The sequence below is a fragment of the Megalobrama amblycephala genome, linkage group LG11 (assembly GCF_018812025.1).
Source record: "Megalobrama amblycephala isolate DHTTF-2021 linkage group LG11, ASM1881202v1, whole genome shotgun sequence".
In the NCBI taxonomy this organism is placed as follows: domain Eukaryota; kingdom Metazoa; phylum Chordata; class Actinopteri; order Cypriniformes; family Xenocyprididae; genus Megalobrama; species Megalobrama amblycephala.
Genome location: NC_063054.1, coordinates 25,638,967 through 25,771,816, shown reverse-complemented (window position 1 = coordinate 25,771,816; position 132,850 = coordinate 25,638,967). Strand labels below are relative to the sequence as shown.

The 132,850-nt window shown below is 38.6% G+C and overlaps 2 protein-coding genes across 5 annotated transcripts; both read left to right on the top strand.

Annotated features, from left to right (window-relative positions):
• The first annotated feature begins 13,456 nt into the window (after window positions 1-13,456).
• Window positions 13,457-116,321, top strand: LOC125278133 (dynein axonemal heavy chain 9-like). Its single transcript, XM_048206974.1, is given in 71 exon segments — window positions 13,457-13,634; window positions 15,251-15,435; window positions 15,529-15,687; window positions 15,782-15,912; window positions 16,490-16,701; window positions 18,317-18,550; window positions 18,737-18,904; window positions 18,975-19,091; window positions 19,615-19,765; window positions 19,857-19,971; window positions 20,073-20,141; window positions 22,361-22,487; window positions 22,569-22,824; window positions 23,417-23,658; window positions 23,783-23,918; window positions 24,046-24,242; window positions 25,774-26,198; window positions 26,309-26,459; window positions 26,461-26,532; window positions 29,803-29,969; window positions 30,305-31,175; window positions 31,580-31,710; window positions 32,757-32,883; window positions 33,171-33,323; window positions 38,871-38,996; window positions 39,605-39,844; window positions 40,418-40,578; window positions 41,518-41,674; window positions 45,407-45,511; window positions 47,943-48,100; window positions 48,927-49,065; window positions 49,374-49,661; window positions 55,854-56,064; window positions 56,140-56,267; window positions 56,433-56,541; window positions 58,056-58,203; window positions 59,111-59,285; window positions 59,379-59,552; window positions 61,096-61,303; window positions 61,951-62,116; window positions 63,271-63,373; window positions 63,547-63,786; window positions 67,969-68,130; window positions 68,531-68,727; window positions 69,295-69,457; window positions 69,795-69,918; window positions 70,920-71,062; window positions 72,500-72,661; window positions 72,967-73,200; window positions 76,745-77,005; window positions 77,358-77,783; window positions 78,609-78,728; window positions 83,329-83,517; window positions 84,419-84,654; window positions 84,754-84,876; window positions 85,859-86,063; window positions 89,723-89,887; window positions 93,689-93,829; window positions 94,410-94,580; window positions 94,663-94,785; window positions 97,559-97,752; window positions 100,568-100,716; window positions 101,091-101,218; window positions 104,441-104,668; window positions 106,398-106,589; window positions 108,327-108,518; window positions 109,953-110,123; window positions 111,546-111,728; window positions 112,379-112,624; window positions 112,626-112,769; window positions 115,939-116,321. Coding segments are annotated over 71 exon segments (13,113 nt in total). The 5' UTR covers window positions 13,457-13,553; the 3' UTR covers window positions 116,167-116,321.
• A 1,373-nt stretch (window positions 116,322-117,694) lies between these two features.
• ndufaf7 (NADH:ubiquinone oxidoreductase complex assembly factor 7) lies at window positions 117,695-128,987 on the top strand. Of its 4 annotated transcripts, none has more exons than XM_048206969.1 (10): window positions 117,695-117,866; window positions 119,172-119,332; window positions 120,081-120,161; window positions 120,245-120,355; window positions 123,465-123,675; window positions 123,766-123,824; window positions 123,948-124,061; window positions 124,509-124,652; window positions 127,752-127,925; window positions 128,664-128,987. In XM_048206969.1, the coding sequence occupies exons 1-10, from the start codon at window positions 117,827-117,829 to the stop codon at window positions 128,865-128,867; spliced, it is 1,299 nt and encodes a 432-aa protein (XP_048062926.1). In that variant the 5' UTR covers window positions 117,695-117,826; the 3' UTR covers window positions 128,868-128,987. The 4 variants fall into 4 exon arrangements, with proteins under 4 accessions (XP_048062926.1, XP_048062929.1, XP_048062927.1 ...); XM_048206972.1 differs by having other exon boundaries at window positions 117,707-117,866; window positions 120,081-120,156; XM_048206970.1 differs by lacking the exon at window positions 117,695-117,866 and adding an exon at window positions 119,709-119,789 and having other exon boundaries at window positions 119,192-119,332.
• Window positions 128,988-132,850: the final 3,863 nt, after the last annotated feature.

Genomic DNA, 132,850 nt, shown 5'->3' with positions numbered 1-132,850 from the left:
ACTGTAAAACTTTGTTTGCACATCACTGCCTGTATATGTGTTTGGATGCTTTAGATGCAAAACTAAATTGTAAGAAACGCTTCAGATTATAATGTTTTAGTTGACTGATGTTATGATTACTGACTTTATATATTTGAATGTGTTAAGTTTTTTCATCCCGGCCCGCGATAGACGACGTCATCGCGGATGACGTCATTACGTCGGAGCGTAAAAGAACCGGTGAACCGGTTTTTTCAACCGGTTTATTGAATCGAACTGTCCGAAAGAACCGGTTCGCGGAAAAGAACCGAACTTCCCATCACTAGCTCGGGTGCATTATTATCTCCGATTGTGTTCATTAGAAAGAAGAAAGTCATACACCTAGGATGGCTTGAGGGTGAGTAAAGCTTGGAGTAATTTTCATTTGAAAGTGAACTAATCCTTTAACTCTGAAGCAATTCACAATTCACTCTTAAGCTTAACCTGTTTTAAAGCTTTATATTAAAGCATTTATTATATTTATTAAAATCAAAGTTTAATATTGTCTAATAATGTTTAATATAATAATTATATGAATAAATTATTATTACCCAGAATAAAACCTGCTCTGGAGCAGGCTAGCTGTAGCTGTGTAGTGTAATGAAACCCTCTAAAAACCAATCCACCTTCATGAGCCTGAAAAACCAGAGTTTGCTCAAACTAATCTTGAACTTACCTGGGTAGAAACTGAAACTGGCTTTGTGAAACAGGCCACAGATAACGTCATTTATTGCCAAACAAAAAAACATTCATAAATATAGCTGCAAGGAGTAATTTTTGGGGCCGAGCAAGTCAGAAACAAAGTGACAAGCTAAGCAAGCATGGCAGGAGCATCAGAACAGTAGAATAAAATGCTTATTATTTTAAATTTTTTATATTTTTAAATGCTTATCTGTTTCTTCCATCATTTAGTCAGTAATACATGCTAATACTAAAACATTGTCAATATTATCTCCCTTTTTGGCAAAATGTCATTCAGCGTAACGGATATATTTATTTAAAAATGAAACAATATACTTATTCTGACCTGTACTTATTAAAATATAAAAAAGAATGTGATCATTTGACTAAATTTGATTATATTTTAAATGGTATTTTAAATGATATAAAACTTTCCAATAAATAAAAGGAAGTTTAAGCAGATCCGAGTTGCTCTGTAGTGGAGAATTATCTTTTTCATTTGCTTATTTTCATTAGTAATCATGTTGTGAGAAACACAAGCCTCACGTGGAACAAGCCTTAAACCAATGTCACTCTGCAAGAAATTGTGAGAAGTAAAGTTGAACTGAAATGAATACTCCACTTAGGGGTATGGTGTGTTTTTTTTTTTTTTTTTTTTTTTTTTTTGTATTGAGTTTATCAAAACAAAGATATAGACACTGGGATGCAGACAAATCTGAAAATGTAAGTGATGTGTGAGTTAACCCTTGTGCATCCTTAAGGACATTTTTGTGTTTGTTTGTTTGTTAGTTTATTTATCATTTTGCCTGTGTTAGTGCCAACTGCATATATTTGCAGAAGTGTGTATTTTTATTTCAATTTTAATATTTCTCTCATTTCCTTTCCTAAATATTTGACACTAAGGTACACATAGGGCCTTAAGGACAAAATGTCCCAATTGAAATCCATAAAACTGCAATTTATTAATCAAGGGCCATTTAACTAGTCTATAACATGACGGAGTCTTTGTTAATAGGCTTTCATTCTGTTGGCAAGGCTTCAAAATTAAATATTACTATTCTTTACCAGATAGCGTCATGTTCTCTGGTTTGGCCTATAAAGCAAATACTTGCTTTTTCCTGTTTTCTGCTTCTGCTGTATAGAGCTAATTGAATAAATTATGCAGCTATAATTGTGTGGATGTGTTGGTATAGATGTCAGAGTGTGGTTTGTATGTGTGTACTAAAAAATTGTGAGCGTGTGTGCCTGTAATTATTTGAGAGAGAAAAATTACAGTGTACTGCAAATAACTAATCCCACTGCTGTGTAGCCTACCAGTGGAGCTTTGCTGGCATCTAATGGAAAAAGTTTGGTACTGCACCCAAATGAATGAAATCAACCTCAAATTTAGAACAGTTTTAGATTTATGGCTTTGATTTTCTACCAGAAAAATCTGTTTATCAATTTTCATAAACATTTTGATTTCTATAAGTGCATTATAATCCCATGTGCAATCAATTCTGGTTATTTCTGTATATACATTATTCTCATTTCTGCTGCCTATTACCCCTGCCATAGCATATCACAATTTTACAACAGTACACCTGCCGGAATTATGCTGCCCTCCCCAGCTCCACTGCACAGGTTCACAAGCACAGCACATTCATGCTGGTGATTTCTGGCTATTGAGAGTGTTTGCTGAGAAGACTGAGACTCTAGGCACAAAGGCAAGAGGTTTCCAACGGGGCAGTATTATTTTGGCAGTATTAATGTTTACCTGCCAAAATTATACTGCCCTCTGTAGCTCCACTGAACAGGAAGACATTTCTGGCTGTGAAGTGTGTTTGATGAGAAGACTGTCTCTAAATATATTTAAAAAATAATAAATATTGTAAAATATTATTACATTTCAAAATAATATAATACTTTAATGTATTTCAGATGTATTTCTTAATTCTTGTGATCAAAGCTGAATTTTCAGCATCACTCACATGATCCTTTAGAAATCATTTTAATATGTTGATTTTGCTCGAACATGCTGATAACTGTCACTTATGATCAATTTAATGTATCAAATTTATTTTAATGTGTATATTTATGTAGCGCTCCCTATCCTCTTAGGTATTTACCACACCCCAAGTTCTGTTAGGGTGGAGCACCGGGTTCTGGTAAGTGGTAATATGTCTCTCGACAAGTTTATAAATTATTACACACCTCTGATATTAATAATAGTTATAAGCTAAGCCTTAAATTTCCTCTGTTTGTAGCCAGATAGATGCTGTAAAAACAACTATGTTAAAGGATTTTACAATACCGGTAAGTATAATTCACTACACCAGGTAAGTACGGGTAGGTATAACAAACTACAATGTTTTATTATTACAGAAAGAAAATCAATAAATAGTCAATATGTCAATAAATATGTCAATAAATGGATGAAATAAAATAAGATAATAAATACATACATAAATAGTTCAATAAATATGAGTAATAATATAATAATGAGTAAAGAATAATACAATAGACTTGTATCACAAAAACAGTCTAGTATCACATGTATTAGTAACACCCCAATAAAGTAAACTCTTCACATGAAATTGTCCCTGAGTGGCTTATTGCAAATATAACTATCTGTAAAATAATCTCAGTATCTGCAGATGACTGAACCGGATGTAAAGAAAACACACCAATCAATAATCTTACGTAGGCACGGAAATGAACTAGGTAGCTGTCTTGCTGCCTCGCTGTCTTATAAGAGAACAACTTGTACGGCAGCGTTTGTGCATGAAGGCACCTCATGAAACTGATTTCGGACAGACTTCTGAGGTAGCATAACAGTTTAATGATCTACAGCAATACAGCGCGAGCTTTGGTGAGAACTAAACAAATATTTAATTATTACAGTGGTAATTTCTCGATAGAAATGGTATCAAAATTGAAATATGTTGTTCAAAATCGTACATTTATACAAACTGAGCAGCAAATGCAACATTCGGACTCCATCTTTATTTTTCTAGCTCAACTGTCACAGAATGGAAAGCACAGGATTGTGGGATATCAAAGGCAGCTAAGGATACATCTATGCTTCCTTCAAAAATCGATCTGAGGAAGGTATCTCATGAGACAGGAAGTGAAGCTAACATTGGATTCGGACATGCCTTGATGCCTTCCTACCTTGAAATGTGTCCTCAGAAGGCAGCATTTTCCAGTTTTCGGACGCAGCCTATGTATGGCTTGCTGAAAAGCATAACTAGACAGTAACCATAACAACAATAAACATTCAGACAACAAATTAATGAACGAATAAACTACATATTTGTGGGCCCACACACATACAGTACAGTCCAAAAGTTTGGAACCACTAAGATTTTTAATGTTTTTAAAAGAAGTTTCGTTTGCTCACCAAGGCTACATTTATTTAATTAAAAATACAGTAAAAAACAGTAATATTGTGAAATATTATTACAATTTAAAATAACTGTGTACTATTTAAATATATTTGACAAAGTAATTTATTCCTGTGATGCAAAGGCTGAATTTTCAGCATCGTTACTCCAGTCTTCAGTGTCACATGATCCTTCAGAAATCATTCTAATATGCTGATTTGCTGCTCAATAAACATTTATGATTATTTTCAATGTTGAAAACAGTTGTGTACTTTTTTTTTCAGGATTCCTTGATGAATAGAAAGTTCAAAAGAACAGCATTTATCTGAAATACAAAGCTTCTGTAGCATTATACACTACCGTTCAAAAGTTTGGGGTCAGTAAGAATTTTTATTTTTATTTTTTTGAAAAGAAATTAAAGAAATGAATACTTTTATTCAGCAAGGATGCATTAAATCAATCAAAAGTGGCAGTAAAGACATTTATAATGTTACAAAAGATTAGATTTCAGATAAACACTGTTCTTTTGAACTTTCTATTCATCAAATAATCCTGAAAAAAAAAATATTGTACACAAATATTTTGTACAATTGTACACATTAAATGTTTCTTGAGCAGCAGATCAGCATATTAGAATGATTTCTGAAGGATCATGTGACACTGAAGACTGGAGTAATGATGCTGAAAATTCAGCTTTGCCATCACAGGAATAAATTACTTTGTGAAATATATTCAAATAGAAAACAGTTATTTTAAATTGTAATAATGTTTCACAATATTACTGTTTTTACTGTATTTTTAATTAAATAAATGTAGCCTTGGTGAGCAGACGAAACTTCTTTTAAAAACATTAAAAATCTTAGTGGTTCCAAACTTTTGGACTGTACTGTATGCATTCATGGTCTGAGTCGTTGCTTGAGTGCATTGTGGCCCATAAAATGACAAACTGGCCTCTTCACTCCAATGAGCAAAATAAACAATACAGAGTACCTCGATCCATGTGTGGGTACAGCAAGCAAGCATGACAAGCGGTCTGCTTGGTTTCTCACTTGCTCCGACGCCGGCTACAAAGTCTTCCGTAATGCGGTGCACTATCCAGTGGTGCCAGAGGAACTCTGACGGTGCGTTCCAAACGGGATATATCGAAAATAATCATGACTGCCATATTGAAGGTTCGTTCCTAAACTAAGTGCTCCAAACTGGCCACTTCAAAGTGCCCTTCGGAATGAAGGATTTCGAAGGGTACAACTGAGGGACACTTTGGGCCCCCATTATCCTTTGCACAGGGAAGTTCTTCACAGAATAGGTACAGGAGGTTAGGAATTTGATTTTACCTATAAATGTATGTATAGTATTTTTCTATACTACTGTAATATTTATACGAGTTAGATTTGGTACATTGTTATGGTCAAAATGACATTGTACTTCAACAAAAATACTTTACAGCTCCATTTATCAGTCCATTCAAATGTTTCAAATACATATACAATATGGTGCCATAAACCAAAAATAAATAAACAAACTAACGTTAAACAAAGGGCACAGCTTGCACAATCTACTTTTCCTTGATTGTCTCGTTAGGATGACACAGAAGTGCATTCCAAAAAAAGAGTTTTTTGGACCCCTACACCCTTCATCCCTTCGAAGCTCTCACTCCGGAGGGTAAACCCTTTGAAGGGATTAGGGCATAGGGATGAGCCCTTCCGAATGGAACGCAGGGTGAATCACACAGGGACTCAGAGCGCTATCTGGTGTTGCGACGATTCTCTTTCGTTGCCAAAGGAGCTTGTAATGCCAAGCTGATCAGAGCTCTACCACTCATAACCGTCTTCTCGTCTGAACGTAAACATTGTTATTAGAGATAGATTAGAGACTTAGTCCGTTAAACTCACTTAAAATACCCAAATAAGATAGTGAACTATATTAAAAACACTGACAGAGTGAATTCTTGCTTGAAAACATACACTTTACAAACAAAATAACAATCTTAAAACTGCAACCACCATGGAGGAAAAACTTGCGTCTCACTCCTTTCAATAATTCAACGGTTCTCAATGAATCATAACCTACCAATCAGAATACACCTGCCAGTAAAAAGGGGTGGGACCATAACTTTTACAAGCCAATCGAAACGAATGACTTTACTTAACCAAATTTTCAAAGATTATAAATACCGGTTAATACTCTTAAAAATAAACACAGTAACGAACTCAACCTTGAATGTGTACATTTAAAAGGCACATGGATTAAAGCCAGGCCACGTACACAGCTGCAGCTAAATTCGGTTGTCAGTTCACCTTTTAGTGCTTAATCATATTCTGTACACACACAGTTCAGTAAAATACGGGAGTGACAACCGCGTTCTACAACCGAATTAACTCCCGAAAAATACGGCCACGTACACATTGGCCACGTACACACTGTAAGTTTCAGGAGTGACAACCGCATTTAAATGCGGGAGTGAATCCCCAAAATTATCATTACATGTGTGTACAGAACACAACTCACTCTCAAAAATGCCTGGTTCACCTTGAGCAAGCAGCGACCATGTTGCCAGGCTTGGGACGGGACTCGTGGCTTCAGCCAGAACTGCAGCGGGCGCATGTGAAGCAGGCCCAGCTGTAGAGCTGGGGATGCTGAGCTCATTAGACCTAGAATCCTCTGAAATGCTCTGAGCAGCCAAGAAGCCCCGGGCATAAAGGTTTCCGCGAGCTGCTGAATGGCCAGAGATCGTTCTGGCGAGACCACGGCCCTCATGCGGGTCGAGTCTAAAATTATCCCCAGGAACGAGAGACATTGGCTGGGAGATAATGAGCTCTTGAGAAAACTGACCCTGAGCCCAAGCACTCTAAGTGGTTGAGGATGATGGATCTGTGATATATAAGCTCCGCCTCCGACTGGGCCAGAACGAGCCACGCACTAAGTCGCTGTGAGGGACTGTGGTGCACATATGGGGTGGAAGAGGAAATTTGCTCTCTTTTTGAGTATGTTTTTTTTAAAATTACTTTTGCTATAACAGCGGTGCACTGCCAGGGCGTTTGAACAGGCTCTGTGCAGGCAACAAACACATTTTCTCGAGCACCCGGAACTGATCGGGGTGACAGGAAAATAGATCGTGGCATCTTGGAAGGTGGTCCGCAGCGGGACTTCCTTTCTCGGGCATCAGGCCGACTTCTGAGGCACAGGGTCCAGCACTATCTTGGGCCAGGGTCCCTGTCACATTGGGGGTGGTACTTAGCAGAGTGAGAGCGCTGCCGGTGCTCAGGTCGTGGTGCGGGCTGAGTGGTTGGCGGTGTAGCCTTGGGTGGCTGCTGAGTTGGCGCAGGTTTGGGGCAGCTCGAAGCAGCAGAGCTGGAGTGCTTTGGCAGGAAGTGTTGCATGGCCTGGGACGACTTCTGTGCGGCTGTGAAGCGCTCACCAAAACCATAAACAGCGGGACCAAAGAGACCAGTGGTCTTGGTGGTACACAGGGCCAGGTTCGTTTTTTTTTTTTTTAAGATATATTGTCTCATAACCTTTCTGCTCGCCGCCGTCAAACGGAAGTGAGAGCGTGAGAGGCAGGAGGATGTAGGCGGGCTGAAGTATGGGGCGTGCCACAACTTTGTGAGCTCATCGTGGACCTCAGGGAAGAAGGGTGCTGCTCGCTGAGGGGGCGTGTGATGGCGTCCAGGCAGGATTCACTTGTCTAAGTGGCTGCGTGTCGGTTTGTGAGGCGCAGACCACTCCAGACCGAGCTGCTCGACAGCCTTTGACAGCACTCGGGTGAGTTAAGAGTCAATGGACGTCCTGGCGTCAACTGGCTCCAAAGACAGCAAGGGGACGGGGTCATAAAGCGAGCCCGACCACTCCTCAGCATCCGAGGCCACTATGGACATCTTCATCAGATCCCCCGAACGAGACCAGGTCACTTGCAATGGCAGAGGGGCGCTGGTCAGGGTGGGAGAAACCGATGGGGGAAACCTCTCTTTGTGGAAAGAATGAGGTATGCGGGACTTGAGCTGGTGTAAGCTAACTTCTCATCCGAGTGCTGGGAATCCTCTGCCCCGCAGTTTTTTCCTCACAGGTCCCTGGGAGGAAGAAAATGGGAGGGCGCGTGGATCGGAGTCGCTGTCTGAACAGAAAGTGATCTGTGAGCGCAAAGAGCAGGTCATTTAAGTGAGCGTGGTTTCTGCGTGGGACTTCTCCAGACATCGCTCGCACTCACTGTGCCCGTCATCAGCCACAGCAGTGGCGTAACATTTGCAACGACGTCGCAGAAATCTGCTCTTTAGAATAGCTCTTTTATTTATAATGCAACTGCATAAGCTCATTAGCATAGCTGCTATAAGAGCAAGATGCACAAGCATGGACTACTGCAAACACATTGCAGAGTAAAGGACAGCAGTCTCATCTGAATCCTGGATTAACCATACACTCATTGCCAGCATTCATGTTGCGCTTGTCTCCAGACTGCATCAGGAGCAGTCATTCAGCACCCCAGGAACATGGATAGGTGATGGAACTATCACCTCGCAATGTTCATCCCGGGACATGAGACATCCACACCGTGAGGCTGAGCACCACACCATCACAGTGTGCTGGTGACCAAATAATGCATGCGTCAGTAAGCAGACACTACTCATAATTTTGCAACCAGAGGCAAGCCTGACTGTGTTGTGCAGTTGATGTCTACCATGCAGACGAAACACAAAGGCAGCAGTAGCACTGGTGCCAATCACCCTGCAACAGCTTAAGACGAATGCTGAACATTGATTCAGTTAGCCTGATTCCTGTACGGACAATACATGCATTGCAGGGAACATCCAGGTTATAAACACCATAGCAACCTGGCACAGGTTTTCCTGCAAAAGTTACTACCTGTGTGGGAAAAAATCACAAATGATGACGGATCTCTTGTCTGTGCTTTTTATACCATGAATGTGTACAACAGCAATGTGCATTGAATAACCCACAAGGGTGACATTTGCGCAGAAAGGCAGCAGTGTCTGCGCCTGTAACAACAGATTGCAAATGGGTGAACAACCTAGTTGAACACCACTTAGCAAGGGCATCGACAACTGTTGTAATAGTCACATTAAATATTTGACACCACCCACAATGTCAGTTCACATTGTAGATATAATCCTCTTGCAAGGTCACATCGCGATGCGAGTGAGGAGACATTCAAATCACAGAACTGACCAGAGTGCCCAGCGCAAGATGATCATGTAGAAAGGCGAGGGGTGATCAGCCTTCTTGTGCCACTCGAAATTCTCATCAAGAGTGCATTATGCCTTAAGCATTATGACGACTATGAATATGAAGGCGTCATGCCATCATAGTATACTTAAAACAGGGAGGACATACAGTCGCCGTTCAAGCACTCTTGCAAAAGACAAGGCCACTGACAGGGGCTGTCTGACCAAAAATACATTTTAGGCACACTGATATAATCCAGCAGCACCAGTGAAATGATATTGACACACAGGCCATTACTGCTCCTGACGCCCGCAACAAGCAGGGAATGTGAGAACAGACATAAGAGAGCTGAAAGTCTCTCTATCTTCATTATGTTAGTGAGAGCACAGCAAAACACTCTGCCAAGGCTGCAGCCATCAGTCTGAGAGCTTCCTGACAACACTTATAGGTAGAAACTTGTCAAAATGAGCGGAGGTAAGTTACAAACTGTGAGTGGCCTCTGAAATGCGAGCTTGCATCACAACAAGGCCCAGTTCTACTCTGTTTTTTAGGATGCGAAGTAGAAGATGAGATAGATACACTCTCTGAATGGACTATGATTAGTCGATCATCCAGATTCATTCAGAATCTGGATCACTCCACCGGCGGAATCACTCCACCGGCGGTGTACCGGACCTAGTTGAAACACCAGACATCAAGCTGGCAGAGGGACAAAAGAGCATGCTCACTCCGAGTCAGTCTATAACATATCTGGGCATGTGTTTCGACTCAGTGGAGATGGAAGCTTTGCTCATCTTCAGCTTTGCTCCACTTCAGACCGGGCCGGTCTGTTCCCCTGAAGGAATTCCAGAGGCTCCTGGAACTTATGGCTTCGGTGCCATGCCACCTGGGTCTTCTACACATGCGGCTGCTGCAGTTATGGCTGAAAACTCAAAGTATCATGGAAGGGCATGGACCTATGCGCATTGTGGTCACTTACAGCTGCGTCAGCGCTTTGAGACCTTTGGTGCGACCCAGAGATGTTCCGACACCTGACAACATGTCTGTTGTATTATACAATAAATCGCCTGGCCGGCGTGCGCTCCAGAGCCCTTTTCAAGTAGGCTACAATCCTCCTAGTATGGGTGGATTGTCATTTACTTTCCATCAGAGCAGCGCACATTCCAGGTCTTCTAAACCACGGAGTGGACATGCTTTCGAGGAACGGAATTCCTCAGGGGAAGTGGAGACTTCATCCCGGCTCAGTTCGAATGATTTGGCACTGCCTGCTGCTCTTCTTACTGTCTCATGCCCCGCTGATCGGGGATGCTCTGACATTGCGTTGACCGAGAGCCAGACTTCACGTGTTCCGTCCAGTGAAGATTTTGCCTCTGGTGTTGCGCAAAATCACGGAGGATTTGTGATCTTCATTGACCCAAATTGGCCGAATCAGCCCTGGTTTCCAGATCTGAGGGAGGTCTAGATCTTGGCGAATTCCCCTCAGGAGGAACCTGCTGTCTCAAGCGAATGGTGCGATATGGCACCCCAGCCCAGAGCCGTGGAGCCTTCATGTGTGGCTGCTTCAAGGACCTTGGAAGGGCTGAGCGCTCTGCCACCCAGTGTGCTTGACACACTCACTGAGTCTCGTGCACCTTCTTCAAGCCATTTATCTGCCCTTAAATGGGGAGTGTTTGTGAACTGGTGCTGTGAAAATGATATTGACCTGGTGAGCTGTCCTGTGTTGGATGTTTTACTTTTCCTGCAGCACAAGTTGGATAATGGGAGCCTACTGTCAACACTTATGTGGCTGATATTGCCTTGTTTCGTTCCCGGGTTGACGGGCAATCGATTGGGAAGCATGCGCTGGTGGTCAGATTTCTCATAGGGGCGAGGAGATTACACCCACCACGCCCACCTTCAGTGCCGCAGTGGGACTTAGTGCTGGTACTGAAAGCTCTCTCTCTGCCCCCGTTTGAGCACTTGGCTTCCATTGCTATGAGGGAGCTCACTCTGAAAACTGCTTTGCTTCTTGCTCTTGCTTTGACTAAACACATAGGAGATTAGCATGCGTTCTCGGTGGATGGCGAGTGTATTCGCTTCGGACCTGGTGACTGCAGTGTCTCTTTCCACTCCATTGAAAGCACAGGTCATCTCTTTGCCCACTTTGTGGATTTTTATCGACCACTCGGCCGTCTTTCTTCAGCCTAACCAGCTATTTGTTTGGTACGGTGGCTGTACTAAGGGACGTGCAGTATCTAAGCAGAAGCTTTCTCACTGGATAGTGGACATTATCGCTTGGCCTACGAAAGCCAGGGTCAGGTATGCCCTTTCAACATAAGAGCTCATGATCGCCGCTCGATCAGCTGGTCTAGCGTTGGTCTAGCATGTGTGTCGCTCCACCTCAGTATATACTGCCCGTAAGCCTGTCAGCTTGTCCGATGTGTTGTGTCCAGTGTAGACAGTGTGATTTTATAATATAATGGTAGTAGCCTATTTGCTTTTGACAAGCTGTGTCACGCCACTTGTGTCCAGTGTACAGAGGGTGTACAGATCATGATGCTTGGGATCTGTTATTGATCATAATTTGTTTATAATCCTGAGTTTATTCCGATTCACTGATCCTGATGAATATAAGCCTTAAACTTTAATAATCTTTTGGAAACAGGGTATTTTAACCACACAAACAGCAGTTCAGCTCAGTTTGAATGAAGCAGCCATAGATTACAGCTCCTTTCAGGGGTGCGAAATTAATCTGCAAAATGAAACATGTCTCGCGTAGCCAGACCTTCAGACTGACAGCAGAAGGGACTCTATCGCAGATTTCATTGGCCAAGGACCACCCAAGAGGACGATTGACTGACATGTAACGGAACCAATCACAGTTTGTTTTGTTCTGCGTCATGTTTAGGGGCATGAAAATGTAAGGTCGATGTCCCTACGATAACAGACCGGCGTGCATCTAATAAATTATTTATTCAAGAAAGTTGTGCAAGTTTACTGCAACAATGGAGCCGCGAACTTCTCATACTTTTGAAAATCCAGCGTTTAGTTGATCCTGGTACGTGCTCATTCTCACAGTTGTAAACATGACGCCGTTCTTCTTCCGCGAGGGGGTTTGGCGTCACGGCATTTGTTTCCAGGTGGACCGTTAAAGAATGCAACACAGAAGTCTCCCGGACATCCTGTAGAATTCAACCAACCAAGTGACGACTTCGAAAATCCTAAAGTGTTTCCAGTTAAGTGTGCCATATGCATCAGACGTTCAGCCAACAGTCCATGGGCGTGATATCTGAGGCTGAAACTAACAGGAAACAATCCACGAATTAATGCCAGGCAGAGTTGAGTTTGTGACATAAAACAGATATATAAATATTTTTTTTTATTTGCAAATCTCATTTTATTTATTTGTGAATTTTAGTATTTTTTTTTAAACTCTTTACATTTATTTGTGCATGTTAATCTATTTATTTATGAATTTGATTATTTTTTGTAAATCTCTTTACATGTATGAATCTCAATCAATTTTTTTGGTATAGTACAGGTGAAAAAATACTATAGTAATTTATAGTAAATACTACAGTGTTTTTTGAACCATACTATAGTAAAGTACTTGAATTAATTTGTTGTGGTAATTCTATAGTTGCTGTGATAATATAACAACTATAGTAATAAAAAACAAATTACTTTATCCAATACTGTACTAAGTTTTCTAACTATAGGGTATATTATACTACAATATACACTATACAGTTTACTGTAGTAAAAACTAAAGTATACTACAGTATTTAATACAGTTTATCAGTTAACTATAGTTAATACTACAGTATGCTGTAGCATTCATTAACAAAGTGATGTAAATACTATAATATATACAGTATACTACAATTTACTATAGTATGGTTCAAAAACACTATAGTATTTACTATAGTATTTTTTCACCTGGTGTGCAACATATAGAAACACCATCACAGCAGCGTTAACTAATTTTTGTAATTTGATGCAAAGGTAATATAATGTTATACATACATAAAAAAAAGAAAATGAAAATATAAAAAACTTTGCAGGATTTACGATGCTGATGCCCGTTAAAACGCGCCATCACAGACTGTGAAAAGGGTCTATTTTTTTTTTTTTACATTTATACATTTAAATGAATAAAATGACGGTTTGTCTCTCATAGCAACAGCAGACTGACCCATGTAAACATTGCAGCAGAAGTGTTGGTTGGGTTGCGATGGAGACAGCGGTTTAAAGCAGATCAAGTCAGTCCTGTCAGAACAAATTGGTTTATTTTTTTCAAGCGGGGCAAAACTGCGCTGTCCGTCAAGAAAAATGAAAAAATCAAATATACCGGCAATTTGGGGGAAATCCCGTCTTTGTCCTTTGGAGCAGCTCTCGGTGGTTATGGAAAATGTGAGTCGAGTTCGCGATGCCCGATTGGCTAACTTTTTAATGAATAATTTAATCAGATTTTCAAAATGATTGTAAAGCCATTTGTGAGTTATATAAATAACGTTAACGTACATTTATAAATGCAACCAAACCAACTATGAGAGCATTTGTAGCTAACACATACAGTATTTGACACAAACTGTAACTACAAACTGCAACAATGTTTACTACACGTATCGTGAGCCATATCTTTTTGAAAGTAACAGCTGTTTCATTAATTATTGAGTTTTATTTTCTTTGACAATAATTCAGCAACCCAGTCGTGTTTTCTCTAATAACGTTACGTTATCTGTTTAGAATCAGGATAACGTTAAGTAGTGATGTCCGCTATAGCCAAAGAATGCTTATTTGAGACGGTTGTCTGACCTGTCTGAAAGACACCCACTACCCAGTAGAATAAGTTGCATGCTAATTCAGAATAATTAATTTTGTACTAAAAAATGAAGTCTGATTTTTTTTTTTTTTTTTTTTTTTAAATGAATAAACTGACTATTTATATCTGTCATAGCAACAGCAGGCTGACCCATGTAAACACTGGGTTGCTATGGAGACAGCTGTTTAGCAGATCCAGTTAGTCCGGTCAGTTACAAATTCATCGCCAAAATGAAAGAGAACGAGCTGCCAAAAGTTGACAAAAGATTTGAATTCTTTAATTCGTTTAATCAGTCTTGGACTGTTGTTGAGTTCATTTACCCAGTAGAATAAGTTGCAGGATAATTCAGGATACGAAGCTTATAATTTAACTACAATCGATTGAAACCAAATAAGCAAATTAATTCCACATAACATATAAACAAATGCCTATTTCCCTTTACCCATACATATAATAAATGTTGCTCCTTGACTTCAGTGTCTTGTAGAAGAAAGTGTACTTGATGGTATAATAACATTCATTGAGTTTAAAATGTAACACAAGAGCTCTTTTTTCTACAGTTCATTGCCATGATGTATGTGGCTGTATTAGTATATGTGCACATTAGGTTGTTATTCATTACTTTTTTAAATTTTTTTTTTATTACAAATTAGTGCTATCAGATTCACTTTTTCTGCTATGTTGTTTTGTTTTGAACTTCTCTGCCCTCATAGTTTGATACAAGTCACATATACGCTATAGTGCAGATCTGTCATGATGTCTCAAACTTCTACTCAGAATGATGAAGATCTACAGGCTGTAAATTTTACATAACTTTATATAACGAGAAGTTGGCCAATGTGCAAAAGCACAAGTTACAGCAAACAAAATTACCCAGCTAACAAATGTGTTATAAAACGTTTTGCTAAAGTTCCCATTAAGTTAGGTTATTTCTGAATGTTCTCTTGATGTTCATTTTTTAAAAAAAATTTTAAATAGTTTTTTGTTGGTTATACAAACATTTCATTGTATCATTTTGTAAACATTAGGGAAACATTACTTTTGCTTATTCTCCGAATGTTCTGAAAAAAAGTAGCAACATAAAAAAAAATAAAATAAAAATAAAATGTTTCAGGAAAAAATGAACGATGAACAATTTATAAATAATTTTTTATGCTAATGTTTCGAGAACAACATTTTCTAATTTAATTTTCTTTATTTTTAGCTTGTGGAACCGCTTCTGTCTAATCCAAGGAACCTTCAGGATGTTCCTCATGTTGTTTCTCAGGACATCATGCGACATGTCCACGATTTTAAAAACGAAGTGTTTGTCATGGCTGCAAAAGTCAAAGGCAAAACTTACCTTCCTTTGCCTCAAGGATTGGAGCAGCTTGAGCAAGTTGATAAGAGGTGGCTTCTTAAAATGATGGGATTTTAATAAATATGTTTGTTTTTTTTGTCTGAAATATTTCATTTGCATTTTCGTTGGCATGATTTTTGCAGTTTGCCTCGTGTGGATAGAAGCCTTATTTATTCTATGGAGACGGTTGTTATTGCCTGGACTAATCTGGTCTATAAGGTCCTGAAGAAGGACTCGTCAGACCTGTTACTTGAGGGCAAAAACCCAACTCCACATGCAGAGCTGAGCTTTTGGAAGAACAGGTTAGTGTGACACACTACACTGGGAGTTCAGTCACTCTGATGTTGCCTAGAAAAGTCTTTCAAGATTGTTTGTCCACTTTATGTTGTGTTGCAGGTTTGCGGATCTTCAGGGTATACACAGCCAGCTCCAGGCACCTAAATTGGTCACATTGGCTGAGCATTTGGATGCGATAGACAGCAGTTATTATCCTGCTTTTGCAAAAATGCTCCGTGATGTTGCAGAAGGTATGATGTTGTGCACAAAAAAACCCCCATTAGTTCCTGCATTAAAGATGCCTTTTTCCATGTTCATCTTTCTTTAGTGTGTAATGTTGCTGTTTGACCATGAGAAAGCTCTGCAAAGTTCCAAAGTCCCTCCAGCATGAGTTATTCTCTGTATCAGTGTGTACTGTTTCTGAACTCCCTGAAATGCCTCCATTGTAGTCTTGAGTTTTCTTCCGGGAACAAACATGACACAATATTCCTCATCGAAATAATTCATACGCTAAATAAAGGGGCGGGGTCTGGTTTATTTAGTTAGTAGCGTGTTGAAACTCACAGTTACGGTAAGGGGTGGGACAATTCCCCAAACACGCTAGAGGTGCTTGACCAATCACAACACACTGGTCTAGCTGACCAATCAGAAATAGACTGGGAAGAGAGGAGCTCCAACAATATCAGAAATGGGGGAAAAAATGAACATTCAAGCATGAAAATATATTCTAGTAGAGCCCAAAAACAAAATAAAAAAGGGCATAATAGGTCCTCTTTAATTCTATGACAGCTATGAATCTTCATTGGATTTTGTATTGTGTTTATCAAGCTCTAAATGAGGCGAAAGATATCAATGTCTACCTCAAGCCAATGGAGAGACGTTTAGAAGATCTGGAGAATGCAGACTTCAGTGAGGTGAAGGGAAAGATTCTTGCTCTCATGCACACAGTGTGTCTGATTTGGGCAAACTCCAAATACTACAACAAACCAGCCCGAGTCATAGTGCTTTTACAGATGATCTGCAACCTCCTCATCCAGCAGGTATTCTAATGAAGTAATGCTTTATTAAAAGGTACAAAAGCTGTCCCCGGGGCAGTACCCTTTCAAATGGTTCACATATATACCTTATTTACCCCTAAAAAGGGTGCATATTAAACCATAAAGAAACACATTAGTACCTAAATGGTACATGTTAGTACCTTTGAAAGGGTTCTGTCGCAGTGACAGCGTTTGTGCTTTTTCTGAGAGTGTATAACAATTAAATGTTATTGTTGTCATCTGTTTATGTGTCCTGGAGATTTTCTGAAATTCTGTCTGTATTTACCCATTATACCCAGTGTCATAATATTCCAATCCCAGATTTTTTCTGAAAGATGTGGAATATAGCACACAAGTCATGTTGTATCACTGGCATCAAATTGTTATGGTGTTTTTTATGGTGCTTCATTTCTGAAACTTCGAAACATACTTTCTTCAGAATTTCTACTTTTAAAAAAGAAAGTCATTCAGGTTTGGAATGACATGAGAATGTGTATATATATATATATATATATATATATATATATATATATAAAATGAAAATCAAGTTTTTAATGTTCATATATGTTCAAATGTCTATCTGGTGTTTTTAAAATGGTTTAAGACAAACCATGTGCAAATTCATAAGTCAACACCATTGCTGAGTATTTTCTCTTTAAAACTGCAGTAAACCAAATCACTGGTGTTTCTGATGTCACAAACTACCTTGTAACCAATCACGTCAACGTGCCGGTGGGCCTTAGCATATCATTAACTAACCGTGCAAGGGAGTCTCAAAAGAATTTTTTTTTCTTTTTTTCTTTTTTTCCCTTTTTTTTAATTAAACAACATTGAGGGGATACGTATCAAAAGAAGGTTATCCCGGTAGATTTTTCTGTTGATATGAAAAATCAGGTAGATTTAGCAATATGGCGGGTGTATGATGTATATTACGATGTTATGATGAACTATATGCCTTTCTCCACTGACGTTCTGAGTTTGTCAAAGCGTTTCTAAAGATACTGACTGTTAGAAGGCAGCTGTCTGACTCGTGAATGCGAACATGGTTTGCGTAACATTAGCAACACATTATTAGCTGTTTTATAACGTAGTCAAGCAAAATGCTTATGATATTAATCACCGTTATGTGTCCAACTTTGTAAAAAGTGATACCATTGTGCAGTGTTTACCTCAGTAAGTTGACCGAGTGGATCTCATCTGACCTTGTGCGAGTGAGTGGAGGCGGGGCTAATTCATAGATCTGTGTATATTAAATGAGGCAAGGGTGTAGAGTTAGATTCAAGCTATTTTATGGCACAAGAATTTTTTTCACAGGAAAATATGTTTAAATATGTAATTTTGGTGATCAAAGATTAGTTTTAAGGCATACAATTATTGACTACAGGAGGACTTTAAGACACAGTAACTAAGCATAGTGACTAAGTTTATGCAACTGGCTACTGAGCTAAAATGAACTAAAAATTAACAGATGTGTTTTTATAACCAACGTGAACAAAGAATAATAAATGCTGTAACAAGTGTATTGCTCATTGTTAGGTTATTTTAGTTAGTGCATTAACTAATGGGACCTTATTGTAAAGTGACAGCTCTTTACTTACTTCAGAGTGTTGTTTGTCAGGCCCGGGGTTTTCTGAACCCAGATGACATCCTGAAAGGTGAAGTGCAGGAGAGCCTTCTGCGAGTGCAGACTGCTGTAGATGTGCTGACACATTTTAGGAGCACATACGAGGACAGAAGGACCAACCTGAGTCAGTACCAGAGGACTGAGTACCCGATTAAGCCATGGGATTTCTCCCCCCTCATGGTATTTGTTGGGCTGGATCACTTCATAAAGAGGCTGAGAACAATCGAAGTAAGTGGAGAGACATTTTTTATGTACTTGCATGTTCCCTAATTTGGAGTATGCGTGGGCCCTAAACCTGAAATTATACAGGCATTCCGGGTAACTACGGTATATGGAATTATGTAAAAAAAAAAAAAAAAGGTGATATTATGCGAAGACAGTGTTGTCTGGTTCTTTTTCACTGTTATTGTCTAGACTCTCCTGCTGACTTTAGTCGATATGATGAAGCTAGAGAAGGTCCTGTTTGGAGGGATTCAAGGAAAATCTCTCAGCCAGAGAGTCCAGCACTTACATAAAATCTTCTTGGAGGACTACAGAACTTTCTCAGAGAAGCCGTATGACTGCCTTGATGTTAGTAATTTGGTAAGTGGGCACACAACAAAATCACAGATGACAGGTTGACGTTCCTCAATTAAAGGGTGCTTGTTTGTAGGAGTTTGAAGCAGATTTAATTAAGTTCCAGCTCATGGTGGACAATATTGACCGGCAGTTGGGTGCAATCTGTGGTCATGCTTTTGATGACGCTTCTGGATTGGAGCACGCATTCAAGGTGGGCAACACTATCTGTTAGTGCGAACAATACAATAATGTTGGAATTGTGAAAGCATTTTTTTGGTGTGGAGCTGCACACATGCTCCTGACTTGGGACATTATACATAGACAGTTTCAGTGTTTTTCAGTGTTCTGTCTTTAATGAGTTATAGAGAATTAGCGTATTAACAAGTCCCAATCAGGAACACGGCCTGAATTTTAAGACTGGAATGCACACAAATCTCCACAGTCACAAGATCTTTAATAGAGCTCAGTTTGAACCCTGCAGGAGAAGAAAACACACTTTAGGGTCTTTTTTATTTTTGAGTTGTACTTGCAATGAGCAGAACGTTCCATCCTGGAACGTATTTTCTTTACTTGCATATTTGATTTTTGCATTTGATAGTGCAGTGAACCATAATATTAAAAAGTATGTCTTTGGAAGTAGTTGGTGGAAAGCATTTGTGTTTAGAGTTTTTCTTCTCTCAACTTTTTTCAATGCAAAAAACACAACATAGTTTCATAGAGTCTCTGCTTGGCAGGTTTTGGATATGTTTGGCAGACTGTTGGAACGACCCCTGATAGCAGCTGATGCTCAGACTAGATATCCAAGGCTGATCAAAATGTTTGACGAGGATTTGGAATGTTGCAAGATGATCTTCAAAAAGCAGATGCAGAAAGAGGAATCCCAGGGTTCGGTCTTCACATCTTCATTATCAACAAGTAACATCACTGGGATTTTTGTTATTATCTTGCGATTTTAACCGGTTTATTCGTCTTCCAGGTTACTCCCCTGTCTACAAGAACATGCCTTTGGTTGCTGGAGGCTTGAGATTTGTCCAGGACTTGCAGGAACGCATACAGATCCCTTACAATAACTTCAGATTCATCAACCACCCGTAAATATCTTATGCTTTGTGTTTGTTGAGAAGGCTTGATTGGGAATGACTCAACAATTTGTTTTCTTCATTAAAAAACTACTTTGTTTGTGTTATGATAGATGTATGGAGTCTGTGGATGGAAAGGAGGTGATCCAAAAATATGATGAGCTGATGGAGCAATTCAAACGGTCAGTTTATATTATATACATGAGTGGAAAGGGCTACATATATATACAGGGGGCTAATAGGCAGGGGTGCACATAAGTGGTATGCATACGCGGTAAAAAAATAAACGATGCGTACCAGAAAACATAGAGGGAAGTTTTGAGGACCGGTTCACAGGGACACGTTTACTTACTGGAGTAGGACTGTTCTCCATCTCTGGTAAGATAGCAATTATGATGATAAGTGTGTTCTTTAATTATTAGGTGTGCAACGGATCACAGTTAATCTGTGATCCGTACGGATAAGGCCCAACGGTTCGCCACACATGTAATTTGCGGATTAACTGCTAAATTTAACCATCATAGAGTGAAAGTTTATCATTTGGCTGTGTTTTTGTCTCGCCAATTAACATATTCAAATGATTTTAAAAGCAGAAGAAGAGGCGAAAATCGGGACTCGTGAGCTGTTATTTGTGCGCAGCCTCACACCCACGAAACGCACGCACGCAGAGAGAGAGAGAGAGAGAGAGAGAGACAGTCAGACAGCACTCGAACACGCTCAAATTAATTCCTATTTCGCGTTTACTTGCGATTGAACGGACACATACACACGAAATTATGTCAAAATACCTGTCTCGGCAAGTATTCTCTTGGTTATGTCATAAGTGAACAGTTGAGAAAGAAACCGGATGTGTCATTTATTCATTCCGTTCTTTCCTTCTTAAAGTGACAGCAGCCTAATATTCTTGCTGTTGTCTGTGTCATTAATGTTAGTAAAATAAAAAAAATAAAACAATCATTGTCATCAACTACCATGTTCGAGAGAAAAGAAGATAGTGAGAAGAGCAGTCAGGAGGAAAGTGATGAGGACAGCTTTTAGGATCTGTGTCGCATAAAGTTTGAGTACCAACCTGTGTGAATATGTGAGTGTGTTTTGTGTATTGCATTCTCAAAAATGTGAAAAAATATATGACACCCCCCCCACACCAAAAAAAACCAAAAAACACCCGTGTCCCGTCCCTGTCACAGTGGTACTCAAAAATTTTTTCCAAGGTTGGCAGGTCTGACCAAGCAATATCTCCAGGTCCTCCCTTGAGAACCAGACCAAAAAAGTTATGTGCACCCCTGCTAATAGGCTAACAAGACACACCTGGGAACAATAAAGTCTAATCAACATGAAAAACTACAAAATGACTACAAAGATGGCAGATTAAACAGCTCCAACCCCAAACAAACACACCTGAACCAGCTGATCAAGGTGTTCAGGGCAGAGATTGTATATTATAGGGAGATGAGAGGGTCTGTATCTTTTACCATTGGAGAAAGCGTAACGGCTAACTTAATCACGTGTGGCACCTCTCAGCCTATCGTGTAATGGTGTCCTACCCTGCGTACCACCACAGCTGGAGCGTTCAGCATTAGCCATTAGGCTTTTTTGGCTAATGCTAATTTTTGGCTTTTTTGGTTGCAGGCTTGCCTTCCAGTGGCTTTGTTCAGGGTTGCTTGATAATTACAGACAAATTGATTAATTACATTAATTAGGTGTGTTGGAGCAGGGTTGGAACTACAGTCCTGCAGGACGGTAGCTCTCCAGGAGCAGGGTTGGACACCCCTGCTGTAAACCCAGAAGAACAGTTTTTATGTATCCAATATATAGACCACTATGATGCACCGTTGTTAAAATAAATGGGCCTCAGTCAAAAAAAAAAAAAAAAAAAAAGCAGATGTTTGAGAGAATGTCTGTGCTGCTCTTTTCCAGACAGCAAAGGTGGATGGTGATTTATACTGTCAAGTTCCAAGCATTATAAAAGTGATCTATATACGGATTTCCACTATACATACTTATACATAACATACTTAAGTTCATGCCATTATTTACTGATTCATATTTCCCTCCAACACTGCTGGGATATCTAATTTGCAATTATGTTTGATGCAAAAATGACGTCTTCAGAAGTGTTGTGCAATGCTCGACATCTGAGATTTGAGAGATACTGTAGAGGGAGAGATTATTTGAAAACACCAGCTTAAATTCTGATTTTTGTAGCTTTATTTAAAACATTGCACACAGTTGCAATGGATTACTTTTAAGAAGCTTTTTTGTCTTTTGTGCATCTTGCCAGAAAAAAGCACCACCCACATTCGATGAATGAAGAGCAACTATTCATTGAAATCCTTAATATTGGCATACATAAAAAAAAAAGACATGACATTAATTAATTGTCTTGCTGCCTTTTTACCAGATACTCCTCTAAACTGTATGACTTCTGGACTAGCTCTGTGGCTGAGAAGTCACAGTTTAATCTCCAAAAGCCGCTGATAACTCGAGAGTGCGGCACAAAACTCATCTATGTCAACTTCAGCCCACAGGTCTCTTTATGCACAGTATTTTAATATTGTTATCCATGGGCCAGTTCCAGTATTGAATGTGACTCTTATCTTGTCCTGTAGCTGGCATCAGTGCTGCGGGAGGTGAAGTACCTGGAGGCCAGCCAGGCTGAAGTCATACCAGATATAGCTGCTGACATTTATTCCAAAAGGGATATGCTTTGGCAGTATGTGACAAGTCTGGAGCTCATAACCAACTGGTACAACAAAGTAATGAGCACTGTGTTAGAGGTAGAGATGCCACTGATCCAGAACCAGCTGACAGATATTGATGCCAAGCTCAAAGAAGCTGAGGAGAACCTCTGCTGGACAAGCCAAGGTAGAGCTATTGAATGTACACTGTTAGATCTATTGAGATCCACTACAGCTGTTAGTGTGATGCAAACATCATGAACACCCAAATCTGCCTCAGAGTTTTCTGGCTAAACATCAGCTTCCTTCAGTCAAAACTAAGGCAACACAAGATACTTATTATCTGCCAGGTAATAGGAATCGGAACCATTTTCCATAAAATATTTCAGACAATATCTTTTTGTTGTTGTTGTTCACAGCACCTATTACCATAGAGCTCCGATCAAACAACTTTTATCAGTTTGTGTTTTTATTTGATGATTGAGGTTTATTTTATTTAGTATTCTTATTTTTTATACTTTCAGAAATAAAGCATATGTTTAAGTCTTGTTTTTTAATCCTGCTTTTTTTGTAATTTGTTAAAGAAATAGTTCACTGTCATGTTTCCAAACCCGTATGATTTTGTTTTTCTTCCGACAAGCACAAAAGCAGATGTTTAGCAGAATGTTCATGCTAAAGAGTACAATGCAAGTGAACAAACCAGAAAATTACCTTTGCAAATGTCCATATTGTCAGGTTTGGAATGACATGAAAATCCACTCATTTGATTTATATGTTAGAAATTTGGAAATACATCCAGGACGTACGTGAGATGGTACATGACTTGGAGCAACGCCTACAGAGGACTAAGGACAATGTTGAGGAGATCCAGACTATCATGAAGAGCTGGACTACCCCAGTCTTTGAAAGGAAGGAGGGGAAGAAAGATACTCTCTTAAACCTGGATGATAAGACAGAGCGTCTGGAGAAAACTTACAGCCATATCCGTGCCTCAGGAGCCAAGATCCATCTGTTACTGAAAGTATGCAATAACAAAACGCCAGTAGGAATCCCATCAAATAAGCAACTGACAAAATGATGCATGTTAAAAGAACAATTCATCAAACATTTCTGTTGGGTTTATCTTTGTTCTTATTTTGTTTCAGGACAATTTGTCACTTTTTAAAGCAGACCCGTCATCTGCACAGTGGAGGATTTATGTGGAATACGTTGATGAAATGCTCATCGATGGTTTCTTTGATGCTATTGAGAGCTCCCTCAAGTTCTTCATAGAAAACACAGGTGTGCTTCTTTTTATTCTTTTTTAAAGCCTCACTAAAAGTAATTATAGGGGTTTCCCTAGACGTTACTACCATTGCAGATTGATTATTCTGCACTAAAACAATTGCACACCAATCCCCTGATACAGACCAGAAGGCTGGTTTAGACCCACTCTTCGAGGTCCGGCTATGTCTGCAGGCTCCTGAGATTGTATTTCGTCCGTCTTTGGAGTTTGGTGCTTCAGGTGGCTTCTATGATCTGGTGGAGAGTCTCATCAATGATGTCTTTAGGGTCTCCACTCTTATGCCACGATTATCTGAGCACATTGGTTTCCCACACTATCAGGTACTGATGTCAAACAGTCAGATCACTTTATCTAGATTTAGCCATGATAATCCCTTAGAATAAACGCAAAGATCCTTTATTATCTTCTTTAAAGTCATTGTGAAAGGTGTCTTATCCATTTTACATGAAAAGGAGGGGAAGGGAACATTCCGTTTTATCATTCATTCTACAAACATTATGAAAATGTTACTTTTGAATGTTCTCTGAACATTCTGAAACACGTAGTAACATTTAAAAAACAATAAACGAACATCCAACTAAAACGTTTTAGAAAAATTTTCCATAAATGATGTTTTTGTGATAACGTTTTGAATACATTATTAAAGAACAGATAATTTTGAATGAACATTATATTAATGTTACTGGAAGGATGTTTGTTCATAACTTTGAGAACCTTGCTAGAACATTAAAGGTGCCCTCGAATGAAAAATTGAATTTATCTTGGCATTGTTAAATACCAAGTTCAGTACATGGAAATGACATACAGTGAGTCTCAAACTCCATTGTTTCCTCCTTTTTATATAAATCTCATTTGTTTAAAAGACCTCCGAAGAACAGGCGAATCTCAACATAACACCGACTGTTACGTAACAGTCGGGGTGTACGTCCCCAATATTTGCATATGCCAGCCCACGTTTCCAACATTATAAAAGGCATTAGACAAGGGCAGCCAGTATTAACGTCTGGATCTGTGCACAACCAAATCATCAGACTAGGTAAGCAAGCAAGAACAATAGTGAAAAATGGCAGATGGAGCAATAATAACTGACATGATCCATGATAACATGATATTTTTAGTGATATTTGTAAACTGTCTTTCTAAATGTTTCGTTAGCATGTTGCTAATGTACTGTTAAATGTGGTTAAAGTTACCATCGGTTATTACTGTATTCACGGAGACAAGAGAGCCGTCGCTATTTTCATTTTTAAACACTTGCAGTCTGTATAATGCATAAACACAACTTCATTCTTTATAAATCTCTCCAACAGAGTAGCATTAGCCGTTAGCCACGGAGCACTATCAAACTCATTCGAAATCAGAAGTAAACAATATAACAGTATACAATACTCACATAATCCGACGCATGCATGCCGCATGCATGACGAACACTTTGTAAAGATCCATTTTGAGGGTTATATTAGCTGTGTAAACTTTGTTAAGGCACTGTTCAAGGCAAGCGTGAGCTCTGTGGGCGTGGACCACGGGATTTAAAGGGGCCGCAGCATAAAATCGGCGCGTTTATAATGATGCCCCAAAATAGGCAGTTAAAAAAATTAATTAAAAAAAATCTATGGGGTACTTCACAGACACATTCAGGGGACACCTTAGACTTATATTACATCTTTTAAAAACATAATCTAGGGCACCTTTAACTAAAGTTCTGATAATGTTCCGTTTTCTGGGTCACTTTTTTTTTTATCTGACTCATGCACAATGAAACCAGAAACACGTATTAAAACAAATGCAGTCAATTTTGTTTTCATGTTATTTAGAATCAGATATATTTACATTGTCATCTTGTACTTTCAGGCTGATATGGAGGACATGGCAGATTTGATGGAAATGAGGCGTCTGCTGATGAATCGTGTGAAGAAAATCATGGAAAAGTGCCTTGAGTACCGTGACACCCTCGAACACTACGCCTACCTCTACGTGGATGACAGAACAGAGTTTATGCGGCAGTTCTTGCTTTATGGTCACATCCTCACGAGTGAAGAGATTGAGGCCCACGCAGAACATGAGGTCCCAGAAAACCCTCCGACTCTGGAACTTTTCCGTGAACAGGTGGACTCGTATGAGCGATTGTATGAGGAAGTGCTGAAATTGGATCCCATCCATGTGTTTGAGGGATGGATGAGGGTTGATGCACATGCCTTTAAATGTGCCCTGCTCAATGTCATCAAAAAGTGGAGCTCAATGTTCAAAAAGCATCTTATTGATCATGTAACGAACAGGTAAAAGCTCTAAGTAGCTTATTCCATGACAAATATGCTAATCAGAGCCAACTGAAGGTGCAAAATACTTTGCCTAATACTTTTTTATCTATGTGTCATGTGATTTTTAGTCTATCTGACCTGGAAGAGTTCATCAGAGTGACTGAGACTGGTTTTGGTAAGAAAGTGGAGGAGGGAGACTATAACGGTCTGAAGGAGATCATGGGTTACCTGATGGCGGTAAAAGAACGGCAGAGCATTACAGATGAGATGTTTAAGCCTTCTGCAGCACACCATTGATCTGCTGAAGACTTATGAACAGGAACTCCCAGATATAGTTTACAAGCAGCTAGAGGTAAGTTTCTCCATAAAATATTGATAGTGTGCCCTCTGAGAGAAAGTTTTACTGAACACTGATAGATGAAGCCATTAAATTGCTTAAAGGGGTCATATAATGCCACTTTTACAAGATGTAAAATAAGTCTCTGATATGCCCAGAGTGTGTATGTGAAGTTTTAGCTCAAAATACCACACAGATAATTTATTATAGCTTGTTAAATTTGTCACTTTTTGAGGGTGTGCAAAATCGCTCAGTTTTTGTGTGTCCCTTTAATGGCAAATGAGCTGCTGCTCTTACTAAGAGGGCGGAGTTTCAAGAGCTTGTGTTAGCAGCGCCGATTACCTCACGCAGACTCACTGAAAATGTCAGAAACTGTTTCAGCCTTTTATGTTCAAACTTGAGTCAGACAAAGAAGGAGAGACTCAAGAAGAAGTGACAACATGTAGAATGCAACAGGAAGTTTCTGAATGGTTGATGAATTTATGTAGCTGATGTGGAGTTAACTATCTTAAAGTTATTGATTGCATATTCTGTCATGATAATCTATAAATAGCTTGTGTGGGAACTGTTGTACAGAGCCAGAGAATATATGCTGCATGAAGATAGAACAGGTATAGTTTAATTTAATTACGGTTATAATTTGTCATGTTTTCATCTTGCTTTTATGACATGCTATTGTATTTGTGTTACATACTGTGTTGCAATAACATGGCCTCACCCTTTTGTTGCGTGTTCTCGGGGGCAGGGTTATGTACATTTTAGGGTTAGTGATGTCACCAACCCGGGAAGAAGCTTGTTGTAGTCCCTACCAGCTGTTTGCTGTAGTCCTTAAACAGAGAATTCTTTAAAAGAATGAAAGTGAAATCACAATGAACCACCTCTTTAATTGCGGCTTAGACCTCCCAGGATTTAGAATGATAATCTTAAAACTTTATTAGCAATAAACTGTTCTATTAACTGTTCTATAATGTTCTGTGGGTAGATGCTGAATGTAAAGTATGATTTGGACTGCTGTGGAAAATGCCAGCTTAGACCAGCATGCATTTCTGGGCTGGATTCATGAAAATCTTCTTAAGAAAGAAGTTAAAGAATTAGTTCACTTTCAAATGAAAATTACCCCAAGCTTTACTCACCCTCAAGGCATCCTAGGTGTATATGACTTTCTTCTTTCTGATGAAGACAATCTGAGATATATTAATAAATATCCTGACACATCCAAGCTTTATAATGGCAGTGAGCAGGATCAACGAGTTATGAGATGCATTTGTGTAAAAAAATCAAAAAAATCAATGTTCAACAAGTTATGAAGTATAATATCTAGCTTCTGCCAGACCGCCTTCTGTATTCTACTTACAAAGAAAGTGTAAAACACTTGCAGTTCAAAAAGCTTACGTTACGTCCTACGCCTTCCCTATTCAACTTACAGAAAAAGCTTAACTAGCAATGCCAGTTACGCTTTTTTTTCTGTAATTTGAATACGGAAGGCAGTCTGGCGGAAGCTAGATATTTTACTTCTTAACTTGTTAAATATAATTTTTTTTTTTTTTTTACACAAACGCATCGCTTTCGCTTCAGAAGGACTTTATTAACCCCCCTGGAACCGTGTGGAGTATGGTTATAATGGATGGATGTGGATGGAGGCACTTTCTTCAGTTCATATTCGTTGATTCCGCTCACTGCCATTATAAACCTCGGATGTGTCAGGATATTTATTAATATATTTATATATTAATATATCTCCGATTGTGTTCAATTGTGTGAACTAATCCTTTAATGGAATTTCTCAAGAAAAATTCTAAGAACTTCATAAGAATGTCCATAAGTTCAGTTCTTGAAAAAATCTTAAGAAGTTCTCAAATATTTTCTTAAGAACATCATATTTCTTTTCCTTAAGAAGGAAATTACAGGCTTTGGCATTTATCTGATTGTTCTTGCTGAAGAGTTTCATGAGTCAGGCAACTGGTTGGCATCTGGTCTTAGCTGGTCGACCAGCTTATTCATTCTAATGAAGGCCATTGATTAAGGAAGTCTGACTGGTTATGTTAGTTAAGATAGTTAAGAAGCCTAGTGTTGACACCAGCATACTGGCATCTTATTCTGGGGGCAAACATCATATGGTAGTGGCTAACATCATATGCTCGTGGCTAACATTGTATGTTAGTGGCTATTATCTTAAGTTAGTGGCTATTATCGTAAGTTAGTGGCTAACTTACACCATGTATGGGGTAAAAGGCCCCCCTCGCCACCTTATACATTTATAAGATTGTATGTTAGTCGCTAACTGGTACTAGTGGCTATGCTAGTGGCTAACATCATATGCTAATGGCTAACATTGTATGTTGGTGGCTAACATTGTATGCTAGTGGCTAACATTGTATGCTAGTGGCTTTCATCATATGCTAGTGGCTGTCATTGTATGTTAGTGGCTAACATTGTATGTTAGTGGCTATCATTGGCTATGTTTTACATGCACAACTTTTGTTTCAATCAAAATTAATTAATTCCGGTTGATAAGTCCAAACAGTATTTACATGAATGCTAAATAAAGTGATCGGGTTGATGTGCGCGTTTATGCCATGAGCTTCAAATCGGAAACTGAGTTTTTGACATGCGCACACTGCACGAATACTATTCTCCTACATTGTTACTCTTCTTTGTTTTAAACAGCAGACTTAATATTTATTTATTACGGGTCCTAATTAGGAGACAATCTGAGCATATGAACCATTGTGCCGTACTTATGTTTATCAAGCAGTAAAAATACCAGACCAGCCGTCTGTGGATGAGAGTATGAAAGAAGGACTGGTGGGATGTTGTCCTGCTCCACTTCACAGATAGTGGTAGGACAATTTTAGAATGACATGACAGTCATTCATGACACTTCATTCAACAACTACAGCAGCGCGTTCCACGCTATCATCGTATACTAGTGGCTGTCATTGTATGTTAGTGGCTATCATCATATGCTAATGATTAACATCATATGCTAGTGACTATTATCATGTTCTAGTGACTACCATGGTGCTAGTGCCTATCATCATATGCTAGTGGCTAACATCGTATGCTAGTAGTTAACATTGTATGCTAATGGCTATCATTGTATGCTAGTGGCTAACATCATATGCTGTTGGCTAGCATCATATGCTAATGGTTAACATCATATGGTAATGGCTATCATATGTTAGTAAGTGGCTAACATCATATGCTAGTGGCTAACATCATAAGCTAATGGCTATCGTCATATATGCCGGTCTTTTCATTGTTTTGTCTGGGTTTGATGCACAGATGCTGCCAGAGAAGTGGAACAACATGAAAAAGCAGGCTGTGGTGGTGAAGCAGCATGTTGCCCCACTGCAGGCTAGCGAGGTGGCTAACTTGCGCAGGAAATGTGCCACGTTCGATGTGGAGCAGTATACCTTCAGGGAGCAGTTTCGCAAGAATGACTTCTTCAGGTATAGTACGTTTATGAAAAGTCTCGAAGAATATGCCATTGCTTTGCTGGATAACAGTAATCATGGCTAAAATGAGCATTTGTCTTATCAAGTCAGTTTTATTTCTATAGCGCTTTATACAGCATGGATTGTTTCAAAGCAGCTTCACAGTAATAAACAGGAAAATGACAAAATCAATAATGCAAACTTCATCAAATATGAGAAATATTCAAATTCTGCTGTAAACCAGCACTACAGAAGACAATAGTGTTGACAATGAGCTCACGTCTATTCAATGTTGATTCAGTTCAGTTCAATAAATGTGTAAAATTAATCTAGTCTCCATTTGTTTTCAGTTTTGACTGTGTGAATCCGCATGAGATGCTGGACACAGCACACAAACAAATTCAGGAGATGGAAACTATGATGGCTGGGCTTATTGAGATGGCTAATCTCTTTGAAGTCAACATATCAGACTATAAACAGCTGAAACAGTGCCAAAAAGAGCTGCCCATTCTCAAGGAATTGTGGGATCTGGTCTTGGTGGTCCAGTCTTGTTTGGAAGCATGGCAGAAGACGCCCTGGAGACAGATCAACGTGGATGACATGGAGATGGAGTGCAAGCGTTTCTCCAAAGAGCTCCGTGCGCTGGACAAAGAGGCTCGCTCGTGGGACGCCTTCACTGGGCTTGACGGTACTGTAAAGAACACTCTGATCTCGCTGAGAGCTGTCGCCGAGCTCCAGAACCCAGCCATCCGACCGCGTCACTGGTTGCAGCTGATGAACGCCACTGGCGTGCACTTCACCATGGACCAAGACACCACGCTGGCAGACCTGCTTCGCCTCAACTTACACCACTTTGAGGATGATGTGAGGAGCATCGTCGACCGGGCAGTGAAGGAGATGGGCATGGAGAAGGTGCTTGGTGAGCTGGACACGACCTGGACCAGTATGACGTTCGACTTTGAGCCTCACCCACGTACAGAGATTCCTCTGTTGAAGACCAATGAAGAACTAATTGAAACACTGGAAGACAACCAGGTGCAGCTGCAGAACCTCATGACTTCGAAGTACATCTCGTTCTTCTTGGAGGAGGTTTCGACGTGGCAGCAAAAGCTCTCGGTGACTGACTCTGTGATCTCCATCTGGTTTGAAGTGCAGAGGACTTGGTGTCACTTGGAGAGCATCTTTATCGGATCGGATGACATTCGCTCTCAGCTACCAGAGGTCGGGTTTGCTAATGTATTTCTTTTATTATCCGTTCTTGACTGAAAACTTATTTTGCCCTCGGATAGTCACCGAACACACATGTAAAAAAAGCCAGAATAGTAAAATTGGAAATGTGAAACAGATATCTGAGATGCTTTAATGAAGAACTGAGAGTAAAATATGAGTGCTCAGATTTGAGTATCATCTTGTACTGCCCTCTAGCACTCTATTCATAGATGTAGATGAGAGATGATAAGATGGACATTATGCTTTTGGCCGAAAACATTTAGATAATTACTGTTGGGTGCCTGTGGCCAGACACAGATGTTCTTCAGAATGTCAGAGGTTTTTTTGAGGTTTTTCTTTCTGGCAAATAAAATTGTATTGAGTATCGACTCATTCTTTCATGAATGTCTCCGCAGGATTCCAAACGCTTTGAAGGTATCGATACTGATTTTAAAGAGTTGACACATGATGCCAGAAAAACACCGAACGTTGTGGAGGCCTCCAATAAACCTGGGCTCTACAGCAAACTAGAGGACATGCAGAGCAGGTTTGCAGCTGGTTTCTGGATTTATTTGTCTGTCTGATTACGTTAAAGGATTAGTTCACTTTTAAATAAACTTTTGCTGATAATTTACTCACCCCCATGTCATCCAAGATGTCCATGTCTTTCTTTCTTGATGAAAACATTCCAGGATTTTTCTCCTTATAGTGGACTTCAATGGGCACCAAACGGTTCAAGGTCCAAAAGGGCTTTAAACTATACCAGATGATGAATAAGGGTCTTATCTAGTGAAACGATCGGTCATTTAAAAAAAAAAAAAAAAGTTTAAGTTTTATAAGCACAAATGCTCGCCTTGCTCTGTTCTGCGATGCACGTTCGTGATGTTACGTAATACGCAATTACGTTGAAAAGGTCACGTAGGCGGAAGTACCTTTGAAGCTGCACTGAAACTGTCATTTGGACCTTGAACCGTTTGGTGCCCATTGAAGTCCATTATATGGAGAAAAATCCTGGAATGTTTTCATCAAAAACCTTAATTTCTTTTCAACTGAAGAAAGAAAGACATGGACATCTTGAATGACATGGGGGTGAGTAAATTATCAGCAAAAGTTTATTTAAAAGTGAACTAATCCTTTAACTTTCTCTCCTCAAGTCAGAGGAATAGTTCACTTAGTTCAGGAGTTAATAGTAAATATAATTCAGGAATAGGCACATTTGGACACTTTCTTGATGGCACTTATTTCTAGTCAAGTCTCCTTTATTTATATAGCGCTTTTTACAATGCAGATTGTGTCAAAGCAGCTTTACAGTGATAGAGGGAACATAATTTTGGCTGTAAAGCAGCTCTTCTGTCCTTTTCCAACTTAAGTAAGCTCAGTATTGATTCATTCCATTGTAAAAATAATTAGTTATTAATTTAGTGTATTTATCTATACAGCAGTCATGTGACTGATTGTGGAAACTTCCAATAAGAAACCTCATTGAGGAAGTCTTCATTTCGGAAGGCACAAAGTGTCTCATGATGCTTTGCGTTGAGCTGATAATTATCTCTCAGATTGAGAGTGTGACAGTCATTGCACCTGTTCTTGCAGATTGTCTCTTTGTGAAAAAGCCCTGGCTGAGTATCTGGACACCAAACGCTTGGCCTTTCCACGCTTCTACTTCATCTCCTCAGCTGACCTGCTAGACATCCTGTCCAGTGGCACTGACCCACACCAGGTACATCACAGTGGCCTTACATACAGCTTTCCATATCATATTCTTTTAACATTTCACATATGTTTTTGTGCTTAAATGTTTCAGCATTAAGTATAAGGTTTGCTTATAGCTGAACTGCAGCGCAGCAATTGCATTTATTTACCTTTTGCACACACTAGATGGCAATATTGATTGCTGCTTCTCAAATTGTCTTGAAGGCAAATTTCAAGTTTCCATGTCACATTAGGAAAAAAAATTGATTGAAATAGCAGCTGTGCAGTTGTGAAGCCGTGCGTTTTCTCCCTCAGGTTCAGAAGCATCTGTCAAAGTTGTTTGACAACATGGCAAAGTTGAAGTTTGAAACGGATGGAGATGGCAATCAAACAAAGATGGGGCTGGGCATGTTCAGTAAGGAGGAGGAGTACGTTCCCTTCAGTCAGCCCTGTGACTGCACTGGGCAGGTACAGCCAGCCTTTATTTGCACACATTACCCACAAAGCACCATCAATTATTTATCATGAGGGCAATTAGAGGAGTTTGTTTACAGAGACAGAGACACTCTGGGTGAGTTGCACCAATATGGATTAAGCTTAAATCTAAATGAAATCAAGGTTTATCTAATAATTCTGTTGCACCAAACTTTAAACCTTGTTTAAAAATAAGATTTACATTTAAACCATCATTTTGATCCCATAATCTTACATCTGTTATCGAGTCACTCATCTCGGTGCACCTCGGTGTCAGAAGAGAGTAATATATTTAGCATTTAATGGCAGTTGTGACGATGAGGTGAGCAACCCTCATGTCCGCTGTAGACATGGTGTTATTTCTTATCTTCAAGTGCAGTTTTCTCTTGCAAAACCTCCAACCTGCAGACTGCAGTTCCTACTGCTACTGTGGCTTCCACGGAGGACTCTCACTCACATTCATCTAGTGAAGAGCCTACCTTTTTGCCCTATACTCCTCATAGACCCCACCTTGATGCTATGTCTACATGTGCTTCTGAAACACATTTCCAGAATAATCTTCTCACTGAAGTTTCTTGACAAGCCAGTGGAATCTACAGTGGCTGGTGGTTCTGGTGAGGGCTCACTTCATTCTTTGGGGACTACTCCACCCCTGGATGACACATTGGAAATGCTTTGAATGGGAGTGGCCCATCTTGGCCTTGATGACTGCCCTGCACATCCTGTTCAGTGTAGTGTGTTTTTCCGTAGATCTTCAGCTATGGATTCCTTTGCTATACCTGCATGTAAGGATTTCATAGCAGAATTTTCAAGTGCCCTCAAAGGACCAGGTATGGCCAAAAGGTGTTCCAAGACTGCTCGAACTCTGGCTTCAATGGCTGAAGCTGAGTCCATTAGAGTGTGGTGTGTACCTTAAATCAAACAGGCGATTGCTGCACTGGTGGTGTCACCAGACGAAGCACTGCTGGAGAACGTCCGATGCCCTTAGTGTTCAGTGTGGCCAAACAGATTCCTTTCTGAAGAAAGCATATGAGCCAGCTGCCTACATCACTTGGGCTGAGAACACTGTAGGTAATGATACATGGGGCAACTTTTTGAGCTGGGCAATGTTGCCATCAACGCGCAACCTGGTGAGGCACAGGGCAACTAATTAGGGTACGCCTACAGCCTACACCTCTACAGACGCTAAACGGAATGCGTCTTTTTTAGTATTTAAATACAAAGTTCTGGCATGAAACTCTGGATGGCGCAGACTAATAGGTCCTTTAACACAACCTGCTAATTATCACATCATTATCTATAGGTCACAGATGATTGGTTCCTGCTGTATTAGTAGCCTATGAGCTTGCGTGCTTAATCTTTAAATACATGAGTTAGCATTGCTTAGTAGCGCAGCGTGCTTCAGAAACCCTCCACCTTCCCCAGCTCCACCTGTATAGATCTGCTACGGTTATTCATGTGCGCTATATTATAGAGCAGCAGCGTGTCTTACTTGCCTACTGCCTACGCACATTACATTGGACACCTGTTGGTATTTTAAGCATTAAATGAGGTAAATTCCCTGTCTTGGGTTGACACATGACAACTTACAAGTGTAAAAATAGATAAGTTCATGCTCCTTTTCTTCGCTCCACTGCTGCTGAGAGGCTGCCATCTTGTTTGAATTTTTTCTGAAATCTCCAAGCCGGTCACGTGATCGGCTGCTAGCAATCTGATTGGAGGATCTCAAAAAATTGCCCACGATGGATCTAAAGTATCCAGATAGAATTTTTTTTGCTTATTCTCATTGGGAAAGTGCCCAAGCAATATTGCTCAGCAACATTGCTCAAAAAGTTGCCCCGTGTATCATCACCTTGTCTGCCAACTGATTTTGGCTGCTACCAGTTCTTTGGAGTCTGCAGAGATGGATCCTTTTGTCCTACGGTTCTTGAAGACAGCCTTACTGGCTACGGGGCACATGACACAAGAACTGGGCTCTCTCACAGCAACGCTCTTGACTGCTCACCGGCATGTTTGGCTTGCTCAGGCCAGATTGCCAGAGGATTGTAAAAAGACCTTAAGGGATCTACCCATTGTTACTGGACATCTTTTTGGTCCTGATGTCCCTTGTTTTTCGTTTAATTTTTAGATTTGAGGAAACTCAACAGGTTCCTAAAGAAGCTCCCGTTTCACATGTTGCGTGTGATCAAAGTTGTTCGGTCAGTGGCAGAAAGAGATTGGTTCACAACTGTTGATCTGACGGATGCATATTTCCATGTTCTGAATGCCATGCATCACAGGAAATTTTTACATTTCAGTTTCAGGAACAAGAGTTACCAGTTCAAGGTTCTACCATTTGGACTCTCCCTAGCTCCTTGTGTGTTTACAAGATGTATGATTGCTGCCCTGTCTCCCCTGTGTGCCCAGGGATTGCGAATTCTACCATATCTAGATGACTGGTTGCTATGTGCTCAGACGAGGGTCCAATCTGTGCACAATACACAGCTGCTGCTGCAATGCATGCCTCGCTGTCTCCGTCTTGGATGACGGGTATCTAAACCTTCTCATCTGGAAACATCTCTACAGTATGGGGTGTTTGTTACTGAGACTGTTAGGGATGCTGGCGGCAGCCTCCTCCGTAATTCCCCTGGGATTACTTCATCTGCGACCCCAACTTGATTTAAAATAAAAAAACCCAGATCAACAAATCCTAGATTAACTCTTCGCCTTTAATTCTTATTGGCACAACTCATCCTGGGCCCTATTTTAACGCTCTAAACGCAAAGTGTAAAGCGCACGGCGCAGGTGCACTCAGGGCGTGTCCAAATCCACTTTTGCTATTTTAACGACGGAAAAACGGTCCGTGCGCCGGGGCGCATTTTTGAAATGGGTTGTCCCTATTCTCTTAATGAGTAATGGGCGTAACGTTCAATAAACCAATCAGAGTGTCATCTCCCATTCCCTTTAAGAGCGAGATGCGCTCGCGCCATGGCGGATTGCTATTTACATGGCGGAATTTGTTGGCGGAAAAGCTGAACGCTTTTCAAGCGAAGAAACCGATCTGCTCGTGCGCTTTAACTTCGCATCTACGGGACAAGCAGGAATCCACCAAAGCTTCCCGAGGTGAAGAAGGCGTGGGATGAATTAGCAGTGATTGTGTCCTCGTCTTCTGGCATCAGATGTTTTGCTGAAATTACCTGTTAATTGGCCAGTCAATCTTTCAGTCGTCTGCGTTGGATGCAGGCTTTCAAATAGCTCCGCGCGATGAGTCAGTTAATATATATGTGTGTGTATTGGCATGATTGTTCAATTAATTAGCCAATTTCGTTCATCATTATAAGTAGTAATAGGCTGAATTGAAAATAGGTAGCCTAATTCTAATACACGCAATGACTATTCATCATTACATTTTTATATTTATGTAGCCTACACAATAATATTCTTTTACACTGTAATCCTTTTGTTTTTAATATTTGGCATGTTTGTGTGATGCGCATCCCTATGTGTAATAAGCAAAGTCAACGCGCACTGTGGACGCGCCCAGAGGCGCAGTTTCTACCAACGCGCTCTAACTGATTTTAGACTTTAGACCAGGTTTGAGTTGGTGCAGTCTATTTTCAGCTCCTTAAAATAGCAATGCGCCGGCAATGCGCCTGAACACGCCTCTTTTTTAGACCAGCACGCCCATGGGCGCACTAACTGGCGCAAATGCATTTACTAATTTAAGGACGTGGCGCTGAACGGGAAAACGCGAACGGTGCCGGACGCAAACTAGCAAACACGCTTGCGCTGCGCCTTGCGTCGCATTGCGCCGGGTGTATTATAGGGCCCCCTCTGTGTTTTTATTCTGCAGAATAATGTTTACAAAAGGAATTTAATTAGGATATTTGCAGGGCTAAAATGACATACCGACATGCATGACGCCTCAAATCATGCTCTTTGTTGAGAAGAGGTGTGCTGTTACTTTTCTTAGTGACTAATAATAAATCAGGTGAAATATAGTAATCACATAGATTTAACCTGAAGACGTACCTAGTCCAGAATATCAGAGATGGACTCTTTTAATTTGCCAAGCACCCAGAAACCTCTAGCATTCTTTCCACAGTGAAACATTTTCTTTAGAAAATGTATAAATCTAGTAATGTTTGGAGGATGTGCTGTCCTGCAGTGCAGCATAATGCTGTGGATTACACCACAATCTAATCCTGCTCCTGAAGTTCTGTATTCTTGTCGAGTTTTGCTCCAGTGCTCCTCAAACCAGTCCCTCCAGTTTTTCGCGATTCCACGATCGCTGAATACAATGCAAAATCAACAAAATGTCGCATTTTTTTGCGATCCTGCATAGTTCGTCATTTCACCGCAAAGTAATCGCAAAACAATAATTGTATTCACAAAAATAAATAATATTATCTAATTGAATTATCCATAATTTTTATATATTCATCCTAATTTTTAAAAGCTTTAATTCATTATTTTCACGAGGATATACAGACCGTCGTGCAATGTGCATGCACTGTATGTGGTCTGTGCGTCTATGAAAGTGAAAGCGAATCTTTCTCACCTGAGCGGGTGAAGCGATTACGCGACTTGGATGAATGACAAATAAAAAGTATGATATGCCTGATAGCACTAAAAAAGAGTTGATAAAAGTGCTGTATAGGCTACACAAACTCAAATCGACTCTGACACACTGACTGACTGGCTTCGGATTCTGTGCATGCGTTTGCCGCCTGTCAGCGCTCGCGCGTGCATACCGAAATATTTCTAGGCTTATCGGCCTTGAACGGTCAAATACACACATAATTATGCCTAAATGTGCATCTTGGTGGTTATGTCTTGAGTGAACAAATTTGGGACGTGTGTCAGTGTTGGATCCACTCATTACAGTAGGTCTTAAAATGAAAGCAACCTAATATATACCCGCTCCTGTCTGTGTCGTTAATATTAATCAAACAACAGGGGAAAAACAAACAGCACTAAACTTAAAGCACTGTTCGTATCTGTATCTTTATGTTGTATTTATTTGTCCTATTGTAATTTGTTTTGTTGTTATTTTATTGCTGACTGTTTACTTGATTCTTAATTACTTGAGAACTTTTTATAATTAGATATTTGCTTATTGATGTGGCTTACCTGTAAGATTTTGGTCACATTTCCCACCATAAATGATCATGGTATTAAAGCTAGATAGCCTAGTACAGCACTGGACTAGCCTTTTTTCGCAAGACAGCACAATAAACAAGATTTGTGCATTTTGTTTGTTCTATTGCCATATATGACTACTGTCGTCTAACATAATACATGGTAAATGTTGTATTCTAATAAAAAAAACCACCGCAAATTTTTCGCAAATATCTGGAAATTACCACCACAAAATCAGTCATTTTGAATGCAAAAATCACAAAAAAATATCGCGAAATCCTGGAGGGACTGTCAAACATCTGCTTATGGATTAGACAGATGCATACATATTTCTAGTGGAACTAATTTACAGTATTAAGCTGCTGACAAACATTATCATCACACTGGAGTGATGTAATGCATGGAGCTGTGTTTGTTCAGGTGGAAGTGTGGCTGAACCGTGTTTTGGACACCATGCGTGCCACTGTGCGTCATGAGATGACTGAGGCGGTCTCGGCCTATGAAGAGAAGCCCAGGGAACAGTGGCTGTTCGACTACCCAGCCCAGGTATTTAACTCCATTTTCACTTATGAATTTAAAAAGTGCAACTGATAAAGTTTTGTGACGATTCAGCACTGGCCAGAGACACTGTCCCAAGTGTCTTTCACTCTCGCCCTGGGCCATCGTCCTTATTGTTGAGCCCTGACAGGTGAGTTTAATCGAGAATGCACACGTTGGCAATAATGCACATATAGACATTGTGTGAAGATGTGTAGAGTGTCATAAAGGTGCCTCTATATATATATATATATATATATATATATATATATATATATAAAAAAAATATATATATATATATATATATATATATATATATATATATATATATATGTGTGTTGCATCAATACATCATATTGTTATTCATCTTTTTTCCCCCTTTATACCTTGAACAAATGTGTGTGCAAGTATTATTACTTTTTTTACTTGAACGCAAATATGTCATTGACCCTCATACTGTACCAAATGCTAATACATCCTGACATCAGTGTTAAACTTTTCACATGTTGTGCTGATATATATATATAATTTGTAATAAAACAATCTGTAATAATCAGCACAATGCTAAACAGACAGATCTGGACTAGTGGTCATTGGTACTGTGTGTATTTCCATAGGTCGCTCTTACCTGCACTCAGATCTGGTGGACGACCGATGTAGGTATTGCTTTCTCCGGACTGGAGGATGGAAATGAGAATGCAATGAAGGAATACTATAAAAAGCAAGTGAATCAGTTAAACACTCTCATCACCATGCTGATTGGCCAGCTCACTCCTGGAGACCGGCAGAAAGTCATGACCATCTGTACCATTGACGTCCATGCGAGAGACGTGGTGGACAAAATCAATAAGCAAAAGGTATAGCAAATTTGTCTCCATATCATTTTTCCTATTGTTAAACACTACATTGAGTGTTATTTTTTTTCAGATATCTGCAGATGAGTTGAAACCACACATGCATTAGGCATCTCATAAGAGAATATTAAATTCTGCCTCTATTAACATTTGCCTCCATAATGAAAGTCTTGATGTGCTCTCATGTGATTGCTCATATTTTGGTCTCACTTGAAGGCCTGTGGTTCAGTAGAATAGAAGTCAAATTGTCTTGAGGCCTTTTCACATGACTGGCATTAGGACTTTAACGTCAATAAAAGAATATTCAGTTCTGCCTCTATTCACTCCATTTGTGAATATTCACTCCATTTGTGAATATTCACTCCAATTCTTCCTCTATTCACACCTGCATAATGAAAGTCTCAATATACTCTCATGTGATTGCTCATATTTTGGTCTCACTTGAAGGCCAATGGTTCAGTAGAATATAAGCCCTGATGAAAGCTGTATAGAGTGGCTTAGAAGCGCACTAATGTTTTATCCAGCCCAGCTCAAAATATTTTCTTCCTGCTAATCCTTCATAATCATCTTTCTCAGGTGGAGAACTCTCAGGCCTTTCTTTGGCTGTCCCAACTCCGGCATCGCTGGGGCGAGAGAGAGAAGCACTGCTTCGCAAACATTTGCGATGCCCAGTTCCTCTATTCATATGAGTATCTGGGCAACACTCCACGATTAGTAATCACACCACTCACAGACAGGTAAGACAGCCTAACAAACACAGCTTTAGGTTTAAAATGACTAATTTTGAACATCCTCATTTAGATGGAGGAGCCCATTAAACCGTAAATGTCCCAGCAGTTGGCCTTATGCTAAAAGAAGACAGCAGGTTGCTTAGGAGAATCTGTCTTGAGCGCTTGAACCTTTGAAAGCATAGAAAGCAGAGACCCTCCTGTTTGATGGTCAAATAAATGCCAGTGCAGCTTCCTGAGCATATGGTGTGTCTGAGTCACACTTCTGTCTTTCATTCACACTGAAGTGAGAACATGACACCGGCACAGATGGCTCCATTAAGATACCGTGGCCACTGAAAGTTATTCAGTTGGCTTTTTTCCTAGAGTTTTCTTAAACCTTTAAATTAGCTTTTTCAAAAAATATTTAATTTGCTATTTTGCTTGGTTTATTATAAAATCAATATTTGAACCTATGCAAGCTAAAAAGAAAACTCATCAGACTTGCATGTTATACATTAGGGATCATAAGAAATGTACACTACTGTTCAAAAGTTTGGGGTTGAAAAGATATTTATTTTTAAGAAATTAATACTTTTATTCAGCAAGGATGCATTAGTTTGATCAATAGTGATAGGAAAGGCATTTGCTTATTAATGCAAATGATCTTCGCTGAAGGACTTCTCATAGGTAAAGGCTTGCCAAATACCCTTAAACACTTAAAATATGTTTGTTCCTTATCAGTAAATACACAACATTTAGCAGTGCTCCGTCTCCCAAAATCGAGCGCAGGCTGAAGGCTCTTGAGTCTGTAGTCACAACTACAGCACACTGTAAAAACAGGAGTTTAGCCTTGGGTAAACATTTGAATTTGAGGAAGTCTATATTTATAAACCACATATTGTATGTGACTGAGCATTTGTGTTCATGTTTGTTTGCTAAAGCATGTTTTTCTCCTCTCAAATGCAGATGTTACATCACACTGACCCAGTCGCTGCATCTGGTCATGAGCGGAGCCCCGGCTGGTCCTGCCGGCACAGGCAAAACCGAGACCACTAAGGACCTGGGCCGAGCCCTGGGCATCATGGTCTACGTATTCAACTGCTCGGAGCAGATGGACTACAAGGTGATGAGAACTGAGCATATCACAGGCTGTTGAAATGGACTGGCCATGGTGTGGTATAAAAAGCCTTTTTGCATCTACATTTACATTTATGCCTTTGGCATACGCTTTTATCCACAGCGACTATCCCATTTCCAGAAAAGTTGGGACATTTTGTAAAATGCAATAAAATCCACAATCTGTGATTTGTTAATTCTCTTGAACATTTTTTTTTAAACTCATAAAAGTACAAAGAAATGATTTCCAATGTTTTCACTGAACAACATAATTGTATTTTGTAAATATAAACAAATTTAGATTTTGATAGCTGCAACGCAGTCCAAAAAAGTTGGGACAGAGGCAAAATAAATGTGAAAAGATTATAGAATATCCAAGTTAAATCGTCCACAATTAGCAGGTTAATTGGTAATAGTTTAGGGTATCGTGTTTGGGTGTAAAAGACCTTCTCAGTCTTTGCAAGCAAAGATGGGTCATAACTCACCAATTTGTGCCAAATTTCATGAGAGAATTGTCAAACAATTCAAAAATCACTTTTCTCAATGCAAGATTGCAAAGAATTTATGTCTTTCCCCATGTACCATACGTAATTGTGAAAAAATTGTAAAAAAATTCAGGGTCTCCAGAGAAATCTCAGTCTGTGTACGGCCAGGCAGTATACTTCTGTCTCAATGTGCGTGACCTTCGAACCTTCAGATGGCATTGCATGAGAAACCGTCATGCTATTGTGTTAGATATAGCCACATGTGCTCTGGAGTACTTTGGAAAACCGTTGTCACTTAACACAGTCTGCCGCTCCATCAAGAAATGCAACTTGAATCTCTGTTACGCAAGGAGAAAGCTATACATCAGTTTAATGCAGAGATGCTGACAAGTTCCCTGGCCCCGAGCTCATCTCAGATGGTCTAAAAAAGACAGTGAAAATGTGTGCTGTGGTCAGATGAGTCTACGTTTCATCATGTTTTTGGGAAAAAACTGTCATCGAGTTCTCAGTCCCAAAGACGAAAGGGACCGTCCAGACTTTCATCAGTGACAGTTGCAAAAGTAAACATCTGTCATGGTATTGGGGTGCAGCAGTGCAAACGGCATAGGTGACTTGCATATTTGTGAAGGAACCATTGACGTGGAGGCATATGTTGGGATTGCACAAAGACATAAACTGTTCATCAAGATGACATCTTTCCTGGGAAGCAAGACAACGCCAGGTCTGCATGTGATGCATCAGAGTGGTTTCGTAGACACTCTACACTGTAGAGTGGATGTCCATGACTGACCTGCCTGCAGTCCAGGTCTTACTCTAATTGAAAATGTATGGCCCATCATGAAAAGGAGAATCAGACAATGATGACCACAGACTGTTGAGCAGCTGTCTTGTATCAGGCGAGATTGGGCAAAAATTTCACTTGCAAACTTCGAAACAATTAGTATCCTCAGTTCCCGAACAATTTAAAAAGTCAAATTAAAAGGAAAGTTGATGTGACACAGTGTTAAACATACCTCTGACCCAACTTTTTTGGAGTGTGTTGCTGTCATCAAAATCAAAATTTCTTTATATTTACAAAATACATTCAAGTTGGTCAGTGAAAACATTGGAAATATTTTCTTGGAAATCAAAACCATTACCTCGGGTTACCTACAATTCATTTTACAAAACTTGTCTTGTATTGTTTGTCAGTGCCGAGGCAGCTCTTTATTGCTCATGAGAAACTGTATACTTCAGGTAAAGACAGTTATGGCATATCCATAAGAGAATTAAAATATGGGGAGAATGAAAATAACCAGTTGTTTTCATCGGAACAGCAAACTCCTGAACTCTCTGTGTTGAATCTCTGTCTCCGTCTTCATTGCTCAACACCTCGCCTGATTCTGTCATCCATCTTATGAGCGATTTTCCTAATACACTTCTCACATCATGGGGTCCAAGCAGATTAGTAAAGCTATGATGGCCGGGCTTAAAGGGTTAGTTCGTCCAAAAATTAAAATTCTGTCATTAATTACTCACCCTCATATCGTTCCACACCCGTAAACCTTTGTTTATCTTCAGAACACAAATTATTAAATTAAGATATTTTTGATAAAATCCAATGGCTCAGTGAGGCCTCCATTGACAGCAAGATAATTAACACTTTCGAATGCCCAGAAAGGTATACTAAAGACATATTTAAAAGTTTATGTGACTACAGTGGTTCAACCTTAATGTTATAAAGCGAAGAGAATATCATTTTGTGTGCCAAAAATTACAAAATAACGACTTTATTCAACAATATCTAGTGATGGGCGATTTCAAAACACTGCTTCATGAAGCTTCGAAACTTTACGAATCTTTTGTTTTGAATCAGTTGTTCGGAGCGTGTATCAAACTGCCAAAGTCACGCGAACCATTGAAATTTCAAAATGTTTTGAAACACTTATGACGTAACAAAGCCTCGTTTACTGAAATCACGAAACAGACACAAAACAGACAGATTAGAAACAAAAGATTTATAAAGCTTCGAAGCTTCATGAAGCAGTGTTTTGAAATCGCTCATCACTAGATGTTGTTGAATAAAGTCGTTAATTTGTTTGTTTTTTTGGCGCACAAAAAGTATTCTCGTCGCTTCATAACATTAAGGTGACCACGGTTCACCATTGCAGAGGAGACGGCCTTCCTTCCACCTGTAATCAATCCCATCTGTGTTTGAGACAGTGTTGGGATTAATCCATTACAAGACATTACGTAATGAGATTACTTTTTTGATGTAACAAGTAATACATTACAAGTAACGTGCATTATGTAATCACATTACTTTTTGATGTACAAATAAAGTAATTCATTACAAGGCTCTGATTACGTAATCAGATTACTTTTTTGATGTAATGAGTAAAGTAACACATTACAAGTAACGTGCATTACGTAATCAGTTTTTGTCAGTTTCATTAATTTGCCTAAACATTTTTTTTTTTTTACTACTGAATTCTCTTTCTCTTCTCCATATCTTAGCAACTCAGACATGCACACTCATGCATGCAGAAATAGAAAAAAGTACAAAAGAAACAAAGCACATTATTTTCAAAAAAAAAAAAAAAGAATTGTATGGTAGGTAATATAAACTGTAATGTTCAGAGATCTTTTGTATGGCAAACAGTAGCTCTAGGGCTCAGGAAATATTCTAAGTGCTATGAATATAAAAGTCTTCTATATGTGTTTTTAAAAGAAAATTAGGGTGCATAAATAGGCTATATTGTTGAATGCATTACTGCATTAAACACATGCAAAAAAAACTTCTCAAAACTTCTCAGTGAAATGCACCTGCAAGTCCTGGAAGTGATCAAGACTCAGCCAGGAGAGAAAAGTAATGCAAAAGTAACCTACATTATAATCAGTAAAAAGTAACTAAGGAATCCAATTTATTACTTTTTTAGGGAGTAATGCAGTATTGAACACATTACTTTTAAAAGTAACTTTGCTCCTGCGCTGGTCAGAGACAAATACAAGACGCATGTGCTGGTTACCTAGGTCGGAAGGCACACAGTGAGAGAGTTTAGAATATGAATGTGTTTTTGCAAATGCTGCTCATTCTCCCAGAAAAAATGCCTGTTTTGCATTTGATATTCTTGTTTATAAGCTGGAATTTCACCATGAGCTCATTTCTAGAAAACGAAAGATGCCCTGCATAACTTTGCATGCTTCAGTTTGTTGTGATTGATGCTTTCCAGTGATGCGCTTATAAGCCTCTGGTTTCTCTCTCTCTCTTTTAGTCATGTGGCAACATCTATAAAGGCCTGGCGCAAACTGGAGCCTGGGGCTGCTTCGATGAGTTCAACAGGATCTCGGTGGAGGTGCTGTCTGTGGTGGCAGTGCAGGTGAGTGAGTTACGACACAGTTGTGAATAACTAACAGCTCTTGAGCTGCTGGCCAGATTTATGTGTCTATCAGCTTAGAAAACTTGAAATGGAACCAGGGAAAGTTTTCAGCTGTAGCTGCTTAAGAAAGATATAATGCATTGTGAAAACACCAGTTGCGTTGCGCAATTACAGTCGGTGTTCAAATTCTAAAATTCTGCGAAGGAAACATTATGATTCGCTTAGAATGTTTCAGCGTTAGGTGTGTGCTTAAGTGTCACACCATCTCATAATGCCCTGTCAGCTGCTGTTTGCCATTGAGATTTTATGCCTTGCAATTCACAGTTTACGCAGGGAAGCTGAAGACAGTGTGTACTGTAGCTGAATGAATCATCTTCATTATGCTGGCAGACGTCATTTGCTCACAATGGGTATTATGTTAATGATGATGATTATGGCCATGATGTGTAGCTACTCATCGTTTATCTCGAGACACATTTTGTTGTGATACAGTACGACAAGTTTTAATGGCCAATTCATGGAACACTTTTCCTTTGAAAGTTAGAAAGACTCATCTGAAATCTCTGGACACTGAAAGGTGATTCTCCCTTGTGATTAAAAAATGATTTACTTTTCCTTTTGTAGTGTTTTCAAGTCAAGTCAAGTCACCTTTATTTATATAGCACTTTTTACAATGCAGATTGTGTCAAAGCAGCTTTACAGTGATAACTGGTATATAATTTTGGCTGCACAGCAGCTCTTAAAGAAAATGGTGTCAATGCAGACAGATCAAAGCACTGTTGAATATCAAATGTCAAGTGTCCCTAACTAAGCAAGCCAAAGGCGACAGCGGCAAGGAACCCAAACTCTAACAGGTGACATCAGGTAGCAAACAGGTGTTAAAATGGAGAAAAAAACCTTGGGGGAAACCAGGCTTAGTCGGGGAGCCAGTTCTCCTCTGGCGAACAGTGCTTTGTTACGATTCAGGTAGCTATCATAAGTCCGATGGGATCGCAACATTCAAAGTATACGGCCCGTATCCGGTTGACTACAGTAAACCTTGGGATAAACAGAGACTAATATTAGCGTAGATGCCATTCTTCTTCTGATGTAACGAGTACATCTAGTGTTATAGGAAGTGTTCCCGGTTCCGGCTGACCTAATTTATGCAACCTAACAATCCTTTAACGGATTTGAAAATATAAATTGATAATGTGTTATGTGTATGCTAGGTTAAAGAGATGCGTTTTTAGTCTAGATTTAAACTGACAGAGTGTGTCTGCTTCCCGAACAATGCTAGGAAGATTGTTCCAGAATCCTGCGGTTGATTTTGATATTCTAGGTATTATCAGCTGGCCTGAATTCTGAGATCGCAATGGACGTGAAGGACTATAATGCATTAAGAGCTCACTCAGGTACTGGGGAGCTAAACCATTTAGTGCTTTGTAAGTAATTAGCAAGATTTTAAAATCTATACGATTTTTAACAGGAAGCCAATGCAGTGTTGACAGAACTGGGCTAATATGGTCATACTTCCTAGTTCTAGTAAGAACTCTAGCTGCTGCATTTTGTACGAGCTGTAGTTTATTTATCAAGAGAGTGGAACAACCACCCAGTAGAGCGTTACAGTAATCTAGCCTTGAGGTCATGAACACATGAACTAACTGTTCTGCATTTTTCAATGAGAGCATATGTCGTAGTTTAGATATATTTTTAAGATGAAAGAATGCAGTTTTACAGATGCTAGAAACATGGCTTTCAAATGAAAGATTGATATCAAAGAGCACACCCAGGTTCCTAACTGACAACGAAGACTTAACAGAGCAGACTTAACACCTGTATTGATGCACTTCTGTGGAACGCAAAATGAGGTGTTTAGCAGAATTTCTGAGCTGCTCTGCTCCATACAATGGAAGAAAAAAAAATGTCCCAAATGCTCCATTCCTCTGCTGTTTCAGCTGCTCTTAATGCATGGCTATGCTTGGCTTCACTGCTCTTTTATAGAACAATATATAAAATGAATGAAGGCACTATATAATGTGGGATTTGGAGTTCATGTAAGGCCTTTGCAAAGTAGATAATGTTATATGTCAGTGTTTATTTGCTTCTAGCCTGAACTCTATGTCTTCAGTGCTGAAGCGTGTTTTGCTGACACTAAACTGATCCACACACCCTGCTTGACAGGTTGACTGTTCGGTGTGACGCTGTAATCCGATTTTTGATTGATTAATTTTGATCAAGGTCAGTGGAGAGATTGAAAGGAAAGGTTTTGGCAATTTAAACAAGACATGCCTCTTGTACAGTGTACTATATGGTTTAAATGAGTTATAGAGCATAACTGTGATTGATCACTTTTCACTGATCACTCTATGATTCTCACTTTCTCATTGGTTTTTAAGAACAAGTAATACACATTTTGTGCCATTTATATTGTCAATGTATGATCCATCAGGTCAAAAGTATTCAAGATGCCATTCGAGACAAGAAGAAGAGGTTTAACTTCATGGGTGAGGATGTAAACCTGGTCCCTTCGGTGGGCATCTTCATCACTATGAACCCCGGCTATGCCGGCAGGACTGAGCTGCCAGAAAATCTCAAGGCTCTCTTCAGGTGCGTTTAGGATTTGCATTTCATTAGGTGCTGTTTGCTTTTAAATTGGAATTCTGCTGTTTTAAACACCAGCATCTGCATCCTGCTCATAAGGAGATTGGATGCCACCTACAGATTTTGATGGACAGAGCTTTTCTGATGTGATGCCTGAGGTGTTTTTGCTTTGTGGATCAGCAGGTATCAGTCCCATTAAGAGACCAGAAAGAGCCAGTTATTAAATAGATAAGAACTGAAAGTACATATTTCACACATACTATATGATATATTTTAGGCCTGTAATAAGCCATGTTGAAATATTTTTCTATAGTAGGCTACTGTGTAACATACTTACATTAAAGAACATTAAAGGCCAAAGCATAGTGGAGTTATAGAGGGTAACCGCGATCTCTCACTTTTTAGTGGCATATTTTTTCCAACTTGTTTTCTCCATAGTGATTTATAAAGTTCTTATTTATAAAGATTTTTTAAAATAATTTTAATATGTTCCTTGAGGTTCACTTATGATGTTATTATTATTATTATTATTTTTTTGCACAAACATACATGTGGAAATTTTTTTTTTTCCATTCTGTCTGAAATAATCAATTTTTAGGGTGACTGATCCACAAACCAAAAACGCCTCAGACATCACATCAGAAAAGCTCTGTCCATCAGTAACTGCGTAACTGTAGGCCTATTAGTGTCAACATTAATGGTAATAAAAACAACAGCCTGCAGTCAAAGTGTCCAGTAGTTTGTATCCTGATCTGCGTGTATGATTTGTTTGTAGGCTCACAGTCATGATGTTGTTCTTTCTTTGTGTTTCTGTGGTTTCTCTGTCCTGTAGGCCATGTGCGATGGTGGTGCCAGACTTTGAGCTCATCTGTGAGATCATGTTGGTGGCTGAGGGTTTCATCGAGGCTCGACTTTTGGCCAGAAAATTCATCACTCTCTATCAGCTCTGCAAGGAGTTGCTCTCCAAACAGGTTCAGAAGTCTTAATGCTGATAGTCTTAAATGATCGCTCCAATGCCATTACAATTTTCTGTTTGAGATCAAGGCCTTTAGTGAGAGCAGTTTTTCTAGCATTTTGAGGAATGTTTATGAGACATCCAATTGTTTTCTAATAAAAATGCTGTCAATCCCACTATCATACTGCGGTTACTTTATGAATTGTTTTTAGGTACAAACTGTGAAATATCTGAACAAGTTGAACAATCAAAGTTTGGCCTGCATAGGTTGCAGTTGATTGGACTCTCTTTAGTTTTTGTTTTTCCCGTGTCTCACCATCGCAGGATCACTATGACTGGGGTCTGCGGGCCATTAAGTCAGTGCTAGTAGTGGCCGGTTCCCTGAAGAGAGGAGATCCACATAGACCGGAGGACCAGGTGCTGATGAGAGCCCTGAGAGACTTCAATGTCCCAAAGATCGTGACCGATGACATGCCTGTCTTCATGGGCCTCATCGGGGACCTTTTCCCTGCTCTTGATGTGCCACGCAAAAGGGACATGGACTTTGAGAAATTTGTCAAGCAGTCTGTGTTGGATCTCAAACTGCAGGCCGAGGATAACTTTGTGCTCAAGGTAAGTTCAGGTGACACATGCCAACTGACTATATGCACGGTTACTTCCTGGTTGTCGTTAAGCCAGCTTGGGCATTTCCAGTGAACTGTTAGCTGTTCATTCTGTACTCGCTGTACATCGACACAAAACCATCAGTGGTTGACTTTTTAATGTGGTATTCATATTTTAATGCAGTTATCACATTTACCTAATTTGCCAATAAACAAGTTTTATTGCTTGCAATAAAGACGAAGCTATTGGTACTGTTTAAGAAATGCCGTGTCTGAATTAGACACGCACACGCATTATTTTTTTTTTTAATGTGATGACCACAAACATTATTTGTCCATCCTTCTGAGATTGTCCCCATTGTAAAACCAAATGTTTCAAAATGTAGGAAATCCAACATTTGATAGAAAACACTTATTTGAAAAAAAAAAAAAAGAAGACAATAATTACCACTATAACCAGCAGGTTGTGGCAAAGTAGCATTTATTTGCGCATATATCAGCCATTTCCTCTAATAGTTTTTCACTTTTGTTTAGTTTTTGACTAAATATTAAACATTATAAAATATCTAGGTTTAAAAATACATTTTGTTAATGTGAAGTATAAAGTATTCACAAAATCTTATGAAAAACAATACATTTTATTGTGAATGAATTACACAGAAAGCGAGCACCGTGCACCCTCATAGCAGCTTGTCAGTCAGTGCAGCGCAAGATCAATGATTTCGGCACACTTGTGAAAACACACATTTTATTCAATGAATCTAACTAAAGTGCACAATAAATATTTAATTTTTGATGCTTTTTTCACACGAAAGTGTGAACGCTGGGTTTTTCTCCTAACTGATGGTCGAATTGAATTTAGCCGAGGAGGAACACAATTGTAAAAGCTATATAAATAAATTTGTATGTCTTTATTTATTTATTTATTTTGTATGCTGTCTTGCTTTTGAATAACTAAATTAATGCTATGCCTGACTATTTAAGTGACTATATTCTGATTATAAACTATGTATTACACTACTGATGCTCAACACACCAGCAAGTGACATCGATGGGTTACTTAACGTAATCCCGGGTTCTTTGATAACAGAGTGAGGTATTTCACTATGGGATATCGCTTTGGGCGTGACCAACTACGGAAGCTCCAATGACACCACGTCTGTCCTTGACAGACAGGTCGATCTGAGATCAGGCTCCGCCCCACCTATATCACTCAGGTCGACCCCTATCGAGATCATTATAGAGAGATTTCTTCCCATTCCTGTGCAAGGAGGGAAGTGTTGGTGAAACACCTCACTCTGTTATCAAAGAACCCGGGATTACGTTAAGTAACCCATCGTTCTTTTTCTAACTTCGCATGGTGTTTCACTATGGGAGATAGAGACCACTCCCGGATTGCACAACATGCCATACATAACGATTATGTGGGTCCCAAGCCACTGGCTCCTAGCACCGCATGTGCTACAGATGGCTCTGACACATTTAGTCTATAGAACCGCACAAAAGTGTGCGGCGTAGCCCAACTTGCCACCGCACAGATGTCCTGAACCGAAACTCCACTAAGTAAGGCCCATGATGTGGCCATTGCCCTAGTGGAGTGGGCCCTTAAGCCTTCAGGAGGTTGAGATCCTCTGCATTTATATGCTAGAGATATAGCATCTACAATCTAATGGGACAGCCGCTGACGCGACAAATGTTACCCTTTATGAGGAGTAGCCCAAGACACAAACAGCTGGTCATTCCTTCTGAAACCTGCTGTTCTCTCCACGTACACACGAAGCGCCCGTACTGGACATAATGCATTCAACCTCCCCTCCTCCGGAGAAGAGAAAGGAGGAGGGTGAAAAGCTGTAAGCTCTGTAGTTGGACATCTATAAGCAGAGTCCACTACTTTGGGTACAAAAGCAGGGTTAGGTCGAAAAGAAACCTTTGTAAACCCTGGAGAAAACTGTAAACAAGATGGGCTGATAGACAGGGCCTGTAAGTCACTCACACGCTTAGCAGTCACCAGTGCTACAAGCAGTGCTGTCTTAAGAGAGAGAAACTTCAACCCAACGCCCTCTAATGGCTCAAAAGGGTGTTGAGAAAGGGCCTCTAAAACCAACGACAAATCCCACAAAGGGACCATCTGTCTTACGGCGTGCCCCTTTCATAAAACGACTTATTAAGGGGTGCTGACCCGCAGATCCTGGAGAAAACATAATATGTCCCTCACTGAGCACTGAAAAGGGACAATATGACTCCGCTCACACCATTCTTCAAAGACTCGCCATTTATTACTATAAAGTGAGCGATTGGAAGAGGCTCTGGCACTCTGTATAGTGTGTATGACCGATGGGGGCAGACCTGCTGCACTCAAATTCCACCTCTCATGGGCCAGGCCCAAAGATCTATCCTGTCTGGGTGAGGATGGTAAGTGCTTTCGTAGGTGCTTGTTTAACACACAGAGGCCTAATATAGGACGCAGAGACGTGCTCCCTTTCTTTGGAATCACAAAGTAACGGGAATAAAAGCCTTGACAGCTTACCTCCTTTGGCACCACTTTGATCGCTTGTTTGTTTAAAAGAGTGTCGATCTCGGCCATCAAGACACGAGCCGACTCTCCCTCGGCCACAGAGGCTATTATACCATTGAATTTGGGTGGTTTCATGGCAAATTGAAGTCTGTATCCCCGTAGAATTGTGTTTAAAACCCACGGGTGAGCAGCGCATGCGCGCCAATTGAGTATGCGGGCCGAGAGAGTCCACCTGTATATTTCTCCCTCGTGGGCGCGTGTTGATGACGTCATAACAGTCTCCGCGTTGGCTCCCACCGGAGAAGCAGGCGCTCCCTCCTGTAGTGAAACTAGGGGGGCACATTCTATTTTGGATTTTTTGCAACCTATCGCCCTTGGCAGTCTACCTGGCTGCGATAGTGCATTCTTTATTATGTATACCCCTGAAGCAGTGGGTGTTTGAACACACCGTGTGAGTGCTTGGTGACACTGATGAACATCTTCCTCTATTCTCTGAACATGAGTAGAACATACAGAAACAGCCCTTACCGAACTTAGAACCGCAGGGCTGGAAACCTTCCTTCTCTTTGCAGGCGGAGAGAGAAGTGAAGGGGAACATTTTCGTGTCAGGTCGCACGCTTCTTCTTCCGTTCCTCGGGGACCACAGCCCTGAACCGCTCCACGCGAAGAGCGGAGAATTAAATCGTTCACCACATATATTTCGTCCCAGAGTGCTGGGTTCGGTACTCCTGTCAAGCTGTCGCCCCATCTCCTCCAAAATCTCAGCTTGATACGCTGACAGTAAAGTCACTGCGTTCAGCGAGCACACCGATTGTGCCGCATACTTATACATCCTCTGATAGACGGACGCGGTTAAGTGTTCCATCTTGCTCAGCAGCGAAATTTGAGATGAGGCAGAAATAGAGCGCGCGATTCGGGTGGAGATGATAGGCCACTGAAGACTCTATCGCTAGGGGTCCGGCCAGCCCCAGCTCTCCCATCCCCTGAATCTCCAGCTTAGAACATCCTTTGGCCGGGAGCTTGCTCTTAAAGGGGCTGCACCAATGGCGAGACATTTCCTTCATGCAAGCAGGCACAGCGGGCAGGAGTTGTCTCGCTGCAGGTTGAGCAGGCGGTAGCCTTTTCCCGTCGTAAAGGTCTCTCTCTGCTCCTTCCGCATCTTGTGCTGCGGGCCAAGCTAGACCCAGTTTCGCCATGGCTCGTTTACACACCTCATGCAGGTTACTGTCTGCCTGTGAGGCTGAGTCAGTCATGCTGGGGGGTCTAGACTGGGATAGGGAATGGAGAATTATCTTCCTCATCATCCATGTCTAAGTCGAGGAGGTCAGAGTTGGCATCGCCCTCAGCATCCTCGTCAACCGGTTCTTCCTCCTCCTGTGCGAGAAGGCCCTCGAACAGAGGAGGCATATCTGGGGATTCGGCTTCCATCATGTCCGCCCAGCTCGTGGTAGCTTGCGTATGATGCTAAGTAGCTGTAGATTTTGCGGCGGCTCCCGACAGACATTGGTCTTGTTGGTTTTCACCGGCATTGACCCACAGTGAACACATGTTTGTGGGTCCACAAGCGACGTTTGAGCGTGTTTTGGGCCCATACACACGATGCACATTGGGTGAGGGTCCCTGCCCGAGATCGTTGCTCCACATGACGATGGACATGGGCGGGATGCAGCCTCTCTGCTCTTCGACTCATTCCCTTTGGCGGGGGTAATGACCGTCGACATGATGGCTGAAGAGTGAAAAAAGGTAATCGTCGGGTAGTTATCCCTTCCAACGGCTCGCTTTAACATGTAAACCTGAAGTTGGCTTGACGCCACTGAAGATCGTAACTTAATACGATGTAGTCTAAACAGAATAGCTCGCCTTGACGCGGACACTATTCAGAATTTACGATGTCACTCAACACAATCCAATCCACTGATGTCGCGTTCGGTGGCGTAATCCAATGACGGTCCGCCTGATGAACAGTTTAGCGAAATCAGCAATGACGTCAGATGTGCTGAGAGAGCTTGTAGTCCCTCATGGGAAGAAAGCGCGAATGATCTCGATAGGGGTCGACCTGAGTGATATAGGTGGGGCGGAGCCTGATCTCAGATCGACCTGTCTGTCAAGGACAGACGTGGTGTCATTGGAGCTTCCGTAGTTGGTCACACCCAAAGCGATATCCCATAGTGAAACACCGAGCGAAGTTAGAAAAAGAACTCACTGGAATTTTTCGAGCTGGCTTATATTATTGCAGAAGTTCTAAAGAACGCTCAGTGCATATAGTCAACTCTTGTGAGAAATGCCTCAGCAGACTTCAGTCAGGTCTGTCAGGTTTGCTTTTCTATAATGGTAAACGCCTCACCAGGGTTATCATGATCTAAAGTTAAACATAAGATTATTGGCCAATCCATATAGGGTTTTCAATAGCCGATGATTAACAATATCTAAAGAGCATAATATATATAGATTCTATATTTGGATTCCATATTCACTGTTACTGTGATAGAAGTGATATCGTATTCATAATTAAATGTATTGATTTGTGACAGGGGAATGCATAAAAAAAAATATCAATGCAGTGTGTGTCACCTGAACAAAATCAAGGAACCATAATTTTTGTCATATTAACTTCACATTTGGAACAGAGCTTGGCTAAACATATGGCTTTTTGGACTCATTTTAGACATAATTTTGTAAAATATATATTTTGTATAAAATAAATGTTTAGTACAGTGCATTTGCATTACAGTAAACTTCTATAACTTTTTACACTTTCATTTTTTGAAGTTCACCTCTGCAAGACCTACTGTATAATAGTGAAAAGTGGGTCTGTATTCTAAAGCATTCATGAATTACAGCTGTTTAAAACTGTCAAATTTTCATGCTCAAAAAGGTGGAAAAAAAGCTAGAATAAAACATGTTTTTGTTTAAAAGCAGATGGTATCTATTCTTTATACAGTTTATTGAATATTACTGACAAAACTACATGTTGTCATATAAACAACCAGTCAGAAATGTCACTGATTTACAGTAGTAAGTCTTAACCGTTATAAACTCATTAGAGTCATGCAGTAGTGAATCATACTGCACATACTGAATCGTTTGTCTACTTGGTGCTATAGATTCAGTAGCTGTGTTGCGGAGCTGTTGAGAGTTTTATGTTTTAAATGACATTTCTGCAGTTCTATTTGGTGATGCTAGTGGTGCAGAAATCACACACTTTAGACAAACCAATGTTTTAATTGTAGCGCTTAGATTTCACTGTAGGAAACAGAGATGTGTTCTGCATATGCATTATTAAAACAATAACAAAATCTGCACTGAGAACTGCACTGAGACTGCTCGCTCCCACTGGAATGCAGAGCGTCTTTGATGGAGGACCTGTCTTATAACTGTACTTGAGCTGAACACAGCTGAACACTTGAACTCTACACACTAGTTTAGTTTAGTTTAGTTACTGCTGCTGTGCTATTGAACAGCACAGGGTAAAGATTTCTTGAACTTTTTGTTGTTTTTGTTTTGAAATGTTTGGTATGAAGTCACACTGGTGCTGAAAATGTCTGGATAACTTTTTTTATATGTACATAATGAAAGCTGTTTCAGCCACCCAAGCTAGATTGTCTCTCGTGTGTGCGGTTTATAGCTAAAAAGCATCAAGCAAAGCAATGCTGTGTGTGTAATATTTAGCTCTGTTCTTCTTCTCAGGTGGTTCAGCTGGAGGAGCTGCTGGCTGTCCGTCACTCCGTGTTTGTGGTGGGAAACGCCGGCACCGGCAAGTCCCAGATCCTTAAATCCCTCCACAGGACATATCAGATCATGAAGCACAGGGTCGTCTGGGCCGATCTTAACCCTAAAGCAGTCACCAACGACGAGCTGTTCGGTATTATCAATCCAGCCACGCGCGAGTGGAAAGACGGTGAGGGCTGCTGTTGTTTTTCCTAGTGCTTCCGTCACGGCCGAATGTGAGATTCAACGTGCTTTTCCCCCGCAGGACTGTTTTCTAATATCATGCGTGAGCTGGCCAACATCAATCACGCTGGGCCCAAGTGGATTGTCCTGGATGGCGATATCGATCCAATGTGGATTGAGTCACTGAACACAGTAATGGATGATAACAAGGTAAAGCCGAGACTGCCAGAACTCCAGCTCAATATCGGCTTTCGCACGTAGCATTCAGATATCTTTATGAAAGAGACCACACTCAGCCACATACAGGCGGAACACATTAAAATGACCCTGGCCTTTAGATGACCTTTATCTGTGTGTGTGTGTTTGATGCTGTAGGTGCTGACTCTGGCCAGTAATGAGCGGATTCCTCTGAACCCGACCATGAGGCTGGTGTTTGAGATCAGCCACCTCCGCACGGCCACTCCAGCGACGGTCTCCAGAGCCGGTCAGTGCTGGAGAGAAGCAGAAGCTTTGTGTACCAAATATATGTCAATGTAAAATAACCTATATTCTAAGAGATAAATATAACATTTTTGATGGAGTTTGGGGACCTTTCAGACTGTTCTTAAATCATGCTAACAGAAGACTAATATAGAGGTGCTGCTGAATATTCATATAAAAACACTGAGATAGGTTTTGTTTTGTTTCTGTTCTCAGCTCAGCTGATATCATAACAGTGTCACTTTTCCAATAAGCATTTTTTTTTTTTTTTTTGACAAAACGTTTCATTGTTGTTTGATATAATATAGTGTTGCACAACTGAATCAAACATCCGTCATATGGAACATTAGGAATCAAATTCAATTTCATAGAGTGATTCACTGTAATTTACAGTGGTATGCGAAAGTTTGGGAACCCCTTGCAGAATCTGTGAAAATGTGAATAATTTTAACAAAATAAGAGGGATCATACAAAATGCATGTTATTCTTTATTTAGTACTGTATTTTACATAAAAGATGTTTACATAAAGTCCACAAGACAAAAAATAGCTGAATTTATTAAAATGACCCTGTTCAAACGTTTGGGAAACCTTGGTTCTTAATACTGTGTGTGGTTACCTGGATGATCTACGACTGTGTTTTTTTTTTTTTTTTTGTGATGGTTGTTCATGAGTCTCTTGTTTATTCTGAGCAGTTAAACTGAGCTCTGTTCTTCAGAAAAATCTTCCAGGTCCTGCAGATTCTTTAGTTTCAAGGATTTTTTGCATATTTGAACCCTTTCCAGCAGTGACTGTATGATTCTGAGATCCATCTTTTCACACTGAGGACAACTGAGGTACTATTAAAAAAGGTTCAAACATTCACTGATGCTCCAGAAGGAAACACGATGCATTAATAGACGGGGGCTGAAAACATTTTGAATTTGAAGATCAAGGTAAATTGTACATAATTTGTCTTCCGGGAAAAATGTAGGTATCTTCTGTCGCTTCCGGAGGGCAGTACTAAATAAAAAAAATTATATTTCAACAAAAAGAGAAAAATGTGGACATCTTTATCCTGTTCAAAAGTTTTCACCCCCGGCTCTTAATGCATCATGTTTCTTTCTGGAGCATCAGTGAATGTTTGAACCATTTTTAATAGTTGTGTTTGAGTCCCTCAGTAAGAATATTTATTACAATAATTAAATATAAAACAAACATAGTTTATATATTAAAATGTTTTATTTATTTTATTATATTTAAATATTTTATTGATTTTTTTTGTTTTGTTTTTTTAATAATATATGTCATTTTCGTGCCCATTATGGGTTTTGTTTTTTTGATCGTATTCAGCTGTCAAATGCTATTTAGTGTGGTCACTAACTGAGATTTCAGTGTAATTATAGTGGAAATGTATAAATGTAGAGTTTAGTGATTCAAACTAATCAAACCACTTATAATTCAAAGTAGCTTCTCCAGCACTGCTTCACAGCGAACCAATAAATACAACTCCATGATCACGTTTCATTCCTCCATACAGGCATTCTGTACATCAACCCTGCTGACTTGGGCTGGAATCCACCTGTGTCAAGCTGGATTGACCAGAGAGAAGTCCAGTCGGAGAAGGCCAATCTGACCATTCTGTTTGACAAGTACCTCCCATCATGCCTCGATACTCTCAGGTCAAGGTACGTCACTTTCCTGTCTTCTTCACTTCAGTTCATAGTGATTGCATCTGGCGTACCAGTTTTGAATTCGGTCTTTCCCTTTCAGCCTCCCTAGAGTTGAACTCAGCTCGATAATATTAATTAGGCTCCATAACTGAGAATTCTATGAAGATATAGCAACAGCAGCATGAACTGATTAATATTCATGAGCTAAACGTCTTATGTGCTTTATGTACCTGTGTTATTTTAGTGTACTATTACAGTTTTTATTAATATTTTTTCTATATTAATTTTCATTTGAAAGTCTTAGTAATTTTGTTGTGGGTTTTTGTCATTTGTATTCATTCATTTTTTTAATATTAACATTTATTTTTTTATATAAATATGTCTATATAGTGTTTTTATTATTATTTTAGAACATCAAGTTAAACTAACTGAAAATTAGAAATGTTGCCTTGGCAACTAGCTGAAATTAAATAAGTAGTGAAAATGTTTTTTAATGGTGTTTGTTTTAGTAACTGTAATAACTTTACCCATCATTTTCACAATAGCCCACATAGTAACCACAGAGATGGTGAAAACAGCACAGATCGAACATGCCATACTTTTCCCAGTCAGTAGCACATACTTGAAAACATGCGACGCAGCATGTGAAAACAGCCCATGTCAGTTTACTGTGCTGAAACAGTCAAGCAGAGATCTAAAACAGATGAAACACTTTCCTCCTGGGCTTCTGGAAGGCAAAGTCCTCATTCTGGTGCACAAGTTTGTCAAACAGTTCAGTCACTGAAGTCGTCAGTCTTTTTAATTTGTTCTTTTTTTCCTCTGGTGTTGGAGACAGAATTCCTTTCTAAAGCCAGAAGTGCAGATAGAGGCAAACTTGTGTTAAAATTGCTGATCACAGAGCTGCTTTCTGTCCTGCTCCCAGATTTAAGAAGATCATCCCTGTTCCTGAGCAGAGTTTGGTGCAAATGCTGTGCTACCTCCTGGAGTGTCTCCTCGTCCCAGAAAACACTCCTCCAGACAGCCATAAGGATCTCTACGAGCTCTACTTCGTCTTCGCCGCTGTCTGGGCCTTCGGAGGGACCATGTTCCAGGACCAGGTGGATCTCCATTTTCTTTAATTCCACGAGTTCACGATGAATGATGAGTGTTTTAACACGGCAGCCTGTAATTTCTGTGTGCTTTCACTGCAGCTCGTGGATTACAGGGTGGAATTCAGTAAGTGGTGGGTGACAGAGTTCAAAAGCGTGAAGTTTCCGGCTCAAGGCACCGTATTCGATTACTACATTGATCCCGAGAGCAAAAAATTTGAGCCATGGTCAAAAATGGTTCCGAATTTTGAGATGGATCCTGACATACCTCTGCAGGTTAGTATCAATGCTTTTGTTCTGTTTGTTTTTATAGTATCATTAAACTCAGACAAACGTCTAACGACACTTCAGCATCAGACTGATGGTCTGCAACAAAACAAAGCCAAGCCAGCATGACTTCAATGTCATTGACATACTATTGTAGTAGTTTTTAAGTTTTGAATTAGATTTCATTTACAGTGACATACTATTGTAGTAGCTTTTAAATTTTGAATTAGATTTCATTTACAGTTAGAATTTTAGTTAAAGTCTTTTAGTAATTTTGTTGTTAAAGTTTAACAACATTTATTGACTTTTCTGCTTAGCAATACTATGAGTGAATTCATTCAGAAAGTAGATCAAAGTGTAAAATAGCACATATACAAAATGTGCTTGTGAGTGTCTTTTTAAAATTTGGCTATATGTTATCCAATTTTATTTCAGTTTTAGTTTTATTTTAGTACATTATTGATATTGGCTTGACAAAGCCTTGTCTGAAAGTTTGAAATAACTTTATACTTGAATTAGCACATTGCAAGCATGTTTCCTTGCATGCTAGCATGATTAACATGCTGATAATATGATTTAACAATTTTCTGGCTTGTTATAGCATGATTTAACACAGTTAGCCTGTTTTATCATGATTTACTATATTGCTTTCGAATCCATCAATAACAGTCTATGGGACATTTCATAGTTTTGATCGTCTGGTTTACTAAAGCCATAAGCTAGATCAGTTAGAATAGATAGCAATCCCGAGTCAGAGCAATCTGAATGTTTAGCCGAGTTACAGCTAGAATGGTTTGGGCTGCATTCCTTTTAGAAATAGCTGTCCAAATTCCCTCGAGAAAAGGGACAGATGAGAGCGAAGTTTCTTCATAGCGAAATGCTCACAGTGTACACATACAGCCCCCTCGATGACTGAGAATGCATGCTCTACGCCCAGGCACACAACGAACATATCATGTGTCATCCGGTGTCAGAAAACGCTGGCACGGATGAACACACTTCCTAAAGTTCCTAGCACTAGTGCTGGCCATAGTTTGCCTGTTTAGACATGTGTTCAAACAAACAGTCTCCTGAAGACAAGAAAGAGGATGACGTATTTCACAGGTTCCCTTTTATACTCAGTTGCACCAGTAGTGACATCATAGGTTGTCGCTGGCCAATGTTAAGTTCATTATTGTGTTTAGACTCATGCCGGAGGCATTCCTCATAGTGTCCTCTAGAGGATGCAGTGCGAGTTCTCATTCAAAAGGGAACCACTTTTTTTACGGAATCACAAAACTGATGCGTCAAAGGTGAATATACACAGGTTATAAAGAATTTTAGGAAAACCAATGGGAAAAAAACAGGGAAGATAATATTTTCAGATGATTGTACTATATACTAAATAAATTGCTGAAAACAATGGTCTGAAAAATCTACAGAGAGGTTTGTTCTAAATGAAGCGCACTCACAATGCCTTAAAACGGCGCACATGTAGGCACTCACAGAGTTTTGTCGTCTCTGGATGTATGTTGTTGAGAAATTAAGGTCATTGGCCATGTGTCTTCCTCAGGCCTGCCTAGTCCACACTACAGAGACCATCCGCGTGCGCTACTTCATGGACAGACTGCTGGAGAGGCGGCGGCCCGTCATGCTGGTGGGCAACGCTGGCACCGGAAAATCTGTTCTGGTGGGAAACAAGCTCGGCTCCTTGGACCCAGACAAATATGCCATCAAAAACGTCCCCTTCAACTACTATACCACATCAGCCATGTTACAGGGTATGTTTGTGTGCATCTGATTTTTGTTCAAGCAAGCACCAAATAAACAAAACTTACATAAATATGTAATATAATATAATGTATAAATCTGAATGGATAACTGGGTTGCAAATCAGCAAAATTAGCCTAAATATTTATTTAAAATTTTTTCTTGCAATAACTTGAATAACATGAGTAAAGTTTGTATAAATTATTTCTTCTGATCATGCAGTTCTAAAATATGATACTTTCTGGGTATCACAGTTGAGAAATGCTGTGTTTTTACTATTAGTAAAATGAATATATTCAGCAAAATTAGCCGAACAATTAATTCAAGAACCTTTGCACACTGAACCAAATACCATTTCAACAGATTATGTAAAAAATGGCAAAAAGCATGATTTTAAAGGCTTTGATAGACATTAGATGGATTTTAAACTGTGTTCATTTTATGTTAGATAATAGTTTATTAAACCATATTTAAAAGTACTGGGGCACCAAAGTGAAACCCTTTTCATGAAAGACTGCCATTATGTTTTTTATGCACTGCAGTTTTCTTGTTAAATTTCTGTACTTCTCTGCAATGTTTGACATTGACGAGACTTTGTCTATAAGCTTCATGTAATTGTATTTGGTAATTCTGTGCTCACAAAGCATCTTTCCTGCAGCTGTTTTAGAGAAGCCCTTAGAGAAGAAGGCAGGCAGGAACTACGGGCCACCCGGCAGCAAGCGGCTAATTTACTTCATCGATGACATGAACATGCCAGAGGTGGACGAGTACGGCACGGTCCAGCCTCACACCCTGATCCGTCAGCACATGGACTACAACCACTGGTACTGACCATCACATGACTGATTCAGCAGTCTTAGTATGATGCTTTTTCCCAATGTTCATCTTTCTTTACTGTGTAATGTTGCTGTTTGAGCATGATAAAGCTCTGCAAAGTCCCTCCAAAGGGAGTTATTTTCTATATCAGTGCGCACTGTTTCGGAACTCCCTGAAACACCTCCATTGTAGTCTTGAGTTTTCTTCCGGGATTGAACACGTCACAATATTCCTCTTTTAAATAATTCACTAGATAAAGGGGCGGGGCCTGGTTGAGTTAGTAGTGTGTTGAAACTCATGGTTATGGTGCGGGGCAAGACATTTACCTAACACGCTCGAAGTGCATGATCAATCACAACATACTGGACCAACCAACTACTCAGAGCACATTGCTTCATAGAGACAGGAACTAAACAGAGCGTTACTGACAGACTGGGAAGAGAGGGGCTGCGACATTGTCAAATTTGGGGAAAATAATGAACATTCAAGCATGAAAACCTGTTCTAGTAGAGACATTAAAAAATCAAGACTTTGTAAAAGGGCATAATAGGTCATGTTTAAAGTGTAATTTCTGTTCTGATTCCCTGAGATGCTCAAGCTGACCCTCATGGCCATTTAGCCTTGTTCAGACTGTCAGTCCAAATCTGATTTTTGTGCTTATCCTGATTGAAATCCGATCAGATTTAGCAAGTCTGAACGGCTAAGAACTGTACTCATCCAGAGTGAGTAGAAAGGCTGGCAAAATCATTCTTGACCCCTTCACACCCAGGCCAATTCCTTTTTGAACTTTTGCCATCTGGTCAGCTCTACAGAGCACAGTTTCTTCCCTAAGGCAAGTTCATCTCATGAAAAAGTTAATGGCCCCACTTGGCAACAAACATGTGCAATACACAACACTATTTATACATTTATTTATTTAACACACCATACTTCTTATTTACATTTCCTTGCATGTGTGCATAGCATACCTGTACATGCATATTGTATACCGTCTATTGTCTATTTTTGTATATTGTGTATTTTTTAAGTTATTTTTTGTATATTGTTATTTCCCATTTAATAATTCTTTTATTTAATAAATTTTTATTATTTTATTATTTGTGTCTCGGTGTGCATACAAAGCGTGTGTTTGTGTGACTGACGGAATGCTGTTTCCTCTCAGGTACGACAGGAGCAAGCTGCAGCTGAAGGAGATCCACAACGTGCAGTATGTGTCCTGCATGAATCCCACCTCCGGCAGCTTCACCATCAACCCCCGCCTACAGGTGCTCACTATCAGTGTCAATTCAATACCAGACATTAAATACTTTCTCTCACCCTCTCTGACACTGTTTACTTTCACTACGTGTTTTATTTGGAAAATGTTTCATATAGCTAGTGTTACCTGTCAAAGCTTAAGCAAAGGCTTAATGTAAAACTGTTGAAACATGTATCTCAGAGGCATTTCTCGGTGTTTGCGCTCTCCTTCCCTGGAGTGGACGCACTGAACACCATCTACTGCAGCATCTTAAACCAGCACCTGCGCAGCGAGGGATTCGCAGCGGTTCTGCAGAAGAGCAGCTCACAGCTGGTCAAGCTGGCACTCGATTTCCATCACCGCATCACCACCACCTTCCTTCCCACCGCCATCAAGTTCCACTACATCTTCAATCTCCGTGATCTCTCCAACATATTCCAGGTACAAGCCTTTTGTCAGCTTACAACAGACTGAAAACAAAAGCCTTCCAGTAATAAATCATTTATCCCAGCAACACCTCTTCTTGCTCTCTGAATGCCAATCAATCGCTCTTTTAACTGGTGAAAGGTTATAATCTTTCCTATGTGGAATATTACATTTATATGATTGCCTCATAAGTCATGAATCTCTGAAGAATGAACCAGATGTCGTATAGGTCATACAAGACTGACTCATGCATTTTTGCATAAAGGTGAAGACCCAACTCTATGAATGTTTTGCAAGACTCTCCTTTTATTAAGCATATTCTATTGGGCTGTCCTGGTTTTAGTGCAACTGAAAGCTCTTAGTTAAGTTAATTAGTTAGTTAGTTAGTTAGTTAGTTAATTTAAGGACTTATTTAGTAAGATTTTGTCTGAATTTTTATTATATTTTAATTTAAAAAATATATATAATATTACTTGCTGTGTTTATTTGTTTGCTTGGTTTTTATTGTATTTACGTGATATTTGTATTTTTGTAATTTAGTTTTTGCCATGAAAATAGCCTCAGATGCTGACATGGCATTAAATAAAATTATACTACTACTACTCTGTAAACAGTGCAAGTCATTTCTGTCTCAAATGACTAATGATTGGAAGGCAAAGCTAGTTGTTTGAGATGAGCTGTAGATTATTGACTCCAGAACTGGTGGTGGATTTATTGAAATAAAAATGGTGGTTCAAATGTAACTGCACTTGTTGGTGTCACTCAGGGCTAAATCTGATTTATTGTTTTGTAATGGCTTTACTGAGCACCGTTTCCTCTATGATATTGAAAGCAGAAACAGTGATGTTGATAGCTGAAAAAAAATAGCCTGTGAACCTCTACTCATTGTTTTGGGTGCAGTCGGAGCAATGAAGCAAAATGAGAGTGGGAGAAAGGAGCAGATGAAACACTGCTGATGGAACATTTGAAGTGCTGCCCTTAGTTCTGCCTTACTAATTCAGCTGACAGTTCAGCTGTCTGAGGAACAGAGACTGCCCTACAGCAAAGCCTCAAAGCACACTTTCCCTCTGATTTCTCCATAAGGCTTCATCTACGTCGCAATCTTTGGCTCTTTCTTATTAATCTCCACTGTACGTTCAGTGTTTCTGTTGTGATGAGACTGCAGTGATTGCTCGGCTATTTCTTGGACTGGTTTAATTAGTTGGCGATATGCAGTTTAAAATGTCTCATGTTTCACTGTGAAGGACCCAAAGGCACCATCGGGTCCATCTTGTTTTTGTGAATGATTTAAAAAAATTAAAAGGCAGCCTATTCGTCCCATATCCAAGGAAAAGTTTCCCTTAAACATTTTTAAATAAAGTTCTGTGGAAAACTTCCCTGTTCAGATGCTGCTGGTTGGAACTGTACATTTCAACACAGTGACTGATGTGAATTAATTATTTTATCCGGGTGTGAGAGAACACTAAGATAACGAGGCTCCATCAAGGGCGATGACATCTGTGTCATCTATGTCATCTATGTCATGTATGTCATGACGCTGTATGTCATCATTACAGACTTCATCACATGCTGTCCAGGAATGACTGAACCTATATGCTGAGCAGCGATGGCCATTCCGTTTGATTTATTTGTTTTCAAAGGTGGCCACTGTGAAATGGCATCTTGACTGCAGCGCTGGATTGCAGAATAATGAAGCAGCAGACTCTATGGAGTGTTTGTAGTTTGATGATATTTCAATCATGACAACTCTCGGAGAGGATTAAATTCAACCAGCATTTATTGGCATGGGGCAATGAAGTATACATGGCTTGATTTTGACGTACAAGATCTGCTATGCTGCTGTTGCTGTTGCTGCTGCTACTGCAGCAAATACAAATTTGTTCAGTTTAGTCGAATAAAACAACAAAGAAAAGGCTGCTGCAAGAATTGTAGAACCCAGTAGCAGATCTCTACAGGTGGCGCTGGGAAGGAGGGATAACAACGCTTCACATTGTGCAGCTTGTCGATCGCAGGCTAGGGTACAATATATATGGTTGCATGGATTTGGAATTACTTCTGATTGGCTGGTGCCACAGCATAGAAAGAACCGATCAGTGCTCGGTTAGAGTTTCATGACTGAATTTTGTATTTATTGTTTCATTTTGATTTTTTTTTTTTTTTTTTTTTTTTTTCTTCATTTTGAAGTTTTATTGTAACTAGGTGTTTTCCTGTCTGGCTTTTTTTATTTTTTTTATTGACTTTATCAACTTTATTCTTTTTGTTATATGAATGTCACATTGACAACTTTGTCTTAAACTTTTTTTACATGTTTTTTTACATACTTTCATCATTTATTTTAAATGCCTTTTATGATTTTATTGTTGTACCCTTATCCCAGACTTTACATAATTTAAACAAAGAGTGATTTAAAAATACTAAATATACATACAAACCCGATTCCAAAAAAGTTGGGACACTGTACAAATTGTGAATAAAAACAGAATGCAATGATGTGAAAGTTTTCAAATTTCAATATTTTATTCCGAATACAACATAGATGACCTATCAAATGTTTAAACTGAGAAAATGTATAATTTTAAGGGGAAAATAAGTTTATTTTACATTTAATGGCATCAACACATCTCAAAAAAGTTGGGACAAGGCCATGTTTAACACTGTGTGGCATCCCCTCCTCTATTTACAGTATAACTGTCTGGAAACATCTGGGGACTGAGGAGACAAGTTGCTCAAGTTTAGGAATAGGAATGTTGTCCCATTCATGTCTTATACAGGCTTCTAGTTGCTCAACTGTCTTAGGTCTTCTTTGTCGCATCTTCCTCTTTATGACACACCAAATGTTTTCTATGGGTTGCCAGGCTGGCCATTGCAGTACCCGGATCCTCCTTCTATGCTGCCATGATGTTGTAATTGATGCAGTATGTGGTCTGGCATTGTCATGTTGGAAAATGCAAGGTCTTTCCTGAAAGAGACGACGTCTGGATGGGAGTATATGTTGTTCTAGAACTTGGATATACCTTTCAGCATTGATGGTGACTTTCCAGATGTGTAAGCTGCCCATGCCACACGCACTCATGCAACCCCATACCATCAGAGATGCAGGCTTCTGAACTGAGCGCTGATAACAACTTGGGTTGTCTTTGTCCTCTTTAGTCTGGATGACATGGCGCCCCTCAAATTTTGATTCTTCTGAACACAGAACAGTTTTCCACTTTGCCACAGTCCATTTTAAATGAGCCTTGTCCTAGAGAAAACGTCTGCGTTTCTGGATCATGTTTAAATATGGCTTCTTTTTTGACCTATAGAGTTTTAGCCGGCAACGGCGAATGGCACGGTGGATTGTGTTCACCGACAATGTTTTCTGGAAGTATTCCTGAGCCCATGTTTGATTTCTATTACAGTAGCATTCCTGTATGTGATGCAGTGCCGTTAAGGGCCCGAAGATCACGGGCATCCAGTATGGTTTTTGGCCTTGACCCTTACGCACAGAGATTTTCCAGATTTTGAATCTTTGGATGATATTATGCACTGTAGATGATGATAACTTCAAACTCTTTGCAATTTTTCTCTGAGAAACTCCTTTCTGATATTGCTCCACTATTTTTCGCCGCAGCATTGGGGGAATTGGTGATCCTCTGCCCATCTTGACTTCTGAGAGACACTGCCACTCTGAGAGGATCTTTTTATACCCAATCATGTTGCCAATTGACCTAATAAGTTGCAAATTGGTCCTCCAGCTGTTCCTTATGTGTACATTTAACTTTTCCGGCCTCTTATTGCTACCTGTCCCAACTTTTTTGGAATGTGTAGCTCTCATGAAATCCAAAATGAGCCAATATTTGGCATGACATTTCAAAATGTCTCACTTTCAACATTTGATATATTATCTATATTTTATTGTGAATAAAATATAAGTTTATGAGATTTGTAAATTATTGCATTCCTTTTTTATTCACAATTTGTACAGTGTCCCAACTTTTTTGGAATCGGGTTTGTATATAAAAACAACTAAATAATTTACTATTTTATGTGAAATCATTTATATAAATAGTCATTAATATATTTAATAGCTAAATAAAGTGTCATTTTATTTCAAAAGATTTTTATTTTGCCACTGAGATGAAAAAGAAAATCTTGTGCAGTATTTTGAGATTTGAAATGCTCAAGAAGAAACACTAAACCTTCTGTTGTTTACTACAGGGCATCCTCTTCTGCACCAGTGAGTGTGTGCGGAGTCCTCAGGACATGCTTAAGATTTACCTTCACGAGTCCAACCGAGTTTACCGCGACAAGATGGTAGAGGACAAAGATTTTGCCCTCTTTGACAAGCTACAGTCAGACACAGTGAAAAAGTTATATGAGGTGAGAGAGTTTCACTGGAAATTTGTTGCAGTGGAGAGAACAAGAACCGATAGTAAACAAAGCAAAACCCTGTCAGTCCTGCAAATTGGGAAATGATTTTTACTTTTTTTTTTCTCTCCACGCCCCCCAAGGTTCATGAGCAAGTAAAGGAGAGAAATAGCACTTTCCATCTAATCATCTGACATGCGCACTTCTGTACAGCGCACACTCGCTCCTCCAGAACAATAAAGGACAAACACACATTTTATGTTGGTTTTAAAGAGGAAAATGAATTGATTGAATTCTTAGGGTGGCAGTTATTTTGTTTTACTTGAGCTCCTTCCCAAGGCAGCAGCGCTGAGCGTTAGTTATTCACCTTTTAATATTTCATGTGTTAAGGCATGTTTTTTATTCCCATCAGGATATGGAAGAGACCCTGGAGGAGGCCAAGGCAATGAATATGTACTGCCACTTCGCCACAGGCATTGGCGAACCCAAATACATGCCAGTGCAATCCTGGGGGAGCCTGAACAAAATCTTGCTGGAAGCACTTGAAAGTTACAATGAAGTTAATCCGGCTCTGAACCTTGTTCTTTTTGAGGATGCCATGTCTCATATGTAAGAGTGCCAGAAATTGCCACTGCTGATGCATGCACAGCTTGACACAACATTAGATTTCTCAGCACCTCTTTAAACTGCTATAGATTGTGCAGCTTACACCAGAAAGAGTTAGTTGACTTGTCGACGTGACGGGTATAAGCCCTCTCGGAAATATTGTATCTGTAAATTTGTCCTTTTTCCACAGTCCAACGCATTTAGATGGATATCACTGCACTGAGACCATGTCTTGTGCTGTTACAAAATTAAGCTGTAATAATTTAAAAATTTATTTTTTTATTTAGTATAAATAAGTGTAACCCCCTTAAAACTAATTAACTGACTAGCAAAACATCAATTTTTGCATCAATTAATAACAAGCAAATATGCTTTCAGATCTGTTTAGTGAGTAAAGTAAAATAAGTGTTTATTGAATTGTACCGTCACATATTATTCAGTATAATGAATAAGAACCTGTACTGGTCAACCACTAACTATGCAGAGTGGTTGATTTTTCATGGAGTTAGTTAGGCATTACTCAACAGTGTGATTGTTCCTCTGCTTCTCATGTCTTCTCACCTGCTTCAGCTGCCGTATCAATCGGATCTTGGAGTCTCCGCGGGGAAACGCTCTGCTGGTGGGAGTGGGAGGCAGCGGGAAGCAGAGCCTGACGAGGCTGGCGGCATTCATTAGCTCCCTGGAGGTCTTTCAAATCACGCTGAAGAAAGGATACGGCATCCCTGATCTAAAGGTTTATTAGCCTGACCCAAAACAATTGCTCTAAATCACACTAGCATGAGACTCTCATCTCTGCTGTAACTGCTTGCTTTTGGCCCTATCAAATATTCATTGTGATGCTCCCTGCCAGAGTGTAAGTCTAGGTGCAACTTCAGACAAATTTCAGAAAAATAATGGAATAATTATCATGTACACAGAGGAGCTCTTGAACACAATATTGCACATTACTGTGTGTGTGTAGCTCATCAGCTTTCATGCCTGTAATATGTTTCATTTCTTACTGTTCTGCTGGGACTTTTCCAGGGAAGAGGAGCTCGGTGGCATGTGACTGTGGTTTTGTTTATTCTTAGAGCGATTTGGGCGCGTTGTACATTAAAGCTGGCGTGAAGAATATTGGCACGGTGCTCCTCATGACAGATGCCCAGGTCGCAGATGAGAAGTTCCTAGTGTTGGTGAATGACCTTTTAGCATCTGGTAAGCCTTGCTGTGTCTCTGCGCCCGCTGGCATCAAACTCTGCTGGTTTTCTCTGCCAGATGATGCAGAGATGATGTATTTGTGATGATATTACTGGCAATATAAACTTCATATTGCAAAGATTTTTAATGTGCTTTTTATTTTCTCCATTATGTTTCATAAAGACTGTGTCATTAGATGAATTGCTCAATCATTATTTTTGCTGCTCTTGAGCATGGGAGTTAAGAGATTGATTTAAACTTCAGTAGCTTTTTGATTTATTTCGCAACAAAGAAAAGAACGACTCTGTGAGTCGTTTGAAAATGTTTCATCACTCAAATGTTCACTGATGTGCCGAAATAGCTTTTCTATATGTTAATAAAAATATTTACATTAATAGTTTTTAAAAAAAAAAAGTAATTATTATTATCAACAAACAATAATAATAACAGTATTAAAATTATGACGATCATTAATATGCATTTGATAATTTTAATATGCATTCATTTTGGAAACCAATTATGTAGGTAATTATTGCTGTTTATGTATTAGACTGATCCATATATTGTTCATATCGTTAGCCTCATAGCATAATTGGCTAAGTCATTTTTTGGCCAAATTGTGATATCTGCCTTTGAAATATGATCTGGGCAATTATGCTATGAGGCTAACGATATATTGAAAAACATGCCATAATTATTTGTAAATGTAGGTTTTTACTGTACTTGCTTTTAAAATGTCCTGTCCACAGTAAATGTTTGGTTAAAAAGATTGATCTGGTTGAAAAGAATCACCCATTAAGTCATTTCACTGTATCAAGATATTAGTATAATTATTTTATTTATATTTCTCAGTCCTGAAGTATTGTCTTTTTAAGAGAGCTGTATTATTTTCCTGTTGCCTATGGCCAATTTCTAATATTTCCTTTTGTCAAAGCGCTGTGTTATTCCACTTAAAGACTGATATCATCAGCATCTGTCTGAATGGCGTGCCTCAACATCATCCCTTGTCTTCATCACAGGTGAAATCCCTGACCTGTTCCCTGACGACGAGGTGGAGAACATCATTGCTTCTTTAAGGAATGAAGTGCGTGGCCAGGGTCTGTTGGACACCAGGGAAAACTGTTGGAAGTTCTTCATCGACCGCGTCCGTAGGCAACTCAAAGTGCGTGAGCAGGAATGATGCATGAAGCCTCACAGTGCTGCCTTTGTACTCCCAGCAGTCTCTGTAAATGAGTTTCCAGTTCTCGCAATGTAACTAGATAAACATGAACAGACTGACGTCTCTGGGAAGGCTGTCCGAGAACTGATTCTGCTGCCGGTGGATGGAGGGCATGTATAGGATTTTTGTTGATATGTGATTTTTGGGTGTTGTAATAAGCATGGTTGTCATGGTTGAATGTTTACTTTTTCCCATATTTGACATTCTCTTCCAAGTGAATGTCAAATATGTCTCAAATATGTCTCTTCCAAGTTTGTCAGTAATGCTCTGTTCTCTATGAAGCCCCTCCTTCTGAAAAGTACAATGTGCTCTAATTGGTCGGCTGGAGCAGTTTGTTGTGATTGGTCAAGCTCTTCAAGTGTGTTTGAGAAAATGTCCTGCCATCTACGATAACCGTCAGTTTCAACACACTACTAACTTACTAAACCAGGCCCCGCCCCCGCCCTGCCCCTTTATTTAGCGTATGAATTATTTAAATGAGGAATATTATAATACTTCAGTACAATACTTCATTCCCGAAAGAAAACTCCAGACTACAAATGAGGCATTTTAGGGAGTTTAGAAACAGTGCGCACTGATATAGAGAATAATTCCCTTTAGAGGGACTTTGGAACTTTGCAGAGCTTTTTCATACTCAGACAGCAAAATTACACAATAAAGAAAGATGAACAGGGTGAAAAAGCAGAATAGATCCTTTTTAAAGTCATGTCTCGAGACACTTGCACTCATTTTCTTAAACTCCAAACTCCAGAGCACTTTCTGTGTGAAGGGCCCTTAAGCCGCTCACGCACCGGGCGATAAGCTCACAGGCATAGCGCACTGTCCAAAACAGTACATCTGATCACCAAACAGGCAAAAGTTCACTTCAAGAATGATGAAATGTTGATGCGTCTTAAGTTTGGTGTTTGAAAAAAACAGACCAAACGGAAAGAATCTGTCATTGCAGCTCTCTATTCAAGCCACAGAAAGTCAAATGTTTTGCTGAAAAATGCACAGTATACAAACCTCCAGCATAGGGTGATTATGTACATTAACAATAATTTAGGATAAATATAATGTAATTTAAAGAAAAACATCACTTTTAGTGATGATCGAACTCTAGAAACACCCCTGGATAACAAGTACTTCAGATTTCTACAGGGGTCCGTGGGCATGCAACACTATTGTTGCACACTAATGCAACTAAACTAAATATTATTATAATATGCAAACTAAATATTTAACTGTATGTAACTATGAATTACCATGGTCATTTTTAAACAATTACAACATTAACATTTTATTTGACACTTGACCATTGTTTGAAAGAATTCAAATTATTGGCTAGTATGGGCGTATTGTTTAGGAGTGCGTTTCATTCACACAGATGTTGTCCTGCAGGTGGCGCTCTGTTTTTCTCCAGTGGGCAGTAAGCTCAGGGTGCGCAGCAGAAAGTTTCCCGCGGTGGTGAACTGCACTGCCATCGACTGGTTCCACGAGTGGCCACAGGAGGCGCTGGAGTCAGTCAGTCTGCGCTTCCTACAGGACGTGGAGAACATTCAGGTGAGACACACACATCTGTAGAAACAGTACATCTTCATCAACAGGTTTTATCGTGATTTCCTCAATCCAAAGCATTGAGATCCCATTTATAGGTCTCAGCTGGTTAGACAGAGCACAGCCCCTTATACCAATCTAACGGACTGGGTGAATGAGCGAGATTGGGCGAGCGCTGTGCAGTCACTTTCTGCATTATATTTCAGGGAAATTAAATAGCTGTGACGGCCCAGTAGTATGACATTTCTGCCAATATGCTGGTAATTATATTTCATGTATGAACTGCATTGTTAATTGTTCCACATGTCTAGCCTGAGGTGAAGGACTCTGTGAGTAAGTTCATGGCTTACGTACATGTGAGCGTCAACAAGACCTCGAAAGACTACCTGACCAATGAGCGGCGGTATAACTACACCACGCCCAAGTCCTTCCTGGAGCAGATTAAGCTTTACGGGAACCTGCTGGCGCTCAAGAGGAATGATCTCACATCGAAGATGGAGCGGCTGGAAAATGGCCTGGAGAAGCTCAATAGCACCACAGCTCAGGTGATCTCAATCAGGTCCTCATGACTTATAAACCTTGCTGCACATCACATAATAAATGGCAAGATAAAGATCTAATGACTTTGATGAGCACATTCCGTGTTTGGCTGTTTTCGTTGAACCAGTCGTTTGCTCTTCTGTTCTTAAAACAAATTTGGTGTGCTTTTTTTTTTTTTACATAATAATGCCTGTAGGTGAAATGGTTAAGAAAAATTACATTCCAGGAGCAAAAGCAGGAAGAGCTTTAAAAGCATTAGCTGTGTGGCTTCATTGGCATGAGTGCTTGCAGCACAGCTGTGATATTCATTTCCATGTCATAAAATCATGTGCCATTAGCTAATTTATTTTTTCAGTGGTCACTGGTCAACACACATATTATTCATTAATAGGTCCTCTTCATTGTAAAGTAGGCACTGCCTGATGTCTTTTATACCGGTCTTTTAAATGCAAGCTGTGTAGGACAGGCTTGAAGTGTTTCTCTTGCCAGCAAAAGTTTTATTGTTGCTGTCGCTCTCCTGACAGCATTAATGGAGTCTTTCTGGTAGGAGAGCAGGTCACGTCACTCAATATCTCTAAAACACAGCAACACTTCAGCCAGGTGACTTTGTCTATTGATGTATTAATATTGTGTTAAGAAAATGTCGTTGATTTCAGTCATGTGGCTTTATGGCCTACTGTATAATTTCTGTAGTTTTAGAATGTCACTATTACTGTTAAAGGATTAGTTCACTTTGAAATGAAAATTAGCCCTAGCTTTACTCATCCTCAAGCCATCCTTGGTGTATATGACTTTCTTCTTTCTGATGAACATAATCGCAGAAATATTTGCTTTATAATGGCAGTGATAGGGATCAATGAGTATAAGCTAAAGAAAGTGCTTCCACATGGCTCCGGGGGGTTAATAAAGGCCTTCTGAAGTGAAGCGATGTGTTTGTGTAAAAAAAAAAAAAAGTCCATATTTAAACAAGTTATAAAGTAAAATATGTAGCTTCCGCCAAACCACCTTCCATATTGAAGTTACGAAGAAAGTGTAAACTGGCTTTTTTTTTTTTTTTTTTTTACACAAATACATAACTTCGGTTCAGAAGGCCTTTACTAACCCCCCAGAGTCATGTGGCGCACATATTTATGATGGATGGATGTAAGCATGTGACGGTATCAAATTTTCATGTTGCGATTAATTGCTGAAGCTATTATCACGATATTGAAATAAGTCACATTCTGCCTAGAATATGAGTATGACGAAGACAGGCTACTTCTCATGCACACTGAGCTTGTTTACATCTGAGCGCGTGTTCTTTTGACGCAGTATACAGTGGTGTTGTGCATTTTATACGGTTGATGGGGAAAGTATTCGTAGGCTATATGCATTATAAAAATTTTAATAATTGGTAATAAATTATTATTTACGGTATTTTGAAATGCCCACGATAACAATACCGTGCATATTCATTATCGTGATATATCGCATTACCGAATAAGTCTAGATGGATGTGGATGGAAGCACTTTCTTCAGCTCATACTCATTGATCCCTCTCACTGCCATTATAAAGCTCAGATGTGTCAGGATATTTATTAATATTTCTGTGATTGTGTTCATCAGAAAGAAAAAAGTCATATACACATAGGATGGCTTGCGGGTGAGTAAAGCTTGGGTTAATTTTCATTTCAAAGTGAACTAATCCTTTAAGGACTTGATCCCATAACCCCTGTGTACAGTATGAATGTCCAGCACATTACATTACTGTAGATGAGAGCGGCTCCTCATGTGGACTAGAATGAGCTGGTCTGATTGTATACTGTCAGACTTATGTGACTGACTGTTCTTTTATGTAAACTTTGATGTAAGGCCTGTGAAGATGAGAACAGAGATAGAGAAACTTCCATCAATAGCTTTATGTGCACTTTCTGACTGTGTTTTCAGGGCAATTAGTTCTCCATCATTTTTCCTATTCAGTTTAATTACCCAAATGATAGCAACTTGATTTTGTGGGTATTGTACAGTTTTGCTACCCTTTGGACGTTCATCCCTGACTTCTTGTTTTCTTAAGGCTAATTAATTTATTTTGGAGGCTGAAGAAAGGAGCAGACGAGAGGAGTTTGGGATTGCTGTAGAACAGTTTCGGCATGCCTTTTTTCACTGTTTGTTTGCTTTCCGAGGGACATTGTTGATGATGACATATTGATGCTTGGGATCGAGTCTGACAACAGTTTTTCAGCTAATTGCATATTTCGCCAATTTTCTCTCCTGATCGGCTTTTCCCGCTCTGACTCTGTTTGCCGTGCAGAATAAGTGCCAATAGCATAATCCATTGTGACATATTAAAAAAAAAAAGACGTTCATTACTAGGGGTGTGACGAGACAGGTAGCTCACGAGACGACAACAATATTCAAGCACTGTAAAACGTTTTGCCGCAAATTGGCTTCTCTCCTGTATTTCATACAAGTCTCTTCAGACCTTACTGTACATGATTTATGAGCTTCTACAACTTTTGACCTCCAAACTGAACTCCTTTCCACAAATTGATCATAGAAATAAAGAGTATAAATAAAAATGGTAAAACTTTACAATAAGGTCTCATTTATTAACATTAATGTATTAACCAACATCAACAATGAGCAATATCTTTGCTACAGTATTTATTGATCTTTGTTAATGTTAGTTAAACATAAAAATAGTCATTCATGGTTAGTTCATGATAGTGCATTAAGTAATGTTAACAAATACAACTTTTGATTTTAACAATGTATTAGTAAATGTTGAAATTAACATTAACTAAAATGGTGTAGAAGTATTGTTCTTCCTTAGTTCATGTAAAGTTAACTAACGTTAACTAATGAAACCTTATTGTAAAGTGTTACCATAAAAATAAATAAGTTTTCTTTTAGTCTTAAGTGTAAACAATAAGTGCAACCATAATCAAAGCACTCTCTCAATATTCAAAGTGCAAATACAGATCAATTTTTTCTTTAAGCATGATACAGAGCTGAGAGATGCTTACAACTACACTGCACAGCCTAAAGCCGCGCACACACTTAATGATTGTAAGGCCGATTATGAATGTAAATTGATACTTATGACTGATCGCGCTCAAACACGTCCAGTCAGAGCCAGTTGCGTTCAGTCTGCGATTACAGTCGGTGTTCAAATTCCATGTGAAAGTATATAAATCTTTTCAGTCGCAGGAAACAATCGCTGTATGTTGAGCACAGTCTTAGAATGTTTCAGCTAGTCGTTAAATGTGTGCCCGGCTTAAGATAGCTTTCATATTGGAAGATATTTGCATGCATCAGGGAGCCACTTTCAAATGCGCAGGGTATTGACATCACTTTCGCGATCGCACGTACTCTGTGAATAGGGAGCGGCAGCGAACGTTATCTTGTCACAATTTGATCTCGTCACACACCTATTCATTACCAAACATTCTATATATATATATATATATATATATATATATATATATATATATATATATAAAATGTATCAAACAAATGTATTGCTGATTTATGCACCTCATCCAACACACTCTCACCATTGTCACTTAGGTGGACGACCTGAAGGCCAAGCTTGCAGCACAGGAAGTGGAGCTGAAACTGAAGAATGAGAATGCAGACAAACTGATCCAGGTTGTGGGAGTGGAGGCGGAGAAGGTGGCACGGGAGAAGACGGTGGCTGATGAAGAGGAGCGGAAAGTGGCATGCATCGCAGAGGAAGTGACGCGCAAACAGCGAGACTGTGAGGAGGACCTGGCTAAAGCCGAACCTGCACTCATAGCAGCTCAAGAGGCTCTGAACACTCTCAACAAGGTCCGAGATTTGACTGTAAATGTGCTAAAGATGAATTTGTGATAATTTAATTAAATTTTATATATGTGTGTGTCTGTGTGTGTGTGTGTGTGTATATATATATATATATATATATATATGTATGTTATTCAAATATATTATATAGTGCATGTGCATTATTTTCTAAGAATTCAATGGCCCATCGTCAATTGTTCCTTACATATATTCACTGTATAATATTTGATATATTTATATAATATATAATAAATATATTATACATATTTATCTAATATTTTTATTTTAAAAATAGTTTTTTAGAAGGTTTACTTAGTGTATATTTATCTTGTTTTGACCCTTTTCTTCTTGTTTCTAGAACAATCTGACCGAGCTCAAGTCTTTCGGTTCTCCTGTAGCCGCTGTAACCAACGTCACAGCCGCTGTCATGGTCCTTGCAGCTCCTGGCGGCCGCGTTCCCAAAGACCGCAGCTGGAAGGCCGCAAAAGTGATGATGGCTAAGGTTGACAACTTCCTTGATTCCTTGATCAATTTCAAAAAGGAAAACATTCATGAGAACTGTCTCAAAGCCATCCAGCCGTACCTGCAGGATCCAGACTTCAAGCCTGAACTGGTAGCAGCCAAATCTAATGCTGCGGCGGGCCTCTGCTCCTGGGTCATCAACATCGTGAAGTTTTATGAGGTCTACTGTGAGGTCGAGCCCAAGAGACAAGCCCTGAACAAAGCCAATGCAGAGCTCGCTGCTGCACAGGAGAAGCTCTCTGTCATCAAGGCAAAAATCAACGTAAGTAACGCGTTCTGTATGTTTCTCTTTGTTCTGATCGCTGTTCTAGAACGTCGAACACAAGTGAAAAGACACAAAATATAGTAAGCAGATATTTGATTGGAAGAGTCACATCCATAGCTGTAAAATAGCCAGTATAAACACACTATATGTAGGTAGATGACATCATCTTGTGTGAAATGCTATACTTTGTCTACGAACATTTTAAACATTTTAAACTAAAATCTATCAAACTTTTATTGTTATGCATACAGCTTAAATGGTCTCATATTCATTGAGAAATTTACTTTTTTTAAATTAATTTGTCACCACAGTACTGTTTAAAATTAATTATTGAAGGCAAACAGTGGAAAGTGTTGAAGAACATAAAAGAAGCATGATCTAAGATGGGCATTTATCCATTTCCGTGTACATTTTACATAAAATCTTGAAATGGATTTATTTATTTATTTTCTTGTATTGTCTCTTTATATTCTTTCCTTAATTAATTACTTCAACTTATTTATATTTTATTTTCTCTATTTCTGTACTATGTATTAACTTTAACAATATTCTAAATGTCTCTCTGACTCTAATAAAGTTTGACTACAGATTGATTTGACTGTTTAAATGTGATAAAACTACAACAAGGTATTCTCTCCTAAACTGCTTTATACAGTCCTTTGACTGCATATATCCACACATAAATGTACAATTTTTAACAAACACTTGTTATGACCCCTTGAAGACTGTTTAGGTTAGTTTTGAGGTTTAGGTTAGGTTTACAAGTAACGTGTGTTTTAAACATTCTTATAACATCCTCTGCCTGTCTTATTCTCTTGACAGCAACTTAATGAGAACTTGGCGAAGCTGACAGCAAAGTTTGAGAAAGCCACAGAAGACAAGCTGAGGTGCCAGCAGGAGGCCGAGACCACGGCGCGCACAATCGCTCTAGCCAACCGACTGGTGAGTCTGTCTACGCCCGCTCCGCAACGATCCAATTAAACCTCTAGCTGCTGCTTCCTCCCTTAATTTAAGAAAAAATAGATGAGCAAGCGGAACAGAAAAACATCTGAATAATAATTACAATGCTGCAAACCCCCAGAATAAACAATTTCTGCTGTCCGTTCAAGCGTACAGCTATACTATTCAGCAGGAAATCACTGCTGGTTTTTGCCTGAAGTGCACATTAAAATGATGTTTGATTTGGGAATGACTGTGACCTGTACAGCAGTGACCCCACAGTGTGTGAGGGGTTAAAGGTGACGTGTGTCATTTCCACACCATTACGACCAAATGGTGATCATACGACTTTTGTGTAAAAACGGCATCATTCTAGAAGAAACACGCAGGCTCCAGATGTACAGTGGGTACGGAAAGTATTCAGACCCCCTTAAATTTTTCACTCTTTGTTATATTGCAGCCATTTGCTAAAATCATTTAAGTTCTTTTTTTTCCTCATTAAGGTACACACAGCACCCCATATTGACAGAAAAACACAGAATTGTTGACATTTTTGCAGATTTATTAAAAAAGAAAAACTGAAATATCACATGGTCCTAAGTATTCAGACCCTTTGCTCAATATTTAGTAGAAGCACCCTTTTGATCTAATACAGCCATGAGTCTTTTTGGGAAAGATGCAACAAGATTTTCACACCTGGATTTGGGGATCCTCTGCCATTTCCTCCTTGCAAATCCTCTCCAGTTCTGTCAGGTTGGATGGTAAACGTTGGTGGACAGCCATTTTTAGGTCTCTTCAGAGATGCTCAATTGGGTTTAAGCCAGGGCTCTGGCTGGGCCATTCAAGAACAGTCACAGAGTTGTTGTGAATGCCACTCCTTCGTTATTTTAGCTGTGTGCTTAGGGTCATTGTCTTGTTGGAAGGTAAACCTTCGGCCCAGTCTGAGGTCCTGAGCACTCTGGAGAAGGTTTTCGTCCAGGATATCCCTGTACTTGGCCGCATTCATCTTTCCCTCGATTGCAACCAGTCATCCTGTCCCTGCAGCTGAAAAACACCCACTGTTGGGACTGTATTGGACAGGTGATGAGCAGTGCCTGGTTTTCTCCACACATACCACTTAGAATTAAGGCCAAAAAGTTCTATCTTGGTCTCATCAGACCAGAGAATCTTATTTCTCACCATCTTGTAGTCCTTCAGGTGTTTTTTAGCAAACTCCATGCAGGCTTTCATACGTCTTGCACTGAGGAGAGGCTTCCATCGGGCCACTCTGCCATAAAGCCCCGACTGGTGGAGGGCTGCAGTGATAGTTGACTTTCTACAACTTTCTCCCATCTCCCGACTGCATCTCTGGAGCTCAGCCAAAGTGATCTTTGGGTTCTTCTTTACCTCTCTCACCAAGGCTCTTCTCCCCCAATAGCTCAGTTTGGCCGGACGGCCAGCTCCAGGAAGGGTTCTGGTCGTCCAAAACGTCTTCCATTTAAGGATTATGGAGGCCACTGTGCTCTTAGGAACCAGCAGAAATATTTTTGTAACCTTGGCCAGATCTGTGCCATGCCACAATTCTGTCTCTGAGCTCTTCAGGCAGTTCCTTTGACCTCATGATGCAGCAGAAATATTTTTGTAACCTTGGCCAGATCTGTGCCATGCCACAATTCTGTCTCTGAGCTCTTCAGGCAGTTCCTTTGACCTCATGATTCTCATTTGCTCTGACATGCACTGTGAGCTGTAAGCTCTTATATAGACAGGTGTGTGGCTTTCCTAGTCAAGTCCAATCAGTATAATCAAACACAGCTGGACTCAAATGAAGGTGTAGAACCATCTCAAGGATGATCAGAAGAAATGGACAGCACCTGAGTTAAATATGAGTGTCACAGCAAAGGGTCTGAATACTTAGGACCATGTGATATTTCAGTTTTTCTTTTTTAATAAATCTGCAAAAATGTCAACAATTCTGTGTTTTTCTGTCAATATGGGGTGCTGTGTGTACATTAATGAGGAAAAAAATGAACTTAAATGATTTTAGCAAATGGCTGCAATATAACAAAGAGTGAAAAATTGAAGGGGGTCTGAATACTTTCTGTACCCACTGTATGCGCAAATTGTATGTGGAAATTCTGAATTTCCAGCTAGTAGAATTTGCTCAAGTCTTTAGTTTTTCAAGAGTGTGTTTAGCTGTTTAGAAGCAGATCTCCTAGAAGTGGTAAACGCTTCACTTCTTTCTGGGACTTTTCCAAACTCTCTGAAAACTGCAGTTGTTAAGCCCCTGCTGAAAAAGAGCAATCGGCATAACACCATATTGAGCAACTACAGACCAATCTCAAATCTTTCTTTCATAGGCAAGGTCATTGAAAAAGTTGTTTTCAATCATCCAAACAAATTCTTCAGTTTAAATGGATACTTCGACAACATTCAATCTGGTTTCCGACCATATCACAGCACAGCACAGAGACAGCGCTATTAAAGATAATGAATGATATTCACCTAAACACCAATACAGGTACAGGTACTACTTGACCTCAGTGCTGCGTTTGACACTGTCAATCACAGCATACTTCTTGACAGGCTGGAAAACTGGGCCAGGCTTTCTGGGATGGTCCTTAAATGGTTCAGGTCATAGAAGGGAGAGGTTATTATGTGAGTATGGGTGACCATAAGTCTGAGTGGACATCCATGGCATGCAGAGTCCCTCAAGATTCAATACTTGCACTGCTCCTGTTCAACCTATATATGCTGCCACTGAGCCATGTGTTTGGTTGGTGTGTTTGGTTGGGTGTTGCACGCGCTGATAGGTACAGATGTATAGCCGACCATTTAAACTGTGCAGTGCTAACTTTTTCTGTATTTTAGTTTGCTGATTAATGGCTAAAATGTAAAGTTAGCAATGCTAGAACTGATATGTAGCGTCTGCATGAGTGAGTGAGGTGCCCCGCTATCAATTGGATTTAATAAAGATAAAGATTTTAATCTTGTCGTTTAATGGTTAATGATCAGTTAGTAAGTGATTGTCAGTCAGGAAAATAATCTAAATGTTCTCATAAAAGTTCTCCACCAGATTTACTATGCTGCACAAGCAAGTTCCTGCTGACTCTAAAACTTTTGTACACAAGCTGAGAACTGATGTGAGATTTGATCGTAGCCACCGCTCATACCGATAAATGCCTAATTTTGCATGGAAATAAGCGTACGCTCAGTTTTCTTACGTACCATCTTTTGATAAATGAGGGCCAGTGCATTTGGAAACAAAAATTAAGTTCTCATAGTGAACGCATACCTTCACTCTAGGGGTCAAACAACTAAAAATCAAGTCAGGAATCTTGATGTGATTTTAGAGTCAGACCTGACTTTCAGTAGTCATGTAAAAGCAATACCTAAATCAGCATATTATCATCTCAAAAATATTGCAAGAATTAGATGCGTCAAGACTGCTGCCAGGATTCTGAGCAGAACCAGAAAATATGAACATGTCACACCAGTCCTCAGGTCCTTGCACTGGCTTCCAGTTGCATTTAGAATAGATTTTAAAGTACTGTTACTTGTTTATGAATCACTCAATGGCCTAGGACCTCAATACATTGCAGATATGCTCATAGAATATAAACCTATCCTTTATAAACAGATCACTCAGATCATCAGGATCAAGTCACTTAGAAATACCAAGGGTTCACACAAAGCAAGGAGAGTCTGCTTTTAGCTGTTACCCCAGCCGCAGCTGGAACCAGCTTCCTGAAGAGATCAGATGTGCTCCAACAGTAGTCACATTCAAATCCAGACTCAAACCATATCTGTTTAGCTATGCATTTACTGATTGAGCACTGTGCTATGTCAGAACTGATTGCACTTTATTTTATATGTATCATCTTTTTATTATTTTAATTCCTTTTCTTGTTTTTATTTCATTTTTAATGCATTTTATATCAATATTTTATGTATCATCTTTTTATTTGTGACTTTTAATGCATTTTAAATCTTGCTGTCTGTTTTGAAAGAGTTGGGAGAATTAAGAAGTAAGCATTTGTTATCCCTGGATGGAGCTCTGACAGAGTTAGTCCCAGGAAGATTTGTCTGTAAGGGTACTGTTTAAACGCACAGCTACCTGACAAATATAAATATTTTTTATAGTTATCCCTAGAAGATCTGTTTAGATCCGCTCTGACGGATAGATCCATTTAGATCCACTCTGATGGACAACAAAGTTGAGTACAGTTATCCCTCCAGCATGAGGAAGATCCATTTAGATCCGCCCCCAAACAAAGTTGAGTTAGCCCTTGTAGCTACAAATATTTTGACTGAAACTCCCTGATTCTTCAATCCAGATAGGGATATTCTCAATTTTTACTGTTATTTTTATTTCTTATGCATTCCATTTTTACTCTTATGTATTTATTTCCTCTTTATGTAAAGCACTTTGAATTACCACTGTGTATGAAATGTGCTATATAAATAAAATTACCTTGCCTTGCCTTGGTAAACACACAATTTACTCTTTAATAATAATAATAATTATATATATGTGTGTGTGTGTGTGTGTGTAAATTTTACTCTGAACTTTAAGCATTTTTGTGAGTATTTTTAATGATCTTATATTCTTCTCTCTGCATCTCAGGTTGGCGGTCTGGCATCTGAGAACGTGCGCTGGGCAGAGGCGGTGAAGAACTTCAAGCATCAGGAGGAGACTCTGTGTGGAGACGTGCTCCTGATCACTGCCTTTGTCTCTTATCTGGGATATTTCACCAAACGCTACCGCCTGGAACTGATGGACAATGCCTGGAGGCCCTACCTCAGCCAGCTCAAGGTCTGTTCCACATCTCAACCAGTCACTACTAAAGATTGAGGATTTTTCATTTTAACAATAGCATATGCATGTTTGTTTAAGGCCAGTGTGGCTTTAGTTTGAAATCTACAACCATAATTGTTAAAGTCATCATGAAAGAGAAGTTGCACTCGTCTTTTCTTCCCTATTGTGCTGTTTATCTGAGTGAAATGGCTTCTGGAACAAGAACAAATGTGGGGCGGGGCTTAATTTGTCTGTGGGGAATTTATTGGATGGTTGTGGTTTGCAATTGATGGATCTCATGTGAGTGACAGGTTGCCCTGTCCTCGTCATCAGAGAAGAGAAGAGGGAGGGGAAGTTGTTTTGATTCAAGAATACGAGGCACGTGGTTTTAAAACGATAATAGCCACTTTTCCACCATCAGGCCAAATGGTTCTTATTGCATAAACCGTTCCATTCCTAGATATTTCTTTTAATTTTATTATTAATTTGGGTTTACGTCACTCAAATTGAGCGCTTAGCCAGCTACAGAGAAATTGGTTTCCAGGCAACAGACAAGTGACCAATCCTGTGTGTTGACGTCACTTCACACATTCTACCAGCACGATTCAGCAGTTAGACAACCGTGCCGAGAATTCCGGGCCGAAAACGGTTTGTAATCTTGCGTTACCAGGCTCCAGTGGAAACACAACTGGAACCGTTCCTTACCATTCTAAGAACCGTTCGGCCCGACAGTGGAAAAGCGGCTAATGATGTGAACAGATAAATCATTTATAATAAACACTGCAATAATGGATAAAAAAAAAAAAAATGTCCATTTTGACTTCATGATGACTTTAATCGGTTATAATTCATAATGTAAAAAGGGTTCATAAAGACAGGCTCAGTATATGTCAGTGTCATTGCTTGTTGTTGGCCACAGGTGCCCATCCCGGTCACTCCAGGTTTGGACCCGCTGACCATGCTGACGGATGACGCTGACATTGCAACCTGGCAGAATGAAGGGTTGCCGGCAGACAGAATGTCCACTGAGAATGCCACCATCCTCACCAATTGCGAGCGATGGCCTCTCATGGTGGATCCACAGCTGCAGGGAATCAAATGGATCAAAAACAGATACGGAGATGACCTGCGTATCATCAGGATCGGGCAAAGAGGGTACTATACGCTCCTAAACATGCCTTACATCTCTGTTAGACCAAACATGGTATCTGCTTGGTTCATTATTAATTCTTATTACTTTACTTTCCAATATAGGTATCTGGACTCCATTGAGAGGGCATTATCTGTAGGTGAAGTCGTCCTCATTGAGAATTTAGAAGAGACAGTCGATCCGGTACTCGGTCCACTGCTCGGTCGTGAAACTATAAAGAAAGGATGGTGAGTATTTAAATGCCGTTATTAGTCATGTTTATCATTATATATAGTGTCAAAATGTGACTAGTCTCTACAAACATCTTTTATTAAAGGTGCAGTAAGTGATTTCTGAGAAACACTGTTGATATTTGAAATCAACCCAAACAAACATGCCCCTTCCTTCATTGCTCTGCCCCTCTGCGGGTCCTTAAGCTCCCCCTTACGAAAAAGACGTTTATTCAAGTGTGCTATTAGTATACTTCTTTTAATCTAAAAATAAGAGAGTATACTTTCAGTCTACTTTTTATATACTTCTCAGAAATATACTTTATGTACTTATGAGAAATATACTAAAAATTGCTAAAAATACTTGACTTATACTGACAGAAAAGTCTAAGTTTATTTGGCCTATACTTGGACTCAGTCTTTTGTCCGAGATATACTTAAAAGCATATTTATAAAAGTATAGTATAAAAGTACATTGTTTGAAAATATTGATTTATAATGAAAACACATATATTCCTAATTCTGAGTATCTGAATTTTTTGTATAGGCTAGTCCACTGGTAGTCTACATAGGAATTTACTTCAAATCTTCTTCACTCTTTCGTCGCCGTTGACTGAATTTTCAGGCTATATGGTAGGGGGCGCTATTATGCATATTCTGAAAGAGGACAGAATCTCCAATCAAAATGCAGAAGAAGAAGCTGAAACAAGCGATAGAAGAATGGAGAGGTTGCGGGTCTCCCTCGGTAGAAATTCGCATTTCGGGGTGGGGGGTGGGGGGGTCTTGTAGAGATTGTGGGTCTCCCTTGGTAGAAATCGCGTTCTGGGGGAGGAGAAATGGGAAGGCGGGGGCACCACGATTTGACAGCAAAAGGCACTTTCACTTTTTTGCTTGTAGTGTCACACCTTAAAACAACTATTGCATGAAGGTTTTTTTTTTTGGTTTGTGGAAATTAAAATGATAATTGTGTTGTTAAATTCTCATTTTTAATCCGAAACAGCTACATAAAGATTGGTGACAAGGAGTGCGAGTACAACCCCAGTTTCCGTCTGATCCTTCACACCAAGCTGGCAAACCCTCACTACCAGCCCGAGCTTCAGGCTCAGTGTACGCTGGTCAACTTCACTGTGACGCGGGATGGCCTGGAGGACCAGCTGCTGGCTTCTGTGGTCAGCATGGAGAGACCCGACCTGGAGGAACTCAAGGTGCTTTAGATGTGCTGTTGGGCTTCATTAAAGGGTTAGTTCACCCAAAAATTTAAATTATGTCATTAATTACTCACCCTCATGTCATTCCACACCCGTAAGATCTTCGTTCATCTTCGGAACACAAATAAGATATTTTTGATAAAATCTAATGGCTCAGTGAGGCCTGCATCGCCAGCAATAACATATGCATAGAAAGCTTAAGCTACTAAATACATAGTTCATGTGACTACAGTGGTTTAAAATCATTTTTATAAAGTGCTGAGAATACTTTTTGTGCACCACAAATAACAAAATAGCGACTTTATTCCACAATATCTAGTGATGGCAATTTCAAAACGATGCTTCATGAAGCTTCAAAGCTTTACGAATCATTTGTTTCAAATCAGTGGTTCAGATCGTCAAAATCACATGATTTTAGTAAACAAGGCTTTGTTACGTCATAAGTGTTTTGAAACTTCAATAGTTCACGTGACTTTGGCAGTTTGATACATGCTTCGAACCAGGGGCATCGTAAGTGGGGGGAAAAGAGTGACAGAGTGCATAGGGCCCTGGCGTGTGAGGGGCCCTCGACGATCCTGAAATTATTATTATTATTATTTTACAATTGTGCGCATACACTGTGTCTGCGCTATTTCTCTGTTTGCTCGTTTGACAAGCATTGGCACACGTCTGTGTTGGCACCTCCCACGAGCACAGCATGCACGCAATTTGCATGATTTGATTGATCGTCTAGGAACGTTGCAAAGCGCTAAATGGCTGTGAGGGTGAGCGGACGCGCCGGACTCTGGAGTGTGGTAAACTTCGAATGGCGCCACCGCCGTTCAAACTAAGATCAGGCAATAAGTAAACAGTAAGGGAAATATTTCTTTCCAAAGAGACCAAGTGAGAACCTATATTGTTCGAGCGAGGCGACGGTGACCTACTGTATATGCCGCTGTTTACATTGTGTAAATATATGCTTGCTGAATGGGAGTCTGCATTTTCCTATAATGAGAAACAACTTGTTTCTAAGCCTGTAATAAATGCTGTTATCGTACTCTAAACACCAACGTAACGCGAAAAGTGTGTGACAAATCTTTAGAGATAAATTGTAAATATGGAAAACAATATGTAAACGATGTTTGTGTGGATCTTGCATAAAAATATTAATATGAGCAAACTTAATCATATAATTGTAAGATAGCATAATGAGAAAAACATTAAACATTCCCAAAATTCATCACAAGATCCAGGCATCTATTGTTTACAAATCCAACGCATTTTTAACATTTTACAGAAATGACAAACGTTATTTAAAATTAGGGATGTCCCGATCACGTTTTTTTGCCCTCGAGTCCGAGTCATTTGATTTTGAGTATCTACCGATACCGAGTCCCGATCCGATACTTCTATAATACATAAAAAAGAATAAAGAAGAGCGAAAAAAACAGATCCAGGATCCAGGAACAGTGCTTTTCAGGTTTTCAGGTATCTAACAGTAATCAAATAGTAATCAAATATAAAATATCACTGCATATTATCTTTACTGTATAAAATAAATAATGATTAATCATTATTGAAGTTACAAAAACTATTCAGTCAAGAGCAGTGAGTGATTTCTTTGTTATTTGTTGTTTGATTTAACATTAAAAACAGGCAGCAGGAATAGTTTTTTTTTTTTTTCCCTTTAAGACATGCACATCCAGTACATATACTGTTACACATGCGCTGTCTTTCTCGACTAATATACGTTCACTTAAGACATAACCGACTATGTTTGCTAGGATACTCGCTAAGACGGGCATGTTGACATAATTTTTGTATGAATTTGTCCGCTGAAGCGCAAGACTTGAAAGAGAACTCAGTATTTGCGCGCTGACTGAAATAAGCATGTGCGCGCTTCGGATGAGCGCACACAAATCTTCTCACAGCGCGCGAGCTCTCTTTCGCGTCTTGTTCTTGAAGGTTTAAATCAGCAAAGCTTAAATGAGTTAGTTTAAACACAGATAGAAACGTGTGCTGTTCAGGTCTCACCTGCGCTCGCGCTATCAACACCCGGGTGACGGCGTAAATGACTGGACATTAGAGCAGACGGCACTCGCAGTTAACAGTTTACAAAGAGTGACTGTTTTGTCCACGCTTTCTGATTATCGTTGTTGTAACGTTTTGCGCATCCATCGACTGAAACATACATTATCTGAACTCTGTCTGTTTTCCACGTTGCTATTTTAAACCATATTAACCAATAGATGCGTCGTCATTCGAGATGGGCCGCAGTGAAAGTGCGTACCGAACCGTAAGTGGAGAACCGTACGGTTCGATTTTTTTCTTACCGAGAACCGTTGCACCCCTAATACATATATATCCGAGTCCTGATCGGGAGGTAACGTCCGATTCCGATCGAGTCTGAAACCACGTGATCGGGCCCGATTTCCGATCACGTGATCGGATCTGGACATCCCTATTTAAAATATATATATAAAATTGGCCATCTCAGTAACAGTCATGAAAGATTAAAGTAATATCACACGTGGCATTATTTCTACCATCTATACTATTCAGCAACTTCTCTTAAACTATACACATGTTATGATAGTATAAATATCAGACATGTAGCTAATATATGGCTCAGGGTAATTTCAATCCTGTGTTCATCATGCTTGTAGAGGTACCTAAACTGTTAAATACTTTAGAAAGATTGTAATGTTTTGGTATACAAGGCACAAAGTCTGTTAATAAAACACAATCAATGTGGAATGACATGCGGGTGAGTAATTAATGACATAATTAAAATTTTTGGGTGAGCTAACCATTTAAAGGCCTTCGTATCAGATCCTTCTCTCCACACTTATTTGCGGGACTCTTAAGAAGATGCTATTTGACATGCATTTGTGAGCTTAATTGAATTAATTAGTTTCTGAGGTCTAGATTGGCTGAACTCAAGGATAATTAGTCATCATGCAGTCAATCGTTCCAGTTCAGTGTGCGTATCAGAATATTTGATGATTGAGGAAGATCCACTTGCTGTTTCCCAGAGAGCGACTGTGTGTTCTCACCTTTGCTCACAAAATGTTAATTAGTTTTTGTGCAGATTGACCTCTTCAGGGATGTATTGTGTCTTTACAGTCCAATATGAGATTTTCTGAGATGACTGCTCTCTTAAGTGTGTCTGTGTGATTTGACAGCTTTTTTGTCGCTTGTGTGCATTAGTTTAAACGTAGGGATTGGATCCAACAGCATTGACAGTGTAGATATCTGGTGATGTCTTTGGCAAGAGGAAGTCTGTTAATGCATGCAAAGACAACTGCATATATTGATCTCTTACACCGTGTCTACACCGAACACGACCGTTGTCGCTCGTGTCGCAACAGCTAAAAGCTGTCTACACTGGACCCGACAAAGCGCCCGTTGCAAAGCATTTGTCCTTCATGTCAGTAGGTCATAAATAGAACGAGGCATCAGTTTACTATCTGAGATTTGTCGCTCACATTGCGCCACATCCAGTGTAAACAGCATCACTGATTATAATGGGTTCTATTGTCTTTTGTCGTGTCGCATCATGACGCTCACGTCCGGTGTAGACACGGTGTTAGCCTCTCATATGGCCACTAATGTGCCTGACTTTGCCCGTGGCTCTTGTTTTTAATCACACATCTTTCCATGTTTTTACTTTATAGTCAAACCTTACAAAGCAACAGAACGGCTTCAAAATCACATTAAAAACTCTGGAGGACAACCTGCTCTCACGCCTCTCCTCAGCATCCGGAAACTTCCTCGGAGACATTGAACTGGTGGAGAACTTGGAGATTACCAAACGAACAGCGGCAGAGATTGAAGACAAGGTTTGTAATTGTGTTTTAGCCGTGCCTGTGTTTCATGTCTGACAAAAACACTAACTAGAAAATAATGTTTGCAATACAAAGTGCCACACTTTAATAGAAGCACAACAGTTTATATATATATATATATATATATATATATATATATATATATATATATATATATATACTGTATATACATATATTAGTTTGGAACCACTAAGATTTTTAATGTTTTTAAAAGAAGTTTCATCTGCTCACCAAGGCTAGAATTAATTAAAAATACAGTAAAAAACAGTAATATTGTGAAATATTATTACAATTTAAAATAACTGTTTTCTATTTGAATATATTTCACAAAGTAATTTATTCCTGTGATGGCAAAGCTGAATTTTCAGCATCATTACTCCAGTCTTCAGTGTCACATGATCCTTCAGAAATCATTCTAATATGCTGATCTGCTGCTCAAGAAACATTTAATGTGTACAATTGTACAAAATACAATATTTTTTTCAGGATTATTTGATGAATAGAAAGTTCAAAAGAACAGTGTTTATCTGAAATCTAATCTTTTGTAACATTATACATGTCTTTACTGCCACTTTTGATTGATTTAATGCATCCTTGCTGAATAAAAGTATTCATTTCTTTAATTTCTTTTCAAAAAAATAAAAACCTTTGAACGGTAGTGTATAATGCTACAGAAGCTTTGTATTTCAGATAAATGCTGTTCTTTTGAACTTTCTATTCATCAAGGAATCCTGAAAAAAAAAAAGTACACAACTGTTTTCAACATTGAAAATAATCATAAATGTTTATTGAGCAGCAAATCAGCATATTAGAATGATTTCTGAAGGATCATGTGACACTGAAGACTGGAGTAACGATGCTGAAAATTCAACTTTGCATCACAGGAATAAATTACTTTGTCAAATATATTTAAATAGTACACAGTTATTTTAAATTGTAATAATATTTCACAATATTACTGTTTTTTACTGTATTTTTAATTAAATAAATGTAGCCTTGGTGAGCAGACGAAACTTCTTTTAAAAACATTAAAAATCTTAGTGGTTCCAAACTTTTGGACTGTACTGTATATATATATATATATATATATATATATATATATATATATATATATATATATATATATATATATATATATATATATATATATATATATAAAATATATAAAAGTCATAGGGCTGGAGCCTATCCCAGTTTCTTAGGCCAGTGGCAGGGGAACACAACCTGGACAGATTGCCAGTCCATCACAGGGCTCTCACACACACAAACCACTGGCTGTCCACTTTTTGACTGTCCAATTCACCTAACCTGCATGTCTTTGGACTGTGGGGGAAACCGGAGTACCCAGAGAAAACCCACACTGACACGGGGAGAACATGCAAACTCCACACAGAAAGGACTCCTGGCTCAGCCGGGACTCGAACCAGAGACCTTCTTGATGTGAGGCAACAGTGCTTACCACTGAGCCCTCGTGTTCTGTTACAATAAGGTTTCATTTGTTAAAATTAGTTAACATTAAAGACCCCTTGTGGTGAAAATCAAGTTTTTAATGTTGTTTACATGTCTGTGTGGGGTTTTTAATATGCTTTAAGACAAACCATGTGCAAATTCATATGTCAACACCATTGCTAATATTTTCTCCTTAACTGCAGTGAAAAAAGGAAGAAAAAAAAAAACATTGCTGGTGTCTGTGATGTCACAACCTTGTAACCAATCCCGTCAACGTGCCAGCGGGCTTTAGCATATCATTAACAGCGAACTAGCAGGGGAGTCTCGAGAGAAGCCAGGTTATCCTGGTATGTTTTTGTGTTGATATGAAAAATCATATAGATTTAGTAACATGGCGGGTGTATGATGTATATTACGATGTTATGATGAACTATATGACTTCCTCCACTGACATTGTTCGTTGTTCAAAGCTTTTGTAATGATACTAATAGTTAGAAGGCAGCTGTCTGACTCTGATATGGTGAACGGGAACATTACAGGGACATTACGGGAACATTGTGTAACATTAAACATCAAATTCTCCAAAGCTGTTTGCCAAGCTTTTGATTAAATTTCATATTTGAAATCACCAATGAAATCTGACAACAACTGTCTCAAAAATTTGTTTCTAAACGCTCGAATCATGACAAAAAACGGGATTTTTCAAGCTAATGCGCAGTCTTGTGCCTCTTGTGTCTCATTTGGGAGGCGCGTGTCTGACTGTTTCTATTGGAACCGGAGCTGCAGTGACTCGATTACTTCACCAATCGGTGATTGACTCTTATTTAGGAGGCGGGACTTATTCTGCCATATTGCGCTTTGCACTTTCTCCCATTCAAGACAATATGAGTGACACATCTTGTGTTATAATTCTATAGTCTTTGACTAAATGAGGCAAAGTTACATTGAAGCTGTTTTAAGGCATGAAGTTTTTTTTCACAGGAAAAATGTTTAAATATGTCCTTATGGTTGGTAATCAAAGATGAGTTTAAAGGATAAAATTATTGACTACAGGGGGACTTTAATAATTAATTATAATTCTACAGCATTTATGTTAATCTCAACGTTTGCTAATACATTATTAAGATTAAAAGTTGTATCTGTTAACATAAGTAAACATTTGTTTTAACTAACATTAACAAAGGTGTTACAAAGGTCCTGATAATTTACTCACCCCCATGTCATCTAAGATGTTCATGTCTTTCTTTCTTCAGTCGAAAAGAAATTAAGGTTTTTGATGAAAACATTCCAGGATTTTTCTCCATATAGTGGACTGCAATGCAGCCCAAATGGTTGAAGGTCAAAATTACAGTTTACAGCAATCCCAGACAAGAAATAAGAGTCTTATCTAGAGAAACCATCGCAAATTTTCTAAATTTTTTTTTTTTTTAAATTTTATACGTTTTAACCATAAATGCTCATCTTGAACTAGCTCTCTTCTTCTCTATTTGAATTCCAGCAGTGTAGATGCTGCTAAGTGTATTACTGCCCTCCTCAGGTCAAAGTTTGAACTAAATTGTCATATACAATATGCTAGTGCAAGTATATAACAATTAGTTCAAACTTTGACCTGTGGAGGGCAGTAATACACTTAGCAGTGTCTACACTGCTGGAATTCTAATAGAGTAATTGAGTAATTTTGACCTTCAACCGTTTGGGCTCCATTGAAGTCCACTATATGGAGAAAAATCCTGGAATGTTTTCATCAAAAACCTTAATTTCTTTTCAACTGAAGAAAGAAAGACATGAACATCTTGGATGACATAGGGGTGAGTAAATTATCAGGAAATTTTAATTTGAAAGTGAACTAATCCTTTAACTAATGTTAACAAATGAGACCTTTATTGTCCCACTTTTTTCTGTAACCATTCATATAATCGCTTGCGCTACATACAGAATTTCAATCAATCATGGTTAATTTAAAACCTGAAGTTAAAATCCACCAATGAATGTAGTTTTAATCAATCCAGTCTCTTTTGCAATCTGCATTAAGAATATAAAAGTAAAAATGTACAGTAAGTTGATATAAACAGCACAAATACTCGTGTGGCGAGATGGACACATACTGAACATCCATATGCTTGTGTTTTACTATTTTTTTTATGTATTTCTGAAATGCTAATTGGAAATTGGTTGTAGTTGGTTGTCGTTTGTTCACTATTTGATTCATTAGTTTTTGTTGTGTGGTATATAATACACTTTTGGTATTATTCTGTGATGTTTCATGAACATGAGTAGTTAAATTCAGCATCTGTCAGTTGCTGTATTGGCATATTAATAGTGATGTGCGTGTTTGCACCGTTACAGGTGAAGGAGGCCAAGGTGACGGAGGCTGAGATCAATGACGCAAGAGAACACTACCGTCCGGCGGCGGCCCGAGCCTCGCTCTTGTACTTCATCATGAATGACCTCAATAAAATACATCCCATGTACCAGTTCTCTCTCAAGGTACCTCAGCCACACACATGATTGTGTTCTTGTATTTCTCTTCTCCACCAATGCTGTGATCTGTCCCATGTTGGCTGTTCAGTCGTGATGATCTACAGCATTTAGTGTAATGATCTTCAGTGTATTACAACACTAACTAACAACACAGGCATGTGCTGCTTGCTCTACAGTTATAAAGATAATAAATAGGCAAGATGTCTAATTTTTAATTTTGATTTGTTTTATTATTTTTTTATTGTTCTCCCTAACTGCAGCACAGAATTCTTTAAACAACACTTTATTTTAATGTTCTGAAGAACAGCTTTGCAGACATAAATAGATTATGAATGCATAGTTAATTGTATGTATTGTATTGTGTATGTTCACTGGTTTTCCGTTTTCATGTTTTCAGTCATCATGTCAATGATACAATCTACAGCTATCAAAAAATAATTGCTGCTTCATTTTTGTACAAACGTATGCAGAGAAACTAATTACAGAAATGCCTCATATGAGTAAAACTCGCTACAGTTCTTTGGCCACTTCGATCACATTTCTTTGTTTCTCCTCAATGTTCTGCCTTTGTGCTCCTCATGTTCAGGCCTTCAGCGTTGTGTTTCAAAAGGCTGTACTGAAAGCCGAGCCAGATGAGACCTTGAAGCAGCGGGTCGTAAATCTGATTGACAGCATCACGTCCTCTGTGTTCCAGTACACCACCCGCGGGCTCTTCGAGTGTGACAAACTCACCTACACCGCCCAGCTGGCCTTCCAAGTGAGCCTTCATTTCATTAGACTCCAACACATGCCACGCCTCTGCTTGCTTTTCCTAAACGCACTGTTCATCTCCCCTATAGGTCTTGCTCATGAGTAAAGAGATCAATCCCAGAGAGCTGGACTTCCTGTTGCGGTACCCGGTGCAGCCAGGAGTGACGTCACCGGTGGACTTCCTGTCCGATCACTCCTGGGGCGGGATTAAAGTGAGTCATTTGTCTGTGTTGATCCTTAATTTTCTACAATCTCTCTTTCTGTTATTTATTTCTTTGAAAGGAACAAAATTTGCTCCAAATCTCTCAACTTAACTCACTCTCTGTGCTTGTCATATCTTAATATTTAATTGTCAAACCAGTTCAAAAACAAGATGAGCTTTAATGTCAGGTAAGATTTCAAAGCCATTAACATTATACTTTTATGTCGCTTCTTTGGAGTTTGCAGTTTAAATCACCATCTACATTCACAACATAAGCTCGGTTATTTGACATAAGATCTTTTGTGGTTCATGTAAGAAAGAAAATTAAAACACCATGAGATTAAAGGCCCGTTCACACCAAGAACCATAAAGATAACTATAACCATATAACTATATTAGCATCCACACCAGCGCACAATATCGTTCTATTTATTCTCAGTTTTGTCTTCTGTCACTTTAAATGCTCGAGCTCTTTAAAGCAGGATGGATTCTGATTGGCTGTCAGTGTTTTATTGTTCATCAGCTGGAAAAAATCGTTCTGAAAGTGATTGATTTCAACGATATCGTTCCTCTGTGTCTTTATTGTTCCCCTGTGTCATTATCGTTAAAGTTGTTTTGTGGACTCTGCTATTCTTTTATATTTAGAATGATTTTTAGAACTATATTTTTAACATTATAGTTATCTTCCATGGTGTGAACGGGCCTTAAATGATGAGCAAATTTTAATTTTTGGGGTGAAATATCTGTGTCTATTAACTAAGTGTCTTATACTTAAACTATATACAGTAAATATTAGCTTTTATAGTAATAATGCTAACTATTATTATTGTTGTTGTTGTTATTATTATTGTGGTTGTTATTTTTGTTATCTTTTTTGGGCTGACTTTTTGTATATCACAGTCACTTCATCATAGATACTGAATTAGGAATTCAAAATGACCAAATTAATAGTAACTACACAAACTCATTGGTTAGTTCATTAAAGGGTTAGTTCACCCAAAAATGAAAATTATGTCATTAATGACTCACCCTCATGTCGTTCCAAACCCGTAAGACCTCCGTTCATCTCCAGAACACAGTTTAAGATATTTTAGATTTAGTCCGAGAGCTTTCTGTCCCTTGATTGAAAATGTATGTACGGTAGACTGTCCATGTCCAGAAAGGTAATAAAAACATCATAAAAGTAGTACATGTGACATCAGTGGGTTAGTTAGAAGTTTTTGAAGCATCGAAAATACATTTTGGTCCAAAAATAACAAAAACTACAACTTTATTCAGCATTGTATTCTCTTTCGGGTCTGTTGTCAATCCGGGTTCACAACTCCGCAGTGACACTGCTGACGTAAGACGCTGCTGATGTGTTATCTGGTGCACCCGAGCTCTGTTTACAGTCTGAGGGAGACGCACGCTGTATTCAAGCTATTCTACATTGTTTGTATTTTGGTATTGCTATATTTTTTTAAAATGGTGCATAAGTGTGCATGTGCGGATGTCCTAATCGCCAAAAACAACGACGTAAAAGTGCATTACCAACGCCGACAGATGAAAGGATTCAATGGAATCAATTCAATGGAATCAATTCAATGGAAAGGATTCAATGGAAAGGATTCCGGAAGAGAATACAATGCTGAATAAAGTCGTAGTTTTTGTTATTTTTGGACCAAAATGTATTTTCGATGCTTCAAAATCTTCTAACTAACCCAATGATGTCACATGGACTACTTTGATGATGTTTTTATTACCTTTCTGGACATGGACAGTCTACCGTACATACATTTTCAATCAAGGGACAGAAAGCTCTCGGACTAAATCTAAAATATCTTAAACTGTGTTCTGAAGATGAACGGAGGTCTTACGGGTTTGGAACGACATGAGGGTGAGTCATTAATGACATAATTTTCATTTTTGGGTGAACTAACCCTTTAAGTGCACTATTTCTACCAGTTCCTATCTATTCTATTATTGAAAAGCACTTACTAAACATCTAACTCTGTCTAAGCACTTCTGTAAGTGTGGTTTATAAAGAAACACACACATGTTTACATGTTTAGCAGTTTTTGGCATGAAGACACTTTACTTTGTAGTTGAATTTGAGCTCTTCTGTCATCATTACCTCTCTTCTTTTTGATAAGATTGCACATTGTCCTCTCAGCATGCCTGCAAAATGATGCATACTGAATGAAACATGTATTATTGATAAAAGCTTAGCAGACATGAAACACTTCTGGAAAGTCGATGTGGCCTGCAGTGTGCCATGCTAAACTCTAGTAAAGCTTTTTTCTAATTATTTTGCATGCAGCTTCATATTAAATCTGAGACAACATAAAATAAAAAGTACTTCTAAAAAATAATTTGCCATAACGCAAGGACCGTTTCAAACGAACTAGTGTAAGCTGAATGAAAGTCTGTGGACGTATTAAACCTGCTAAAGACATACCTTTTTCGTCAACACTTGACCCAGTAATATTAGCACTTTTTATCTTTATTTTCTCTATTTGTGTATTTATAAAAAAAAAAAAAAATGTCCTTGCTACGAACACTTTGTTTGTGAAACTGGGACTTGACACGGCACTTGATTGCTTCTACTATTTTCATTTGTAAGTCGCTTTGGAGAAAAGCCTCTGATAAATGACTAAATGTAAATGTATTAAATGTAAATCAACTTCCTTTTGAACCTTTCATACTTCAGCTGGTTTTATGTGATACCTGTAATCAGTATTTTATCTTGCTAATGATTTATTTAATGAAAGATTGGTGACATTATGTGGTGATATGTGTTTCAGTCTCTCTCTGCCATGGAGGAGTTTCATAACCTTGACCGGGACATTGAAGGCTCGGCTAAACGCTGGAAGAAGTTTGTAGAGTCCGAGTGTCCGGAGAAAGAGAAGTTCCCTCAAGAGTGGAAGAATAAGACGTCAATGCAGCGGCTGTGCATGATGAGAGCGTTGCGTCCTGACAGAATGACCTACGCTGTCAGGTCAGACCACATCTAGACATTTCCACCTTATTTTGCCATGTTTATGTGACTGCATTTGCTGCATGGTAGCAGCCCAACCGCATATATGCATAACTATAATTGTTTTATTAACTTGTTTGAACTCTTTTTGAATTAAGTACTAGTATGATCAGCTAGTGATTAGTCAAAAATTAGTCAATTATGAACAGTCTTAAAGAAAAAAAATGTGATGACTAACTTGTAAGACTAGTCTTAGCAGTATGCAACCGGCCACTGAACTCAGGTGGCTGTAGTTCATGAATGCTTTGGAATACAAACCTAATTCTGGTCTCTGTTTAAAGACACTCAGCTGATTATTGCAGAAGTGAACGTTACAGAAGTTTAAATTTACTGTAAAGTGAATGTACTGACCTAAACATTTTTATTTAAAAAAATAATTTGGCTTCTAAAATTACTAGAAAATCAAACCAGGTTGTGTCCAAAACTGAAGTTGATATTACAAAAAATTAGTGGCTAAAAGGTTTGAAAGTACCGTTTCCAAGGTAACACAATGTCTGATTTCAAAAAGTGATTTTGAGTGTTTAAGCTTTCGAATATATATACCTAATATATGATGATTATTAAAATATGTGATAGGGGAAAAGTGCCAAATGTGACTAGCAGCTAACAGGCTAATTTATTATTTATTTACAAATTAAAAAAGATCAACCTGCTTTATAGAGACCGACATCTGCCATTAGTCAAGAGTTAGTAGTTGAGAAGTTTATGCAGTAGAGTCCATGATACATGAACTTTAGGAAAACAATGGCAGTGTTACAGTTTTTCTCCATTAGTTTGGCTCATTTCTTGAAACAGAAATTACATTCTCAAAACTACATGGACAAACCTCTAAACCACTTGGCAATTGTTCACAACAGAATTGAATTTCTCATTCATTTTGCAAATTGCAAATGTCTAAGTACATGTCTCAATGTCTCAGTACATCTTTGCGAATGATTAAGTACAGGTAGCCTACATTTAGCACAATTTCCAAGTGAATAGATCTTGTTGATCTAAACTGATTGTTGATTCTCAGTCTAATGGTTGTTTTCTCCAAAACGTTGTCATCGTCATTTCATTGTATAAGTCATCACATGCACAATAGTCTGTTCAATTGTCAATATGTATGAATACCATATATGAATCCTTGGAACATTTGATAAATTTATTACAGCAGTTGACAGTCAGGTGAAACTAGAACTTGACTAACATGTAACATGTAAGTCAGTTACTGGTTGTCCATCATTATAACCTTTTTACAATTAAGCAGTGGTTCCCAAACTTTTTTGTCTTCAGTACCCACTTTACCTGATTTGTGTATCCAGGTAATCCAGGTATGAAAGTATTTGATTTATCTGACTTCAGCATTTTGCCTAAAAACTGCAGCTTACTGTATGATGCAATTATCATTATAATCATTATTTTGAAGAATATAACATAAAAAAAAGAAAAAAGAGTCAAAGAGCTGCAATTAGTGCCTCCCATGTAAATCTATCTAATACTGTGGGTCTTACTGTAACATTTCAGTAAGTCAGTCATTGATGATTTCTCCCTCCCTTTTCTGTCAAATACCCCCTGTAGTACCTCTGCATAGGGGTACATGTACCCCAGGTTTTGAACCACTGGAGTAGTGGCCAGTAGTGTGTTGAACTTGTGGAGAACATAGAACATTCCTATGTAATGTAGTGTATGACTCTTCTGTATGACTGATTTGATGTTTTCTTTTTTTACGCTATTGTAGAGAATAATGGCATTGGCAGGAAATGAGCGACCAGTGAAGAACTGTTAGTTGTGAAACTCCAGCTTTATTTACAGCACTGTAGGCTGCATATAATTTTCATTGATTTTTGTTTGTGTGTTTATATTACAGTATATTATGCTGTATACATTTTCTTTTTACTCTGATGTATGGAAGTTACTTTATGTGTGTGAATGATAATGGTTACAGTGATGTCAAACCTTGGAGGCTACTCTTACCCTAAAATCCTATTTCTTCTTTTTTTTTTTTTTTCTTCAGTTTTATACACAATTGTATTCTGTTAGCTAGACAAAAAACGTAACCATTGTCAATGAATGACTGGGCTAAGACTGAAAGGTGGACATGAGGGATATTTCAATGGTCCTCTTCCAAAGTGACAAAACATCTAAACATTTTGACTTGCAGTGCTTACACAATGCCAAAGGGACAAAGCATTTTGGTGGCACTGACTGTTTAAATGAGAAGGAAATTTAGTTTTGACACATGAGTGAACTGTTTTGGGAGAGGTATGAGCTTTTGCAGGTGAACCATGGTGTTGTGCCGAACCATCCACGTTACTTTGGCAAAAGCACCAAGACTGTTGAGAATGTCCGGTCTGTTTCAAGAAATGAGCCAAAGCAATTGAGAAGGATCTTTGCCATTTCTGTGGCACTGACTCTTTAAATGGAAAAGGAATTTAGTTTTGAAACATGAGTGAACAGTTTTGGGAGAGATATTAGCTTTTGCAAGTGAGCTATAGTGTTGTGCTGAACTGTAAGACTGTTTTGCCAAATTATCTTAGAGTTTTGAGAATGTAATTTCTTTTTCAAAAAATGAGCCAAACCAATGGAGAAAAACTGTAATATAATAAGACAGTGCAGGCCAGTGTCTTTGCCAATGAGAATCAGTCTTCACTAATGCTCTGTGTAGAGTTCAGTTCATTCAGCGCTCTTTAACATGGTTCACTTGGAACCTATTGAAATAATAAGCTCATCATTATTACAGTGTCATAATAATGAGTTTGTAAAAAGCCAAGTAATGAGCTTGTTCACTCTTCAGAGATTTTGTGGAGGAGAAGCTGGGCAGTAAATATGTGATGGGACGCTCAGTGGACTTCGCCGTGTCTTATGAGGAGTCGGGAGCCGCCACACCCATGTTCTTCATCCTGTCTCCTGGAGTCAACCCACTGAAGGATGTGGAGAAACACGGTACAAACCATTTACATCATTTCACCAAAATGTTGCAGTAATCCAGTGATTTAAAGCTAAGGTATCATTTTGGCATTTTCCAAATGTCATTTTGGTATTTTTAAAATGACCCCTTAAGATCAGCAGTTACCTGCACTCAAAGCCAGTTGGCTTGTATAAACTAAACATAGTCTGTCAGTGCTAATTATTTTATCCAGACTCTTACTTTTCCTCTAAGGCAGATTTGAAGGTTTACTGATAGTCATGTGAGTGATCAGATTAAACACGCCTGTGATAGCAACTAGTCAAATCACACGCTAGCCGATTACCGAGGGCTTGCGAAACACCTCAGACACTTCAGATCTGTAATCTGACCCTTTAATAACATCCTGCAGGAAGAACACTGGGATACACATTCGACAACAAGAATTTCCACAACGTCTCGCTGGGCCAGGGACAGGAAGTGGTGGCAGAACAGGCTCTGGATATTGCAGCGAGAGAGGGACACTGGGTGATTTTACAGGTAAAACACTAAACACCCACAGCTGCTGCAAACTGAGTGTCAAATTGCTAAACATTCAAAGAGCATCATGAGTCCAGGTGTCTGATGCAGTAAAGCACACTGGATCAGTAAAGTTTACACAGTGGTCACATTTACTCTTTTAACTGATTGGCATTATTGGTAACAATAAGGGTTCATTTGTTAACTTTAGCTAACTACATTAGTTAACATGAACTTATGATGAAAAGTAATTCTAAAGCACTTATTTATCTTAATTTCAGCATTCACTAATACATGATAAGATACTAAATATGCAGTAATATTATTGATCCGACTTCACTGACACTATCAGATAAGAACAAAACTTGAACTGATTTGGTGGTGTCTGCCTCACGGCTCTCACTCACGGCTGATTAAATTACCTGTTGTGGTCTGCCGGCAGAGAGGAATACCTGTCCAGCCGCTGTCCATTAGACCGTATCCATTAGACCGTGTCCATTTCATTCGAATGTCACTTTCCGACCACAGCTGTTTATTACACATTATTTTGGACGTCCTCAAGCAGACACCCACATGTACAAACTAGCCATATAGATGTGGTTTGCTTAAAACACAAAACAATGTTTGATATGTCAAGAAAACACAGAGGCTATTGGTCTGAATTCAAATGTTCTGATGTAGATGAATCTCACGAGAAAATGCTGCATAATGGAACGCAGGAATATATTTCACTCTTTCAAGACGCACCTGCACAGAATCACAGTGACTTTTATTGAAAGGATGAAGCGGCGGAACATGAACATCTTTACGTGAAATCCCCCTGCACGCTGTGCTGGTCAGAAACATGGAGATGAGTGTTAGTTTATTTGCCTTTGCATTGAGTAATCTCAATCAGTGGACCCAAAGATTCCCATCTCCATACCACCTTCCCACAGTCTTCATCAGGCCGTTTCATCTCCTACCTCAGCGAGTCTGTTTCAGCCCACTTATGAATTCAGGCTTTGCCAGGGAGATGGTGGATCAATGGAAAGTTTCCCTCCAGCGAAGGTTAATTAGATTGCAGCACACAGGGTCCTGTCCAGCAGAAATGCAGAAATCCACTCACTGTACAGAGGTAATCAATTGCTAATATTGGAGCAGAAAATCCTCAGACTTCAGCTGACCAGAGTTCCCCTCTTCTTTTGGATACACAATGAGCAAAGACGAGGAGAGCAAGGTGAATTTGTTCGCAGACGACTATTATTTGAAAAGTGTCTGGATAGTGTTTAACTTTAATGGCTTTTCTGGAAGGAATATGCTGCATTCAGCCTTTTAAAACCACTGCCGCCCGCATTATCAAGCTTGACTGGCAGATTCGGCAGGAAAGTGGATTCCTGTGAAGCCCAGTTACAATGCACATATTTCAATCCTTTGAAATAATGAAATTATAATTCAATTCAATTTGTACAGTGAGGACCAAATGCATCAGTTTTGCAATTTAATACACCTTTTCAGTACTAATGATAGTAATGAACATTACCATTTGAGTACAATTAAAATGGATCCCAGAAAGTCTTAGTGTTTGGTGTGTCCTCATTTAGTTAAAGGGTTAGTTCATCCAAAAATGAAAATTCTGTCATTTATTACTTACTCTCATGCCGTTCCACACCAGTAAGGCCTTCGTTAATCTTCGGAACACAAATTAAGATATTTTAGTTGAAATCCGATGGCTCCGTGAGGCCTTCATAGGGAGCAATGACATTTCCTCTCTCAAGATCCATGAAGGTACTAAAAACATATTTAAATCAGTTCATGTGAGTACAGTGGTTCAATATTAATATTATAAAGCAACGAGAATATTTTTGGAGCACCAAAAAAAACAAGATAATGACTTATTTAGTGATGGCCAATTTCAAAACAATGCTTCAGGAAGCATTGGAGCACAAATAAATCAGTGTATCGAATCTGCTGTTCAGAGCGCCAAAGTCATGTGATTTCAGCCGTTGGCAGTTTGACACGCGATCTGAATCATGATTCGATACACTGATTCATTGTGCTCCAATGCTTCATGAAGCAGTGTTTTGAAATCGGCCATCACTAAATAAGTCGTTATTTTGTTTCGTTTTTTGGCACTGCAAAAATATTCTCATCACTTTATAATATTAATATTGAACCACTGTACTCACATGAACTGACTTAAATATGTTTTTAGTACCTTTATGGATCTTGAGAGAGGAAATGTCATTGCTCCCTATGAAGGCCTCACTGAGCCATCGGATTTCAACTAAAATATCTTAATTTGTGTTCCGAAGATGAACGAAGGTCTTACAGGTGTGGAACGGCATGAGGGTAAGTAATAAATGACAGTTTTTTTCATTTTTGAGTGAACTAACCCTTTAATGATTTAACAGTGTTTTAAAATCAAGTCAGCTCCTAAAGAAAGCAAAAATCAAATGCAGTTATCTTAGCACACTGCATTTTTCACATTCGTATGTGCCGCAAAACATTGCCTGCAAAAGCTGCATGTTTCAGTTTTCAGACACAGCAAATGACATTTCATCCAAGAATGTTAAAACAGCAGAACGTTAGCAGCTCTCAACTGTGTTTGTGCCCGAGAGAGAGAGAGAGAGAGAGAGACAAAGAAAGAAAGAGAGAGAGAGAGAGAGAGAGAGAGACAAAGAAAGAAAGAAAGAAAGAAAGAAAGAAAGAAAGAAAGAAAGAAAGAAAGAAAGAAAGAAAGAAAAGCTTAATTTCTGAGGTGGGCTTTAGCTCATCCTTGGTACTTTCAAGTCATTACAAACCAACTGCAATATTGACATAATTTTTAGTTTAATTTTTAGTCATTTTAGTTTTTCTTTCATTTAAATCTTTCTCAGGATCAATAGGGCTGTTATAGTGATTTTAACAATGTGATTTCATTCAGCACAATGTTATATTCTGCAGATAACAGCATTAAGGAGATGTTTGTGCTCTTGCATTATCAGTTACTGTTATTTTTATAGTGTGTGTGCTGTGAAATCTGTCATTTTTGTTACCAGAATTTCCCCTTTTTCCCTTTTTATTTATTAGATTTTTTTTAACAAAATGCAAAACATTGCAGTTTAGAGCTTTAGACAGCACAAAAGGCGATACTTGTGTGGAAAATTGTAGAAGGATTTTTACATCACCTAACCCTAACCCTTAAATTGCATCCTCTTGTTCATTGTGTTATTCTTTACCCACTACAAACTGCCATCAGAGATCTGTCTCTTCTGTCAAAACTAGAATATCCATTTGGTCTCTAAATGGCTGGGAACTCTCGAGAAGAAGCTGGAGCAGCTTGCGGAGGGCAGCCACCAGAACTTCAGGGTCTTCATCAGCGCAGAGCCATCATCCTCGCCCGATAGCCACATCATTCCACAGGGCATCCTGGAGAACTCCATCAAAATCACCAACGAGCCACCGACGGGAATGCATGCTAACCTGCACAAAGCCCTGGATAACTTCAATCAGGTACGGTGACCTGCAGATAATCACACGCTTCTGACACCTAATCCAGCTGCTTCAGGTGCCTTTGGATAAATATGAAACATACTGCAACTGCAATGAGTTGCAGTGTGGTAAAGTACACACAGTACAAGGACTGTCACATAGTTGCATACTACTACAATTATGTTGTGCAATATTTGCCCAAAAAACCCTCAAATCTATTAATGCATAAATATTGTTTTTGGCGACAATAACAGACAATAACAAAATCAGCCTGATATTTATGACTTCATGCCATCCAAAAAATATAAAAAAGATTTTAATTTCAGAAATTAATCTAAATATGGCCATCATAGAAGAGGTGTGTTTAAGTTAATTTTATGTTTTCTGTTAGCATCTGCTTGTTGTGAGATAATCTCTGTGACCAAATGCGTGTGCGGTGCTTCTGCTAATTACAGTTCTGTATGTGTTCTCGATGAAGCCTGATCTGTGGCAGGACTTTCGAGCTCACTCCAGGCTGATTCTAGTGCTGATGACTCTCACTGAGTCACATTCTAGTCATGTACGCACTTTGAAAGCAAATCAGTGGCAGAGAAAAAGGCCTAAACAACTCTCGAGGAGGTAGCAGTAATCCAGAAAATGACAACTACTTTCATATTGACCTTTTCCGGTGTCTTAGCAAAGAGCAAAGAGTCAATTGCTTCCTTTCGGCGTCGTCAAATTCAAATGATTTTTTTGGTGTTTGTTTTGATTGTGACGAGCAGTGAAACATCGCTATGGAGATCATAAACTGAGACTCGTTGGATGTGTGTTCAAATTGGTGTGAGTGCTGAATGTTAATGCTGTCGCTTGCGTCTGGATCAGAGCTTCAACACCTCCTCTATTATTAAAGCTGCACCAGCAGAACAAACTACTGTATAAGGGCCCCCATTGCTTATGACATATAAGCAGAGGATATTTGTTTAATGATGTTATTGGATTGCTTGTATCCCTTGGATTGCACCTCAATCCCTTACTGTAAAGCAAATGTACTGAACTAAACATCTTGTATTTTATACAAAATATATATTTTACATAATAATTTGGTCTCTAAAATGGTTAGAAAATCAAAGCCATATGTCTAACCGAGTTGTTTTCTAAAGTTGATATCACAAAAATTGTAGCCACTAAAATGCTTTAAAGTACCATTTCCATCGTAAAAGCAATGTCCAGTTTCAAAATGCTTTCACATAATGAATTTTAAGTGTTTAAGCTTTTGAATGATACCTAAATTATTATTAATTAAATATGTGAGAGACAAAAAAAGCATGCCAAGTTTCCTGCTACCGAAACACTGACTGTTAACAGACTGTATCAGCAGCACCAGATCGACCTACTGTATAAGGGCTCCTATAAGCGGACAAGTATTTTTTTAATGATGTTATTAGATTGCTTGTACAAACAAACGCATCCCATGAGGTGGAGGTGCCATTTGGCTCCTGACCCCCTCGATCCCTCAAACTCATTGAAGTGATTTGAAATGATGAGCCTGGCGATGAAAGCTCTGACAAGCAGTGACAATTAAAAAGGAGTCTCAGCTCCTAAATATATTGGAATGAAGTCATTCTTTTGTCTGTCCTAATGGCTGATGTCCAACTGGGAACAATGAAATAGCAGCGGCAAAGGTTTTCACTTTCAATGCTTTCTCTTTGTTCTCAAGTCAAATCTTGTTGGCAGAATGTGAAGTGTGATACTGATGTGTCCTAATTGACAGGATACTCTAGAGATGTGTGCCCGCGAGAATGAGTTCAAGAGCATTCTGTTCGCCCTGTGCTACTTCCATGCAGTGGTGGCGGAGCGGAGGAAGTTCGGCCCTCAGGGCTGGAACAGGAGCTACCCATTCAACACAGGAGACCTGACCATCTCTGTCAACGTGCTGTACAACTATCTGGAGACCAACAGCAAGGTAAGTGCATGTGTTTGCCTATTGAACTAAGAGAGAGTGACACACTTGCTGACATATGCGTTGTTAAAAAGACTGATTGTGGATCTGAGCATGTTTAATTACTCACACAGACCTACACATCAACCTCCACAATTTAATATTTATGCCCTTCATTACACAGAGCAATTATGCACCAGTCCTCGCTTTAATGGCAAAAACCCAATATAAATAAGAGTCATGGACTAAGACTAGATTTGCATTTTCTGATAGTGGGAAAGAGTCAGATGACTTTGCTTCAGTGTGAATTAAATGATAAAGCCAGTGTCATGTTACAGTCAGTTTCACTCGAGTGCTGTGAATCGCTACAGCTATAAATTGTTTCATATACAGTAAAAAGGCAACACCAATCACAATTCATCATGCAAACTGATGTGAGAAAGAAGACCAGCTGTAATTCAGTATGCAAATGTTATTAAAAAGCGTTTTGAATATTGAACATCTATTGGTTTAAAGGGATAGTTCACCCAAAAATTGGCATCATTTACTCTTTCTCATTTACTCTTAATTCATACTGCCAAGATCCAAAATGGACAATTAGAACATGATGAAAGACAGCAATATGACTTGTGCACTATAATCCACAGCAGAGAATTATCAGTGAACAGTAACTTATATTTCTGATTGCTTTTTGAAGACTTGGAATATAGTGCACTGTCCTATAGACTGATTTTATGGTGTTTTTTTAGGAGCTTAGAAGTATAAATCATCATCCAGATGTATTTTATTGAAAACAGAACCTCAGACACTCTGCTTCTAGTTTTGTGTTTCACAGAAGGAAGAAAATCATTTGGAAAAACTCCAACCAGAATGTTTGAGGAATATCAATCCACTGCTCTATGCTCTTTAATTATGCACATTTTCTAACGAAAATGATGCTGCTGCAGCCACCATCACACTAAGGGTACATTTACATGACAAAGGAAAAACAGAAAAGTTTTATCTTTGTACAGATGAAAACATTTTCAAAACTATCCCCATTCAGATGGATCCGCAAAAATGACTAAAAACGCTGTATTATGCATGCCAGACAAGTAGTTGGCAATGTCACTTTGTAATGAAAGACTACGTGCCTGCGCATACGCATTCTTTTATAGAGCACTCGCGCCAGACGTGCATGCCTATCCACCTTATTTTTACAGTTTACTGGGACTTTGATATTCTTCTCGTTTATTTCCCTATAGCGGCTAATAAAAATGGTTACATTCACATTCACAGAAAACACCTTACTTCCACATTGAAAAATAAGGTGGATAAACTAAACACGTAATACGCATGTGCATGCCATCACCATTTTCACAGATTTCACAAGTTTGCATTTTCAGGCCACCAAAACACAGTTGTCATATAAATGAAAGGCCAAAACACATTAAAAGTTTTCTTTTTAGTTGAAAACAGTATCGTGTAAACAGCCCCTTAATCACACTACTCAGAGCTGTGAGGAACAGAGCGCTGCATAAAGACTGTATTGCGCAGGGACTGCAATACATGACGCTTAACACACAGCCAACACTCAGTGCAATGGAAAGCTGACAGCTGTAGAAAATGAATTAGTCTCATATACCTCAAATGCACTCTTGGGAGTAACATTGAAACTGAGAGTTAATGATTGGTTGTAGGTGCTGCGGTTTGGTGGTTCAGTCCCGCTGATCAGACGGTTGCATGCAGGTCATACTTTAAGCGCTCTGTCTCTTCGTCTAGGTGCCCTATGATGATTTGCGCTACCTCTTCGGGGAGATCATGTACGGCGGTCACATCACTGATGACTGGGACCGCAGGCTCTGCCGTACTTATCTGGAAGAGTACATCAAGCCAGAGATGATGGACGGAGAGCTGTACCTTGCGCACGGCTTCCGTCTGCCTGGAAACACAGACTACAATGGTTATCATCAGGTACAGAGAGAAATCACACCCTACATACGCTCAGTCCTACATATGCAAATCTTTGGGACATAAAGTGTGTCATATCTGTCATGATTATTATAAGGACAGCTGCAGATGGTTAGTGTCAGACTAGGGTCTGTGGAAAATATAAAAGAATAAAGAAGATTAAAAAATGTGTTTACAAAATGCATTTTTAGAGCTTAACATTTCAGACTCAAAACATTTTAATATGGTTTAAAACCCCTGAACTAGATATACTTGTAGGTGCCCTGGTTTCAAAACCTGACATGCTTTAATCATCTAGTCAGTGATCATCAGCTTTCGCTGTTTGATAATAACTCCTATTCTGTTCCAAAAAGCCATACGAGTTTGGAGCTACATGATGGTGAGTACCGTAAATGATGTCAGAATCACCTGATTAAAGGAGGATTATATGTGGAAAATGTGACTCGACTGGACTGATTTCGTCTGCGAATGCATGATTTCTACCACAGTATTTTAGAGTTTTTTCAAAGTTGCATCCAAAATCCACATGCCTCTTTTCATGGCACAGTTTGAATGGGCATGACACTTCTGTATGATTGTTTGTTGCTCTCTCCATTTTCTGCATGTGTCTACAGCCCAGTTTATTAACTAAGTTTTATTTCTGTCTGATACATTCAGATCTCTGGGACGCTGGGTCATGCATGGGTAATATTTTGGCACTCATAGCAGAGAACTACATACTAGATTTCATCAGTAGGGTGTTGTGTTTGTGTTTCTTGTAGTCAAGTCAAGTCAAGTCACCTTTATTTATATAGCGCTTTTTACAATGCAGATTGTATCAAAGCAGCTTTACATTGATAACTGGTACATAATTTTTGCTGCACAGCAGCTCTTCAAGAATAGTGTCAGTGCAGGCATGTGCTTGTTTGTAAGCAGTCAAGATGCCTGCAGTGATCCTGAGGCTCAGGCTCAGTCTCTGTCATCTGCAGTGCTTTTAAAGCATCATAGAAGACGAGAGGCACAGTGAATGTTTCGCTCTGTCTAATGACATTCAGGGAATATGATCACAGCAGAAGAGATCTGTCTGTCTTCCCAGCTAACAGGGAACGTTCTCAGAAATTTAGCACAAAAACATAATTTATACATCATTCATGGAGTGTTTTTACCTGAAATGTTTTAGTTGGACGTTTGTCTAATGTTTTTTTAATGTTACTTGTTTCAGAACGTTCCAAGAACATTCACATTCCCGTAATGTTTGAAGAAAGATAAAATGGAACATTCCCTTAACCAAGAAATAACATTTTTAAAACATTTAATAAACTGGATGTTTTGAACGTTCAGAGAACATACTTAAATTACGTTTTCATAACTTAATGGGAATGCTTTTAGAACGTATTTTTGTTAGCTGGATTATTTCCGTCCCACAGCTCATCACAGCTCTTTTTGGTTCTGTTTCAGTACATTGATGCTGCTCTTCCGGCTGAGTCTCCGTACCTGTACGGCCTTCACCCGAATGCTGAGATCGGCTTCCTAACGCAGACGTCAGAGAAGCTCTTCCGCACCGTGCTGGAGATGCAGCCCAGAGACGGAGGCTCCGGAGAGGGAATGGCCGGCTCGTGCGATGAGAAGGTTCTGGACTCACGGAAACACAAAATATATATACACTCACACCTAGTTCTTCAAGTTCTTCCCACATTATTTAGTCCCATTTGTAAAGAAGAGAAAAAATAGATACTTCAAAGTATTGCAATATAATAGCTCATGATACTGTATTGATGTTCTCACAGCAAAAATAATTAGGTTTAATTCAGGATAATTAGGGCATTTTCCCAGTCATGTCAATGGCAAAGTGTGTCTCAATTTACCTGAATTAAACCTATTCAGGGATATTTTTGTTGATGTCTTTACCAGCTGTTACCAGTATGATCTGAACTCAACGACGCGCACATCTCTGCTTAGTTTAGTGTATCAGTGTTACATTTAACCTCATTAAACTCTCAGGAAAGGGTGACAGCGATCATGTCCTCATGTCCTGAGACAGACACTGAAAGGCCCTTGTGTCTGGAGAGGTTAAAGTCGGCTCATTTCCCAGCAGTCGGCTGGTTTGGAGGCCTCTGACATTTAAACAATGAGAGATGGGAGCCGTGTAAGAGTGCTTGAATGCATTATGACAGCTGACCTTTTTAAGTTAAGAGATTGGGATTTGTAAGCAATGACTGCTTTGCATTAACTCCTCATTTATCTGACATAGACAAATAGATCTACTGAGAGGATTTAATTAAATGGCCCAATTTCACATCCAAATGCTCTGTCTGAAATCATTCACTTATTCCTTATGGACTTTATTCCAGCGAATTCAGACGCTGATGTGAATGGAAACAACTTAATCACATGCGTGTGCTTTCTTAGAGAAATAATGAAGTCTTTGTGCACATCCTACTTTGATAGCTTGATTGTCATGTTTAATATGTTTGTTCATTATTATTATCATTTTTATTATTATTATTAATTAAGTATTGAAACCCTCCCATCCAAACTCTTTCTATGCTCAGAGCATCTCCTCATTCGTCTGTAAAGCAGTGATAACGTCATCAAGTAACATTATTAGATGAACACATTGCCTGCAGCTGATTGAATATTTGAATCATCTTCCAAATGATAATTTCCTCTGTGTACAATGTTCTTGATTTACCAATAATTGTACCTCAGTAAATTAGTTAGTCAAGGAAGATAAAAGGGGAAAAAATACTAATTAACAGTCTGTATCATTTTGGCTTGTTATATTTTAATCAATGGATGACTAAATTATTAAAATTAAATTATTATATTGTTATTTTTATTATTTGCTTTTATCAATTTAACGTCTCTGTTCTGTTTTGGTAATGTCTGTGTTTGTGTATTCTATGTTTGTGGGTGAAAGTTCAAATAAAGTTAAATGGCAAAAAAAAAAAGTGAAAGGCTTTTGCCACAGGGAAAAAAATATTTATTTCTTGATATAGGAAGTGATTTCAGACAGTCTTGATTTCATCTGCCATGTGTTTGTGTGTCCAGGTGAAAGCTGTGCTTGATGAGATTCTGGAGAAGCTTCCGGAAGAGTTCAATATGGCGGAGATGATGGGGAAGGTGGAGGAAAGAACGCCGTATATTGTTGTGGCGTTTCAGGAGTGTGAGCGCATGAATGTCCTGACACAAGAGATCAAACGTTCTCTAAAAGAGCTCAATCTGGGCCTGAAGGTTAGACACACACACACACAGACACTCACTTACTCACACGCACACACATACAGACACACACAAACACACACTCTCTCACAAACACACCCTCACAAACAGACACACAGACACACACTCGCTCATTCACACATTCAAACACACTCAAACACCTGTAACTAAATCACTTGTTGTTATACGGAGATTCTTTTATCTGTTCCTCTGAAACCTTTTGTCTGCTGCTGTTGAGATTTCATCACCACATCAAATGCTGATCAGGTGGCCGAATGATTTTTATGCCATATTATTAAAATCTGATATGCAGTCAGTTATTGCTTTCTTTGCACACCTGCTAGAATGACACATCCAGTCTCTTTCTGGTGTTTGGTAACGGGAGAAAATAAATAAAGGAGAATCACATTTGAATTCTTGAAAATGAAAAAGTGAAAAATGTAACTCTTTAAAACTAAGCAGCAAAATAACCTCAAAAGCAACGTCTGTTTGTTTACATTAACACTGAAAATTTGCAATGATGCCTATTGAGTGATCAGTGATCAGAAACAACATCCGTAATTTCAGGACCTCAAGGAAAAGGGTGTCTTTTTAACATTTAAAACAATAGATGTTGTGACAGAATGATTTCAGCTGCACCGTTTCATGTGTTCCTCTCACAGGGTGAGCTCACGATGACCACTGACATGGAGAATTTACAGAATGCCATCTACCTGGACCAAGTGCCCGACTCTTGGACCAAGCGCGCCTATCCATCCATGTCTAGTCTGGCCATCTGGTTCATGGACCTCCTGAACCGGATCAGAGAGCTGGAGACCTGGACCTCTGACTTCAGCCTGCCCTCCGTGGTTTGGCTAGCTGGCTTCTTCAACCCTCAGTCCTTCCTCACGGCAATCATGCAATCCAATGGCCCGCCGTAACGAGTGGCCGCTGGACCGAATGAGCCTGCAGTGTGATGTGACCAAAAAGAGCCGCGAGGACTTCAGCGCTCCACCCAGAGAGGGCGCCTACATCCACGGGCTGTTCATGGAGGGTGCACGATGGGACACACAGGTACAACTCTTCTGTCTTTGGATTCATGACAGGACCAGGGTTATCCTTCACTTGTTAACTAATGAAGTGTCAGTTGTAGAATGAGAGAGCGATAAAGCTATCACCACCATTCTTGCCAGTGAAGATGTGCTTATAACCAGGATATTCAGTGACAGACCATCTGCAGCACATTCACAGCTCAAGCGCGGTCTGTTTCGTCTAGCAGAAAATATTTGTAAAAAGAGCAAACATGGAAAGCTTGACAGCAAAAACAGACACTTTAACAGTAATTGGTCTAAATTTTTCTTCATCCTACTTTCTCATAACAATCACTTCCTCTGTCCTTGTGCTTCACAAATGAATTTGTTTTGGGGTCAGTGAGTGAATTAGCTGTGTCGCCCCCTTAATATACAGCTGTGTCAAGTACAAATGTACAAGAAGAAACATTTGTAATATCAAAATTGCTTTTTTTAATGCAAAAAATACAACCTTTTTAAAGGTGGCCTAGGACGTTTTTTCATAAGTCTAAGGTGTCCCCTGAATGTGTCTGTGAAGTTTCAGCTCAAAATACCCCATAGATTTTTTTTATTAATTTTTTTTAACTGCCTATTTTGGGTCATAATTATAAATGCGCCGATTCAGGCTGCTTCCCCTTTAAATCGTCGCACTCCCCGCCCCCGAGCTCTCGACTCTATTATACATTGCATAAACAAAGTTCACACAGCTAATATAACCCTCAAAATGGATCTTTACAAAGTGTTCGTCTGCATGCTGCATGCATGCATCGGATCATGTAAGTATAGTATATATTTGGATGGTTACATTTGATTCTGAATGAGTTTGAGGCTGTGCTCCATGGCTAACGGGCTAAAGCTAACATTACACACTGTTGGAGAGATTTATAAAGAATGAAAATGGGTTTATGCATTATACAGACTGCAAGTGTTTAAAAATGAAAATAGCAACAGCTCTTGTCTCCGTGAGTAATACAGTAATAAACGATGGTAACTTTAACCACATTTCACAGTACATTAGCAACATGCTAACGAAACATTTAGAAAGACAATTTACAAATGTCACTAAAAATATCATGCTATCATGGATCATGTCAGTTATTATTGCTCCATCTGCCATTTTTCGCTATTGTCCTTGCTTGCTTACCTAGTCTGATGATTCTGCTGTGCACATCCAGACGTCCTGCTGCCCTTGTGTAATGCCTTGACTAAATTATTATGAAAAATTAAAAGGGAGGGTAACACGTTATTTTGATGGTCCCTTTTGAACATTCTGTTGACTTTAAGTAACTTTGCAACTACATTTGCAACTAACGCTCATTAGAGTATTAGTAGACTGTCCACTTAATATCTGCTAACTCTGCTAACAGACATTCTACTAACTATAAGTAACTTTTCAAGTACATGTCAACTTATTCTAACACTAACCCTACCAGTCTACTCTAATGAGAGTTAGTAGACATGTAGGTGCAGCGTTAAAGTCAACAGAATGTGTTAAAGGGACCATCAAAATAAAGTGAAAACCAAAGGGAGTTTGAGCAGTTTGATGAAGCCAGTCTAATGCACAGCAGGTGGTTACTGCTCTTTTCAAATTCACATGACGATGGACATTCAGCAGCCTCTGCCTTTTAAGCACCTTAGATGTGCGTCAACATGTAGCACATCACCTGAGAGTCTCCAGCTGAGACTTTAATTAGCATTTGGTTAATTTACCAATTGATTTAGTTAAATGAGTTGATCCAGTCACTACATTTTAACACTCCCACACACAGGTCAAACACACAAACACTCTGACCCGCAACGCAAAGAACGTCTGTTTGCGCCATTAGTGCTCTAATGAATCTAAAGGCATCCGGCTTTCTGGGAATCTCCCTAAAAAACAGTTTTAATTACACACAGGAAGATTGTAAGCAGTTTTCCACCGCACATCTTATCCAAGTGTGAAAGCACAAATGAGCAGACGCTCACCCAGAGATGGAGGAAAAAAACCCATATTTATATGAATGAGATTCTCCACCTACTGAGAGGACATCAAAGACAGAGGCATATATGTGATGACCCATACCCTTATGAAAAAGAAGTTTATTCAAGTGTGCTATTAGTATGCTTCTTTTAAACAAAAATAAGAAAGTATACTTTCAGTCTACTTTTTATATACTTCTCAGAAATATACCTTATGTACTTCTCAGAAATAAACTTAAAATTGCACTTAAGTATACTTGACTTATACTGACAGAAAAGTCTATTTGTATATTTGGTCTATACTGTACTTAAAGGATTAGTTCACTTTCAAATGAAAATTAGCCCAAGATTTACTCACCCTCAAGCCATCCTAGGTGTATATGAATTTCTTCTTTCTGATAAACACTCTTGGAGATTTTAATAAATATCCTGATGCATCTGAGCTTTATAATGGGAGTGAATGGGAGATTCACTCAAGAGTATGAGCTGAAGAAAGTGCTTCCATCCACATCCATCCATCATAAACGTGTACTCCACACAGCTCTGGGGGGTTAATAAAGGCCTTCTGAAGCAAAGCAGTACTGAAATAGTACACATTGATACTGGTATACTTACTACATAAAATATACTTACAAATACACTTGGACATTACTTAAGTATACTTAATAAAATTAACTTGAAGTACTTCTTTTTCGTAAGGGTAGTTATGATATGGTTTTCTAAAGCCAAGATATTCTCTTAGCTGATGAGTTAGTGTAATCTGCTTAAAGAGTTGAGCATGAAGACGTGAGTATGATGTTTTCAGGCCCTGAAACTAAAGAAATTCACCCCATTATCCCAACAGTGTTGTATTGATGAATTGTCTAAACTAATACAGCTAGTGAAGTGGAGGTGTGCGAGGATAGCTTTAGTGTTTCAGTGACTGTATTTATTCAGAGAGTCGTAAAATGATCACTATTTAAAAACACAATAAACCTTTGCTGTAGCCGCAAGTCAATTAGAGTGTTCATTTGAGGAGAAATCATAAACTGCGTCCTTTATGGATGCTGCTCTGTCAACATTATTTGCATTCGTCCCTCTAATACTTTGCAATCTTTGGTCTGTCATCTGTGGAGCAGAAGAGAGTTAATTAACCAATTTTCTCGATTTCAATTTACTGAGTTCTCCTTGTTTAGGGAGACCTTGGTGAATAATGAATAATGTGTGTCTTGCAGGCTGGAATTATAGTGGACGCCCGTCTGAAGGAGCTCATGCCCATGATGCCAGTGATTTTCATAAAAGCAATTCCTGTGGACAAACAGGACGCACGAAGTCTGTACCAGTGTCCCGTGTATAAGACCAGACAGCGCGGACACACATACATCTGGACATTCAACCTAAAGACGAAAGACAGTCCATCCAAATGGACCTTAGCTGGAGTTGCACTACTGCTTCAGATATAACCACTAGCTGCTGCTGATTATTTTTTATTTATATAATATTATTTTAGTTTTTATATATAAGTATTAAATAGTATTTTCTTCATTTGTTGTGAAGATGTTTCATTAGTTTCATTTAAAAATTTCATTAAAGTTTCATTAAAAGCACTTTGACCAAATTTTGCTGTTTCTTATTTGTTCATTTGTGTTTTACTGAATCTGCTGTAGTTGTTCTACAAATCTGTTATATCACATTCAAACCTCTCACCCCGAGAAACTGAGGTGTCAGCCACTTATATCTAAAATCTGAAGAAAGCATGCTGTGAAAATATTAAATACAATTTGTGTTAAATTCCATTTTATTTATCTTATCTTCTCGAATAAACAGCAGCGGTTTTGATGAGCCACTATTAATAGTATAATAGGTTTTTGGTAAATTTATATCTAAAATACTAAATAATAATAATTATTAAAATAATAGTTAAAAATACTGTGGTGGGTGGACATCCGTTCCTGTAGGGGGGGTAGTCAAAAATTGTCATTTTAAATTTAAATGGATAAATCTGGTGCATTCTGAGAGCAAAATTTCTGTGAAGAAATTTGTTCTCTTGTATTTTGTGCTCTAAAAGTAATTTATTTAGTATAAATCGCTTGTGAAAATGAAAATATTAAATACAATAGCAAAAATAAATGTTAAAAATATTTGTTAAATTCCTTTGATTTGTTAAACAATCCAGAATGCACTAAACACCACTTCATTTAGAGACAAAATAACAATAGAAATATATTTATCAATAAATACATATCTAGGTTCTATATAATTCAGCAGCATATTAGCCTATTCTTGAAAAAAAAAAAAACAACCTTTGTAATTTTATAAATCCAAATTTTAAAAATTTTTATATTCTTATATGAAAAACTTTTAAAAGGCGTAAAGATTTTTAATGGGGCAACAAGATATGATAGATACGACAGAACAAAGTAGGTTATTAATAATATTTTTGCAAAATCATGATATGAAACGCTTCAAAACAGCAGCAAAAAACCGCTAGACATATTGTTTTGAACTGCTTTTTACAATGTTTACTATTACTACTATTAATAGTATAATAGGTTTTTGGTAAATTGTATTAAAACCAGACCAAAAATCCTAATAATCCAACTAAATAATAATAATTATTAATGTAATAATATAGGGAACCCACAATATATATATATATATATATATATATATATATATATATATATATATATATATATATATATATATATATATATTTTTTTTTTTTTTTTTTTTTTGAGGCTTTCTTCTTCATTTTGATATCAGGAGAGTTGTATAAGTTTTTTACTTTTAATAAACAGCAGGAAATAAAAGCAGCGACTTTTCCTTTTCTTTTTCCTTTTGTATTTTGTTGTTATTTGTTATTACTTGTGCACTGTTTTGAGCATCAGTAAATAAAATAAGATCTCCCTGTGGATACGCAGGGAGAGATGAACGGTACTATTAGTAAGCTGCCAGGAGATGGCAGTAATGCACTGATAAGTGCGATCTGCCAAGAATCAGAAGAAGACGATTCCGAATGAAGGATATGTGATAGAGCAGTGTGTGGAGCACAAAGATGTTCACCTTCGTCATAAATGTTTATAATTTCGGGGCATGAAATAAGTTGTTAATGAGAGCAGCATGAGGACTGTGCTGAGGCTGAAGCGGCTAATGCCAGAAGGTGAGATGAGTTTATTTTGCTGAGAGTGTGATACACTATATTGGTAATTAAATACTAACGTGTTGAACACCTAAACAAATTCATTCTGCTGTGATAAATGTTTCCGACAGTAGTGTGCTGCATTCTTGTTGTTTGATCTCATTTAGTTACGTGCTCAGCTCTACGAGTGTCACTCAAAATAAAACTTGAGGTCTGATCAAATAACTATTAAATACTACTGCACATACTCTACTGCGTACATTTCGCATGTAATATTGTATGCTATTCCGAAACAGGGCTATATATGTTTGTCAAAGCGTGCAGTTGTAAGCTACATCAAGTGTCCAAGTGCATTATTTCCTTTTAAAATAATTTGATAAATTCATGACATGTATCACTTTATTCTCTAAAGCCTATGAATTCATTTTCAGTACATACAAATAATAAATATTATTTGTGTTGGTATCTTAAACCCTAAAAATGTAAGGTGGCCCAACATTCCGCACAAATTAACTGACTAGGAAAACTATTTAAAATGTTAATTTAATAATAAAAATCAAAATTAAATACTATGGAATAAGTTAATGTTTGAAACCTTTCATATAAACACGTTGTATAAATATCAGTAGTTTTAAAGCTGTTGAGATAATTGAAAAACTTCGAGAATTTGTGTATTCTCAAATGTCAGGGTGGCACAACGGCAGACATGGGTCTTTTATTATGAAGTGAAAAGGAAGGCGAAGTCATTTGATTTATTCTGTTTTTGATCAGTTTACTGCTTTTACTTCAGTAGAGACTGTTGCCTAAACACTTGTATTTGGTATTTTATTTTTATATGTCTTTGAAATGAAAAAATAGTAATAATTAAAAAAAATCCAATATTCATCATATTCCCTGTCATTATTAATGTTGTCAGGGACTTCATGCCAAACAATTCCCTTCAGTCGTGATTGTATTCACAATACAGCACGGGCTCTCATACCTTTTTGCTTGCATATATGTTAAGATATACACATACAGTACATACAAAGGTTTGGAATAATTTAGATATTTGAAAGAATTCTCTTATGCTCACCAAGGCTGCATTTATTTGATAAAAAATTACAGTAAAACAGTAATATTGTGAAATTTTATTAAAGCTTTTAAAAGTTTTCTTTTTGTTTTTTTAAATATAATTTAAAATATCATGTATTGCAAAGATGTGCTTATTTTATTAATTTCTTTTGTTCTCTTTAGTCCAGGGATTAATCTCTTTGTAGAGAGAGATGACAAAGTCACAACAACTAAGAAAACTGCATAGTAATGATACAGTGCTGTCTGTTGTAGTGATGTGGACCGTATGGGGAAACAGATCCTGCTCAAACTCTTCCATCCGGAGACTGGAGTCAAACACATCCATCCTTAAACATCTTATTTCCAAAATCACTGCCACAGGCCCAATTTCAGTAGCCGAGTATATGAGGGAGGCACTCACTAATCCAGTGTCGGTATGTATCATATCACTTTCACTTTTGATACTGTATTCTATGAAATTCTTAAACTTTTTGTATCATTACAATTAGGGCTGGGTAATCAAAGTGCTTATTTGAATTATCAAATTAGGGGTACACAATACCACTTTTTCATAAATGATTGAATATCCTTAGTATGTTCAAAAGTCAAAGTCAGAGTTTTGTGACCTTAAAGAACATGATGGATTGTAGTGTGATAGAAGGTCAGTTAAATACAAAGGAGCTTGAAGCAGAATTTTATTATTGATACAGAACATAATAGGTAGCCATTGTAGAGATGATAATATTGGGGTGATATCAAGTTTTCTCCAGCAGCTGCTTTTTGGACTAACTGTTGTTTTTGAATATGCAGGACAGCTACCTAGTAATGCATTACAATAATCCAGTCTTGAGGTCATGAATGCCTGAATTAGTATTTCTGCATCTGAAACAGGTAACATGTTCTGTAACTTAGCAATGTTTCTAAGGTAGTAGAATGCTGTTTTTGTAACATGGGAAGTATGATTTTCAAACGATAAATTGCTGTCTAATGTAACACCCAGATCTTTAACTGTAGAGGATGAAGTAACGGAACATCCTTCTAAATGTAGGATGCTTTCCAAGAGCTTATGTGTATAGGATTTTGGTCCTATTTATCTCTATTATCAGAATTTAATAGAAGAAAATTACTGTCTAGTCTTCAATGTTTTTAACACACTATGTTAAAAATCATTCTGATTTTTAGGGATATTACGTGAAAAATGACATGCTTGGAGCAGGAGGTGATTTTATTACGTCACCAGAAATCAGTCAGATTTTCGGTGAGGTAAGCATTGTTTAGAATGAAATGTCCACTGAGTCTTAAAACCATATACATTTATAAAAAAAACTATGGTCTTTCTTTCACAGCTGTTGGGTGTCTGGTGTGTCAGTGAGTGGATGGCAGCGGGGAAATCCAGTGTGTTCCAGTTAGTGGAGCTCGGACCAGGTAGAGGTTCATTAGCCAGTGACATCCTGAGGGTAAATACTCCAATGGCTATTGTCTGGTAGGGGAAGGCATCATAAAATGCAATAATATTGGCACTTTTGGCAAATGTGAGCAAAACAGTATGTGTAAAAAATTACCTCTTGGTTTTTCCATTGTTTCCACAATGATTGCTTCTTCTATAATGCTTGATGTTGAAGAACACGTAGCAAAAAATAAATATGAAATATTGACATTTAGAAGATTTTTGTGGACATTGTCTTCAAGAATTAAAGTTCTCTGTTGTTAAAGGTGATAAAGAGGATCTTTTCGTCGACTGAGAAACCAAAGACTGTTACTGAGTTTTTGAAATGAGCACATGCGTAAGAACAACCCCCACCTCCTTTCGAGGGAACGCCTCCCAAAACTCGTGCACGAGTACTGGAAAACGAGTGTTTACCACCGGCATTCGCTGTATCGTGTTAGTGGATTCATTATGTCAGACTCACCGCAGGTAACTCATAATCTGCAGTTGTTACTCCTGTCTTCGGACAAAAACATTGCATTCGGCGCCTGTGGAGTGTGGAAAGTTACTGGAGCGCGCAGCCGCGCTCGTCTCTCACAAGGAACTTCATGGCAGTGATTGACAAGCCAGAGGGCCAATCCGCGCACGTCTCTCACAAGGAACGTCACGGAAGTGATTGACAAGCCAGAGGGCCGATCATCGCGTAAACGATTGGCTGATGTTTTTAAGGCCCTACCTCGTGCACAGATGATGTATATTAATATTATTACTTTCAGTGCACCTAATAAATAGTCTTTTATCAGTTAGTAAAGACAGTTTCAAGTAATATTGCAAAAATGTATAAAACAAAACATCCTCTTTAGCACCTTTAACTGTCATTAAAAGGAATGCAGTTGTAATGCAAGGATAGTAGCCTATGCACAAAACATAATTACTGCACAAATACACACTATAAAAAAATTGCTAGGAATTTACAGAATTATTAAAGAGTATTATTTTACAATAAATTACTGTAGTCAAAAATTTATAGTGAAATGAATTAGGGCTGGACAATTAATCGAAAACTAATCGAAACCGAAATTCAGAACCTCTAACCGACGTAATTTTCCCATGTCGGTTATTTCGGTTTTTTAATCCTGTTAATACTTCCCCCTTAAAAACATAACTGCGTGTGTAGCCACGTGACTCCGCCCAGTCCAGTCAGTGGCATAAAAGACTTCGGTAAAGTTAGTTTTATATTCGCACATTCAGACTTCTGATGAATTCAGACTTTCCAATAAATGTGCAATAAATTAATGTTTGCGAATTTTAAGCAGCGACATGATATTGACAACCAACGATTGTCAACTTACAACATTTTTCACAGTCGATCAAAATAGGCAAGTATTGTTTTAATGGCATATTTACTTGTGAATGTCCACTGAATGTCCAATGTGGTGTGATTAACAAGGCTATTGAATACGGATGTCCGAATGTGCGAATATAAAACCAACTTTACCCAAGTGCATAAAAGCAAAACACGGAGGTGAACGCTGGTTCAACACATAGTGATGGCGCGCGAGCGGTGAGCCTTGCGTCTTGACTAAACTTTGTCAGTTGTATTTGTTTTATGGTTTGGACATTCAAGCGATTAGACGATCGGATGTGTATTATTATATCGAGCTACCGCGCTCGCATAGATATATACATCTTTGCCGCGCTCGCGCAGCTGCATGTGGCACGAACACTCATACAAACAGCTGCGCAAAACGTGAAGATCGCGCGCACACAGAGGAACGCAGAAACTTGTTGTCAGCGCTGTCCTGTGATTTATCACTAAAATAGCTTAGAAACTTAAAAGTTATAGCAGCTATTTTTTCTGCTTTTGAAGGAACTATTTACAACCCACAGCTTCACAATTAATAGAGAGACGGTATGACTAATTCACACACGCAATCACTACTGGTACTGTGCTAATTTATCTTTATCTAATTTACAACGAGCAGAAACCTGTAAGAAATGTTACAAACCATAGATAAAATAACTGCTGATAGTGAGCTATGATGTCAGATCACTCTTTCAACAGGAAAAAAAATATCCCACCTTAATAGTCAATCATAGGCTATTTACAGTACAAACCTTGTCAGTGAACTATGAGGGCAAAAAAAAAAAATAAAATAAATAAATAAAAAATCAGAAATAAAACAATCGTTCATTAATCGTAATCGAGGTAAAATGTTCAATTAATCGAGGTTTTGATTTTAGGCCATAATCGTCCAGCCCTAAAATGAATGCATGCTGGGTCATTTTCTTATAAATTACTGTTAATCAACAGCAAAATGATACTTGCATCACAGTAATGTACTGCTCTTGTTTTACTGTGAATTCACATTATAAAGTTGTCTTTAACCATGTCACTGTAAGAAATTATATTGTTTACCACTGTAATTGTTTTGAAGTCACCATAATGGTGATCAGTATCCCATTTGCTTTGGATCTTGGACCTTGTATATTCATATTCAAATTTCTGATCTAGCCAGTCAGAAGGGTGACAACTGAAACATTTGTTAAAACAAGCTAGAATATAAAATAAGCTGATCTTAGGTCAGCTGATCTCTGCCAATTAGCTGATCTTAAGTCAGTCAAACTATTCTTAGCACGAATATAATGATTTAGTTTTAATGTTATTTTAGCATGAAGATTTACTTATATCTTATTTCAAATTCATAACTGTTTGTGGATTGATCTTTCACAATAGTGACATCATCTTGCAACACATTACTTTTTTTCTTATAAGCATCACCTATGCACAGACATCAATACTACAAAATAATGAAAAACCAAGTGAAACCAAGTTTTTTTTTTTTTTTTTTTCTTTTTTTTTTACCAGTACAATTGTAAAAACTTGACTGAAATTTGCAGTAAAGTACTGTAGATTTTACAATAAATTTCTGAGGGTGCAGTTAAGTTATACCAAGTAATACCAAGAGAAGTAATATTGTGAAATTACTGTGAAAGTAATGCAATTATTAACCTGGAATATACTGTAATTTCACATTAAAAATTTTAACTGTGCACTTTAGAGTACCAAAGGAATGCTTTAGGTGCTTACAACTGTGGGGATGCTTCAAATGAGCAAGTGTCGTGTTCATATGTTCCAGGTTTTCAGTCAGTTAAAAGCTGTCCTGGGAGAGACAGAAATCTCTGTTCATCTTGTGGAGGTCAGCCCAAAGTTAAGCCAACTTCAGGCCAAATGTCTAACTGGAAATCAGACTTGGACATGTAATGATGATCAGCCTGTTTACCGCAGTGGGACCACATGTACTGGCCTGCCTATATACTGGTACCACAGGATAGAGGATGTCCCGAGGGGTATGAACGCATCAAACTGAAAAAAACTCTCTCCTTGATAAGGTAATGGTGCTTTCTTGTTGTAATCAAAGTCTGTTTTCCTTTTGCCAGGTTTTAGTGTCTTCCTTGCCCATGAGTTTTTTGATGCATTACCCATTCACAAGTTTCAGGTACACCAGATTGTAAAATTAAGTATTCACGTGAAATATTAAAAATCTTAGCATAAGTTAATTTTAAATAATAATTTTCAAACTTAAACATTAGCATTACATAAAAGGATTTTTGTCTTTTAGAGAACAGAGAAAGGCTGGCGGGAGGTGATGGTTGATATTGATCCTGAAAGTCCAGAAAAACTGAGATTTGTGGTTTCTCAAAGTCCTACACTGGCCTCCAGCATGCTTATACAAGTGAGTTCTTCCTCCTTTGCTGAGAACATTTGTCATGTGGCCAATCAGTCAGCAGATGAGAAGAAATGCAAGTCCATTTTACAATTTTAATTCTAGAGTTCATTTAAAAACAACATCAATTAACCAAAATGCTTTCCAAGATAGTCAGGATAAAAAGAAGGATAAAATATGTAATAAATAAATAGCAAATATGTACATTCACACAAAACTTCAACAACAATTTCTTAATGACACCCATGGAGTGGTGTCATTAAGAAAAAACATCCAACATTAAATATCCTCAGAGCGATGACCCCGTAGATCATCATGCCTATGTTTCTAAAATAGATAAATAACATCAGATCATTTGAGCTTTTGAAAAAATAAATGTTATTTGAAAAGATTTTTCTGTTTCATCCTCTTGTACATTCTTGTTTGTTAGTGAACTCTGTCAATTATTATTTTTAGAAAGATGAAAACAGGCAGCATGTGGAAGTGTGTCCAGAAGGTGGAGTCATTGTTCAGAAACTGGCCAATCGGATTGCTGATGACGGAGGCGCAGCATTGATTGTAGACTATGGGCATAATGGAACAAAAACTGATACTTTCAGAGTAAGTGCCATGATTGTCATCTCTCTCATGCTTTCTCTGATTTTGTTTATTGGGTGTAATATAATAGGTTAAAGGTGCTAAAGAGGATGTTTTGTTTTATACATTTTTGCAATATTACTTGAAACTGTCTTTACTAACTGATAAAAGTCTATTTATTAGGTGCACTGAAAGGAATAATATTAATATACATCATCTGTGCACGAGGTAGGGCCTTAAAAACATCAGCCAATCGTTTACGCGATCATCGCGTAAACGATTGGCTCTCTGGCTTGTCAATCACTTCCGTGACATTCCTTGTGAGAGATGTGCGCGGATTGGCCCTCTGGCTTGTCAATCACTGCCGTGACGTTCCTTGTGAGAGACGAGCGCGGCTGCGCGCTCCAGGAACTTTCCACACTCCACAGGCACCGCATGCGATGTTTTTGTCCGGAGACAGGAGTAACAACTGCAGATTATGAGTTACCTGCGGTGAGTCCGACATAATGAATCCACTAACACGATACAGCGAATGCCGGTGGTAAACACTCGTGTTCCAGTACTCGTGCACGAGTTTTGGGAGGCGTTCCCTCGAAAGGAGGGGGGGTTGTTCTTACGCATGCGCTCATTTCAAAAACTCATTAACAGTCTTTGGTTTCTCAGTCGACGAAAAGATCCTCTTTATCACCTTTAACATGCCTTAACGTTCAAAAAACACATAACATAATTATTGCAGCACCTCTATTCCCAGTCTGTCTGAAATAATCTGAGTTCCGGTTTCTACAAAGCCCCTCTTTCTGAAAAAGCCCAGAGTGCTCAGGCAGCTGACTTCGTGTGTTGTGATTGGCCAAACACCTTAAGCGTGTGTCGAAAATGTAATGCCCCTTACCATAATTGCGAGTTTCAGCATCCAAGGCTTTTAAAGCATTTAAAAATAAAAAACGATTAATAATGTCATCTATTTTATCATCTGAATTAAAGCCTGAGTCACATTCTGAATATGTGGATGATCAAGCAAATCAATTGGAACCGACTTGTGTATAGCCGGCATTGTGCTCTCCCAGGTTCGGGAAGCTGTCCTCCAAAAAATGCACTGTAAACAAGTAAACTTTTGGGTTGTACTGTTTAGAAACAGCGCTATAAATAAATCTTAACCAATGATTCCTAATTTCATCTGTTTTCGGAAGGCTTTAGCTTTCGCATCCAAACCCACAGCGTCTTCATGACATTGCAACAACACTATAAGTCACAGAAGCCTTGTCTTATCTCTTTGTGTATGCCTTTGAGCGGGATTATGCTACTATTTCACATTGTGACGGTAATTTCTGGACTTTGATCGAGGCATTTTAGGTTGGTTCTTGTTAAAATAAATCCCTTTGTGGGAGACTTTGTAACTTTGCATATTGTGCACAAACAGATACATTATTCATTAAAGGAAAAGGAAAATATTAAGCATCATTTGACCCCTTTAAAGCTGCACTATGGAAGATTTTTCTTTGTAAAAATACCTAAATTCTTATCGATCCATTAAGTGCAAAAAATAATCTCATTCTGATTCACTACAATAAGCCTATGCTACTCATTTAAATTTTGAGCTGTAAGTAGGATTTCACTTCACTTTGTCAAATTCCTTTACAAAATCAATCCTGGAATTGGTGTAAAACGTTGTTTCCATTTTGAAAATCACTGTGATCATATTACCTACACACGTTGTCGAATAGGGCACTCCAGATTAACACATAGTTTCTGTTAACGGGTTAAGGTTCTCCTTTATGCCCCTTGTGCCAGAATCCATTATCACTAAAGCATGTTTTGATGGACTGTGATAGATTGAACTCTGTTCGAATTCTTTATTTTTCAGTTGACTCTTATTATAAAGGAAGACCAGATCTATTTTTAGAAATTTTATCTGAGATGAAATGGTGATATTTATCTCACCATGAATATAGCCAGGGTAACTGGCATGGCATTAAACTATAAACAAACAAACACGTGAAATTCCAGGCTTATATCAGCTGTTTTTGTATGTTTGTCATGTCCGTTGTAAGAAATTAGTGTCCTGCCCTAAAATGTGATTCAACTTCATCTGATTTCATTATACTTGTATCAACCCATTGATCTTGATTTATCAATAACACTTTACAATAAGGTTCACTAGTTAAAGTTAGTTAACTACATTAGTTAACATGAACTAATAATGAACTGCACTTATACAGCATTTATTAACCTTTGTTAATGCTAATTTCAACATTTACTAGTACATTATTAAAATTTTGTTAACATTAGTTAATGCACTGTGAACTAACATGAACAAACTATGAACAACTGTATTTTCACTAATGTTAATGAAGATTAGCAACAAATGTATTGCTCATGGTTAGTTCATTTTAGTTAATATATGAACTAATGTTTAACTAATGAACCTTATTGTAAAGTGTTACCGATTTATCAGAGAAGATCTAAGTAAACACTTTAATTGTTTCTGCACCAATTCTGCAAATTGTTATCAACTGTACAATGGGAGCAGGTTTGGGACACTGACATCTCAATGGGGCTTCATTAACATACAGATCATGGGGAAGTAAATTGTAACTGTATAAAAGTTTAGGATGTTCAATGTTCATCCTGACTCCATTGAAACCAAGGTGCTTCATGCACTTGTAACTGCTATGCTGCAAGTTCTTCCTCTTTCAATCTTTAGTGTCCCCATCATTTTTTCTTACACCATAGACACAGAAGAACTACTATATTACGTGTCCTGTGGAGGAGTGCTTGTTGTTGTTGCTTAGAATTTGAACTAGACAGCTAGGTTAACATGCACAATATAAAACCACAACCCTCTGGGAATCGTCCGTTGTCAAAACAAAAAATTTGGAATGAGACAAGGAAATGACATGAGGGTTCATTTTTTTTGCCTTTCCCTCGCCAATTCTCAAAGTGTCTCATTTACTTGGATATACATTATTGTTTACATTTAGCAAGTGCCTACTATTAGCAGAATCTGTGCAGTGGGTTTAAATGGAGCAGCCCAAGTCATAGTTCACTTGTAACCTGCATGGAACTAATTTATTATTTACATTTTTTCCTGTGTGAATTTGTTGTTAAAGTTTATTTTTGTGGCAGGGCTTTAAAGGCCATCAACTCCACAATGTCTTGGAGGCACCTGGCATGGCAGACTTGACAGCAGATGTGGACTTCAGTTACCTGAGGAAAATTACAGGAAATCAGGTGACCTGCTTGGGACCCATCACACAAAGATCCTTCCTGAAGAACATGGGCATTGACTCCCGCCTGCAGGTGAGAATGACAGTAGTTATGGCTGTGTACTTCTTCCAAAAGCATCCAAACTGTACCATGTTTTCTACAAAACATTCAACATTAATCATAAAAAGAACCAAATCAGCATATCAGAATGATTTCTGAAAGACCAATAACATTGAAGACTGGAGTAAAAGATGCTGAAAAAGCTGCTTTTCTATCACAGGAATAAATTACATATTAAATTATAATAAAATAGAAAAGTTCATTTTAATTGTAATAATATTCCACAGTATTACAGTTTTTATTTTTGACCATATAAATGCAGCCTTTGTGAGCACAAGAGACTACCGAGCCCAAACTTTTATTTTGTAAAAATTAATAAAGTTTTCCATTAGGGTTAGTTTTGATAAATATCTGTGTATAAAACCAATGGTGTAGTGCAGTGGTTCCCAACCACATTCCTGGAGGTCCTCCAACACTGTATGTTTTCCATGTCTCCTTAATCAAACACACCTGATTCAGATCATCAGCTCATTAGTAGAGACTCCAAGACCTGAAATGGGTGTGTCAGATAAAGGAGAGATACAAAATATGCAGTGTTGAGGGGCCTCCTGGAACGTGGTTGGGAACCACTGGTGTAGTGTATGTGTTTTAATAACTGACCCAAAACAAATTTCCCTAAAATTTCACTGTGTACTTAGTCTTTAGCCATATTTTTTGGCAAAGTTTTGTTGTTTTAACTCATGACCTTTGTTTTGTTATGTTCTGTTTTAGGCCCTCCTGAAGAGCTGTCATGACCCCTCCACCAGAGCACAGCTCATCAACAGCTATGACATGCTAATCAGCCCTGAGAAAATGGGACACAGGTTTCAGTTCTTCTCTATGCTCAGTCGAGGTCGGTTGGCTCAAAGGAAAGGGATGCAGAAGGACACAGCGCCGTTGCCCGTGGCGGGCTTTGCTGAGCTGAACATGCAATGAAAAGACTGTAAATGGACATGTTCTGAAAAACTAGACAACTAGATGTAATCTTGTGCTACAGACATGCATTAGACTGTACTGATTGTTCAGTTGAGTTGAAATAAATACTTTATTGTTTAATGGTCTGCACTCTATTATTGCAGTATCAAGCACATTTTTCCCTTATCTGACATACTCAGGCCTGTTCCTGGAGCTCTTGAGCTGATGATCTGAATCAAGTGTGTTGAGGAGACATAAAAAATTTGTGGTCGGTCCCTAGGATAAAAGTTGAGAACCACTGTATTAGACCTTTCTTCAAGGTCTAGAATATGGTCTGATATTTGATGCAAGTAAAATCTTTACCAGCTTAAAAGGGTGGGGGAAAAACAGAAAATAGTAAACAGGTGATGTTAACAGTGAGCAGATCTTTCACTTTGCTGTATTTGAATTTGTCTGAACAATGTAAATAAGTTTTATATAACAAGCACCATTTAACCAGTGTCAGTGCTTGAGCTTATTAATGCTCTTGTGACTGAAACCCTTGCATTCATGTTCCAGCATCTAGTTGTAGGCCTTTATCCAAAAACTGTTCAAAATAGCAGTTTCCCAACCTTGATTATGAAGGAACACCAACAGCACACATTTAGGACCCATCCATTTTGGGTCTTAAGAGTCTCTACTAATGAGCTAATGAGTTGTACCTGGTCTGTTTGATTAGGAAGAGTTTGAAAAAGCTGTATGAAATTACCTCATTTCACCTCACCTCACTTCTCATTTACTGTTCCCTACTTTAGCCCACTAAAAGTCCATTTGAAGGAGTGAATAAAAACACTTGAGCAAAATCGACGTTCAAAATCAAAGGCTGTACCCTCGCATTTGCCAGCCGCATACATTGAGGCTGTCTCATTTCAGATAAGCAACCTTTTTTTTTTTCCATAGTATGAAAGAAATTACTGCAATTTATGCCTCGCAAGAAATAAGTCAATCCTATAATATTACTTCTCTAAACAACAAATGCGACCTCCGGAGGGTGCAGCCTTTGACATGAAACACCAAAAGCCAAACACTCCAAAAGTACTTGATCAAGTAATAAAGGAAGCATGTAATGTAGCAGGGTTTTACCTGTGACTACTGTGATCTTACTAATACCACAGTTAAGTTATGGATACAATGCATAAACTATGGTAAACTTTCATAGGGGCAACTACAAAAGAGAAGTAAATTTACTTTACTGCATCTTGTTTCAGAATCAAATTCACATTCTTACTTGACAAAATCATGACCTGTCCCTAACCTCATCCCTATGAGGCATGTGATATCATTGGTTAGAATGTTTAAGTATCATGTGATGAATCTTTTTATTTTCATATTAGTTCTGAAATAACCACGTTTTTCTAGTTGTAGGTATTGCAAGGGAAACAAGTAAATTTAGCTCATAGGGGAATAATTAAAATTTTAAAAAGAATAAGAATAATTAAAAAGGGGAATAATGGAATTTGTGAGGAGAGTGTGGACTGACTACTCCAACAAGAAGTTGAAACTTGTGTATCATTAATTCTGGACAAAATATTACTTCTGTGGCCATCAGAAATATAAAACACTGATAAGTAAAGTAACAAATTTGGGCAGTTCAAGGAAAAAAACGTAAACAGAAGACGCTTCTATTTGAAATAAAAAAAAAAAAAACAATTGTATTAAATTAATACACACAAGCTAATCTAACATAAAACACAAGCATACTAGTTAGTAATGTATGTCTATACTCAAATGTCAATGCTGTAAAGTATTTCTCAGACAATGACCTGCATGAACCATCAGTTATCGAATTAAACTTATTTTGGTCTTTGCACCAGTTCAGCGAGAATCTGGAGGGTAATTGTTCTTATGTTTCAGTTGCACCCTTTGATGGGCATTTACTCTGTGACAGTTTCAGGAGAGGATCCTGGATTTTTTTTTATTTTAATTTTTTTTTTTTATTAGGTTTATCAAAAGTATACAACCTATTACCAAAATCACACAAACCAAAAAGTAAAATAAAGAACAGACAAAAAAACTGGTAACACATTTTTAACTAATGAACCTTATTGTAAAGTATGTATTAACTAACATGAACTAACCATGAGCAATACATATGTTGCTGTATTTACTAATCTTCGTTAATGTTAGTTAATGAAAATACAGTTGTTAATTGTTTGTTCATGTTAGTTCACAGTGCATTAACTAATGTTAACAAGATTTTAATAATGTATTAGGAAGCATTTTAAATAATTAAATAAGATTTCTTTTTATTCTTTTTTTATCATTTTCAGTGTTCTTTAAGGATATTTGTACTGGAAAACAAGAAAAATACTGAGGAATATATTACAGTATTTCACAATTGCTAAAACACATTTCTTGAAACCATCACTCATTTTCTCAAAACATTAAACACAAATCCAAATCTTCAAACTAATTTCACAAAACCTCTGACTCTTATGGCAAAATCAAACAAAGCTTTCAAATCATACACACATTAAGCAATATATAAACACTACAGATCATTCATTAGACACTACATTAAAAAATGGAAAACACAACATCCAGAACATGAGGTTACAGAAAAAAAAGTATATTGTAACACAGTAAACACATTTTGCCATTACATAAAATGTATATAAATCACAAGTAATGTAAATATATAGTATACAGTATGTACTGCAAGTACAGTATTATATTCAATATTATATAGTATTGAATGTCTGTATATACAGTACTTACATACTGCAAACATACAGCAGTCTAAATGCAAGTGACTAAAAGGTCAAAGAAAACTCTAAATGAAAAGCATGATACAGTACACACACAAAAAAAAGAAAAAGAAAAAAAAAAGTTCAGAGTCAGTGACAGATTCATTCTGCTTCAGCATCACGTCTTCATGTTGGGTCCGGCCTAAATCAAATCAAGTCACCTTTATTTCAATTGCAATTTATACTACACAGATACTAGTCTAGTCTAGTCTAGTCTAGTCTAGTAGTCAAAGCAGCTTTACAGTGATAACAGGTACATGATGATCAGTAATGCAAAGAGGGTTCATTTTGGCTGTACAGCTCTAAAAGAAAATAGTGTCATTGTTCAGCTGAAGTCAGTTCAGTGTTGATTCACTTACATTGTAAAGACCATCAATTATTATGTAAATTACTGTAATTATTTTCCTCTATAAAGCAGTTCTGCAGAAAACAGTGATGTCATCATCTAGGCTAGCTTAGTTCAGTTCTCATCCTATAATGTCAGTACTGTCAGATCAGTAATATTGTTGAATATTATTGAATATTGTTGAGGACTTTTTCCGCATCACAGGCAATGCCGTCTCTTGCCAGGCAAAGGGAAAAACTTGTGCCGGATCCAGCCTTGACAGCCTTGTCTCTACACCCCTTGCTCTTTCTCCTCATCATCCTCTTACACATACTCTTCCTCTACTTTTCAGATTGTTTCCATCTATTGTTGGTATCATCATTCAGCACCTGTGTCACCTGTGCACTCTGAACTGACCTATATTTTATACAGTTGATTTGATCACATTCATTAGAAATAAGTGTGAATAATTTTGAGTCATTGTGTTTAAAGGATGACAACTGTGTTGTGGTTGTGTTCAACTTTTGCCACATGCATTTACCATTTTGCAACACAGTGCAAAATGTGTTTTAGTGAGTAAGAATGTGTTTAGAGTTTTGCAAAAAGAGTGGATGAGATTTGCAAACAGTGTCTTAACTACCTGAACTTGTTTAAGGTTTTGCCTACAAAGTGACCGATTCGACAAATGGGTTTAGGCCACTGAGCATTGGGTTCAGAGAATGGGGTTTAGTGTTTTAGCAATTGTGAAATACTGTAATTTTTTTTGCATTGCATGCAACATTTAATGCCATGACTTTATGAATTTAAGACTTTCTGCTCTGATTTAATACCTTTTTAAGACCTGCAGAAACCCTGATCTAATAAATTTTTTATTGTTTCCAGGTTAGTTGTAT

Coding starts and splice junctions, on each gene's coding strand:
- ndufaf7 (XM_048206969.1), top strand. CDS start 117,827: ATGAGGACTGTGCTGAGGCTGAAGCGGCTAATGCCAGAAG. Junction 123,825..123,947: donor TACCCATTCACAAGTTTCAG/GTACACCAGATT, acceptor TTTGTCTTTTAG/AGAACAGAGAAAGGCTGGCG. Junction 124,653..127,751: donor CAAAAACTGATACTTTCAGA/GTAAGTGCCATG, acceptor TTTTTGTGGCAG/GGCTTTAAAGGCCATCAACT.